The following is a 144179-nucleotide window of genomic DNA, read 5'->3' on the forward strand; positions in this document are numbered from 1 at the left end:
CATACCCCTTGAGAATTTCTCCAGCTCCAATTTCGCACCACTTCTTTTGTCTCTGTTATGATTCAGGGAGTAACTCAGGATCCTGAATGCTGCCCAGGCTGGGCGGAGAGCTATCCCCTATGCTGACTCTATTGGTCCTCTCCGCGTGGTGACCACAGACTGCTGGGTGCTAGGCTTCGCCTGTAGCCGCCACGTTTGAAAGGGCGAGTTAGGCCCGCCCAAGCTCCGGTGCAGCCAGGTGTTAGGTAAGGACAAGCCAGTGGCGACCACCAGAGAGGATCCAAGAGGGAATCTAACTAATATGAGAACCCAAACAGGCTAATGGTATAATGAGAACACTAAAGGTATATATCCCTAATATACACTGGAACAGAATACCATAAAGAAAATATTGCGACTCCGTCGCAACAAATCCATCAACCCTGGTCACAATAATCCTGTGTGACCAACACACAACACAAAGAGGTTGTGAACCTCATACAATAAGTTTTCTTTTATGCCAGGAATAAAAAAAAATGTCAGCAAGATTGCAGTTTTCACTAACAAGTCTCTTTTTCTCCTGCTTTATTTTACATATACCATTTTCTCCCCCACAACACATTGTATATCAGCTCAAGGCCCTGGATCCCATGAAGGCCCTGGATCACATTTTATATCCCCAAAGGCCCTGGATCCCCTGAAGGCCCTGTATGACGTTTTATATCCCCAAAGGCCCTGGATCCCATGAAGGCCCTGGATAACATTGTATATCCCCAAAGGCCCTGGATCCCCTGAAGGCCCTGGATCACATTTTATATCCCCAAAGGCCCTGGATCCCATGAAGGCCCTGGATCACATTGTAGATCCCCAAAGGCCCTGGATCCCCTGAAGGCCCTGGATCCCCTCAATCCCCCATATCCCCTCAAATCCCTTGATCCCCTCATTTCCCCAGATCCCTGCAAACCCGATAAACCCCTCAAGACCCTTGATCCCCTCTAAACCCTTGTTCCCCTCAATGCCCCTGATCCCCTCAAACCCCTTAATCCCCTCAAGCCCCTTGATCCCCTCAAGCCCCATGATCCCCTCAAACCCCATGATCCCCTCAAGCCCCTTGATCCCCTCTAAACCCTTAATCCCCTCAAGCCCCTTGATCCCCTCAAACCCCATGATCCCCTCAAGCCCCATGATCCCCTCAAACCCCTTGATCCCCTCAATCCCCTTGATCCCCCTTAAGCCCAATGATCCCCTCAAGCCCCTTGATCCCCTCAAGCCCTTTGATCCCCTCAAACCCCTTGATCCCCACAAGCTCTATGATCCTCTCAAACCCTTGATCCCCTCATACCCCTTGAGAATTTCTCCAGCTCCAATTTCGCACCACTTCTTTTGTCTCTGTTATGATTCAGGGAGTAACTCAGGATCCTGAATGCTGCCCAGGCTGGGCGGAGAGCTATCCCCTATGCTGACTCTATTGGTCCTCTCCGCGTGGTGACCACAGACTGCTGGGTGCTAGGCTTCGCCTGTAGCCGCCACGTTTGAAAGGGCGAGTTAGGCCCGCCCAAGCTCCGGTGCAGCCAGGTGTTAGGTAAGGACAAGCCAGTGGCGACCACCAGAGAGGATCCAAGAGGGAATCTAACTAATATGAGAACCCAAACAGGCTAATGGTATAATGAGAACACTAAAGGTATATATATATCCCTAATATACACTGGAACAGAATACCATAAAGAAAATATTGCGACTCCGTCGCAACAAATCCATCGACCCTGGTCACAATAATCCTGTGTGACCAACACACAACACAAAGAGGTTGTGAACCTCATAAAATAAGTTTTCTTTTATGCCAGGAATAAAAAAAAATGTCAGCAAGATTGCAGTTTTCACTAACAAGTCTCTTTTTCTCCTGCTTTATTTTACATATACCATTTTCTCCCCCACAACACATTGTATATCAGCTCAAGGCCCTGGATCCCATGAAGGCCCTGGATCACATTTTATATCCCCAAAGGCCCTGGATCCCCTGAAGGCCCTGTATGACATTTTATATCCCCAAAGGCCCTGGATCCCATGAAGGCCCTGGATAACATTGTATATCCCCAAAGGCCCTGGATCCCCTGAAGGCCCTGGATCACATTTTATATACCCAAAGGCCCTGGATCCCATGAAGGCCCTGGATCACATTGTAGATCCCCAAAGGCCCTGGATCCCCTGAAGGCCCTGGATCCCCTCAATCCCCCATATCCCCTCAAAACCCTTGATCCCCTCATTTCCCCAGATCCCCGCAAACCCGATAAACCCCTCAAGACCCTGGATCCCCTCTAAACCCTTGTTCCCCTCAATGCCCCTGATCCCCTCAAACCCCTTAATCCCCTCAAGCCCCTTGATCCCCTCAAGCCCCATGATCCCCTCAAACCCCATGATCCCCTCAAACCCCATGATCCCCTCAAGCCCCTTGATCCCCTCTAAACCCTTAATCCCCTCAAGCCCCTTGATCCCCTCAAACCCCATGATCCCCTCAAGCCCCATGATCCCCTCAAACCCCTTGATCCCCTCAATCCCCTTGATCCCCCTTAAGCCCAATGATCCCCTCAAGCCCCTTGATCCCCTCAAGCCCTTTGATCCCCTCAAACCCCTTGATCCCCTCAAGCCCCTTGATCCCCACAAGCTCTATGATCCTCTCAAACCCTTAATCCCCTCATACCCCTTGAGAATTTCTCCAGCTCCAATTTCGCACCACTTCTTTTGTCTCTGTTATGATTCAGGGAGTAACTCAGGATCCTGAATGCTGCCCAGGCTGGGCGGAGAGCTATCCCCTATGCTGACTCTATTGGTCCTCTCCGCGTGGTGACCACAGACTGCTGGGTGCTAGGCTTCGCCTGTAGCCGCCACGTTTGAAAGGGCGAGTTAGGCCCGCCCAAGCTCCGGTGCAGCCAGGTGTTAGGTAAGGACAAGCCAGTGGCGACCACCAGAGAGGATCCAAGAGAGAATCTAACTAATATGAGAACCCAAACAGGCTAATGGTATAATGAGAACACTAAAGGTATATATCCCTAATATACACTGGAACAGAATACCATAAAGAAAATATTGCGACTCCGTCGCAACAAATCCATCAACCCTGGTCACAATAATCCTGTGTGACCAACACACAACACAAAGAGGTTGTGAACCTCATAAAATAAGTTTTCTTTTATGCCAGGAATAAAAAAAAATGTCAGCAAGATTGCAGTTTTCACTAACAAGTCTCTTTTTCTCCTGCTTTATTTTACATATACCATTTTCTCCCCCACAACACATTGTATATCAGCTCAAGGCCCTGGGTCCCATGAAGGCCCTGGATCACATTTTATATCCCCAAAGGCCCTGGATCCCCTGAAGGCCCTGTATGACATTTTATATCCCCAAAGGCCCTGGATCCCATGAAGGCCCTGGATAACATTGTATATCCCCAAAGGCCCTGGATCCCCTGAAGGCCCTGGATCACATTTTATATCCCCAAAGGCCCTGGATCCCATGAAGGCCCTGGATCACATTGTAGATCCCCAAAGGCCCTGGATCCCCTGAAGGCCCTGGATCCCCTCAATCCCCCATATCCCCTCAAAACCCTTGATCCCCTCATTTCCCCAGATCCCCGCAAACCCGATAAACCCCTCAAGACCCTTGATCCCCTCTAAACCCTTGTTCCCCTCAATGCCCCTGATCCCCTCAAACCCCTTAATCCCCTCAAGCCCCTTGATCCCCTAAAGCCCCATGATCCCCTCAAACCCCATGATCCCCTCAAGCCCCTTGATCCCCTCTAAACCCTTAATCCCCTCAAGCCCCTTGATCCCCTCAAACCCCATGATCCCCTCAAGCCCCATGATCCCCTCAAACCCCTTGATCCCCTCAATCCCCTTGATCCCCCTTAAGCCCAATGATCCCCTCAAGCCCCTTGATCCCCTCAAGCCCTTTGATCCCCTCAAACCCCTTGATCCCCTCAAGCCCCTTGATCCCCACAAGCTCTATGATCCTCTCAAACCCTTGATCCCCTCATACCCCTTGAGAATTTCTCCAGCTCCAATTTCGCACCACTTCTTTTGTCTCTGTTATGATTCAGGGAGTAACTCAGGATCCTGAATGCTGCCCAGGCTGGGCGGAGAGCTATCCCCTATGCTGACTCTATTGGTCCTCTCCGCGTGGTGACCACAGACTGCTGGGTGCTAGGCTTCGCCTGTAGCCGCCACGTTTGAAAGGGCGAGTTAGGCCCGCCCAAGCTCCGGTGCAGCCAGGTGTTAGGTAAGGACAAGCCAGTGGCGACCACCAGAGAGGATCCAAGAGGGAATCTAACTAATATGAGAACCCAAACAGGCTAATGGTATAATGAGAACACTAAAGGTATATATCCCTAATATACACTGGAACAGAATACCATAAAGAAAATATTGCGACTCCGTCGCAACAAATCCATCAACCCTGGTCACAATAATCCTGTGTGACCAACACACAACACAAAGAGGTTGTGAACCTCATAAAATAAGTTTTCTTTTATGCCAGGAATAAAAAAAATGTCAGCAAGATTGCAGTTTTCACTAACAAGTCTCTTTTTCTCCTGCTTTATTTTACATATACCATTTTCTCCCCCACAACACATTGTATATCAGCTCAAGGCCCTGGATCCCATGAAGGCCCTGGATCACATTTTATATCCCCAAAGGCCCTGGATCCCCTGAAGGCCCTGTATGACATTTTATATCCCCAAAGGCCCTGGATCCCATGAAGGCCCTGGATAACATTGTATATCCCCAAAGGCCCTGGATCCCCTGAAGGCCCTGGATCACATTTTATATCCCCAAAGGCCCTGGATCCCATGAAGGCCCTGGATCACATTGTAGATCCCCAAAGGCCCTGGATCCCCTGAAGGCCCTGGATCCCCTCAATCCCCCATATCCCCTCAAAACCCTTGATCCCCTCATTTCCCCAGATCCCCGCAAACCCGATAAACCCCTCAAGACCCTTGATCCCCTCTAAACCCTTGTTCCCCTCAATGCCCCTGATCCCCTCAAACCCCTTAATCCCCTCAAGCCCCTTGATCCCCTCAAGCCCCATGATCCCCTCAAACCCCATGATCCCCTCAAGCCCCTTGATCCCCTCTAAACCCTTAATCCCCTCAAGCCCCTTGATCCCCTCAAACCCCATGATCCCCTCAAGCCCCATGATCCCCTCAAACCCCTTGATCCCCTCAATCCCCTTGATCCCCCTTAAGCCCAATGATCCCCTCAAGCCCCTTGATCCCCTCAAGCCCTTTGATCCCCTCAAACCCCTTGATCCCCTCAAGCCCCTTGATCCCCACAAGCTCTATGATCCTCTCAAACCCTTGATCCCCTTATACCCCTTGAGAATTTCTCCAGCTCCAATTTCGCACCACTTCTTTTGTCTCTGTTATGATTCAGGGAGTAACTCAGGATCCTGAATGCTGCCCAGGCTGGGCGGAGAGCTATCCCCTATGCTGACTCTATTGGTCCTCTCCGCGTGGTGACCACAGACTGCTGGGTGCTAGGCTTCGCCTGTAGCCGCCACGTTTGAAAGGGCGAGTTAGGCCCGCCCAAGCTCCGGTGCAGCCAGGTGTTAGGTAAGGACAAGCCAGTGGCGACCACCAGAGAGGATCCAAGAGGGAATCTAACTAATATGAGAACCCAAACAGGCTAATGGTATAATGAGAACACTAAAGGTATATATCCCTAATATACACTGGAACAGAATACCATAAAGAAAATATTGCGACTCCGTCGCAACAAATCCATCAACCCTGGTCACAATAATCCTGTGTGACCAACACACAACACAAAGAGGTTGTGAACCTCATAAAATAAGTTTTCTTTTATGCCAGGAATAAAAAAAAATGTCAGCAAGATTGCAGTTTTCACTAACAAGTCTCTTTTTCTCCTGCTTTATTTTACATATACCATTTTCTCCCCCACAACACATTGTATATCAGCTCAAGGCCCTGGATCCCATGAAGGCCCTGGATCACATTTTATATCCCCAAAGGCCCTGGATCCCCTGAAGGCCCTGTATGACATTTTATATCCCCAAAGGCCCTGGATCCCATGAAGGCCCTGGATAACATTGTATATCCCCAAAGGCCCTGGATCCCCTGAAGGCCCTGGATCACATTTTATATCCCCAAAGGCCCTGGATCCCATGAAGGCCCTGGATCACATTGTAGATCCCCAAAGGCCCTGGATCCCCTGAAGGCCCTGGATCCCCTCAATCCCCCATATCCCCTCAAAACCCTTGATCCCCTCATTTCCCCAGATCCCCGCAAACCCGATAAACCCCTCAAGACCCTTGATCCCCTCTAAACCCTTGTTCCCCTCAATGCCCCTGATCCCCTCAAACCCCTTAATCCCCTCAAGCCCCTTGATCCCCTCAAGCCCCATGATCCCCTCAAACCCCATGATCCCCTCAAACCCCTTGATCCCCTCTAAACCCTTAATCCCCTCAAGCCCCTTGATCCCCTCAAACCCCATGATCCCCTCAAGCCCCATGATCCCCTCAAACCTCTTGATCCCCTCAATCCCCTTGATCCCCACAAGCTCTATGATCCTCTCAAGCCCTTGATCCCCTCATACCCCTTGAGAATTTCTCCAGCTCCAATTTCGCACCACTTCTTTTGTCTCTGTTATGATTCAGGGAGTAACTCAGGATCCTGAATGCTGCCCAGGCTGGGCGGAGAGCTATCCCCTATGCTGACTCTATTGGTCCTCTCCGCGTGGTGACCACAGACTGCTGGGTGCTAGGCTTCGCCTGTAGCCGCCACGTTTGAAAGGGCGAGTTAGGCCCGCCCAAGCTCCGGTGCAGCCAGGTGTTAGGTAAGGACAAGCCAGTGGCGACCACCAGAGAGGATCCAAGAGGGAATCTAACTAATATGAGAACCCAAACAGGCTAATGGTATAATGAGAACACTAAAGGTATATATCCCTAATATACACTGGAACAGAATACCATAAAGAAAATATTGCGACTCCGTCGCAACAAATCCATCAACCCTGGTCACAATAATCCTGTGTGACCAACACACAACACAAAGAGGTTGTGAACCTCATAAAATAAGTTTTCTTTTATGCCAGGAATAAAAAAAAATGTCAGCAAGATTGCAGTTTTCACTAACAAGTCTCTTTTTCTCCTGCTTTATTTTACATATACCATTTTCTCCCCCACAACACATTGTATATCAGCTCAAGGCCCTGGATCCCATGAAGGCCCTGGATCACATTTTATATCCCCAAAGGCCCTGGATCCCCTGAAGGCCCTGTATGACATTTTATATCCCCAAAGGCCCTGGATCCCATGAAGGCCCTGGATAACATTGTATATCCCCAAAGGCCCTGGATCCCCTGAAGGCCCTGGATCACATTTTATATCCCCAAAGGCCCTTGATCCCATGAAGGCCCTGGATCACATTGTAGATCCCCAAAGGCCCTGGATCCCCTGAAGGCCCTGGATCCCCTCAATCCCCCATATCCCCTCAAAACCCTTGATCCCCTCATTTCCCCAGATCCCCGCAAACCCGATAAACCCCTCAAGACCCTTGATCCCCTCTAAACCCTTGTTCCCCTCAATGCCCCTAATCCCCTCAAACCCCTTAATCCCCTCAAGCCCCTTGATCCCCTCAAGCCCCATGATCCCCTCAAACCCCATGATCCCCTCAAGCCCCTTGATCCCCTCTAAACCCTTAATCCCCTCAAGCCCCTTGATCCCCTCAAACCCCATGATCCCCTCAAGCCCCATGATCCCCTCAAACCCCTTGATCCCCTCAATCCCCTTGATCCCTCTTAAGCCCAATGATCCCCTCAAGCCCCTTGATCCCCTCAAGCCCTTTGATCCCCTCAAACCCCTTGATCCCCTCAAGCCCCTTGATCCCCACAAGCTCTATGATCCTCTCAAACATTTGATCCCCTCATACCCCTTGAGAATTTCTCCAGCTCCAATTTCGCACCACTTCTTTTGTCTCTGTTATGATTCAGGGAGTAACTCAGGATCCTGAATGCTGCCCAGGCTGGGCAGAGAGCTATCCCCTATGCTGACTCTATTGGTCCTCTCCGTGTGGTGACCACAGACTGCTGGGTGCTAGGCTTCGCCTGTAGCCGCCACGTTTGAAAGGGCGAGTTAGGCCCGCCCAAGCTTCGGTGCAGCCAGGTGTTAGGTAAGGACAAGCCAGTGGCGACCACCAGAGAGGATCCAAGAGGGAATCTAACTAATATGAGAACCCAAACAGGCTAATGGTATAATGAGAACACTAAAGGTATATATCCCTAATATACACTGGAACAGAATACCATAACGAAAATACTGCGACTCCGTCGCAACCAATCCATAAACCTGGTCACAATAATCCTGTGTGACCAACACACAACGCAAAGAAGTTGTGAACCTCATAACCTACATGGGGAACACCCCAACCAAAGAAAGGGAGGAACAAGGCCCGCCTCTTCCAGGGCACAAAACCAATAATCCAGCCCGCCTGCTCCTGTCCCCCATCCTGCCCAGCACAAGAGGTACAGGCACCCGGGGAGTCCGTGCGACAGCAGGACTTGTGCCAGTCAGTGTACCCACGGACCCCCGGGTCCTAACAGTCTCCTCAGCTCTCTTCTCTTTATTTTACTATTCACTCAACTGTTTTCTCCTTTGGGAAGTCTTTTTTACTCCCTTGATTTATTTTTTCTTGCAAAGGACTTTTCATTTTTAACTCTATTTTCTCCACCTCGTCACATTTTACTAGTATTGTTTCTCTCCAGCTCCCATTTCTTTTATGTAGATTTCTTGTTTCCCCCATTTTTGTCTTCTACAGTTCTCTTTTTCTTTTTCAGATCTCTTTTCTATGCCCCTTTTCTTTTTTTGTAAGCTCTTTTATGTCTTATCTCTTTTCTTCATCTTTACCACTTTCTGGCCTTTTTCATTGTCTTTTTTTATAATGAGTTTTCTTTTATGCCAGGAATAAAAAAAATTTCAGCAACATTGCAGTTTTCACTAGCAAGTCTCTTTTTCTCCTGCTTGATTTTGCCTATACCATTTTCTCCCCCACAACACATTGTATATCACCTCAAGGCCCTGGATCCCATGAAGGCCCTGGTTCAAATTGTATATCCCCTAAAGGCCCTGGATCCCCTGAAGGCCCTGGATCCCCTCAATCCCCCATATCAGCTAAAAACCCTTGACTCCTTTAATGCCCCTGATCCCCTCAAGCCCGTTCATCCCCTCAGGCCCCTTGATCCCCTCAAAACCCTTAATCCCCTAAAACCCACTTATTCCCCTCAAGCCCCATGATCCCCTCAAGCCTCATGATCCCATCCAGCCCCTTGATCCCCTCAATCCCCTTCTCTTGCCTCCTCAGCTCTCTTCTCTTTATTTTACTATACACTTAGCTGTTTCTCCTCTGGAAAGTCTTTTCTTTCCCCTAATTTATTTTCTCTTACCGTTGACTTTTCACCTTACCTTTGTTTTCTCCTCTGTTTAGTATTATCGTTTCTCTCCAGTGCTCATTTCTCTTATGTGGATTCCTTGATTTTCCCAGTTTTGTCTTCTCCAGTTCTCAATTTTCTTCTTCATATATATTTTTTACTCCCCTGATCTTTTTTGCAAGCTCTTACCTCATATCTGTTTTCTTCACCTTTAGCTCTCTTGTATTTTCCAGTTCTTTTTTTATACCAAGCTTTCTATTATGTCAGAGGAAACCCATGCAAAGACGGGAGGAATGTACAAACCCTGCACCGTTAGGGCCATGGTGGTAATCGAACTCATGACTTCAGCGCTAATGCAAACAATTACACCATCCATACTGTTAACGTTTTCTTTTATATTTTAACCTGTATATTTCAATGCCTTCCTCCTCCTCCTCCTCCTCCCTCTTTTCCAAATAACCAAACAAAAAAAGTTTTTTACAATAAAACTTTAAAAGTGAAGTTTCAAACACAAATTAAATTGTGCACCCACCTAATACAACTGTTAGAATATTGTAATGATCAAAGTTCATTTAAACATGAGCAAATTGTCAACATTGAATTTAATATCAGTATCCTGATAGGCTTATTGTCACTACTTTGTCATTGTTAATGAATAAATAAAATAAATTAATGTTACATTATATTATATAAAAGTATTGATAAAGAAACACTAACATTTTTACACCGAAAATGCTTAAAGGTAGAAATAATCTTACTAAGGATACATACATACACAAAATACACAATAGGAATAACAACAAAACACCAAAACTATACACACCAAAATGATACGTACGTATCGTAGTTAAAAAATACATACATAAAACTAGCCATTACTCATGCGTAAATCACAGGAAAATACACATACAGTACAAACAAAAATATGATTATGTATGACAAATTATGACTCCATACGACACCATATGCCATCGGAAAATAAGAATTTTACGATTTTTTACCTGTTCATAACCCCACTATCCACTACGCATGGAGTCGACCTTATATAGTGTGGCGAGCACAGCGAGCCACCGAGCCCGAAGTGCGGCGAGCGTAGCGAGCCCCGCGAGGTGATGCGGATTACTGCGCTCATTACACTATATAAAATCAACTCCATGTGTAGTGGATAGTGGGGTTATGAACAGGTAAAAAATCGCATCGGATCGCATTAATATATCGGCCAATATCGCATCCAATATATCGGCCAATATCGCATCCGATATATCGGGCGCCGTGAAACTAAACAAGTACCGAATTTTATAAATACAATGGGGAAATGTACTAGGATGTGAATAAGACTTCACATGTGATGTTGCTATGGGCAACCAATCAGATCCTGTCTACTATCTTCTAGAGGGTGCTAAATAAATAAGTAGATTCTGATTGGTTGCCCGTAGCAACATCACATGTGAAGTCTAATTCCCATTTTAGTAAATTTCCCCCGACAGGTTAGTAAAATTTGAAAAAAATACGACTACCAAATCCAAATACACTACCAATGCCAGTCGTATCTAAAATACAGTATGAATACAACTGAGACGTAGTCGTATGCATAGTAAATTTAGCCCATTGTATGTATATCCACACATTACCTGCTTGTTCTTCCCCTCCACAATATCTATTTCTTCCCCCTCCAAAAAAACTTTTTTTCCACCATGTCACCCTATATCACCAAAACATTCTGTTCCCCAAAACACACTTTTTCTTCTCAATTCCTCTGACTAATTTCTAATTTGAAATGCCCATTTTTGTGGGGCCAGAAATGTGTGTCTTTAAAAGTTGATTTCTACGATACCCCACTTTTGCGCGTCGGACCTCGACTTTTTCCACAAATGCAGAAAAAACACAATTTTCAGGAGAAACAAGACATACATCCTCCCTCTCTGCCGCCCACCCAGCCAACTGACAGCAGCAGACAAGCACAGAGAGTTCCGTTGGGCTGTCTGTGATGTCATAAAGGGCCTGATCTATTCACATGCATTCGCTTCATGCTGTAACCACTGTGCATAAAAATTTGGAAACATGGCATACAGTGTGTCATTTGGTGTATAAGTCATGTTTGCAATATTTTCCCTTGCAAGATACAAGCCCCTTTGAGTGTTTGGGGCACTTTTTAGCTAAAATCATCCTACGGGGCCTAACTGCATATGCTAAAGCCTGCCTGTTTTGAATGGCATAGTGGCTCCTGCAACTCCAATGCCAGTCGTATCTAAAATACAGTATGAATACAACTGAGACGTAGTCGTATGCATAGTAAATTTAGCCCATTGTATGTATATCCACACATTACCTGCTTGTTCTTCCCCTCCACAATATCTATTTCTTCCCCCTCCAAAAAAACTTTTTTTCCACCATGTCACCCTATATCACCAAAACATTCTGTTCCCCAAAACACACTTTTTCTTCTCAATTCCTCTACAAGACCACTCCTTTTGTCCCCCAGCACAAGACCAGTCATTTTGCCCCCCTGGCAACAGTTGTACCCACAACACCCTATCTCTAGAGACAACCCTCCTGTTTCCCGTAAAAGCAATTTTCCTCGAACCCTCTATGTCCCAACAACACCCTTTATCCATAAAAAGTCCTTCATTCTACCTCCTGGGTTTTTTTTTTTTTTTCATTTTCTCTCCATCTCTTCCTACCTTTAAGGTCTCTGAAGTCTTGTTTTTTCTCTTTTCACCCCAGATGATTTCTCCCAGATGTCTGTTTTACCCCATTCTCTTCTCAGAAATGATTTACTTTCTCCCGTTGCTTGTGAAGATGTCTCTGATCACCCTCAGATGTCTTTCTCCCCAGATCACGTCTCTCTCCTTCAAATCTACTTTTACTTCAGCTTATTTCTCCACCATCTCTCTTCTCCAGCCCTCTCATTTCTCTGCCACCTGCGTCTGCAACTGCTGGGACTGTTTAGAATGTTCAGGTACTAGACATTCCACTCTGTCTGTGGCCCACTCATTGTCACACAATGATGTCACAATGGGGCATAGCCAGAAGCAACAAGATCTATAGCTGGCTTCGTGTAGCCTGTTTAGATGCAGTCTGTTAATTTTGGCTTGAGTTTTCAGCCAAAAGATTGACAATAATAATTTAGCAAACCAAGTGGACATCTCCGAGCACTATGTGTGTGTAAATTTATTTAGTTTCATATTTGAACATTCACATCAGTCCCTGACCCAGTGGCGCTTACAATCTATATTCCTTACCACATGTGTACACACACACACACACACACACACACACACACACACACATATTCTAAGGTTAATTTGTTGGGAGCCAATTAGCCTACCAGTATATTTTTTGGATTGTGGGAGGAAACCGGAGTACCCGGAGGCAACCCACGCAAGTACGGGGAGAATATACAAACTCCACAGTTAGGGCCATTTTGGGAATCTAACTCATGACCTCAGAGCTGTGAGGCAGTGATGCTAACAATTACACCATTCATACTGTAAATGTTTTCTTTGATATTTTAACCTGTATATTTCAATGCTTTCCTCCTCCTCCTTCTCCTCCTCACCCTCCTCCCTCTTTTCCAATAAAACAAACAAAAAGGTTTTTATATTAAAACTTTAAAAGTAAAATTTCAAACACAAATTAAATTGTGCACCCACCTAATACAACTGTTAGAATATTGTAATGATCAAAGTTCACTTAAACATGAGCAAATTATCAACATCGAATTTAATATCAGTATCCTTTGGATGAATGTTTTTTTTTTCTCCAGGGAAATATAATTCACTTCAACTTTTCCTACAACAGGTAGGGGCAAAAATGAATTAGTGATGGTTCTCTTGCATCTCACCCGTTATTTCATCTCCGGGCACCAAATAGGAAAACCTTGCTTATTTTTGAATGTACAACATAGAGGTGCAAGCAAGAGTGTGTGAGGTTTTCCAATCCCATTACCTGCAAGGTGCGCAGTCACAAGTGCTAAAGATTCCATGAGGTTTGTGTAACACAGGCTGACTATAATGTTGAATGTGTGCTTTTTTAAATAAAAACTATTAAGGGAGATGTTATTTCATTGGCTTACTGTATTAAACATTTATCATCTTGTGCAAACAATAGAATATATTAAAGAAAACTTTATTGTTATTATGATTATTCATTTTGCCTTAAACAATGGTATTGAACCAGCTTTGACCTTTTTTACTGAAAATACTTGTATAGTGCTAGGCATGTTTATTTCAAGTCCAGAAAAAAATGTCTTTAACAACAACAAAAAAATGTGCAATGTAATTGTGGAGTGTGTACGGTCACGACTATTGTACTAAAGAAAATGTTTCATTTGTCACGGCTGGGTGGGGTTTTAACTCAAAGTGAGATCTATATTGCAGTGTAAAAATAAAGCAGCCAGTATTTTCCCTGCACAGAAACAAAATAACTCACCCAAATCTATTTCTCTCTGCACATGTTACATCGGATTCAGTATTGAATCCCGGTGGTAGGGATCCCGGCGTTCAGAATCCCGACGCCGGAATCCCGACAGCCGAAATGCCGACAAGGGGGGGGACGTGGATCGCCCCCCCTTGCGGGCCCGGTGCCTCGCTACGCTCGGCACACTAATTTATTCTCCCTCCAAGGGTGTCGTGGACACCCCAGGAGGGTGAATGTGTCGGCATTTCGGCGGTCGGGATTCTGAACGCCGGGATCCCGACCGCCGGGATTTTAACTGCATCCCGTTACATCTGCCCCCTGCAGTGCACATGGTTTTGTCAATCTAAGAAGGATTTTGTCAGAAAGAGTGAACTAGAATAAGGCCCTAGGTGATTTTCAGTGCAAAATCACTCAAAACAGCCAAAATTAGCTATTTTGAGTTGAAAAACACCTAGTGAGTATGGGCCTTAGCTATGCTAAAAGATAATGACTTAAGCAGGGCCCCGCAGCAACTTGACTGCCTACCCTGTTATTCTGCACATGCGCAGTTATGCGATAGTGGGTACCATCAATGGTAGGTGGTAAAATGGAGTATGGGCTAAAACCGAACACGGATAAGACCCCGGACCGCAGGATCAGATATCAAACTCTGCATTCCAGAGATTGTTGCGTCCTGTTCGGGGGGAGTGGGGGGGTCCTATCCGTGGAAGCTTCACGTGACAGCTGTCACCAGGCAGAGGAGGAGGGGGAGAATAAAGCCTTCCTGTATGGTCCGGGTATGTAGCAAAAACCAGAATGGTCCGGAGCACACGGGGAGGCTGTAATCTCCCCTTCCCCATGTCCCGGTGAAAGCTATCACAGGCATCTCCCCGGAAAAGACACCCCTCGGACCGGACACTACAAGCTCCAGAACGCAGATTTTGATGTCCAGACCGGGGTGGTTTTCCTGGTACAATGTTTTATAGCCATCGATGGTTCCTGCTTTAAAGCCATCGATGGCAACCATAGATTTGGTATGTGTCAATGGCCATCCCTACTGGACACCGCGACCCGCGGGTGGGACAACGGGACAGTATCCAAATAGTTGACTGTCCCGCTTTAAAGGGTATGGGTAAAATCCGGAATCGGATAAGACACCGGAATGCCGGACTGGACATCAAACTCTGCTTTCCGGAGCTTGTAGTATCCGGTCCGGGGGTGTCCTGTCCGGGGGTGCTCCATCTGATGAGGCTGCTCTTGCACTTGTCACCTGGGAGAGGAGAGGGGGGAGAATACAGCCTCACCGCATGGTCTGGGGGTGTAATAAAAACTGGAACGGTCCAGACCACACGGGGAGGCTGTAATCTCCCCTTCCCCATGTCCCTGGTGTGAGCAATCACAGGCATCCCCCCGGACAAGACACCCCCGCATGGGACACCCCTCGGACCAGACACTATAAGCTCCGGAATGCAGAGTTTGATGTCTGGTCCGGCGTTCCGGTGTCTTATCCGGGTCCGGTTTTTACTTAGTCCCCGCTTTAATCATGGCAGTTTAAAGGTATGATCTACTCCTTTATCTCATGCCAAGCTTTGATAAATCTGCTTCAGTGCGAGAACGTTGTTTGCTCCTGTTGTTAATAAAGGCTGTGTGTTGCGGTTGTCGGAGTGTTAGCACCAGACGTTGTCGGGCAATCTCACAAGCCACGCCCTCAGATGGAGCCCCGCTAGGGTGATCATGATATAATACGTACTGTGTGTGACTCGTCGCACGTTTTCCAGCTAAGGAAATGAGTGCGCGTGTGCGGGTAGTCTGCAAGAGAAACCAGGGCCATTACTTTATCAAAAATGTCCTAGTGATGCATTCGTGCTGGCCTCCCTAGCTTAGCACTAACGCCATTTTTCTGAAGACCAAACAGATTACAGAGCAGCGGCGCGGTCTACAGAAAGATGTCCTCTTGCTGGGAGACAGGAACACGTTGATGCTGCGTTTTGGCTCTATCCTGCCGGGCCCGGATCACAGTCAGCTGTATGGGCTCAGTGAGTGTGTCGCTAGCAGGGAGAGGGAGCACTTAGTAGTCCGGGACTATGGCGGGGGTGTCTGCACAGAGCCGGGGCTGGTCCTCACTCTGCGGCCTCTACCTGCGCCTGCACGCGATGCGGCCGGGCGGCGGGCGGGCCTGTCACGGTGAGTTGGTCTGTGTATCATCTATCCTGAGCTTGCCTGTCGGAGCGGCATGTGAGTTTCTGTCTGGTCTGTATAGTACATCAGCTGGTAGATGTCTAATAATTATGTGTTACCACAGGTATATCTCCATCCCCTGTCCCATTGGAGCAGTGTGTACCCAGCTGATATGTCTGGCTGACATATTGAATTCTGTACACACATTGAGCAATGTTAATGGTGGCTGGAATAAACACTGTTCTGCCATTCATTAGCATACATGTTGCTGCTAGCGATATCATCAGGTTTGCAACCAAGGTTGCCCTTTGTTTACAGAAGATAACCTTTTTATTGTATGTGGTGTGGTTATTTCTATGTATGCTGTTGTGGCAGGGAAGGTGCAGCTTTAAAGAAACGAGTAATTGCAAGAAACATTAAGTGTATCCATCATTTATGGCTGACTGCTGTATAAGGTCCATATCCTGCTTGCTGCTGCTTAGAAAAGCTTATGCAGAGCTGAATAACAAACACTATTGTCAGTATATGACGAGAACCATATATCTGGTTGGGGTTTTATGTAAAATCTAAATATGGTATGGATCAGACTGAAGGCAGTCATGGCTTACGTCGACAAATGAAACTGGTTGACACGGTTGGAAGGTTGACACAAGCATAAAATTGACAGTAACAAGGTTGACCTGAGTTTTTCATGGTTTTTGTCCTGAATGTTGACATGGACACAGTCAAAGTGTACAGTGTCCCCTCGCTTGTCTCGCTGCGCTCGCCATGCTTCGGGCACGGTGCCTTGCTGTGCTTGGCACACTTTTATTCTCCCACCATGCGGTAGTGGATGGTAGGGCATGAAATATTTGTCTGTCGGCTCAAAAAATGTGAACACATCATGTCTGTCAACCTAATGCTTGTGCCGACCTTCCAACCCTATTGGCCATCGCGCCATCCTGACCTATTTCATGTGTCTAAGCCGGGCATGTCCAAACTATGGCCCTTCAGCTGTTGTGAAACTACACATCCCAGCATACCTTGCCATGGTTTTAGTATTCCCTGATAGCAAAACTGTGGCCAGGCATGATGGGACTTGTAGTTTCACACACTGTGGTACCCAGGTGGGGACAAATAAGGGTAGACTGCTTCAGGGGGAAACCACCATAAGAGCAGGGGGCATTTTGCATTTTTAAAGAGCCTTGTGGGAACACTACCCCTCAGGTGTAGATTAAAATGGAGAAGTTCTAGGCTGCCAACCAGTAGCCGGGTGGGCTTGGATACAAGCCCACTCATCCAAACAAATCTGAAAGCTGCAGTACCATTTAGCTGACCCATGTCCTTATTTACCAATTTGTCAAATTCTGTTTTATAGAATTTATTTAGTACTTTTTTTAGGTACTTGTGTATTATCAGGGCGCCTGAATTTACTACGTACGCAAACGTCGTTGCATCGCATAACGGCATGCAATGTGATGCGATTTTGATGCTTATAATGGCATTTAATGTACTATAACATTAAATTACATATAATGACATATTAATGCCAACCCCCCCCCCCCAGTATCGACGTGATCCCGAAGCGTGGCTAGCGGCTGCGGTACGCGTCCGACCCTTTCATACCCCCACTATCCACGTCGGCGTGGAGTTGATGTTATATAGTGTGGCGAGCCACCGAGCCCGAAACGTGGCGGGCGGACGCGTATTATGTTATCTATTACGCGTCCCCTCGCGGGGCTCGCTGCACTCGCCACGCTTCGGGCTCGGTGCGCTCGCCGCGCTATATAAAATAAACTACACGCCGACGTGGATAGTGGGGGTATGAAAAGGTCGCTTGGACGCGTACCGCAGCCCCTTGCGGGGCTCGCCACGCTTCGGGATGACGTGGATAGTGGGGGGGTCCAAAATAAATTACATTATGTCATTTTACCATTAAATGGCATTATTCAGAATCAATATCTGATAGCATCGCATGCCATAATGGCATGCGATGCGATTTTTAATCACACACCATCGAATCGTATGGCATACAATAATGGTATGCGATGCGATTTTTTTTTATCGCATCCTATCTTTTTAATGGATTCACTGACACAGAGCAGTGAATACGTTAGATAAGAAAATCGCATCACATCACATGCCATACAATATGGCATGCGATGCAATGCGATTTCACTACCGTGAATAGCCCTCTATGCAAATAGCGTAGTGGGCGCCCTGATAATACACAAGTACCTTTTTTTATTTTATTTTATTTTTTACTTGGAAAAATGGAAGTTGTCTGCTAAGAAGTGATCCCATCTGTGATGGGTTTCAGTATGGTAGGCGTTGGGGTAAGGTCCGGGCCCACATGAATGGGTTGAACTGTGCACGTTGATTTTTCTGGTCACTAATGTTTTGTTCAAGGAAATAGAAGAACGGAAGCTGCATAATATTGTTTAACCCTTTGGGGGGTATTCAATGTTGGGTCTGCTCGTCCGAGATTTTGCACACAGGATTCAATGTCCCGCCTGCAGAGAAGGGGACGTGGCCGGGAATCGGCACTCTGCAGCTGGGAGCTTGTCAATTACCAACTGCTTGTAAAGTCAGGCTCGTTCTGCCGAGATCACCTGTTCAATGCTGTTGGGGAAGTCAGCATTGAATAGAGCCCTGCAGGCTGTGGGAGATTGATTACCCTCCTTTGAGTGCCAATGTTGCTGTGAGAGATTCTCAAAATGTCCGTTAAAAATGAATAGAGCCCTGCAGGCTGTGGGAGATTGATTACCCTCCTTTGAGTGCCAATGTTGCTGTGAGAGATTCTCAAAATGTCCGTTAAAAATGCCAGCATCACTCACATGATGTGCAATATTTAACTTAGCTGCAATAAATTGACTTGGCTAAATTTGTATTTATACTAAAAGAACGGTCGCTGTGAACGACGCTGGCATTTTTTAGCAGATCTTTTGAGGATCGCTCACAGCAATGTTGGCACTCAAAGCATGGACAACTGGGAAAATGGAGAGAAAAAAAATGACATTAGCCGTGGACAAAGTAAAATAAAAAAAAATTAGACAACAGGCTACTGCTGTTAGTGAAGCAGTAGCCTTGGTTATACTGTGAAGCTAATTGTATTGATGCTGGAAATTGTGCCCTGACCAGAGCATTCTAGACCCCTCATGATCTGTATGTAACAAAGCTCAGTCACATGATTGTTGCACTGTGCTAGGCTAACCTTGTTTTGTGTTATTATCGCATTATATTACTTATTCAGTTGAGTGGTTGCAAATTACTTATAGTACCATATCCAATTCTTGTGATCCGCTGCACATGTGATTATCAGAACTTGGGACTGACTGTTCTTGAAAGATGATCAGAATAAATACTGAAACAGGCTTATTTAGCATTCATTTCTATTGTGTTTTTTTTTTTGTGTGTGTAAATTATTGGTCAGATTAAATCAGCTCTTTAGGCAGCGCTTCAAGTATTATTTTGGTGCCCACCATTAGTTAGGGCATGATGAAAAAGTGCCCGGTTTGGGAGCACATAGCTTTGTGGGCACTATTTCTTGGTACTTATGGGCTCTTAAATAAGGATTTGGAGCAACATTATATTGCTCGGGGGGGGGGGGGGGGGGGGGGGGCAGGCGTTAGGTCAGTGCAGCGTTAAGGGGCTCGCTAAGCAGATATACTGAATTAGGCCCTGGTTTAAGCAAATGCCTGTAACCACTATACTCTAAAAACCTTGTTTATCACAATAGGAATTTTACAAGTTGCTAGCCAGCCCAAACCAGCAACCAGAGATGACTGGTTTCATCTTGCAGCTAGTAATTGCGTGTTGAGGCCATTGTGAAATGACTTTTAAAATAATCTATGCTTGTAAATATTACACAGGGTTGCACTATGATCCCTTTATGGCAGACTTCTGACTGACATACAGTATAATAGTTTTTCTACCCACACCAGCAGTCACGCGGGTCCTATATCATTAAGTTTGTCATGCTCTCAAGAATTAATTTTAATTCGGATGTGGCATGGTTATTGGATGCAGCATTATTGACTTCATATGACCATAGGTTTACATTCCACATTCATTTCAAAAAGGCGTATCCAAAAGAAGGCACATCGACTGTGTGCTCACAAGAAAGACAAAGCAGCCAACTGGCTACTGTGCTGACTGAGCAGCCAATCCGGTAAGCTATATGTCAGGCCAGACATCACTAATGGATGCCCAGCTGTGATGTCAGTATTGGCGGTCCCTGCATCCACATATGGAGGATGAGTAGGTCATCTGCACACATAGGCAGCACAGGGTTGATTAGATATGTCTGTGAACTAGTATTCATTCTAGCACCCGCCATCTTTGAAAACCCATGCAGTTCCTCTTCCCTGCCTGGGGTGTCGCTGTCTGGTGTAGTGCTTCTAGCACAGTATGGTCTGTATATCAGCACTGATATGCAAACACCACATCAGACAGCAAGAGCTCAGGCAGGGAAGAGCAACTGCATGGGTTTTCAAAGATGGCAGAATAGATGGGCCAAGTGGTTCTTATCTGCTGTCAAATTCTATGTTTCTATGGCGGGTGCTAGAATGAACACTATGTGAACGATGTTGACATATCTGGTTTACACACCCATCATCGTCTGCTGGTCTAACAAACAATACATCTTTCTAGTGTGTACCCTGCTTTGGGGTTGTTCTAAAGGCCTCATCATTGTGTTTAAGAGCATGATTTCAAGTTTCCAAAGATGTGTGGAAAAAAACCCTCCCAAACTGTTTTTTTTTTTGGGGGGGGGGGGGCGTGGTCTAGCGATACAGGCCATTGCTTATACCAGCGAGGCCATGCCCCATTTTCGCTGCTGTGGGGGCATGTCTAGCGTCTTTCTGAGCTGCTGCCCATGTCCCCAGCCCCTCAGGCTGTAGAATAGACATTGTGCGCATGCGGGACTGGGGAGATTGTGACAGGGGGGTCTCCCAACACTGGCGGCCACGGGAAGGATGCGGCAACATCCCAAAAAAAGGATGTTCCCGTGAAAAGTGGGACAGTTGGGAGGTATGCAGATAAGAGAAAACCACTTCATAAGACTGCGCTGATTCATTTGTAAGCAACTGACTGACTGACTGTGTGTGTGTGTGTGGGGGGGGGGGGGGGGAGGTAGCCAAGACCGCTGCCTTCTGATAGAGATTTAGACCCAGTTCACTTATAGCGGTATACATAAGGGGGTTATTCTGGTTGATTCGCTCGGTTGCGAATTTGAGTCCTTAAGAGTTAACCAGATCCCGCCTTGTGAATGGATGTATACTGGTCCACCATTTGCAAGTCGCGTATGTTCGCACTAACTGCGAATGGATATTGTACATAAACATCCATTCGCAGCCTGCGGGGGAACACCCACATCATTTGATGGTCGCCGACCATCGAATGTAGTCGGACGTGCACGCATATCTAAGGTTGCTCAGAGCATCTGGTGATGTCAGCTGCCTGCCTCCCGCACCCGCGTCATTGGCCCATTAGCCTGGCCATTCCCATATGCTAATGGGCTTTCCCCCCCCTGCTCTTTGCTCACAAGGATGGGTGTGTGCACCCAGTGAACAGTTTGGACGAATGCGCAGGATAGCGCAAAGAGAAAACATCGGCCCCATGCGAATGCACACGGCTGTGCGAACGGACCTGAATAAGGTCCAAGATGAGTGCATTGTGTACAGGTGGCAAGGCCGATTTGCAGGTAGACTATATAGTCAGAATCGCATCGGTATCGCACGGGTTTTAACCCTTGCGATCCCGATGCGCGCTCACGTATCGCACGGCAGAAAGTCTTGGCTGCCTTGACTATATAATGCAGATCTGCACTATATAGTCAAAATTGTATGCCATCGCATGCTTGCCGTGATCGCATCGGGGATCGCATCACACGGCACGTCGCAGGTGTGTACACACCATTAGCTTGTGTGTGTGTGTGTGTGTGTGGGGGGGGGGGGGGGTGTTTGTTTTTGTTAATTGATGATTCATCAAGATTGTTAAAGTAAGAACAAATATTATTAAACGGTAGTTTGTTTCTTTACTCTCTCAAATTGGCACCTTGTATAAATAACCTTTATTTAGAGAAAATATCAATGGGCAAAAAAAGATATATAGGGTATATTTAATAGGATGAGAGATTCAGAAAGTGAGAGATTTGGTAAGAAATCAACAGTTTTTTTAAAGCGGCAATCCTTTACACTTCAAAAGAAAACTGGTTTTGCAGTGTAAATGATTGTCGCTTTAAAAAAACTGGAGATTTCTTAACCAAATCTATCACTTTCTGAATCTCTCCTACTATTAAATTCCCCCCAATATGTTGGTTATGATCTTCATTTAAAACTTAATTATCTCACTTTTTTTTTTTTCTGAGTTTTGACAGACTGAGACTGGGCTGGGATACAAATAGCAATTAATGTTCCATGCATGAAATTGTTGAGACTTGTAAATGTGTATACTTCCATTTTCTGATGTTACATTAGTTCTTAATACTTTTGATTCAAAAGCCTAACCCTACATTCCCTGCAAAATGTTGACATTTCACACATCAACACCACATTTGGGGCGAAATGTAATTGGGTGTGAGAATCCGAAAGTGAGAGATTTGGGGAGAGTTTTGCCATATTTTTTACAAAGCCGCAATCATTTACACTGATAACCAGGTTGATTTTGCCATGTAATTTATTTCCGCTTTTGAAAAAAAAAAATGGGAAATGTCTTCCAAAATTTCTCAATTTCAGATTCTCACACCGTATTACATTTGGCCCTTGGTGTCAAAATGATCATTGTTGACACGTCCCCTTTTTGCTGATCGGCAGGCGGGACATTGTATCCCGCCTGCTGATAAACTGGCGAACGGGCCAGGGTCCTGACTGCCGGGATGTAACGACAGACGGGACCCTGGATTGAATGCCTCCCTCTTATTACAAAAGAACATTTGAACTGCGCTTTGAGGAAGGAGGTACACACAGTAAAATTAAAAACAATTTATTACCTAATACTATGAAATAGACATAATAAAATACACTATGTAAAGCATTTGAAATGGTGCATGCTGTCATTTTTTAGTACTGCTTTCACATTGCCTAAACGTTTAAGACCTGGTATTTTGAAACGGTATTTAAAACTGGTCTGAGGCTGAGCCAGTAAACCCCTTTCACATTGCAGGTGAAAGCCGGTATATTACCATTTTAAATGTGCAGTGTGAAAGGGGTATAAGTGAGAGTTGGTTTGAGTGAAAGCACCCCGCTTAACCTTCTTTGAAATGGATCCTGTTCCTATTGGACTTAGATGAAGAAAGTGGAAACTTTTTGTGTTGGACAGTTTTAACACTCACATATTCGGGATATGTTCCACAATTGCGTGCAGTAGCCAAAGTGGTCCCCTTTGGAGTGAAGATGGCTTGCTGTCCTCAGGTCGGCTTTGATTAGCCCAAGAGTTGGCAATGTCCACTAATAGCCCTGGTTCAGGTATCCGGTGGAAAAGATTTTGTAATCCACAGTCCGCAGTGGGAAGGAAGGAGTGGGGGTGCTGTTTCGCTGATGCGTTTCGATGAGGTGCTCTCAGCTTTTTCAAACTTTCCCTCTCACACTGTGGCATTTAGGCACATGTAAAGTTCCACATTCATGATCTGTTTTATATTGTGGAACAGCAATATGGTCTGTATTAGAAGTCTTCAAGGAGTTATTTTATCATATTAGGACAATTTTCTCATGTCCTATGATGTGCAGACATTTATACATATGCGAAAGCCACTTGTGTTTTTATGTTTAATCGGTATGATTTTAACAGGGCAGTGTTTCCTTTTGCAGGATGGCAAACCTCCATGAAGTGTAGAGGGGTCTTATGTGTAATGCCACCTAGTCGTCTGCCAGTCCAAGCACAAATCAGATTGTTTTCCTCTAATGAGCCGAAAGAAGGAAGTGGGTCCCCTGAGGCTGCCAGCACCCCAGACAAATCCACCGCAGGTAATACTTCTGTCTGGTGCTAAGGTTTACATTACAGACATTATCTTCTGTTTTATCTTTTGTAGTATTTTCCTGTCTGTGTGATGTTATCCCATGGTAAAGCTGTGCTCATAAACATCCATTTCCCATGGTCATTTGCCACAGCAAAAACAATTGTATTGTTTAACATGGATCCTATTTCTTTCTGCTTTGACCACACAGTTAACATGGCAGCATCTCTTTCCCTACAGAGGATGCATGATTTCAGTGCAGAATGCAAATATGTGGATATGTTCTACTAGATTTGTATACATAAAAAAGTAAGAGAAACCTTTTAGATGGCAAATCTATCTGTATATGAGGGGAAGTGCCGCCACTAGAATCCACTTAATGGGCCAAATTACTCCTTTGTGTGCTAAAAGATGTCACACCAGAAAGTGAACCAATTTTTGCAGGACTGATCTGTTTCAAACTTGCTGTATATGCTGAGAGTAAGCTGTGAAGGTAGATTGGAGGTAGGAACCGATAGGGACTGTGGTGGGGTGGAGAGTTTGTGGGCTAAAAACTGTCACATCTCAAAGTGAAAGTACATTGCAGAAGCTGGCATATATAGCTTACTATAAGCTTACTATAAATGTGTATATTAACCCTTTGTGTGGCAAGTGAATTTGACAAAATATGAGTTTGTGCCAAGCAAAGATTTGTATTCATCACAATGACCTGTAATGTTTACCATATATATATATATATATATATATATATATATATATATATATATATATATATATATATATATATATATATATATATATATATATATATATAATTTTTTGCACAACATTTTTAATTTGTATTTTATATAACAAATGTGAGCAATGCTGGCATCTTCAGCGTATATATTGTACATCTCACAGATGTTGGCACTCAAAGGTTTAAGAGCAACTATTAAAATCTATCGGCAAAACATTGTTTTCGTCAGTACTAGAAATGGTACCATAATCACTATGCATAGGATGTGACTCCTCTTCATGTGATTACCTGTCAAGGTCCTGACACAAACATGACCTTACAACACCAAGCTCACCGCTGTCACTTCATGTCAAATGCTCTACGGATACATTTATGTATGTTCAGTGCAATGAGACTACTTCAGGATGCAGCTAAAAACAATTCTTTCTGCTTTTAACATCCATGCGGATAATATCCTTTAGAGGTTTAAGGGCCATATCTGAGAACTACTCGAGAAATCAACCAGTGGCGATTTTTTACCTATGGGCTGCACCCCCCCCCCCCCCCCCCCAAAGCAAAATCCGCCACTATAGTGAAACCAGATGCAGACTGCACTGGCTTCACTCTGACTGGCAGTGGCTTCCTATTGGAAGTCCGACCTGCCAGTCACCCAAGGCAGTCCCATTAGGGTGGCCAATCCCGGGATCGGGATCGGCGGGATCCCGGGATTTGGCCCCAAAATGTCCGGGATTTCAATCCCGGGATTGGAGTATCCAATCCCGGGATTTCGGGATTAGACTGCGCACGCGCAGTCTAATGCCGAGCAGCTTCTGAGCACCCGCTCAGAAGCTGCCCGGCTGTTCCCGACCCCGGCGTGCGGCCTGCGCAGCGTGACCTCTGACTGTCACGCTGCGCAGGCCACAGCAGCCTATCACAGGAGGTGACTGCTTCCGGCCGCACTGACCTCCTCCCCCTCACCGTCCGCAGCGCTATGTTCTCCAGCCCCGCCTATGTAAGGTACTGTAATCTGCGGGGCTGCAGCGCTGCTCTGTCCGCCCGCCCATGTCGATGCCCGCCCATGTCGATGCCCGCCCGTCCGCCCATGTCGATGCCCGCCCATGTCGATGCCCGCCCGCTCGCCCACCCCTTGTCGATGCCCGCCCGCTCGCCCACCCCTTGTCGATGCCCGCCCGCTCGCCCACCCCTTGTCGATGCCCGCCCATGTCCACCCCCCCCCCCCTGCCATGTCGATTAAACGGGTGGACAGGGCATGTTTTTCTTTTAGGGATGCCAATCCCGGGATCCCGAGAATCCCGGGATTGAGCATTTTTCAATCCCGAAATCCGGGATTGAAAAAATGCCCCGGGATTGGCATCCCTAAGTCCCATTGAGGGGTTGTTCCCTTCCTGCCTCATTGTTTTCTATGAGCTGCAGCCGAGGCCGTCACTGCTGCACATGGGCTGGTCCTGGTGCATGTCATCTGTATTGTACAGGCACAGAGACTGTGATTTCACTTCGGCGGCAGCCCATAGAAGCTGGCCGAATGCATAATTAGAGGTCAGAAAATACAAGAAAATGAAAGCCATTGTGGTTTGCGAAAGAAGTAGCACGTATTGTGAAAGCAAAAAAGTTGGCTTTTAAGAAATTTAAGCAGACGCAGAAGAATGAGGACAAAGAGGTGTATCTGGTTAGACAGAAGGAGGCTAAGAAGGTAATCAGATGGTGCAAAAGCACAGGCTGAAGAGAAAATGGCCCAGTCAGAGGGTAAAGGGGGGAAAACTTTTTTTAGGTATATAAGTGAAAGGAGAAAAACAAAAAGTGGAATAATAAGACTAAAGTGAAAGTTTTCTTGAGGGGGACAATGTAATAGCAGATAATATTAATATTTTTCTCTGACATGCAGCAGGGGCCACTGGGATCACATCAGGTATTAGAGCTGGGAATGCTGGGAGCAAGGCACAACTGAATTTAATTAAGGAAGTCTAGCTCCTCCCCTCTAAGACCCATACGCCCCCAGTGAGAAAATTGTGCCGAGGGAGCAGGGTCACAGTTCTCACTGCTCCTGCAGTTTGAGTTATTTAAAAGAAAAAAAAAGAGAGAAAATCCTGCGCCCCTGGTATTCCGGGTTGCCGGTCAGGACCTCCAGAAGGCGCCTGCGCGGTGTGTTCCGTGCTCCTGCTGTCCCTATCTAAGGGTTCGCCAGTCACGACGTGGAATTCTCAGCAGGGTGAGTATGGCATTGCTCAATCCCTTCCCTAGCGTCTCCTGCTCTGCCGGCTCAGTCTCACTATAGCGCGGCGCACCTGCACGCTGCCATTGATAACGCCGGGTGAGATGCTAAGCCAGGCGCTCCGGCAGTGTAATTAGCAGCCAGCTGGGGACGCCGGCTGGGTCACTCACTCTGCTAGAGATAGCGGTGCGGGAGGTCGGCGCCTGCTTACTACCAGTGGCGGCAAGTACTGGGGAGAGGGGGCGTTATATTACTGAGGTGGGTATGGCGCGGCCCTGCACATTACACATCACACACACACTCTGGTGTTAATGGTGCGCTTTCCTTCACAGGTTATTGTGCACAGGTCTCTTGTAAGCCTTGCTGCAGCTGGCACAGAGGCATTCTTTGAACACAGTCAATTCAGAGCTTATTCTCTTCTAGGACTCCCTGCCCCAGAGGTTTGGTCCTGTTGCTCTGGTGTGTGTGTGTGTGTGTGTGTGTGTGTGTGTGTGTGTGGTGTGGTTGTTAACTGTCTGGTGGGGATAGCTGCTGCATTGGACCCATTCAGTTACCATGACGGGCAGGTCCAAGGCTTCCCAGAAAGCCTCTACATCTTGTTCAGTAAAGTTTTCCAAGTATCCAGATGGGAAATCTACGGTTTGCCAGGCTTGCTCTGATTCTATGTCTACTTCCTCCTTAGTAGATGCCCCCACGCCTCAGTGGGCTTCGGTACTTGTTGGTACCATGTCAAAGCTGTCGGCAGAGCTGGCAGAGTCCCGCAGAGCAGAACCCGCTTGGGTCTCGACACTAGCGAAGTCGGTCGACGCTTTGGCTGGGTCTATGAATAGGTCCCAGGGAGCGGCATCTGTAGGTCAGAAGCGTCCTTTTCAGTTGCTTTTGCAGGGGGACGATTCGGAAGAGGAGCCCGTACCATTTGAAGAAATGGAGGAGGGCGAGTGGGAGGAGGTACAGGATGCTCCTCCTGAGGCGGAGCCTACTCCAGGGGGGATTGAAGCCCTTATCCTGGCGGTTAAAGAGGTCCTCCATTTGCCGGAGGATCCCCTTCCTGAGCCACAGGAACTGGACCTTTTGGTGTCTCGCAAAAGGCTTCAGTTGTGTTTCCATTTCCCAACCAGGAACAGCTTTTGGCAGCATGGCAGCATCCGGACAAACGGTTTCAGATACCGTGATGGTTTCCGTCGGTATATCCGTTTGATCCAACGGCTCTTAGCAAATGGGAAACCCCTCCGCCGGTGGACTCTTCTGTGTCTAGATTGTCCAAGAAGACTACATTACCGGTTCCAGGGGCTTAAACGATCCTTCGGATCGGAAGATGGAGGCTATGCTTAAGACCATTTACACGGCAGCAGGAGCCCAACTCAGACCGGCCATAGTGTCGGCATGGGTAAATAAAGCCAACGTCAAGTGGGCTGAAAAGATTATTGAGGGTTTGGACTCAAAGGCGTCATTGGAGGAGTTTCGCCATTTGGCGGAGCACATCAAGCAATCCGCTGCGTTTTTAGGTGATGCTGCCAAGGACATTTCCTTGGTTTCAGCACGCATTTCCACAAATGCCATTTCAGCTAGAAGAGCCTTGTGTCTACATGCATGGCAGGCGGATGCGGAGTCTAAGAGGGCCGTGGAGGGCCTCCCCTTGACTGGTGATATCCTTTTCGGGCCCGAATTGGATAGATGGATTTCTCAGGCCACAGGAGGAAAATCAACGTTTCTCCCTTCATCGGGTCCTCCACCTAGACGTCAATTTACAGGACCAGCGTTTCAGTCCTTTCGGCCGCAACGCTCCTTTCGAGGCAGAGGAAGAGGATTCCAGCCTTCAAGAGGCTCCAGAGCCAAGAGCGTGCCCTCAGTCCGCTCCCAGAGCCCAGGAGCCCAAGCCACCCCAGAAGCCGGTGGCATGACTATTTACCAGCTTCCTTAGGCGACTTCCCAGTGGGAGCTCGTCTTTTGAACTTCAGAACCCAATGGTTCTCCCTTTCGGAGGATCCTTGGGTTCGCAGGCTTGTGTCGGAGGGATATCGAATACAGTTCGACGCACCTCCTCCCAGGCGTTTTTTCACCACTGCACTCCCGGTTTCTGCGGACAAGAGGTCTGGCCTCCTTCTAGCAATTCAGACCTTGCTGGAGTCGCAGGTAATCATTCCGGTCCCGTCCTCGGAAAGGAACACAGGTTTTTACTCCAACCTATTTGTGGTTCCCAAGCCAGATGGGTCAGTGCGGCCCATATTGAACCTCAAGTCCCTCAATCTACTGGTGTCCTACCAACCATTCAAAATGGAATACAATTCACTCGGTAATTGCTTCCCTGAATACAGGGGAATGCATGGTATCTTTGGATATCAAAGATGCTTATTTGCATATCCCCATTTGGAAGTCTCACCAGGCTTTTCTGCGATTCGCCATCGGTCGGGACCATTTTCAATTCAGAGCTCTTCCGTTTGGCCTATCGTCAGCCCCCAGAGTCTTTACCAAGACCCTGTCGGTGGCCATAGCATCTCTCAGGAGCCGTGGAGTGACAATAATTCCATATTTGGACGATCTCCTCATCAAGGCCCCGTCGACAACGTTGCTGGAGTCACACGCCTAGTTGACGATCCAGATGCTCACCAGTCTGGGATGGGTCATGAACTTCAAGAAGTCCTCTCTGGTTCCCACCCAAAGGATTCTATTTTTAGGCCTCTGCCTGGATACAGAAGCTCAGAGGGTTTTCTTACCGGAGTACAAGATCCAGGCGCTGCAGGTCTTAACTCGGAAGGTCCTACTTCCTCACAGGGTCAGCCTTCATCTTTGTGTGCAGCTTTTGGGGAAGATGGTGGCTGCATTTCCGGCCTTGATGTGGGGACGGTTCCATTTGAGGCGGTTTCAACTGGATCTTCTCAGGAAAGGAGCTGGGTCTCATCTTCTGCTACGCAGACTGATTCGGTTGTCGCCCCATGCGCTGATGTCTTTACTCTGGTGGCTTCGGAGGGATCACCTTTGCCAGGGATGTCGGGTTGCGATAGAGAACTGGATCGTATTAACGACAGATGCCAGCCTTCGCGGATGCTTGTCTACAGGGCAGATGGAAGCCTCAGGAGCAACTCTTGCCCATCAACGTGTTAGAACTCAAAACGATTTACAACGCCCTATTCCTGGCTCAGGAGCACCTTCAGGGTCGTCCGGTAAAGATTCGATCAGACAACGCGACTGCGGTCGCCTATGTGAACAGATAGGGCGGCACCCGGAGTCGGATGGCAATGGAGGAGGTTACAAGAATTCTCCAATGGGCAGAACGGATGGAGGTCGTTCTCACAGCCGTGTTCCTTCCAGGAATAGAAAATCTAGAGGCCGACTTCCTCAGCCGGGAGGATCTGCACCCAGGGGAGTGGGCGCTTCACCCCGAGGTGTTCAGGGATCTCACCGTTCGGTGGGGCATTCCCAAGGTAGATCTAATGGCCTCCAGAGGGAATCATCAACTTCAGAGATACGTGGCACGCACAAGGGATCCTGGCGCAATAGCGGTCGATGCCCTGTCAACGGCGTGGGAGTTCAGTTTTGTGTATCTGTTCCCTCCTCTTCCACTCTTCTGTCGGGTTCTCAAGAGACTGAAGAGGGAATCAGTGCAGGCGATCCTCATTGCTCCCTGTTGGCTTCGCAGGACTTGGTTTTCAGACATCCAGTTGATGCTAGCAGACGAGCCGGTCCGTCAGCCACTCAGGCACGACCTTCTACAGCAGGGCCCATTCTTTCATCAGAATCTATCTCAGCTACATTTGACGGCGTTGCTGTTGAGACCTCAGTCCTGCGGGCAAGGGGGGTGCCTCGGGCAGTGATACCTACGATGTTGAGGGCTCGAAAGCCTTCTTCGGCGGCTCATTATCACCGCATTTGGCGCTCCTATGCATCTTGGTGTGAATCAAAGGGTTGGGCCTTTCGGGTTTTCAAGTTATCCCGTCTGTTGTTGTTGTTGTTTCTTGGATGCAGGTGGCTTGGCTGGGTTTCGACTTTGTCAATCCTGTTCCAAAAACGGTTGGCCCTCGTTCCGGAGGTTCAAACTTTTTTTCAGGGTGTTCTTTGGGTCCAGCCGCCCTTTGTTCCGCCAACGCCTACTTGGGATTTGGACCTAGTTTTGTCCTGTATGTTTGTTTTGTATGTTTCTTTATCTAGCATTAATGTCATAAGGCCCCCTTACATTCGAACGATATATCTGATGCTGAAATTGGATGCAATTTCCCTTGAACTCCCCCTGGACCTTCCCGGGAGTAATTCCATCCAATTTGGTACTTTGGTGTCATTTTTTGCATAAGATATATCATATGCGATTGATCAAGCCGAGATAAATCGCATGAGTTTGTACCATACAATATATCTGATGGGCTGGATCAGGGGCTAGAGGCACTGGAAACTGTCAGTCAAACTTTCTGCTATATATTGCATAAGATATATATATCGCATACGCAAAAAGCATTTTCCATCCGATTCCAATATATCACAGGTGCGGTACGACCAACCTAGAGGCTCCTATCTGACTCTCACAGGGCCGTGGATCGGATGGAAAACGCACACGATGTGGCACTTTTCAGACGATATATCGGCCCGAAACATCAATATCGGCCCAAATCGTTCTAATGTAAGGGGACCTTTACACTGTAAAGTGTTGCCTTTGTGATTGTCTGTCTACCCTGTGCTTGCACACAATGCTTATGGTTGCAGAGAGGTTATGTCTAGTCATGAGGCAGCCAGGGAGAGCTGGGAGCAATGGGCCATAATCATTTGAAGACTGTGGGATGGATTAATTTATTATTTATTTACAGTTTCTTATATAGCGCAGCAGATTCCGTTGTGCTTTACAATAGTATACAGTGATAAGACAAACTGGGTAACAACAGACAGACTTGGAGGTAGGAGGGCCCTGCTGCAAACTAGGGATTATTCATTACTGTACTGTGAAAAAGACTCCACAAATTATTACAGAACTAAAATTTTGCAAGAGCCGGACATTGTAGATTTCACACGCATTGCTATGAATGATGCTAGAGTTGTAAGTATTGTAGGTGTATGCTTTTGTAGATTTGAAAGGTGGAAGGGTCACCGGTAACAGGCATTGTTGGCCTTTTTTTTGTTTTGTTTTGTTTTTATATTAAAAAAGAACAGAACTAATCTATCCGCTTCAGAGTTTTTCCTAGATTAGTGCTTATAGGGTAAATGCATTTTCAAAGGAAAATGAGCATCTGTATTACTTTATACTTCACCACAGAATGGTTAATATTATTACATTCCATGCACATTCAAAAGTAGTTTAAGGGAACAAACTAGTCACTTATTACAGATGCAGAATATCTAAGCAGTAATACTTCAAGCTCCATCTCCCCCGCATAAGATTTATAAGACAAAAACATCTGCCATCATTAGCAAAACAAACGGATATTAATTTTCCTAAAATCCATCAGTTTGTTTGCATTTTGTTCTCGTAGTGACGCTTGATGATAAATGGATCTGTTTAGAATTACCTATTGTCTGCTTTCTATCAAAGTCTATTGTACTGAATCCTGAGCAAACCCAAAAGCACATTTTTTTTATACCACACTCAAATTAACATATATTATTATTTCCAACCTGTCATTCTCCCGAATGTTAGCTATTGTACAGGGTTCTCCCTCTCTGCGCCTCTGCATCTCCCTCACTGCGCCTCTGCCTCTCCCTCACTGCGCCTCTGCCTCTCCCTCACTGCGCCTCTGCCTCTCCCTCTCTGCGCCTCTGCCTCTCCCTCTCTGCGCCTCTGCCTCTCTCTCTCTCTGCGCCTCTGCCTCTCCCTCTCTGCGCCTCTGCCTCTCTCTCTCTCTGCGCCTCTGCCTCTCTCTCTCTGCGCCTCTGCCTCTCTCTCTCTGCGCCTCTGCCTCTCTCTCTCTGCGCCTCTGCCTCTCTCTCTCTCTGCGCCTCTGCCTCTCTCTCTCTGCGCCTCTGCCTCTCTCTCTCTGCGCCTCTGCCTCTCTCTCTCTGCGCCTCTGCCTCTCTCTCTCTCTCTCTCTCTCTCTCTCTCTCTCTCTCTGCGCCTCTGCCTCTCTCTCTCTCTCTCTCTCTCTCTCTCTCTCTCTCTGCGCCTCTGCCTCTCTCTCTCTCTCTCTCTCTCTCTCTCTCTCTCTCTCTCTGCGCGCCTCTGCCTCTCTCTCTCTCTCTCTCTCTCTCTCTCTCTCTCTCTGCACCTCTGCCTCTCTCTCTCTCTCTCTCTCTCTCTGCACCTCTGCCTCTCTCTCTCTCTCTCTCTCTCTCTCTCTCTCTCTCTCTCTGCACCTCTGCCTCTCTCTCTCTCTCTCTCTCTCTCTCTCTCTCTCTCTCTCTGCGCCTCTGCCTCTCTCTCTCTCTCTCTCTCTCTCTGCACCTCTGCTCTCTCTCTCTCTCTCTCTCTCTCTCTCTCTCTCTGCACCTCTGCCTCTCTCTCTCTCTCTCTCTCTCTCTCTCTGCACCTCTGCCTCTCTCTCTCTCTCTCTCTCTCTCTCTCTCTGCACCTCTGCCTCTCTCTCTCTCTCTCTCTCTCTCTCTCTCTCTCTCTCTCTGCGCCTCTGCCTCTCTCTCTCTCTCTCTGCACCTCTGCCTCTCTCTCTCTCTCTCTGCACCTCTGCCTCTCTCTCTCTCTCTCTCTGCGCCTCTGCCTCTCTCTCTCTCTCTCTCTCTCTCTCTCTCTGCACCTCTGCCTCTCTCTCTCTCTCTCTCTCTCTCTGCACCTCTGCCTCTCTCTATCTCACAGATTCCCCCCCCGCTCAATCTCCAATTGGTGGATCCTTGGACAGTACTTTCAACCAGTGCATAAAACTTTTTAAACTAATTTTAGCTGCATAAAGCCTAAAATGTTAATTCGAAACTGGAAAGGAGTCTAATTCGCATATGATCATCATACATATGTATTATTGAAAGGTGGCATATTTAAACAGATATTCTATACCGCGGCAGGTACTTCTGATGCTTTCTGTTATATTGGGCCATCTTGAGCCTATCAAAGAATATAAGTGTTCTTGAAGCCTGTCACTCAGTCCCAGACTTTCTCCGCCAATCTAGTCCAGGTTCTAAGCCTATCCATGCCAGATTGTTAAATCAAATTGAGGTACTAGTTAAGCCATGCATGCTCAGCATGAATGGCGTAGTTTTGATAACTTTGCCGTATAAAATTGTTGGTACCTAACACAATCACAGACAAATGCCTGCTCGATGGGAGGCTGTAGCTATTTTTCCATGGGCACTAGACAGAATGAGAAAGTTGAGGGTAGATATTAGGAAGCAGTGAATTCCATGTGACACTTTGTCACGTTGCAGGTATATTATCCCATTAAGGGGTTAGGCCTGCGTTACTGTGTCTATAAATGTTTATGTTCTTCTGTCAGTATTATTGGCCGAACAGTGTGTTTGTTATTCTGCAGATGGTGCTATGATCTTATCAGTCTGCATAAAGCATTGTCAGCACTGAAATCTCTGTACAACACAGATGCTGGAACACTACAACTGAGCACAGCAACGTATCCTCAGGGGATGGGTCAGTGGGTCCACTCAATTTAAGTCAACATGCACAAGCACTATGTCAACAATGGCAAGGTCGACATGAGTTTTTCACGGATTTTGTACCGAATGTCAGCCTAGTTGAAATGGACATTGTCAAAGTGTTCCGCGTCCCCTCACATGGCTCGCTGCCCTCACCATGCTTTGGGCACAGTGCCTCGACGTTGTTCAGAGAGATGGAATTTATAAATGATTGGTGTGTTTGTTAAAAGCTGTGATAATGTATGACGTACAAATGTACACTGGCTTAAAATTAAAATGTTTTGCTTTTAACAGGACTGGATTCCAGCAAATCCGAACAGAAAAGCACTTTAATTCCAGAGTCTATTCAGGTTAAAGGTAGGTGATCATCGTAGGCTTTTTCTCAAAATTACATTGATTAGATCATTGGATACTTTATGGTTTGTTATATAATGTGTACAGATGTGTCCTCCAATACTGTGGGTTCAGTTGCACCAGGTCTCGTATGATTAAGCGGTACAAGTATGTCCTTTCTTTCTTCCCTCCCTTCCTTTTTTCCCTCCCTTCCTTTCTTCCCTCCCTTCCTTTCTTCCTTTCGTCCTTCCTTTGGTCCTTCCTTTCTTCCTTTCGTCCTTCCTTTCTTCCTTTCGTCCTTCCTTTCTTCCTTTCGTCCTTCCTTTCTTCCTTTCGTCCTTCCTTCCCTCAAAACAAGTGGAAGCAACTTGCCTTTCTTCATCAGCGAATTTGAACATGTTTAAGACTGTAGTTATCATTGAAAGATAATTTTATACAGAATATAATGCAGTGTACCATGATTATGTTTATTAATTAAAGTTATAGCTAAATAAAGATGAGCATCTAAAGACAGATAAATTTGGTTGTATGTTTTTAATGCATTTTACTTCAATTTTTTTAAGTAAACTGTATTATGCTATGAAGTAAATTTTACACTACCAGCCATTAACCACTTTGGTGGGCTGTCCCGGAGAAATGTCCGGGCATACCACCAGTAGTTAGGTGTGCGCTAGTGGTGCCTCCAGCTGTGCACCACTGGCGCACCACCTCTAGCGGCACCCTCCCATTGCTCCCCCCGTGAGTTCGGGCACCCGCACCGCCCAGAGCGTGGCCTGCCACCTTGTCACTGCTGCAGTGCGAATGGCGGCAGGGAGCTCCAGCGTAAGATCGCAGGAGGGCTGAGGTCAGGAACATGGGGGGAAAGCGACAGGAGTAGGGGAGTCGTGACTGGCTGCTGCCCTTGAGTGGTGGGTATTGCTGGGTAGGTTTGTTCTGCCCCAGCAAATCCCACCCCTCAAGGGGTTAATTTCATTACACCACCATACAGTATTTGTGAATTCTGTTTTCAATGAGGGATGCCAGTAAAAAGCTATTTTTGTGATAACTCCTATTAACTCCACTTATATACAATATATATGAATTTATCACATTGGAATTCATTGACATGGTATTCAAACATTTTGGTTTTACTTATATTTTGCTTTCATTAAAGTTCCTGCCCTTAGCAGCACACAAAGCAGCGCACACTCTCGGCATTGTGGTTTCCAATTTTTTTTCCGGTTGCCCTCCACTTCTCTTGCAGTACCTCCCACAGATGGGAGGTTTTACTCATAATTCGCTCTTCTCAAATGCATCTGTCAAGGTGATCCCACAAGAGTTCAGTTGGGTTACAATCTGCCAAACCATGTTTTTGATCACATTTTGCCATTCTTTGGACTCTGTATAGTTTTTGCAAAGGCGTGTGAGGTATATTTATGGTCATTATCTTGCGGTAGGGTGAACCCACTGCCAATAGGGTTTGTGCCAGAGGGAATGGTGTGATGCTGTAACATCCATGAGTCCTTCTGTTTTTACCAAATCACCAATGGATCTGTTTCCAAAACGGCCCCAGACCACGATAGAACCTCCTCAATGCTTCAAATGTAGGCTCAATGCATGCTGGGAGCATGCGCTCACCTGATATGCGAAAGATGAACTTGCGCCTCTCCAGTCCTCCTTTTTTGTTTTTGGGCCTCAGCAATGGATTACAGGCTGCTACATACCCTACCCATTTAGCCCTGCGGCTTTGAATCGGCACTTGACAGTTATGACCTCAGGGTTCGCAAAAACGCGCTATAGCGCGTATTTTACCCTAAACTGGTCCCCGGGGTCTCAGTTTTTAAAACTAAAGGGGTCCCCGAGGACGCGCTGTACTAAACCTGTCAGCCGCCGCTGCGAGCCAATCACTGTGACTGCAGAGGCCGCCGGGACCCAATCACTGAACAGTGGCCGCCGGCAGCCAATCACTGTAGGTTTTATACAGTTTGCTGCCGCTGCGCACCTTAAAGCCACGCACCCTGCATGAGAGCAGGTTACCGTTTCAAAGGAACTCTGCGTCCTAAGTCCACTCCGCTGCTGAGAGCGGGGGGGGGGGGGGGGGGGAGACAGGATGGGATGCTGTAACCGCCGCTCTCAGCAGAGTAGATGAGCCCGCTGTCAGGGTGGCGGGGGACTGGATGTGGCTAAAGCAACTCAGAGCAGCGTGTCAGCTATTGTACTGGGCATTACGGGGTGTGCTGTAATGTGTACTACTATGTGACAACACCACTTCCCCCCCCCAAAAAACATGCCATAAATTTTTAACGCGTGCCTCCGACGCGCACTGTCCCTGTTTTCAGGTTTAGTTAGTTTCTAGTATATATGTACCTTTATGTGAGTGGGCCAATTGATACTCTCCCCCCCCCCGACCCACATGTGCCATGCTAGGGAGAAGGGGAGAGGAGGATTTATTCCGTTGGGACCCAGAAAAGGTCCGGTAGGACCCCAATTTTTAGAAGTGAAGGGTCCCCGGGACCCACTTTTTTGGGTGGTTTTCGCGAACACTGGACCTGACACGCTTTTCTCTTTGGGGCTGTTTGGAAACTTTCCCATCTACTACTAACTGTAATCGTTTTTTTTCTCTTGTTTTGTGGTCACACAAGGCTGTCCAGGTCATGGGCGGTCACATACACTGTTGGTTTCGGCATGTCTCATCAAGGTCCACTGCACACCATCAAGGGAATTTGTACTAAACTAAAGCCTGCCTTTCTTAAAGTGATAATGGCAGATCATTTTTAGATCGATAACTCCTGTCTGGTAACCATGATTCATAACACATTGGTCATACTCACAAATATATACTATGACAACAGAAGAGCGGCACCGAAGTTTCTCAGCACTGGTTCCGGATGAGCACCATGCATGCACCTGATGTCAGTGCACGCAACCACGTGACTTTGAGCGTGAGCTTTGAACATTTGTGGGGATCACATACTGTTCTGTTGTAAATCTCGTTATCTAGCAAGTTATGAATATCGAGTATTTTAGAACTATATGCTGATATAACATGAAAATATGAATGAGTGCTTACAATAGTAGTTCGACCCATTTATGTGCGGCAACCATTAATTACGTTAGATTTTCCTTGAAAAAAATATCAGAAATATGGTGGTGTACAGAAATTAATGGCAGGTAGTGTAATAATATTTGTATTAGTGATGATTTAAATGATCATTTATAAAATGTGAAACTGTTGTGCTTTTTTTATTTTATTTTTAGTTTATACTGAATATCCATGTGTTTTTATGTTTATTTCAGTAAAAGCGGTGTTAAAAAAGAGAGAATATGGGACTAAATATATGAAGAATAACTTTATCACCGGGGTACGAGCAATGAATGAATTCTGCCTTAAACCCAGGTATTCTTACCAGCTGTAATAGAAATACTGTCACACACCAAGACATCATTGAAAAAATGTCACCGCTGGCTAATAGGGGTTTGCCACCCTTATCTCTGAGAACGCAACTTGTACTATGATCTTATTGGTCTTAATCAGCGGCGGCTCTTACCTCTGCGGAGGAGGGGGGCTGCCGCGATGCGGGCTCACCCTTCGCTGCTTCTGTGTTCTCTGCCAATCCTGGTCCCTGTCCCAGCCAGGGCCGGTGCATGTGCAGTAGCGTCTTCGGTACTGCGCATGTCCTGGCCCCCAGCCTCTATGGGCGGCTTTTGCAGCAGCCCCCAGAGGCAAATTCAGGGTCACTGGTCTGGTGCATGCGCAGTATCGTCCTCAGCTGCCCATAGAGGCAACTGAGAGGGAGGGTACACCTCCCAACGGGACTGCCAGTCACCGTGAAGCCAGAGCAGTCCCACAGATTGGCTTCACTTAGGCAGAGAACAGTGGTGGATTTTACCTGGGGGGGGGGAGGCTGCAGCCCATAGGTAAAAACCACCACTAGTCTTAATACTAGATACATTTTTTCATGATTATTGAATGCATTTTTCACCATCAACTATTTCTGAAAACTGTTGGTTGTAATGATGAAATGGGTGGTGTTGCTAATCGCAATGATTGATTTGCTTTTATTTTAAACCACATTAGACAAATAACTTGTATAATACGATTGATTTCTATGTGCTACACCATCTTTTCTTCCCCATTACCGTATAATAGGATATGTCCACAGCTTGTTGGGAGGATGCTTTGGGGCTTATTGTGTTTTAAACAAAAATTCATTTAGGTACTTTTTGGAAAGAATGTAGGGGCTAGATAATAAAAATCTGTATGCTCCACACAGTGTCTATTGGTCCTCATTGCTGTGCTACACTGCAATACCAAGTAACTTGTGATGGTCAACTGTCCTTTCTTATACATATATTTTCTCTGCTGCACCAGTGACTTGGATACACTGCGGAAGATTAGACGGAGAAGCCCACATGACGACACTGAATCATTCACTGTGTACCTAAGATCAGATGTAGAATCAAAGTAAGTGCACAGAAAATTTAAGCAGCACATTTTTAGTTTGTCTGTTTTTGAAACCTATTTTAAAATGTGTTTTACAAAGAGCGATGATGATGATGATGAAGCCAATGACCGTTTTTAAAACATAACTGAAAAAATTAGAATACCACCTTGGTTGCATTATTGTTAATATAATCTCTAATTTTTAGTAAGTCTTTAGCTAAAATTCAGGACCCCTACCCTTTTTAATTATTTTTCATAGCCAATATAGAGAATAACTTGAAATCAATATCAATGATGACATGTTACCAGTACAAGTTCCAGCTCTGCGATTGCAATGATTATTTCCTTACACAGAGCTATGGAAGTTTGGGGGAGTCCGGAAGCTGTTTTCAGGGAGCGGAAGTTAAGGAAAGAAGAAGAGATTGCTTATAGAGAGCGTGAGTGGAAATGTATAATCTTTACTATAACTGTAAGATAGAATATAGTGGTATACTTAAATGTTCCAGTAATCTTTCTTTTTATAGCTGGTGATGAGCAATCTACTATCTGGCACATAGAGGAGATTCATAGTACACACTCTTGATGGAAAGACACAAATACATGTTGTGACCTGTAGGGGTCAGTGTGCTGCTGATTTTCAACGGTGCACATATCTGCCAGTGACTAAGTTTTGCTCTGCACCTCATGTGTGTGCAGGAAAAACCTGCAGTGTCTAAAATACAGTGTGCTGCTGCAGACGGACGGGTACATTGTGCACATTACTTGTATTTTAATCACCCTCTTGGTATTAGAAGCTGTAACTCATACCCTCGCTACTTTACAAAATGATTGACTTGTATAGCTTGTGACTGAATACTTGGCCTGGTGCAGAGGTGGCTGGAGTAAACGTAGTGGCTGCTTCCGCTGTAATGCAACAGGAGGCACCTGGCATGAGTAGACACATGCCGCATGCATGTGATATCCAGTGCTGCGGCTGAGGAGGCAGCATTTTCATTACTATCTACATCCTGAGGTCACGCAGACCAGCTGCTGCTGCTGCTCTTCCCCTGTGGCCAGGAAATATCAGTCAGAAGATAGACGCCCTGGCCTTGGCACTCATAGATTAAAACAAAAGTGAAAAACCCCAAGTCGCCCTAGCCCATGCTAACCTAACGCTTGTGTGGACCTAATGACCCTGTCAACCTATCCCCATGTCGACCTTCAGGTATGTCAGCCTTGATACATGTCGACGCAATGCTTGTTGACCCTATGTCCCATACCCTGCCTGACATATGTGGCCCTCGTACATTAAAAAAGGCAACATATTACTTTTTTAATTCTCAAAAAAAATTTTTAAATCTTAACCAAAAACACTGCATAGACTGAAAAGACCCCCTTTTAGAGAGGAATGACTCAGACAGGGATATAATACTGGATTTGTCTCGTTATAGTGTTCTGTTTTAAATATTAAATCCTTTAGTCTGTACTACAAAGATTCTATAGGTGAAACAGAACAAATCTCTCCCTGTGATGACTTCATTGGAGTTTATTATTTTGGAACCAAATAAGCCCCGAGTGTGTTTGTACAGCGAAGTATGTAAGAGGCAGCCAGTGTATGCGGCAGATCAGCGCAGGACCTTATACAGTACACCTGCACTAATAGGGGGTGGGATGCACAGTGAAGATGTGCCGGGGCTCATCTACTGCTAGCTCAGGGTGCAAACGATCCAGCAGAGGGCAGCATTGAGATCAGAAGTGAGACTGAGGAGGAAATAGGCAGTGTGACACAAGAGGTGGTAAGTGGAGAGTCTTTATTTAATAAGGGTAGATGTGTATAAAACACATGTGGGGGCTTTACGGGAACCTGTGCTCGGGTTAATGTGCAGCAAAACTGTTCTGTGACATCCAGTCACTCTGCTAGTACCGTTACATACTGAAGGGAAACCTCTAGTTACTGTAGGTATATCGAACATTTTCTCCACTCGTTTCCATTATCTCTCCTCTGTTCAGCGATATGGGCTTACCCTTCATGCATTGCCAAAGGTTGTCTACTCTTGATCTATTAATCTGCCGTTGCAGTCCTGGTTTTATCGATGTATGTGCTTGAGCACAGGTGACGTAATTAGCACCTCAGTCAATCAGATTTAACCATGTGAACCCAAGCATGGATATCCTGAAAAGCTGGACTCGATGGCAGAGCTTGGGGAAACTTTGATGTGTTCTGGATGAGGTATAGGCAACCTGTGGCACTCCGGAGTGAAAGGTGGGCCCATATTCCTGAATACAATGGCTATAGATCGATAGATCCTCTTTCTTTCTGGATACAGTATATTTCTACCTGTAAAATAAAGTGGTTATTGAATTTATAGTTGTTTTTCCTCTTGATTTTAGATGTATTTAAAAATCAGAAACTCTTAAAAGAATACAAGGACTTTCTAGGACATACCAAGGTATGAATTTTGTTTATTATATCCAGCTCATGCATAATACAATAAAGATTATATCTCTGCTCATAATGCATGGCATTCTTAAAATACATTTGTTTGGCTCCCTGCTTCCAATGTGTTTCACCATCTACTGTGATCTGCGCGTGTCTAGAATCCTTTCCAACAGTGGGCAGTCCTGGTAGAAATCTACTGTATTTCTTTTGGGGTTAAATTGGATTGGCACAGGTATTGGACAGTGTATGAAATTTAGGTAGTGACCAACATGTACGCCGTTGCTCTGTTATATAAAACTTAACGGCAAAGGCTGATGGTTGGTGGTGCTCACAAATAGAGTTCAAATGTTGAACTGTAGAGAAAAAAGTCTGGAGATGGCTTAAAGGGAACCCGACAAGGTTTTTTGGGGCACACTTGTAAATGATATGGTGTCTATGAGTTAAAATATAACTTTTAATTTTTAAACACTTAAAATACATATATCGCATAAGAGGGGGTGTACAGTGTAGATTTTCTTCTGGAAATGTACACCCCCTCTTATGCGATATATGTATTTTAAGTGTTTAAAAATTAAAAGTTATATTTTAACTCATAGACACCATATCATACGCATATCATTTACAAGTGTGCCCCAAAAAACCTTGTCGTGTTCCCTTTAAGTCATCTCCAGACTTTTTTCTCTACAGAAATCTACTGTACCCAGCAAACCTAATAGTGTGATTGCAGCAACAGGTTGGTCTACGAAGTTCTAGTCTGCAGGGGTTGAATACTTACACAGGCACCAACATTTAGTGCAAAGAAAGCTAGAACACGGGGGAACTATGAGTGGAACAATTTAACTGAAGAGGCTAAAAGGTGGGGTTAATATTAGAGATGTGCAGGCTCTGATTTACGCTGATTTCAAAGCAGGATCTTATTGGCTATCAACTGTCAACAATTGTCATGTGATTTGGGATAGCCAATAAGATCCTGCTTTGAAATCAGAGTAAATCAGAGCCTGCACATCTCTAGTTAATTACCTGTGCAAACCACTGTATATTTGTTAGAAAACTCCTGACCTTGGGATAAAACTCAAGGTTAGATGTAAGAAGGGTCATTATGGGCACTGATACCACTTATGCCCCCATGTATGAAGGAGAAGAGTGCTATATAACAGGGGAGCTATGTGCCCACAGGTGCTGCGATCTACAAGATAGCATGACGATATGCATGGGCTGTCCGTAGCACTCCCCGCTCGGACAGATATAGCTGTAGTTGCCCCACGCACAACACAGTCCCTGGCTACCAGGACCATTATTGTTTTTGGATACAAAAACTAATTTTTTTCTCTTCTATGAAGCCGTGGGTGCTGCTGGGTAAATTATAGCTGGCGCATGCGCACTGAGGCACAAACGTCGGTTAGGAGAGCTGATAGTGGGAGAGCTTTTATCACCCGACAGGTAGCTTAATGCTCTACCATAAAGCCAACCGCTGCAATAATGCATGCGGGTGGTATCTGGAACCGTTTCACCACGATCCAGACTTGTACGGGTCCTTGCAAGTAAAAGTAATGCTGTGAAATCCTGATGCCCTTCACCGGATTTTTCTTTACTTTCATGTTTAATTTAAAAGATTCAATTAGTTTTTTCCCAATACTTATTTTTGACCTCCATTTATGAGTTACTGATCAGATTTCTGCCTTTTTAGCACATCTCAGAATATAGCATTGTGGTATTGATTTTCTGTTGCCTTCTAAGCAGCTTCGTTCTCTAGGTACCACTATAGTCTGCTTCACTATATAATAGCAATTGCCATAGACCTGACCTTTTTGTGTGCAACATACAAATGTATATGATTAAGGGCAGCGTATTCATTATCTGGAACACACCATATATCATTGTATAATCTGACCTTAGTACTACCTTCTTTAGTCTTTACTTTTTTAAAGATACATTAGCAGTGTTTAAGTTTAATGATTATTAAAGCTGCCTTATGTAAAAAAACTGGATACTATAATCCTTGTGCATCTTTTAGTTGAAAATAAGTAAAATAAGTGTAAACCCCATACACATTAGCCAACCCGGCTGATAACGATATACACACTGAACTATATTGGACTATACAGCCAAATTAATCAATCATCGTTAACGACGCGCGGGAGCATGCATGGTTACGGATATTGAGTGCACACACTGGATGATATTGTGAAAGATATTGTTCCTCCGAAGCCCCTTTCTGGGTGATATATTTTACAATATCTTTTAGTGTGTATGGGGCTTAATACTTTTCTAATTAATTTGATAATAATTCAATAATTTGATCCTTGTATAAACTGTTACATAATGCATTAATGTAGATGCCGCACTAATGCAAATTCAAGCATTTTATCACTGTCTGCATTAAAGCTTTAAACCTAGTGATTTACCATGATGTTCAGCCTTTTGAGTGCCAACATCTGTGAGAAATGTTCAAAATATCTGCTAAAAATGCCAACATCGCTCATAAATATTATATAATTTAGAAAAATAAAAAAAGATTCTATTTCCTATATGAGGTAAACATTGTAGGTCTTTATGATGAATACAAATGTTTGTTTAGTAATTTTCACACCTATATTGACAAATTCACTTCGAATCGACCCCTTTGAGTGCCATTAGCTTAGAAAGGTGCGAGGTGCTGTTCACGTCCTGTTCCAATGCGTTTAAACCCTGGAAACAGTACCCAAATTAAGCCGATCTTGCACCCTTCGCTGGGCCGAATTAGCTTAAAATTGCACGCAACCCGTGATGATTCGCACTTGCGAATCATCTACACTTAATAAGATCGACCCCCAAAGAGTTAATCATACTTGCCTACTTTTGAAAACTAGTTTCAGGAAGATTATAGTTGGTTGTGGAATTTTGCGCCGCACCCCATTGAGGGGGCATGTCATGTTCCAAGTGTCTAGTTCCATATATGGAAAGATTGTGAAAATAGATAGTGAACATGGCACCTAGAAGCGTGGGTGTGTACTGCTACATCTGAGAGGAATCTTTTAAAATATCCAAATGTAGATGAGCCCCAAAGCAGTTCGTAAGAACTACTATACTTGCTAAAGTGCTGGGAAATGGTGCTGATGATTCAATGTAATGTATCTATCTCTCATTCCTTTTTTCCCCCAAAAAATGTAACAGTATAATGTGGGCTAGGTGAAATGAGGGAGATTGCTAGACTATTGAGGGAGAGAGGGAGATTGCTGCTATTTCAGGGAGTCTCCTGCAGAATGCAGGAGGGTAGGCAACTATGGGGTTAATGCTGTAATGCTGACACTGTCCAAGTTCTTTAAACAGCATTAAGGTGCCCATAGACGGTCCGTTCCCGGACCGTCCGTTCTGTACTATGAGATGCGCGCTCCCGCGCATCTCATCGTACGGTACAAAAAGTATGTGCTGCACATACTTTTTGTACTAGGTACACATCGCATCGGATCACAGTGCATGCACTAGGGATGCGATCCGATGCGATGCGTGCTAATTAAGTGCCGATAAAGCGAAAACGGACCTGTTTTCGCTTTATACAGTCGGGATCGCGCAGCCACATTCTGATGACTGATCCAGCCACTCACCTGAAAACTTATATAATAGTCACTAAAAGAAAATAAACTATAATTAGGCTTGCAGATGTTTCTGTATTTGTGCAGTGATGATAGTGGGCGCTCCCTGGCATTAGCAGCTACTTTTATACAGCAATAACACTGTGCTTTAGCATTGGATTACTTCTGAAGAGCTCCTCGCATCGATACTGTAGACTATTAGAGCCACAAATGAAACATCTAATGTATTGCTATTTCTCCTCTAATGGAAGTTCAGGGTAATGATCTGAGATATTGCTTAATAATGACGCTATAAATCACGCACATTGATTTGTTGGCGTTGCTCGTTTGTAGTTGCAGTTTTGGAAAAGTCTACACCGCACTTACTATGCCCATTGTACTTCCTGTGCAAAGGTATTTAAAAAAAAAAAATTAGATATCGGCATTAAATTCATCATTACATGCACTGTAAACCAAAATCATGCCAGCTGGTTTCTTAAATCATGTTTGTTTGTTTTTGTTTCATCCTCAAAATAGTTGTTTGCGATTTAATTTTATTTTTCAGTAGTCGCTAATATCTAGCTGACAACCACTATAGAAAGCGTTTGACTTAACTCTTGTGTATAAGTAACCCCCCACCCCCTAAATCAGGCATGCACACTACATTATAAATAATTTAGTTATGTGACTTATAAATAGATATAAGCCAGATATGTGCATTTGGCGCATACATAGATCACCAATGTTGTAGTGCTTTGACATTAAAAGCGTTATATTGAAATTAAGGCGGGACTTTACGCATGTTTCGGGGTATCCCCTGTCGTCTGTATCGGCAGTATGCCCGACACTCCTTATTCTCAAAGCAGCTGCTCCTGGTGTTCTAAGCCAGTATAACGGTGTTAGAAGTATAAATGGCTGGCACTAAAGGAAACTTGAATCAGTTAGTCTGTGTTTAATCGATCCCTGGTGAAGTTGTATAGCTTCAACTGAAGCAAACAAGGCGGCACTACACAGACTGGTGTAGACAATTTATAAAATCATGTTAATACTTGCATAGTCGTGACAGCATCTCAAGGCGAAAAAAAAAATATTATGGAATATTGTCGGAGCGCTGTCTGTGTAGATCTTTTTATTTTCTTTTTTCCCTCAAATATTCCATAGTATGATATGGGAAAAAGAGCACGTACAGTATGTGTAGGATTGTAGCGATACTAACAGATGGCATGACATTTTCTAGAGTGGGTGGAACATACTCACATCACTGTGTGCGGATTAACACCAATAAAGGTATCTATTATAACCTTCACTGTGTCCACCCAGTGAAATAGAGCGATGAGACGTACTTCAGCTCACTCAAAAAAGAGGTGGAATTAGAAACCTAGAAGTTTTTTTTTTTTGTGCGCGTTCCCCAACTCACAATTTAGCTGACAGGGTAAAGCTCATCAAGGTTTCTTTTTATCTTCTATTCCAATACACCTCTTAGTAGTTGGTATAAAAAGTGATGGGGAGACGGCAGAGGGGGAGTAATGATCGGCGGTGGAGACTGGCAGTGCCCGAAGGGGCTGGGATGGGACAGGACAGGTGAGGGGGGAGGTGAACAGCATGTAGGTGCACGACAGTTATGGAGGCACCAGTGGCACTCACCTACATACTGTATTGTCGTGTGCCCAGAAATTTTACGGGACAGCCCGCTGTCGCCGCGCAGCTGAGCCCGGAAAACCACCGAAGTGGTTAATATGACTGTTGTCAGCCACCCAGTGTGTGTCCGGCCAACAGTGAGTGCTGATGCATGCTCCCGCATCATCGCTGGCTAGGCTACAAAGTTGTCCACCCCCCCCAGGAAAAATTGCTTGGATGAGCAAAAATCGTTCCGTGTGTATGCACTGACTAAGCGATTTTCAGCCCAGCAATTTTCCCCATCATTGGTCTGCATACATGCCCCCACCCCAGTTATATGTACCGAAAGAGAAGAAAAAGCACATAAGGTATGAGGGCCCTTCTCGTGAGAGCTTACATTGTAAAGTGGAGGGGCAGACAGTTTGTCTGAGACAGTGAGCATGGAACAGGGGGTTAGGCTGAGGTTTGGTTGGGTTTGGTGAAGAAATGGGTCTTGAGAGCCTGTTTGAAGTTTTGTATATATGTGGAGAGTCTGATGCAGAGAAGTAGACCATTCCAAAGAAAGGGAGCAGTGTGAAATTTTTTGGAGGCAGGAATGGGAGGAAGTAAACGGTAGGCAGGAGAGGTGGCGTGCATTTACGGAGCAAACAGGATGGGCAGGAGTGTAAAGGGGGATGAGGTCAGAGATGTAATTGGAGAGGAGTGGGTGAGGGCTTTGTAGGTGAGTGTTAAAAGCTTTAATTGGATTCTGAAAGGGAACGGGAGCAATAGGTTCACATGCGTTACCTTCACATGCAGTGTATCACATGCGTCTCTGTTCCCTGCCACTGGTAGGGGGTCCAAGTTGGAGGTCAGAAGGGCAGCAGGTACAACCTCTCACTACGATCTAATGCACATGGGACCGTGTATCGGACCCAATGGTATGTCATACATGTGTGATTTGGGCCGATTTCCCCCGATTTCTTGTCCCTATCGTTGGAATCGGGTAAAATCAGGCCAAAATCGCATAGTGTATGGGAACTTTTAGTAGCATTTTGATGAGAGTCTAATCTTTGAAAAAAATAAAAAGATATTTAGAAATTTGTGAAAATGTATGAGAGCTGTAGTCTAACTTGTCAGCCTATGTTGCAAACTCAATACACAGCTGCAGATTTTCTATATACTTTTTTTTTTTTAACGGTATGAGACCTTTTTACTGCTTCATAGAATGGTCATATAGGCTATGCTTTATCACAGGTGTTTGTTATAGTTACTTTTGTATTTGTGATTAAACTCTTATTCCATTGCTTGCTGTCTATATCTGTCTTCTCAGTTGATTTTTATTTTCTTTTTTTTTTTTGCTAGATTTTACTTTGTAAAATTTGTAAAAGCATAGAAGTAAAGCCAATTCAAAGTAACAGTAAATTACCTAAATGTATATACTGTATTAATACAGTATGTTAACACAAATATAAACACAGTGGATGCAGCCATTTTGCCTCAGAAATTTTAACAATTCTATAAACAAATTATATTCTATTAGTAACGAATTGATTAACTGAATATTGCTTTTGCTTACAAAATGGCTGTGTACTGTGTGCAGATGGAAGATCTATTTTAAAATGCTAAAGCAGAGAATACTCACAAATAAACATGGGTCTAATTTTCTCTCAATGCCGCTATTGCATTCATTAATTTACTGCACATTTTCATGTTTGCAGCTGTTACATGTGGAATATTTCTGTTTGATTGCAGCCTCGGCTGAGCACAGCGTCCATGTTTACGAAGGGTCCCGGTAAAGTTGTAATGGTTGCGATCTGCATGTGAGTGTTCCACTGGAGAAATAATACAGAATTTATTCTACACTTGCATTACTACTTTTTCAAAAATCTTTTTAATATACTGCCTACAGTTATCATTAAATTATGAGCAGTTTTTTGTGTATGAAATGTGAATAACTGTGGATTTATATAAATTTCTTCTTCCTACTTCATGGCAACCCTTCACAATGGGGTTAAGTTCCTTCCCCCATCCAATAAACAGGCAATTTCTCTTAGGATCTGCCCACCTCTGTATATAAGCCTGCTCCTCCCCACATATCCCAGTCTTTTTTCCTGTCTCCTATCTATCAGTAGCAGGCTAGTAAGTTATAGTGTAGGTTATTTTTCTCTGGGCAGTTGGCCGGTTGTGCTGTAGCCCCTGGGGTAGAGCAGAGGAGGCTGCGCCTTACCTCAATGATGTCCGATGCCAGTGGTGGGACATGTGCACACAGAAATGGACCTTTACACCAGTGAATACAGTGAACGCCGGGTGTATGCTTAAATGGGGCCCTCTGCTTTCAGCTCCCCTAGCATTACGAGGCTCCGTTCCACCTGGCGGAAGTGATGGTAGCGTGGAGGCTTTCCCTGTGATACGCATGATTCGCTCCACTGGGTGGAAGTAGGGCGCTTCCTTTTCCGGTGGCGGCTCAGGCAGCATGGATGTATGTGCGATGTTCGGCCAGGGGCAGCATGGAGGTGAGTTACTTCCCGGTTCTGGCCAGCATTTCTAATATAAGCTGGCACTGGAGGCCTGGACAGTGGGCTGAAGGTTTCTTACTGTGCTGGTTCCTCTGGATATCTGCTGTGCTGGCTGCTGGTAATCATGGAGGAGGAAGCTTTACCCCAGAAACCAGTGCTCTCTGCTCTGAGGTAGGTCCTCACAGAGGACTGAATGCTACTCATTTCAGTTGGGGTCTTTTAGTTAGCGATTATTATATTTTTCTCTAGTAGTGTCTTCTGGTTCTAAGAAAAAGACATGCAAGAAGAAAAATTTCTAAAGTGTGTCCATCTTGTGACAAAGCGTTCTCTGTAACTTTGGAGGAATCTTTGTGTATGGGTTGTGTTTAAGGATTCTGCTCCTGCTGCTAATGCTTTCTCACAGTTAGTACAGATTATGGAGTGGATGAAGAGATCATTTGTTTGAAGATTTTGGTTTCAGACCAGTTTGTACTTTGATTATGAATTTCCTGTTTATATGTCTGAGGATGAAGCCATGGCAGGGTCTAGTACTGAGTCTGGGGAGATGGTTGAAGAAAGCAGGATGTACAACTTCGATCTGGTGGAAGTAGTATTGAAAAATATGTATAAATCTTTGAATTATAAAGATACAGCTAAATTAGAACAGGACGATCTTTTTGAGGATAGATCCAGGAAGGGTAGATAATTTCTGGTTCGCAAAGTAGTGATAGAAATTCTGCAGAAGGAATAGCAGAGTGTGGGTCATTGGTAATATGAGAAAAGTGGAGCGTATGTACCCTACTAGTAATGATGAATTTATTAAATTGTGTGCTATTCCTAGAAATAACCACTAGGTACACTGTTCCCTTAGAGGACGGTGCTACTCTTAGGGATCCTATGGATAAGAAAATGGAGAGTGCATTTAAGAGTTTACATATCTCTAACTCAGTGACTTTAAAGTCTGGAGCAGCAGTCGCCTCAGTAGTTTGGGCTCTCAGGTTGTGGTGTTCATCATTACAGAATGACTTACAAGAGAGAGTACCTAGACAGAATTTATGTATTCTTTCTTCTATTCAAACCACTATTGATGATGTATGTGAGGCATTGCTGGATGTTTTAGACTTCTCAGCTAAATCATTGATTTCCCGCATCTTGGCCAAGAGGGCCTTGTGGCTCAGGTCATGGGAAGTGTATACCAATCCCAAGGGGAGACTTACTATGCTGCCCTATGAAGGATAATTTTTATGTGACAATTAGCTGGATTCATAGATCCATAGGATGTTGGGATGGAAAATCACTGAGGTTGTCACAAGATAAGTGGGGGAGATATGTGAAAAGTTCCTCCAGGCATCAGTTTATGCAGACTAGGTCATATAGACCTGGTAGGCCTTATAAGGATATATTTCTTCCCAATATTTCTAGATCTTCCTTTACTCAGTCTAACCAAAGGGAAGGTCAGAGACCATGACTGTCCGCAGTCTTTGGCGAAGTTGCAGGAAGATTTGCGAGTCCATGGATAAAAAATGTCCAGGACAAGTGGGTCTTAAAGTTAATTACTGAATGATACTAGTTAGATTTTCTCAGCAGCCCAAGGATAGACAAGTTTGTGACGTTGAGTCTACCAAAACTGCATATAGAGGTCTCAACACTACTAAAGAGTCTGAGCGACTTAATCGGCTCTGGAGCAGTAGAACGAGTCCCAAATTTGGAAGAAAAAATGGTGTTTTACTCCATCCTGTTCACTGTGCCAAAAGCTTCAGGAGGTTTCAGAACAATTTTGGACTTGAGAAGCTTAAACAAAAAAATAAACTTCAGATGGAAACTTCAAAGTCTATCCTGATGGGATGGAGGACTGGTGTCTATAGACCTACAGGACGCTTATTTTCATATCACAATAAAAAGATCGTACAGAAAATTTCTAAGATTCTGCATGAAGAAAATTCATGTGCCTGCTGCCCTTACTGACATCCCCAAGGGTTTTCACAAAAGTTTTAGTGACCCTGATGGCTTGTCTCAGGAAAGAGGGCATTGCGATTTGGGCATATTTAGACAACCTCCTCATTAAGGGTCAGTGAAGAGAGGAGGTTCCAAAAGCAACATATGTTGTGCTTCAGTTCCTTCAAAACCATGGGTGGTTAATAAAGCTAAAGAAGAGTCACTTGATCCCATCCCAGAATTTTATCTTTCTAGGTATGGGGATAGATACAATAAATTTCAAAATCACAATGACAGAAGAAATATGTTGCAAGTAGGAGGAGGAGATTGCAGGTGCACACTAAATATGAATGCTAAACCTATTAATAACATTGCTGTATTGCATTTCAGAGGTTTTTAGCATAATGATGGCCAGAAAGATGTTGCAAGATGCAGGAGTTAGTGGACATTGTTCAGAAAAAGGAAAAGTTCAACTACTCCTGCACTGAGGCTTTTCGGCATGATGGCATCAACCATTGGAATTATCCCTTGGGCAAGATGGAGAATGAGGGAGTTCCAGTGGGATCTGCTTAAGCATTACAGACAAGGAACGCCGTTAAACTATTGGATAAGGATGTCTTCCTCGGCAAAACAGTCACTGTCCTGGCGGGGAGACGATCAGCTCTTTGTAAGAAATTCCCCGTTGGTGGAGCCGCAATTCAAAGTTCTTACAACAGAGCATATACAGCTGGGGTGCTCATCTGTTGCAAAGAATTTGTCAGGGGTTTTGGCCCACTCAGGAAAACTTTCCTCAAATATAAAGTAGATGAGAGCTGTCTGGCTAGCGATATTCCATTTTCCCGAAAGATATTGTTGGAAGTCATCTGAAAATCTTCTCGGACAATATGTCAGTATTGGCTAATATCAATCAACAAGGGGGAATCAAAAGTTCAGCCAACGTGAAGGAAGTGAAGAGCATTATCGACTGGGCAGAAAGTCCCCGGAACATGCAATGTGGTTGCGGACTATTTAAGCAGGAACTTGCTGTGTCCAGGAGAGTAGGAATTAGAAGATTCAGCACTACAATTGATAGTAAACAAATTCGGGCTTCCTGAAATAGACTTGATGGCGGCGGTCAGGAATGCAAAGCTGAAGCTCTTCTTCTACCGTTACAACAAAGTAAGCGCCTACAGCACAGACTCTTTTTCCCAGAAGTGGAGTTTCAGCATGGCCTATATTTTACCTCCTTTCTCCCTTATTTCGAAAGTGTTCAAAATGATTCTGGAAGACCAGGCACAAGTAGTCATAGTTCTACCCTTTTGGCCAAGAAGGTCATGGTTCCCTACAATGCTGAGAATGGCAGTTTGGAGCCTCGGAAGCTACTGATAGTTCCTTGCCTGTTGTGTCAAGGACCTCTACAATATTAGCATCCCCAGAATCTGTCTTTAATGGCGTGGATTTGAACGGGGGATCTTGAGAGACCAAGGTCTCTGCTCTCATGTTATTGATCTTCTTATACAAGAGTTTCATCTTTTATATATTACAGGATTCGGAAAGTATTTATTGACTGGTCTAGAGCAAAATATGATATGTTTAAAGCAGATATTACTCAAGTTCAGCCATTTTTGTTGGAAGGCTTTGATTAAAGGTTTAGCAGTATCCACCTTGAAAGTACAGATAGCTGCTTTAAGTGTCCTGTTAGACAGGAAACTGTCAGACAAATTTAATAATCAGGTTTTGTCAAACCATAAGGAGGCTCAGGTCTAGAATTAAACCTTTCTTCCCTCAATGGGACCTAAATTCAGTGCTCAATGCACTTATGCTACCTCCATTTGAGCCACTAAATAGGGTTAAGATTAGGTTTCATACATGGATTAAGTGGTTTTCTTCATGGCAATAACTTCAGCAAGGCGATTTGGAGAGCTGCAAGCACTGTGGTCTGAGGAACCATATTTGAAGATTTTTCCAGACAAGATTGTTTTGGTGATGTCATTCCACATTAATCAATAACTTCTACCTTTTTTTTTCTCTAAGCCAAAGAATAAAAAGGTGGAAGTTTTGCAAGCTATCGCTGTCTATTAGGACATAGTTATCGGATTTGGAAAAGCAAAGAATCTCTTTGTTATTCCAGTAAGGGCCAGGAAAGGTTTTTCTCCTACTAACTAAACAAACCATTTCAAGATGGCTTAAAGAGACAATTACTTTTGCCTACAAGAAGGTTGGATGTGAGGCTGCAAGAGTGATTAAGGCACACTTGGCCAGAGCAATGTCTGTTTCATTGGCTAAAGAGGCTCAAGTGTTGGTGAGAGACCTATGTGCGGCAGCCACCTGGTCATCTGTGCGTACATTCTCCAAACATTACGCACTGGATGTGATGAGTCCTTTGGTAGCCGGGTCCTGAGCCGCGCCATGGCGTGAGGTATTGTATTGTCCTTCCTTTTTTTTAGCTGTGATCTATCCCATTGTGAAGGGCCGACATGAAGTAGGAAGAAGAAAACTGTGGATTATACTTACGATAATTCCATTTCTTCAGAATACTTCATGGCAGCCCATAATTTCCCTCCCTGTTGTTTTTTTTTTTGTGTTTTCTCTTAGGATCCGTCGAGGGGACAGTCAGAAGACTGGGATATGTGGGGAGGAGCAGGCTTATATACAGAGGTGGGTGGATCCTAAGAGAAATTGCCTGTCTATTGGAAGGGGGAAGGGACTTAACCCCATTGTGAAGGGCTGCCATGAAGTATTCCGAAGAAATGGAATTCTCTTAAGTATAATCTGCTGTTTTTATTACTCTTTTTTTTTTTTTTCTATATATATATATATATATATATATATATATATATATATATATATATATATATATATATATAGATAGATAGATAGATAGATAGATAGATAGATAGATAGATAGATAGATATAGCGTGTGGAAAGAAGCGTCACTCCAGGTACTTGTTCAAATAGTAATTTACAGTAAATTACTATTTGAACAAGTACCTGGAGTGACGCTTCTTTCCACACGCTATTTGACAAGCGCTGGTGCAGCCAGCGTACAGCGGGCACCCAGGTCAAGGTACAGAGTGGAGCGTTATTAACAGAATTGCTCCAAGTTGCCTCTAACTCAGGGCTGGGCAACACCGACCCTCCAGATGTTATTGAACTACACATCGCAGGTTGCTTTGCATTAGTTTTGCTATATGGCCATGCTGAAACTGATGCAAGGCATGCTGGGATGTGTAGTTCATCAACATCTGGAGGGCCGGTGTTGCCCAGCCCTGCTCTAACTTAAAGTTCTTAAACTTTTTCCATTTAGTCATCTTGTTTTTTAATGTTTGTGTCTGTTCTGTCCCAGCTAACAACAAGCGGCAGCTTTTGATACTTGTCATATTTACCTGTAAGCTTCTCTGAACAATCAAATCATTTTAACTGACATCCCTGTCTCCCCTGTATGCTACGGTCTTCAATAATGAAATTTGCATACTTTGTACTAACAACATAATGACTGATATTACTTTACAAATGCTTGAAAATGAAAATAAGTCCATTAATATTGACGTGCTTTTTCCCCCTTTTCTCCATGAATCCAGAAATGGCTTAAACTTTTTCTTTAAGCTTTTGGCCTGGGTATACACAGGTTCTGCTAGCATGTTTTCTGAAGCAATTCACTCCTTGGCTGATACTTGTAACCAGGTAAGAAAAAGTGTGTGGCTTTTGTGTCTCAATTTTCCAGTTTGAGATTATTATTTTCTACTTTAGAATTAACAAGGTACTTTTATGTACATACAGCTATGATTCACTTGAGGAATGCGCTGCCCACTCTCCATTGTTCAGATGTGTCCACATATATCTAGGCCCCTTGTGCATTAAACAGCCCTTATAGTGGAGCCATGCTGTGGTGTAACTGCTAGCATCGAGCATCTTTGTATGCGACTCTTTTCTTTACAATGCATCTTACAGTATTTTCCTATAAAACACTAGAACATAGCATTTCCTTTGCAGTTACACCTACCGTCCCACAGCATGTGTCTGATGTCCGATCTGATGTGCGGTCCCGTAAGATCTCCGGGTCGGACCCCTCCTGGCAGCAGGAAATGGGGATCACATGCAGAAGCACTGCATGCAATGTATTGCTTACGATCCCGGGTGACTCAAGGGGAATTGGAAATGACTTCTCCCATGGGAGCAGTTATGCAGTGTATGGGGACATTTACACTTATTGTTTTTTTCTGCCGAATTGATTGGTTGCTATGTGTGACAGGAGAAGGTTTGGGCATCATGGCAATCCTAGGCACAACCGTAATGGCTGTCCCCTCAACTTAAATCCATTGTTTGGTTATAAGCCCTCATTTAATTATTGTAAATGTAATATAATTAAAACAAATACATAGGCTATGACATTTTTAATTAGGTATACATATTTACTAAGTGGGATAATTTATAGAGGCAATCTGTGCATGCCTCACCATTTACACTCTGCTGAAGATGCCATATGGTACAGCAGGTTAGAAACATGTTTGGTAACTTTTTCAGACTGACCAGACTATAAAATAAGCATCCAAGTGGTAACCCTCCCTTTCCCTCCCAAGCATGTGCCTGAGATGGGCAACTTCACTGTATCTTTCTTGAAGGTTTGATGCATGATGCCACTTGTACTTAAGATGTAGATGAACAGTATACAGCTGTATAGATACTGCAGCTATGTAGCCTTGTCTACTCACTCCATATACTAGTTATATAGCCAGACACAACCAGACAAAGTAGTTGCATTTCTTGTCAGTAAGTAGATCAAGCGCTTCAGTTGTAGAACTTGGCGATTTTCTGATACCTTGGTGAGAACATTTTTGCCAGTGTGCAGAACATAATGCACAGTATTGAAATTTACCAGCCCACAGAGACTTGTGGCCCTAGTTTCATCTTTTTACTGAAAGCAAGATTAGGTACTTGTGTATGATCACGGCGCCCAAGTTTTTTACGTACGGCACCGTAGGAAAATCGCATTGCGTGGGCTATTTTAAGGTGCATGCGATGCGATTTTCCTATGCAATTTATTCACTGCTCTCTCATCCCCGGGGGATCGCATTGCATCGCACCTCCCGCAAAATCGCATGCGATTTTATAGGGCGTACGATGCCATTACATTAGCTATTCATATCATTGGATGACATTGTATGACATACAATGAGGTTTTAGGCAACACCCCCCCCCCCCCCCCCCACTATCCACGCCACCCCGAAGCGTGACGAGTGGCGGCGGAACGCGTCCTCCGACCTTTTCATACCCCTACTATCCACATCGGCGTGGAGTTGATTTTACATAGTGTGGTGAGCGCAGCGAGCCACCGAGACCGAAGCGTGGCGAGCGCACACGTAATACATGTAAAGTAATCCGCTCGCCACGCTTCGGGCTAATGTAATGGCATCGTACACCCTATAAAATCGCATAAAACCCCTGGGCTAGGAGTGCAGTGAATACATTACATAGGAAAATCGCATCGCACGCACCTTAAAATGGCCCATGCGATGCGATTTTCCTACGCAGAATAGCCCACTAAGCAAATTGCTTATTGCGTGCCGTAATAATACACAAGTACCCAAGATTATTTCATATTTTTCTAAAAGTAGAGTTCTAATAAGTCAGCTGTACAAGTGGCAGTACAGATGCATCTTGTGGATCTCGGCATACTTCACATGCACTAATTAAAAGTTGATTTGCAAAATGGCAAATCAGACTTAAGCACACAGATGCGGTTCTTACATGCGTATAAATTGATATGTCCTTCGCTGGAACCACACAATGTGCAAGATGTACTAAAGCTTGAAAAGTTATAAAATGGAGAGTGATAAACCACCAGCCATTCAGCTCCTACCTGTTATTTCTCTTTCGTCCAGTCCGGTGACACAGCTAACCTTGGGGATGTAGAGGGGTCCGCCAGGAGCCAGGCACCTATGCTTCAATTCTTTGGAAGCAGGCTCCTCCCTTCTGCATCCCATCATGCTTCAGTTTCGTTTAGGTGCCCACAGGAGTGGGTGCAATGCTGAGTGGCTGCGCAGCAGCCACACTTTTTCTTTGGATTTTTAGTCAGAAAGGCTTTTATTTTTTTATTAACAGTTAGCTTAGATGCAGGTTTTGCCAGCGTGTGACTTCTGCTGAAGTCAGTACACGCTGAGAGTGCAACAGGACGCTGACAGAAGCGCGTCCTGTCAGTGTTCTGTGTGCAGAGAGGGACATTCACTGAGGAATGTGCGCTCTGCACAGCGCTGAGCTCCGATCAAGCGGAGACCTGTCCTGGGCTCCGGGGGACCCCATCCAGCGCCTTGCATAGAAGGGGATCTTGGGGACGGGTCCCCCAGCGATGGCGGCCGCCATCTTTAAGAGTTTAGAAGCTGAAATCCCCCAGGGGAGTTGAAGCTTCTTACAGGACGCCCAGCGTTTCTGGGCAACTCCGAGTGGTCCCTAGAGGGGGAGTTACTGGAGGTAGAGAGACACAGTGGGAGCGCCTGTGTGTGAGTTTGGCGCCAAAAGACGGCGGTTACCCTCACTGATGGGAGACTTTGCTTCTCCCTTTGATCCTGGCGCCATTTCCCGTGCGTGCTGCGGAGCTGAAATGGACAGACCTGCTGAGAAGTCTCTCTGGAAAACGCTTCCCCCGCTGAATACTGGCAACAGATACAGATAAGTACACTGTGTGCATTACTCTGTGATTTGGTCTGTACGTTAAACAGTATTGTTATATTCTGATATTAACATGGCGGACGAGTACAGTTCTGTTGCTGGGGGGGAGCGCTGGAGATATTTTATCATTGCAAAAAATGTAAATTTATCTTGTGAACAGTTGGATCAGGGGGAATTGTGCCCTTCCTGTGAAGCTGTACCCTCTGGGTCACGGACTCATAGCCCAGGTGGAGCTGAGCCTGAGTGGGCTGTAGCTTTGGGACAGTCTGTCAAGGCTTTGACAGAGGCTTTAAATAAGCAGAGGGGATCTTTGGTGGGATCACCAGGTCATATACCTTCATCTCAGGGGTCTTTACCCTTTCACAGGGAGACCCTATATGGCTGCAAGCTATGCAGAACACGGCACAGGGTGTGCATAAAATGTCTTCTCTTTTAGAGAAGTTCACAAAAGATCTGATGATGTCATGTTTAGACAGAGTTCTTCTATGGCACCTCCATTATTTGCATGATGAAGATGATTTATGTTGGTCACAGGGGGAGGATATAGATTCTTCTACCTCTGGTATTGAAGACCTCATTTGGGCTGTTAAACAGACTCTGGATTTGCCTGCAGTGGAAAAGGCTGCTGCACAGTGTGTGTTTAAAAGGAGCCGTAAAGATCCTGTATCTTTTCCCTCTAATAAAGGCATTATTGCCTTATTAGACGAGGCTGGCAAGTCTCCGGAGAAAGCTGGTAATGGCAAAGAGGTATGCTGACATGTATCCTATGCCTGAGGACCATGTTAAGATTTGGGAGAAAATTCCATTAGTGGATTCCTCTGTGGCAAGGTTATCTAAGGCCACGGCTCTGCCAGTGCAGGGTGGGGCGGCCGTTAAAGATCCAGTGGACAAAAAGGTTGAAGGCTGTCTCAAGGCAGTTTGTGAAGGTGTTGGTTTCACCATGCGGCCTATCATTGCTTCGGCTTGGGTGGCGTAGGCCATGATCAAGTGGGCAGAGACTTTGGGGAGTCTTCTCCAACATGATGCAGAGGTTTTTTCTCTGGCAGAAAAGCTACGATGTGCTGCTGAGTACATATGTGAGGCTAGCGAAGAGGGTGCCAAGATGGCGTCCAAAGTTTCGGTCACGTCTGTTACTGCTAGGAGAGCTCTCTGGTTGTAGCCTGGGAGGCTGACAGTGAGTCTAAAAAGTCTCTGGAAATTATTCCTTTGAAAGGAGAGTTTTTTGTTTGGCTCAGAGCTGGATGAGATTATCAAACAGGTTACCGGGGGTAAGAGCACTTTTCTCCCCACTACCTCAAAGGCGACTGGATCAAAGTTTGGAGTGTTTAAGCAGTCCTTTCGTCCCTCCTTTAGAGGGGGAGCTACTGGCAGAGGTCAGTCAGGTCATGGACGTTTCCAAGCCAGCAGGGTAAAGCGTCTAAGTCCAACTTTGGCGCCTTTGCTAAGAAGCATACCGCCAAGGGGGAATATAAGCCCTCTGCATGACGGGGCGGAGACTCCCTGTTCTGGAATCAGAGTAGGGGGTCCCCTCCTACACTTTCAGGACAGTTGGAGGGTGACCACGGAGGATCCGTGGGTACTCTCGATTGTTTCAGAAGGATATCGAATAAAACTCAGGGGTCACTCCCTTCACAGATTCCTTCCCACTCCCTTACCGAAAACCGCGGCTCTCAGAGCTTCACTTCTGGGTGCTGCTTTATCTCTAGAGGAGAAAGGGGTAGTTATACCTGTCCCTCGAGAGGAAAGGAGAAAAGGCTTCTATTCGATACTTTTCTTAGTGCCGAAATCAGACGGGTCTTTCAGGCCATTCTAAGTTTGAAATATTTAAATGCTCATCTGTGGGTGGATCATTTTCGAAGGGAATCTCTAAGGTCAGTGCTCTTGAGCATAGAGTCTGGGGAGTTCCTAGCGTCAGTGGATATTCGAGATGCATATCTCCATGTCCCGATCCACACAGATTTACAATCTTTACTCCACTTGCAATCGGGGGAAGACATTGGACTTGCAAAGGCTCCGAGAGTATTTACCAAGGTGATGTCCATCATGGCTGCAGCTCTCAGGTTAAAGGGGATAATTGTTATTCCTTATCGGAACGATCTACTTATCAAAGCAGAGTCGGCAGAATTGTTACAGGTTCACCTGGAAGTGGCGACACAGTTTTGAAAAGTCAGTGCTGGATTTTAAATCTACCAAAATCCCAGTTGACACCTACACAGAACTTGAGGTTCTTGGTGGTGATCATAGACACACATCTTCACAGGGTGTTTCTCTCAGAGTCCAAAGCGGTAGAGATTTGACTAAGGGTCTTGGAAATTCTACAGGCCCCAACACCATCGGGGTGGCAGGGTGTGAGATTGCTAGGAAAGATGGTGGCAAGTTTCGACACCTTACAGTTTGCCAGGTTCCATTCCAGAATTTTCCAGTGGAACATCCTAGCCTGTTGGTCAGGGAAGGCCAAGAGAATGAAAATGGAAGTTCTAGCCCTGTCACCGGAGTCCAGGGAGTCCATCTTGTGGTGGACGAAAGTGGAGAAATTGCAACTGGGGAGATCTCTCAGGTCCTGGGATTGGCTGGTCATAACGACCGACACCAGTCTAAGGGGCTGGGGAGCAGTAAGTCTTCATCTGAGATTGCAGGGCCTTTGGTTAGTAGAAGATTCGAGACTACCCATAAACAGTTTGGAGCTGAGGGCAGTTCTAAATGCATTGCTCCAAGCGGAATCCTTGCTGAAAGGGTCTCCGCTGAAAATACAATCGGACATTGCGACAACAGTGGCTTATTTGAACCATCCAGGCAGGACTCGCAGTAGGATGGCGATGGCGGAAGTCTCCAAGGTTTTCGGCTGGGCGGAGACAAACGTACCAGCATTGTCGGCGATATTTATTCCAGGAGTCAGGAATGTGGAAGCGGACTTCCTTAGCAGGGAATCCCTTCAGGAGGGAGAATGGTCCCTTTATCAAGAAATCTGTCAGGAGATTGTGAGTCGTTGGGGTCTTCCGGACATAGACCTGATGGCGACAGGATCGAACCGTCAGGTTCAGAGATTCTGTTCCAGAGTGAGGGATCCCACTGCTTGGGCAGTAGATGCCATGACAGTTCAGTGGGACTTCCAGATGGTATACATCTTTCCTCCTTTTTTCCCATGTGGCCAAGAGTGTTGAGGAAAATAAAGAGTCAGAAGGTACGAGCAATTCTGATTGCTCCAGACTAGCCCAGGTGGTCTTGGTACTCCACTGTACTGAGGTTGTCGAAGGATTCCTGGAGGCTTCCTCATCGACAGGATCTGTTGAGCCAAGGACCGTTTCTTCACGAGGACCCAGGTCGTCTCAATTTAACGGCGAGGCTTATGAAACCTCCTTATTGAAAAAGAAGGGGTTTTCTGATGAGGTCATCCAGACCATGCTGAGAGCTCGTAAGCTGGGGTCTGCAGCTAATTACCATCGGGTGTGGAAGATTTACATCAGATGGTGTGAGAGACAGAATCTTCACACGTCAAGATTCAAATTATCAAGATTTTTGAATTTTTTACAGGATAGTTTTTCATCAGGCCTTAGTCTGCAATCCTTAAAGGTGCAGTTATCGGCCTTGCTACCTGAGATTCAAACCTTGTTACAAGGGGTTGCTAGGTTTTTTGGTCTTATCCATGTTACAGAATCCTCCTTATGAACCATTAAGTTCTGTGGAGTTGAAGTATGTGACGTGGAAACTTACTTTTTTGTTGGCCATTGCATCAGCCAGAAGAGTGTCTGAGTTGGGTGTTTTGGCGTGCAAGTCACCGTTTTTGATTTTTCATGATGAAAGGGCTGTGATGCGAACAGTCCCTAAATTTCTACCTAAGGTAGTGTCGTCTTTTCATCTGAATCAAGACATTGTACTTCCGGTGTTTTCTCCCCCAGAGGGGGTTAAAAATAGGGACAAGCTAAAGAGATTGGATGTGGTTCGCGCCTTGCGAATAATACATTGAAAGGGTGAAGGACATTCGGAAATCGGATTTGCTCTTGGTGCTATATGATGTGCATAAGGTTGGGTGGCCTGCTTCGAAGCAGACCATCGCTCGGGGGTTGAGATCTACCATTGCTTTTGCCTACTGTAGAGCAGGTCGACCAGTTCCGTCTTCGGATAAATGCACATACCACCAGGTCGGTTGCTTCCTCCTGGGCGGTGCGCCATGGGGCTATGGCAGAACAGTTGTGTAAGGCTGCCACCTGGTCCTCGGTTCATACCTTTACCAAATTTTACAGGTTTCATGAGTTCGCGTCGGAGGACGCTTCATTTGGACGGGCAGTGATGAGAACTGTTGGTCTGAGCGTACCCTCCCAAAAGACCGGCTCGTGAACGTCCCAAGGTTAGCTGTGTCACCGGACTGGACGAAAGAGAAAAGGGGATTTTTGTAAGAACTTACCGTTCGAACCCCTTTCTCTGAGTCCAGTCCGGTGACACAGCGATCCCTCCCTTACGCTCAGTTAAGTGTACCGTTCATCTGTTGCCATGTTATGGTTAATGTTATGTTGCCTTGAAAGATATATGCATATGTGTATATATATATATATATATATATATTTATAAAAGATGTTCAGGCATTGTTCTGAGTTATGTATCCTAGTGTGCTCTTGAAGTTGAACTGAAGCATGATGGGATGCAGAAGGGAGGAGCCTGCTTCCAAAGAATTGAAGCATAGGTGCCTGGCTCCTGGCGGACCCCTCTACATCCCCAAGGTTAGCTGTGTCACCGGACTGGACTCAGAGAAAGGGGTTCGAACGGTAAGTTCTTACAAAAATCCCCTTTTTTCAAACCCAGCCTGTGACAAAGCAGTTAGGAGCTGGTTGTTATTCACTCTTCATTTTATCACTTTTCAAGCTTCGTACATCTGGCCCAATGTGTGAAATGGGTGTTTCTGGGCAATAGCTGTGCGTTCTATCTAGTAGGAGTTTTATGGGAGTGTAGCCTTCTTATCTTTTACCATAGTGTGTTGGCAGACGTCTGTCCCAGATGGATTTTGCTTCCATTATGGTGTGACTGAAAGTATAGATGCTAATGACAGGTGTGGATCGAAAAACAGTGGGTGCGCAGATTTTCTACATAAATTGGGGGATTCTTGCAAAAGCTAGTAAGCTGGCCGCCATAAATATAGCTGCTACTGACATATTCAGCCCTTTTGTTTTCATGAACAACTTAGGCCCTTATTCAGACCCTGAACGCAGTACAAATTCATTCTCAAAATAGGCAAAACCATTTGCACTGCAGGTGGGTAGATGTAACATGTGCAGAGAGCGTTAGATTTGGGTTGGATGTGTTGAAACTGAAATCCTAAATTGAAGTGTAAAATTAATGCAGGCAGCATTTACCCTGCACAGAAACAAAATAACTCACCCAAATCTCTAACTCTCTCTATACATGTTACATCTGCCCCACCTGCAGTGCACTTGGTTTTGCCCATATTGAGAACAAATTTGTACTGCAATCAGATCTAACTAAGAGCCTTAATGTAGAATATCTGTTCCACTATGTTCATATGCCGTAAATTGTATTTTATGTGAGTGTACGGTAAACAAGTTCTGTACAGGTCTGCGTAGATGACCAATTTTTGTGTTCCCTATTGCAGGCACTGTTGGCATTGGGTATCTCACAGTCTGTACGGACACCTGATCCGGGGCACCCGTAAGTCATCTTTACATTCACACTCTGAAGCGTCTGACGACGTAATGCTTTGTATCCCTCTAGTTCTTGAAGCAGATGTTTGCTGACAAGGAATGTTTTATATAATCTATCGCATACATATCAGCCATTATTTGTCAGACACATCATATGTCTGCCTCATCTGCCTCTACGCTACAGTTTCCCATTATTGCTTCTGTTAGGCTGGGTACATATTAGAATGGCTGTCAATCTTTCCGATCATTGGGCAGATTTCCCAACGCCTTGTACTAGGAGAGATTCCCGGTACATACTGCACAATGTAATGAACGATGAGCGATTCCTCGTCCATCCTCCAATTACACTGCACACGGGTCACACACAATATCTTCTGATTGGCCTTGCAGCTCAGGCAACCACAGGCAACCCACGGTAGCATGCATTTGAAGGGTGTACACTAGACAGTGTAGAATATTCGTCATTTAAATACGAAAAATCATCCCAATATAGTCTAGTGTGTGTACCTGGCCTTAGAATGAGCTTTTTCACACCACTGTGCTCTACCTCCTTCTCTGCCAGTACCTCATGAAAGCATATATATATATATATATATATATATATATATATATATATATATATATATATATATATATATATATATATATATATAATTTTTTTTTTTTTTTTTCTCAAATGGACAAAACCATGTGCACTGCAGGTGGGATAAATGTAACACATGCCGAGAGAGAGTTAGATTTGGGTGAGTTATTGTGTTTCTGCGCGAGGTAAATACACTGCAATTTAGATTTAGACACACCTCACCCAAATCTAACTCTCTCTGCACATGTTACATCTGCCCCTTCTGCAGTGCAACATGGTTTTGTTCATTTGTGCTTTGCAATCAAGTCTGAAATATAGCCTTTTATCTATCTCTTTCAGAATTCAGTTTAAACTCCTTATCCTCACTTACAAAAGTTCTTACCCTCTCCCTTCTATCCTAATCTCCATCTGTACTCCCGCTCACACTCACTTCACCTTTTGCAAAAATATGGGTACTTATGTATTATCTGGACTCCCATGTTAAATGCACCCCATTTTTTCATACCCCTACTATCCAACTACGCATGGAGTTGATTTTATCTAGTGTGGCGAGCGCAGCGAGCCACTGTGCCCGAAGCGTGGCGAGCGTAGCAAGCCCCGCGAGGGGACACGGCCTCATAAGAAAACCGGGAGTCCAGATATTACATAAGTACCAAAATATGTAACCAAGATCTCTGAATTACCTGCTACCCTGTAGTTTTTCAAATCTTACTGCTCATGCCCCTTGAAGTGCTGGGGGAAACATGGTTTGTGTCTTTCTAGTCTGGAACAACCTCCTCCCTTTCAGCACCTGAGGGGCATTACTAATTTGATTGTTTTTATGTCAATCTTTCTACCGTTAGTTTGTGAATGCTGACTCTCCTCCCCATTGATTTACCACCTCACTCCCATCTCAGACGCCTCCTTTAATGGCCCATCTCTATTGGATGTTCTATCTGTCCTTATCACACTCCTCCCCTTCCTACAAAGCTGTATGCTTAAGCCTACTGAACTGTCATGTGATACCTACACGCCCTTTATAATGCCCTACACTCCCTTTATAATGTACTCTCTGTCATTGCTGGTTTCATTTCTCCCCCTTACGTAATAGTTACATGTATTTGGCTAATTATGAGTTTCCCGTAATTATATATACATATATAATATAATATGATATGATGGTTGCCACATGTAATTTGGTTAATCTGTCTCCCCTGTTTGTGTCTGTGTTGTACAGTGCTGTTGACCTGTGTTGAGCCCTATATATAAATTCGGTACTTGTGTACTATCACGGCTCCCATCTCATCCCATCTCATTGCATACCATAAGGCTTAATATGGTATGCAATGAGATGAGATGTGCTGCGATGGGACCCGATCTTATACAATTTAAAATTGTATACCATTGTATATGGCATACGATGAGATGAGATTTTAAATTGTATAAGCACACTAATGGGTGCTTTCAAGGTCAATTGGCCCCCCTATAAGATTTTTAATTGTATAAGCACCCTAATGGGTGCTTACAATGTTAAATGCACCCCCACGCCACCCCCACTATCAACGCCAACCCGAAGCGTGGCGAGCGCAGCGGTACGCGCCCTCCGACCTTTTCATACCCCCACTATCCATGTCGGCGTGGAGTTGATTTTATGTAGTGTGGCGAGCGCACGCGTAATACATGTAAAGTATTACGCGTCCCCTCGTGGGGCTCGCTGCGCTCGCCACACTATATAAAATCAACTCCACGCCGACATGGATAGTGGGGGTATGAAAAGGTCGGAGGACTCGTACCGCCGCCCCTCGCGGGCTCGCTGCGCTCGCCACGCTTCGGGTTGATAGTGGGGTGCATTTAACATTGTAAGCACCCGTTAGGGTGCTTATACAATTAAAAATCTTATTAGGGGGGGGGCAATTGACCTTGAAAGCACCCATTAGTGTGCTTATACAATTTAAAATCTCATCTCATCGTATGCCATTGTATGCCATATACAATGGTATACAATTTTAAATTGTATAAGATCCCATAAGATGGAAATCGTGGGAGCCGTGATAATACACAAGTACCATAAATTCTAATAATAATCATATGGTTACACAATCCACCTAAAAAAAAAAAAAGCTTTTGTGCTAGTCTTATTGATGCACTGCATGTGAGTCACATGTGATAGGTGCAGAGAGAGTTAGATTTTGTGAGAAGTTTGAATTAGATTCCTAAAAGGAATTTGAGCCAGTGAGGGGCTTGTAGGAGAGGGGAGGTAGTGTGTTTGGTGAGGAAGATGAGCTAGGCTGCAGCATTGAGGATAGATAGGAGTGGAGAGAGGCATTTTTCAGGGACGCTACATAGGAGGAGGATACAGGGGTCCATTCTGGAGATGACCAGAGAGTGGATAAGGGTCTTGGTAGCATCCCGGGTGAGAGAGGGTCTGATCCTGGAAATATATTTGAGATGAAAACGGCAGGTTTGTAAGAGGTGCTGCATGCATGGTTTGAAGGACAGGAAGTATTCGAGAATTACTCCAACACAGCACACTTGGGGGCTAGAGGAGATAGTGCCAACAATAGACAGTGAGTTTGAATGAGATTATGTTGCTTGGAAGGGTGGGAAGATGATCAGCTTGGTCTTAGACATGTTAAGTTTTCGAAAGCACCGAGACATCCAAGAAAACATATCAGAGAGACCGTTGGAGACACAAGTGAGGAGAGCAGGGGAGGATTTGAGTATAATCAACCTAGAGATTATATTGGAACTCAATAGAGCTAATGAGTTCACCTAAAGAAGACCATGAACAGAACCTTGGGTTATACCTACTGTTAGTAGACCAAGAAGGAATGGTCAGAGTTAGGAGGACAGCCAGGAGAGGGCAGTATCATGCAGGCAGAGGGAGGGAAGGATTTCCAGTAGTAGAGGGTGGTCAAAAGCAGCAGAGTACAAGAAGAGTCAGCATCTAGAATGTCTTCTGACATGCATGCTCTAGAGTATTATTACTTTATTTATATGATTTCATAGCCTACTCTTCACAATTTAGTCCAACTTTTTATACCTATTTGACTATTGTCACATTGCTACAGATCTGTTACCCCTATAGCCCATTCAGCTGTCCAGTAGGCACAGTCATGCACATCTTTGTACAACCCGCTTTTCCCTAGAGAATAATAACCAGTTCTTTGGACTTCTAATTGCTTACAAGTTACTAATGGGAAAATGTATTTCCTATATCAAAATCAGTCTGAAATTGCACAGAATGACAAGAGGAATTACATTCAGAATGGTATTCAGTGAATATTTAAATACTACCCTGTTCATTAAACATCTGAATGCATTAAAAAAAATAGAGGGGATTAAATCAATTTCATCAGCAGCTGCGGTGCATAGCATTAAAGTAATAAGATTAGATCTAAATAGCCTATGCAGGGAAGGGATTAGAGAAAAAAATATATACAGAATTAAATTACTTTTTTGAAACACTGAAAAGGGCACAACGTAATAATACTCTTAAATTGTTCTGTGCCATGCTTAGTTTGTGTACTTTTTGCAGTACTTAATTTTGCATATTTTTTTTTTTTTTTATGTTGAGCAGTTATGACACACACATTGCTTATGGTGTATACACACGGTACAATTCGGCATACAATTTTGCCTATATAGTCAAAATCGCATCGGGGTCGCATGCAGATCGCACAGCACAAATCAAAGCCAGATAGAGAGGGCTGCATTGCATGCATGTGTCACTTGCCGCGCGATTCGATCCCGATGCGATCCGATCAAATAGCACGGCCATCGACCGTGTGTACACACCATTACAGTAAAATAAAAAACAAATAGATGATATAAAACAAGAGTTGACCAGGAACCTGCTTTATTGTACATGGTTGGCAACCCCACATCAGTGCTGATCCGATATCTGGACTTGATATGCCTGGAAGTCTAGTCCAATTGAACACTTATCCACTTGTAAGCAGTCATCATCCAAACAGACTTGTGAGAACCCTTCTGTGATCCAGTGCTTCAAATGATCCAGTCTGTCTATTCTGGCTTTCCACTACTATAAACAAAAATTGACCAGATCTTGCAACAGTCAACCTTTTGGCTCCAAGGGTTAGATCACGGTTTATGGACAGCTGTAGTGAAATCATGATTGTGAATTTGGTGTGACCTTTAAGTGCGTGCTCTTCATATAGTAAAGAATAAATTGTTGAAACAAATAAAGGGGAAAAATATGCATTTTAAACCCAGTAGTAGTTCATCAGATATCCCGTGATCTTGGACAACACAGCCAATATAGAGCCAGCAGAATATGTGGTTATTAGAATGAGGGCAATCATTTATTTTTGAGTCAAGGTACACATGACCTCCTACAACTAGGGATGGCCATCGTTGCCCTTGCCATCGATGGCAATTATGCACCTGGCCTTGGATAGTGCTAAACTATGCAATGGATGACAATCGATATTTTTACATATCGATGGTCTTCCATTGTTTGATTGATTGACCTGTGGGACAATCAAAACAAGGGGGGCAGGGCTTTGCGGATGTCGCTGGGTGGAGCTATGCTCTGTGTCCCGGCACTTTGGGGAAAAAAAGCAAAACATCGTTTTGTTGTTCCATGGATGGAGGGAAACCATCTGGTTCTCCCCCATGGACTGCAAAAGTATTCGACAATGGCCATGAACCATCGATGATTTCGAATCATCGATGATCGATGGCCATCCCTACCTACAACTAGATTCAGTGCAGTGCAAGATACTTGGCAAGAGTGAGCCACCAGGTTCCATGCAACTCTGTAAGCATTGGCCATCCTTTTTGGCCAGACATCCATCTTGGTCTCAACACCGTGTTAATTGTGCTGATTCATTTAGTCAGCTACACTTGTATATCTGTGTGCGACTTATACCCCTTTTACACCGCCGCAAAACCCCGGGTCTTCGGTGGGTCAGACCTGGGTCAGCGGCAGTGTAAATGGGACACGCCGTGACCCTTTACACTGGAGTTCTACCCAGGTCCTGACCTAGGTAGAACACGGCTAGGACCTGTGTAGAGGGTGGTGTAAATGAGAACACCGGGTCATCCGACTCAGCTCTCATTTACATCAATGGGGGGCGTGCAACCTGCGGACCGCAGCATCTGCAGGTTGGACGGGGGGCATAGACAGCCTGCGCTGCTGTCTGCTATACTCTGCAGACTGCAGCAGCGGAGGAGGTAAATGGATGCCTGTGTGCGGCATCTATTCACCTCCCAGATGACGGCTGGGGGGGTGCACGGGGGCTGGGGGCAGCCCAGCAGCCTACCTTGGTGCTGGGCTGCCCCCAGCAAGGCGATCTGTGTTTCCGGCGGGGATCACCGTGGTCCCGGTGCTTAAAGATGATGTCATCTCCAAGCTCCGCCTCCGTCTACACTGCGGGTGGGCACCACAGTGTAAACTGTGTAAATCCCGGATCCGACCCTGCTTGGATCCTTCTTCCAAATGCTGGGTCGTATCCGGGATTTTTGGTGTAAAAGGGGTATTAGTCTGTATATGAAGCTGTCCCCTCTCCCTAATACTCACCTTGGCCATCCACCTGCATTGTGAGTGATGTCATTTTGACCATCAGAATCCTGACTATAGCCTGGATAAAAGGTCTCACAGTCTCCTCCCCCTAGTGTGCAACTCTAATACTCACCGGGATTCTGACTGCTGCATTCATAGACTCATTCACACACAGATATACAAATTTTGCATATCAAACTTATCGGCCCACTATTGTGACGACGGAAAAAAAAATCCCGTCACTATCAGAAACTCGTGGCACATTGCACACATTTGTAGCAGGTGGTAAAGGGCAATCTATTCAGTGCCATTCCACAGGCTACAATGTGTCTGACACCCAGGTCTACCTGCGGACTCCTTGTACACCTGAGCAGTGAGATTTTATTTTTATTGTATAAAGCAAAAATCATCATAAAAGCCTAAAGTTATTACTGGTTTAATCGATCTCTGAGAACTTATAAATAATAATAATAAAAAAAATTCTCTCTTAAATGTGAGCTAAAATTGATCAATTTTGCTTTTTTATTTACCTTTAATATTTCTATTACATTGTGATCTTAAAAAGTTGTTTGTAGTATTCTATTAAACTGGCATCTCAGTGTGGCTATGTGATGCTCCTAAGGCAGGCATGTCCAAACTGTGGCCCTCCAGCTGTTGTGAAACTACACATCCCAGCATGCCTTGCCATAGTTTTAGCATTCCCTAATAGCAAAACTGTGTCAAGTCCTGATGGGACTTGTGGTTTCACAACAGCTGGAGGGTCATAGTTTGGACATGCCTGTCCTAGGGAATACAATATTTCTTATAACCCCACTTAAATTTGTAAGTGAGCTCGGCACGTGTACGCTGGGCGGGTTACAGGTAAAGCAAAATCACACACAATGAATGATGATCACAATAAGCAAAATGTTTGTCTTGATATTGTTACTTGTCTTATGTAAATATAGGGCAATCCTGTAGATATTTAAGAATAACTAGAAACATGACAATAACTTTAGGGTAGTTCCTTTTTTACCATTTCATCCGTTGTCTGGTGTACGGTATTGCACAATACGATAATCTTTGTTGATTTGTTTTTGCTTTGCATCACTCAGGTATGGCTTTACAAACATGCGCTATATTGCTTCCTTGATCAGCGGTGTTGGCATTTTTATGATGGGCGCTGGCTTGTCATGGTACCATGGCATCATGGGGCTACTTCACCCACAGCAAATGGAATCTCTCCTCTGGGTAGGTCGTCCTTCTATCTTTACAGAATGCCAAAAAAAAACAAAACATTTATTTGTAAAGAAAGTAATATAGATTGTCTCTTTTGCAGGCTTATTTCATTCTAGCCGGATCATTAGTCTCTGAAGGAGGTAGGAAATCCTCTTTGCCTATTCCCTTTGTATTTATTTGGAGAAGTTACTAATATATTGTAACATTAGGCGCTCTGTATTTGCATGTTCTCTCCATTATAGTCAGAAAGCTCATATTGGATGATCTCATCTGAATAGTTGTTCTCATCAGATTAGAATTATTTCTACTTGTTGTTCTAGACGTTTTCTAAATCTGCAGACTGATAGATGTGGTAGAGGATGCTCTATCTGTGACTGGCACTATACTCTACCTGCAGATGTTGTGCATCCATCTAGCATCCTGCTTTACAGCATTGGAAAGTAGAACATTGAATACATGGGAAAAAGTGCTAATGCGGCTGTCTGTGCAATCCATTCTCCACCTAGGCCAACCTGTGATCTAGAATATATATAAGGATGTACCATTGTAATAACTGTCGTTTCCTGTCTGTGATTTAGCTACACTCCTTGTCGCTATTAATGAAATTAGGAAAAGTGCAAGGACAAAGGGGTTAACCTTCTACCAATACGGTAAGTCCTGTGTTCTACAAACTCACCCTTACTATTATTGCGGTAATATGATTAATCTGCCTACACGAATAGCTTGCCCCGGCTCATCTGCAATTGTTCAGTGATTGAATACAGATGTAAAACTTCAAAGGCAAAACCAAACAAAACACCTAAATGCAACAATTAAGGCTTTAAGCCCAAGCACAGTATCCTGGTTGATGCTCCAACCTAAATAGGCTGCAAGCAAATATAAGCTACTGCAACACATCCTGCAAACCATTGGTAGCAGCTTGGGGGGGGGGGGTCATTTGAATCTATCTTTAAGTGTAGATATTGCATATTATTGCAGCTGGGGTTTTGAGAAAGTAAATGATTACCTCCACATTCTGTTACAGATCAGTTAAGCTCCTCTCAAAAAGCTTGGTCGGACCTGGGATTGATATCCTGGCTCCAGCGCTTTCACATTAGACCCGGGTAACCCTAGTCAACCTGGGTCATAAGTGTTGTTGCTTTCACACCACACATCCACCCTGGTCCATACGTCACCAACCCAGCAATAACCCAGGTCCGAGGTGCAGTTTGAAAAGAGTATAATGGGGATCTTAAGTAGTGCACTATGCAGACATGACAGATGCCCCTATGAATCTCATCTTCTGTGCATTGTAAGTTGCTTTCATTATAATGCCCGACAAAAAATGAATGCTTAATATGGTCTGCCTGCTTAAAAGTGAAACGTGCAGTAGTGTAAGATATTGTAGCAGCAACATTAGCTTTTGTTACCCTGTCTTAGAAAGCAAGGTCAAGCTAACAAACCTAGCTTGTATTACAGAGGACACTTTTGTAATGTGTATTTCATTCCAATTGCTTTGACTAAACAGCGCCATTTTTTTAAAACTCTAGCTCGGGATAGTCGGTCAGTCACAGCAAAATAAACTTTTTTTTTTTTTTAGTTATCGAGTCCCGTGACCCAAGTACTAATGTGGTGCTGATGGAGGATGCTGCAGCAGTTTTGGGAGTGATCATGGCTGCCTCTTGTATGGGTCTGACATCACTAACAGGTAACCAGTGGTATCAGGGTTTGTCCTTTTGACAGTGGCCAGCACCATTGTCTGTAACCTTAAATGTGGCGCATACAAGTAGATTGTTAGTAAATTAATTGGCTGGTACTTGTTTCCTAGCGCGGCGCCCAAGATTACCATCTTATGGCATCTTATGCCATCGCATCGCATGCCATATATCCGCATACGATGCAATGTGATACGATTTTTCATTGTATAAGCATCCTAATGGGTGCTTACCATGTTAAATGCACCCCCACTATCAACGCGAACCCGAAGCATGGCGACGCAGCAGTACACGTCCTCCAACCTTTTCATACCCCCACTATCCACGTCGGCATGGAGTTGAATTTAGATAGTGTGGCGAGCGCATCGTATTACTTTACATGTATTCCGTGTCCTGCGGGGCTCGCCACGCTTCAGGCTCGGTGGCTCGCTGCGCTCGCCACACTATATAAAATCAACTCCACACCTACGTGGATAGTGGGGGTATGAAAAGGTCGGAGGACGCGTACCGCCGCCCCTCGCGGGCTCGCTGCGCTCGCCACACTTCGGGTTGGCGTTGATAGTGGGGGGGTAGTTGTAAAATAAAAAATCGTATACCATCGCATTGTATGCCACTGTATGGCATACGATGCGATACGATTTTTTATTGTACAATATCGCATCACATTGTATACCATATTTAGTCTTATGGTATACGATGCGATGGGCGCCGTGCTAGGAAACAAGTACCAATTGGCTACATTCCCATGTGTCCTGCCTATAAATTAACTGCAGCCCTATTTGCATTTACTTTACAAACCTAAAAGTAAAGATTGCAGTTCGTTTAAAGATGTCCGCTCTCGGTAATAAAATGGGCTGTTCAACATTTATTTACTTCCTATAGTAATTATTTGATAAATGCATATGTGTGTTTTTAATTAGAGACATAATACCTATTGCTACGTGAGTATTGGTGAGGTAGGTTACATACCAATATAGCAGTTAGGTCGTTAATTCTGAAGATACCTCATTTTATTTTTATTTTTTTCCTATCATTCCCATGATTGGACACATGCACCCGAGGCAAAGTTACATGAATTACGGTTATATACTGCTGTTGTCTGAACTTTTAATTCTTTCTTTCACCTCATAAATCTCAACAACCACATCTGTTGTATCGGCAAACGGCAGTCACATCTTTTGTTTTATTGTGCGTCACCTGTCACAGAGGCAGTTTAAGGTGTGTAATGTTTCTATCCGCTGTGCTGATCTCTGGTACTGCCTGGAATAACTTCCTGCTGAATAAACTTCTGCATCTTATGTGTTCTCTCCTCACCTGCACACTTAGTATAATAGTGGTGCAGAATATAGGCGTGTTTGGTGCTGGCCTTCTGTTTCGTAGTACTCCATTTGTACATTCAGTCAGTGAATCCTGATAGTGTATCCCTGATTTTCATTAGGTAACCCGTATTATGACAGCCTGGGCTCCTTGGGCGTGGGGACATTGTTAGGAGCAGTATCTGCCTTCCTGATTTACACCAACACGGAGGCTCTTATCGGTCGCTCCATACAGCCGGAACAAGTGCAGCGTCTGACTGAATTCCTGGAAAGTGACCCCGCTGTAAGGTAACAAAACAGGGAATATTCCCTAACTTTACGTTATGTCCAGCAATTTATAATGAAAGTATTGGCTTCTCAAGGACACTAAGGTAAACACTGGTAACTGATGGCTGCAATATTATGGTGTGAGATGTGAAGTTGTGTGAATGCTGCCTTTTCCTGCTGAAATGTTCAGCTCACAAGTAGATCAACCATACCTGCTTATATTTCCAACAGAGGCCAGTGCAAAATGTACAGTATGTCATTTACAAATGTTCTGTTTAGCAAATTAATTTTCTAAACTAGTTTGGAATTCTTTTATATGGAACATTTCAATAATTTGTACTAACTTAGGGGTAGATTCTAAAAAAATATGCTAAAGTATATGTGCCCATAGAAACTGTCCTTCAATATTTATTAAGTTCAGACTGCAAAGTATGGCATCAGATGACATTACTCTGTATCCCATTTATCCAGACATGGTGGTCATTGCTGTGAGAAGCAGTGAATGTACACAAATAGTAATTTCATCTTTCACGTTTTATATTTGTAGTCAGGTTTGTAAATGAATTTGCTGTAGACTTTATTAACAGTTTCTTATATAGCGCACACATATTCCACAGCGCTTTACAGAGAATAGTTGAACATTCACATCAGTCTCTGCCCCAGTGGAGCTTACAATCTATGTTCCCTACCACATGTGCACGCACACGGACATTCTAGGGTTGATTTTTTTGGGAGCCAATTAACCAACCAGTATATATCTTTTTTTGATTGTGGGAGGAAACCGGAGTTCTCAGGGGAAAGCCATGCAAGCACGGGGAATAAATACAAACTCCACACAGTTAGGGCCACGGCGGGAATCAAACCCATGACCTCAGCGCTGTGAGGCAGTAATGCTAACCATTACACCATCCATACTGGTCCTTAAAGCGGTAGTACAGCAGGTTGTGTGTGTGTTTCTCTGCAGTTTCACATGCAATGTATATTATGGATGAGCGCAACTAATCTCCCAAAATATTTCAGGGCCATTCATGACGTCAAAGCTACAGATATGGGTTTGAGCAAAATACGATTTAAAGCAGAAGTGGATTTTGATGGAAGAGTTGTGACCCGATCATACTTGGAAAAGCAAGATATCGACCTGCTTTTGCATGTAAGTTTTTTTTTTTTCAGTTTTGTTTTTCTGACTTTTTCAGTTCCAAAATATAACAAGATGGTCCTGACTCAACGTTTTGATGCTGCCCAGCCAGGGATATGGGCAGCATCATGCCAACGTGTCCCTGTAACAGGGAAGCCGTCCTACTCTCCCCACCACTGGAAATTAAAAAAATAAAACAAAAAAAAATTTTCCCTCCCCCAAAACTGCAGTTCCAGCTAAGAAGCGGTTCAGTCTTTTTTCTCATTTTGCTAATATAGAAAAAAAGGTAAATATTAAAACTATAGTAAATTATCCCATGACTCCTAAATGTAAATCTATTTTTAGAAACATTACATTTGCGGATGGAAACGTCCAGGGTTATTTTTAAACACCATAAGGGAGATTAAGCTATATATGGTTCAGAGATGGGGCCGGAAAGGGTTTCATCTGGTAGCTGGGCCCACGGTCACGTTTGTGTGATTGCTCTGGAATAATTCTGCACTGGACCAGGAAAAACCAGCCAGGACCGTTTCCTCCATGTTGTGACATCTGGGTCCTTGATCGGAGCAGCCAGTACATTACTATTAGATATGTATCCACCTTCCCTCTATGATTTCTTATTTATGTAGGTACTGGCCACATTTTCTGAACAATGGAGATAATGTGATCTGATCGCAGTAAAAATTTGTTCTCAAAATGGGCAAAACCATGTGCACTGCAGGTGGGGCAGATGTAACATGTGCAGAGTCAATTAGGGTGGGGAGGGTTGAAACTGGAATCTAAATTGCAGTGTAAAAATAATGCAGCCAGTATTTACCCGGCACAGAAACAAAGTAACTCACACAAATCTAACTCTCTCTGCACATGTTACATCTGCCCCACCTGCAGTGCACATGGTTTTGCCCATTTCGAGAACAAATTTGTACTGCGATCAGATCTGAATAAGGGCCAATGTCCACTCCTGCATTCTTATGTCTCTAGATGGCTCCTCAAATGAGTAAAGTCAGGTATATGCGGACATCCCAGTCCTGCCCTTTAGAATAAATCATTTAGGAATTCTAACACATGCTCCTAACAGGACCAGCATGATGGCATTGCAGTTTGGTGTATAAGGTATCCATAAGATGCTTACGTGCACGTGACATTGGCTTGAGTTTATTGAGCGTTGTTGGACTCTGTCCTGTAGAAAAGTTTTATTAACCTACTGTATAAAACATAGAGATTTTGTCCCAGACTGAGCCCAGTTTGTAGCACATATTTGGTCTGTTTTGAGTCTCATGATTTGTCTGTGATGCAGGAAATCCGCCAGGTGAAGACTTCAGAGGACTTAGAAACGTTCATGCTGAAACATGGAGAAAACATCATAGACACATTAGGTGCTGAAGTAGACAGACTTGAAAGAGAATTGAAGGTACAGTATATTTCTTTGTGCGGTTTGTATTTGCAGTCTGGTCACATGATAGCGGTGCGCTTACATTTTGTAAAAATATATAATTGTCTTTGCATGAAATAAATGTAATAAACAGGAGCATTCATTTTGCAGAGCTCATATAGAAGTTACAGTTCCCGGAGGGACGAAGTCACCTTCGATCCCCTTTGAACCGCCCGGGAACCTTCAGTGCAGCAGGACTGCATACAATACACTGAATGCAGTCCTTTTGCATATGATGTATCGAATGCAAACCAAGCCAAGCCTGCCGAAAGGCCTGGCGATGCGCTATATCTATAGTGTAGCCCTTGCAATCTTCAGGCTCCGCTGCGATGCTCCTGGGATGGGGCATCACATTGGACCTAATGTCAAAAGCAAGAGATTTTGAAACTTTTCATCCAATTTCTCACCAGAATTGGATAAGAAGTGACCAAATCGCTGTGGAATCAACCTAGTGTATGGACACCTGTAAGTTGTAAGTGTATCTAACCCCATTTGTCATTGGTGATTCTCTACCATATAAAAAAAAATCTCAACGTATATTTCTAGAGCCCAGTTATGTGCATTAGCTACAGGTTACTTGTCATGGACTCCGGGAGACCAAATCGTGATAATTAGAAAGGTCGTTTCATCTGCCTTAGTGTCTATTTCTTAGCTCAGTGTTTCCAATGATGTGGTGGCACAGAGCACTTGCGCGGGTGCCACAGGTTGCTGGTCCAGGTTTAAGACAAATAATTTAGGGGCCATGTAATATCACAGTAGGTGGCCCCCTATCATAAAATGATGTGGTCAAGCATAATCACAGCCCTGTCCACCATAACATAACCAAACCTAGGATTACATATATGTACAATTTGCTACATTTAATCATTTTTGTAGAACATGTCGATATGACATTTTTGGCCTAGAGGTGTAGTGAAAGAATGCTGATACTTTAGGGCAGGCATGTCCAACGTTGGCCCTCCAGATGTTTTGAAACTACACATCCCAGCATGCTTTGCAATAGTTTTAGCATTCTCTAATAGCAAAACTGTGGCAAAGCATGCTGGAATGTGTAGTTTCAAAACATCTGGAGGGCCAACGTTGGACATGACTGCTTTAGGGCATCCTGGTTCTAAAAGCTTTCAGAACCACTCCCTGCATTGGGACTTGCCAAGCACAACTGATTAAATTGAACTTTATATTTTATGAAAACGAGGCCCATCTCCTACCTCAAGGCCTTACAGATCCCAGACTAAATGAACGGCTTTGTTTTACATCCATCTCTGTTTCTGCAACAGCCTTGGCTGCTGCTAATTTATAGTCGCTAATTTCCTCCGTATTCAGTTTGGCAGCTCCCCGGGGAGCCTATTTTTGGATTTGTGTGTATGTGTGTCATGCTGTGCTCACACAGCGCTCTTGAAGAAACCTATGGTGTTTAGGAAGTTCCCCCCTCTGTGTTTCTTAGATCTTCTTTACTAACAACACTAAACAATAGTCTGTCATTTCTTCCAGTTCCATCCAAACTAGAGTGTATTCTTACAATTAAGGCAATGGGGGACTGGTTAAATAACATAAATGATATGACCCAGGGTGCAACCAAATCAGACTGCTAAAAAAAAAATGTGTTCACTAATTATGTTAATAATTTCATGAATCTGTAGACAATGGGTTGAATACAATTAGCTGAAAGTTCCGTAGCGTGAATTCCCACATTACAATGTGGATCTTTTTATGTGCGCCTTTCAGTTATAAACAAGAAGATCCGGGCATTCCAGCAATGTCACATATTAGCTCTCCATTGCACAGTCCTACTTTAAGTGCATGAAAGATTGGGGAATCATCCTGAAATCCCCAAAATTACAAGTAAGACAGGAAAGTGTAAGAAGGCTGGTATTGGCCATAAGCAAAGTGTTGGAGGCTGTTACTTGGCCCAGATTGGTTGATTTTTGCAGCTTAGAAATAAAGGAAAACTAGAATCATCAATTGTATTTCCGCAAGTAAGGGTCTGTAGGATTTAGCGGCACATTCAAATGTTTTCAGTTACACTTTTTTTTTTAATGAGGTATTTTTTATTGAAATTTTTTGACAAGAACTAAACTCCCAAAACATACAAAGGGTGTAGCGGACACAATTGGCAAGTATCGCAGATATTGAGAACAAAAATGGCAAAGTACTTATGCAGTGATAAAGAGACAGCAGATTATTATGAATATCAAAGCTTTATCATGAAGTGGTCATAGATCGATCGATAGAGCATCCGAAGGCGCCATTCGGGATCGCCCAATCCACCACCAATAATAAAAGAATAGCAATATAAATGACAGGAGTATAGACTGTCACTGCAATGCCTAATAAGTATACATTGTCAAATTGGAAAAAAACTAATATTACAAAATCTAGTGTCTGGATAAACGGAAAAGTGAAGAATATGAATAAAAATAAATCAAACTTCTTAACACAAAACTCCCCACCCTTTATAACTTAACCCAACCCTAGGCATACTTGGATCCTATAAAACTATACCCGTCCCCTAACCCTTACTAAACTACACTAACCTAAGTCTCCTTAAAATAGGAGAAGAAAAACATTGTCTGGCTGGGGCGGTAAAGTAACAACAATAGCTAGGACAAACCCGACCTTCCCACCAACATTTTGGATTTTTAAGTCAAGTAGCATCCCAGCTAAATAATAACATCATGGAGTGACAAAGTAACAAATCTATACCTCCCAACAACATCAGGATATCCCGTTATCCCTCCCACCCAAATAAAAGATAACGCAACTAAATGGACTGAATGGGGTGATAAATTAATGGCCAGGCACTTAGACCAAGACAGAATATTCTAATTATTATTAAAGAATAATCGGTACTTGTGTACTAGCACGGCGCCCATCGCATCGCAGACCATATGGCATATGATGGTATGCGATGCGATGTTACGCGATTTTAAATTGTATATCATCGAATTGTATGGCATTGTATGCCATAGTATCACATATACAATGGTATGCGATTTAAAATTGTATAAGCACCCTAATGGGTTTTTCAATGTTAAAAGTGCCCCCTCTAACATAATTAACGGTGTTGGGTGCTTAGTATGTTAAAAGCACCCCAACTGCACCCCCACTATCAACGCCAACCCGAAGCGTGGCAAGCGCAGCGAGCCCGCGAGGGGCGGCGGAACGAGTCCTCCGTCCTCTTCATACCCCCACTATCCACGTCAGCGTGGAGTTGATTTTATATAGTGTGGCGAGCGCAGTGAGCTACCGAGCCCGAAGCGTGGAGAGTGGACGCGGAATACATGTAAAGTAATACGCGTCCCCTCGCGGGGCTCGCTGCGCACGCCACGCTTCGGGCTCGCTGCGCTCGCCACACTATATAAAATCAACTCCGCGTGGCTAGTGGGGGTATGAAAAGATCGGAGGACGCGTACCGCCGCCCCTCATGGGCTCGCTGCGCTCACCGCACTTTGGGTTGGTGTTCATAGTGGGGGTGCATTTAACGTTGTAAGCCCCCATTAGGATGCTTATACAATTTTAAATCATATAGGGGGCTTATACAATTTTAAATCGCATCGGTGTGCATCGGGTGTATGGCATGCGATGCGATTATATGTCGTGCAAATTAATATCGTGGGCGCCGTGATAATACACAAGTACTGAATTATCAAACTGGTCCAACATAATGAAAAACAGACAGTGTACCGTTAAACTAAGCATAGGAGCCCTGAACCTCAGTCAGGCCAATCTTTTTCCCCCTGCGTAAACATAAGAATAGCATTGTTCCCGCGTACCCAAAAACACAAATAAAAGAACTGTAAATAATGAGATGAAAGTCCAGAGGTTGTCCCATTCAGCCAAAACCTTGCATATAAAGGGTAAAAGGAGCAATCAAATGAAAGGTGTCGTAACTTTACATCCACTGGTACAGCTGCATTGCGGATCGTTAGATATTCCTAAATAGCAGGAATCAAAATGCCAGTTACAGTTGTAAGAGACGCCTCATTCTGAACAGATGGATCCAGGAGTGGAGCTGCCGCAGATGAGATGTAGACCACTAGATTAGGGCTCAAAGGCTCAGCCATCATGTCACCAATTTTGTTGATGGCCTGGAGGATACTTTGCAAGGAGCCAGACATCATGAGAAGTGTCAAAATGGTGATAGCTAGCACACCACCGGAGTGCACAAAAGGGTAGTGTCCAGACAACCTCAAGTGTCACAAAGGACTCCAGGCATTAAACAGTGTAGGCCCTGCAATGTATGGCAGAGCTGCGCTGTCTCAGGGTGCCAGGACGCTGCGGATACTGCAGGAAGTCTGTGCGTGCAGGGCAGTAGGTCACCAACGAGGAGAGCTGGGTAAGGCAGATCAGGAGTTTGGCTGCTAAGAGCTCCGGATCTCAGTGTCCCCGATAAGCAGAAGCAGCAGCGTCTTGTGGGTCATGGGCTCTCCATTGTAGCAGCGCACTCTCTGTATGCGAGTGCTCACCACGGCCAGCACAACAGCAGGAGATCTAACGGCGCATCCACATGTGAGGTCCTGCGGCTCCGGCAGGCACGGATCTGCCAACAGTTCAGGGACGGAGAGTCACAGGCTGTCACTCCCGCCCATGACCACCAAGCAGACAGATGCCGGGGGAAGCGGCAGAGCAGGAAGGGAAACCAGCACCTCTGTGGAGTCCCTCCCGCAGTCAAAGCATCGGAACGGAGCCGAGGGAAGGAGGCACCGCAGACTCTCCCAGCGATCCGCCACCAAAGGAGAGGGTAAAGGGCCCTACATACGGAGAGATATGTGCCAGAGATGCATAATGGGAGATTCAGCATGAGAGATTTCAAATCTCTCAATTTAAATAATGGGTTGGAATAAAGCCTGGGGGAGTGTCACATGACACATGTCACAGTGTGACAGATCAACAATAAATAAAATTTGGTGGTATAGTGTGTGTGTGTGTGTGTGTGTGTCCAAACATAAACGTTGGTGATATAATGTACCCCCCAAACATATAAACGTTGGTGGTATAGGGGTCTGCCACCCCCCCAAACACATGTGTATGGCACGGCGATGAATGGTGATGCGCACTCCCGCATCATTGCCGGGAAAGCCGCTTATCTGCTGGTATTACCAGCAGATGAGCGGCTTTGCATAGCGCCACACTATGCAAAGCCGTCTGCACCCCGCTGACAGTGTCGGGCAGGGGGAAAGCCACTCAGTGTTTCCCCCCAGCAATGATTGCTGTCCATACACACAATCGCCCAGTGTGTATGGACCTTAACATACGTATGAAGGGCACTTGTAACAACATGCTGAGATCATTTATTATAGTATAATAATAGAACTACTGAAATGAAAGGATGAAACTAATAAGTACTTTTTAAAGTTTTCACATAAGTTTTTATATCCTGTTTAACAGCGTTTTACACACATGATTATTGTTACATGAGTATATAAATTAAATGTATTCTCGATTTATGTAAATTGACACAATGGGTTTTACATGCCCACACACCGGAAATCATCACCACTAATAAAGAGAGATCACAAATTAATTTCAGTCTTATAACTGAATATTTCACATTCCTAATTGGGATACCAAGTGGTGGCTCTTTACATGTTGGTCCGGGAGGTCTGCATTCTGCAACACTTCTGAATGACAGCTGATGCCCCACAGCAGTGCGTCCTCCTGCCCCATGTCCCGGGACAGCCGTCCACTGCTCAGCCGGAGCCGCTGGGGCGCTAAAGGTGGAGTGCTGTCAGTGCCGGGCTCCATGCGCTCAGACGCTAGTAGGAGCCGGCTCCAGCGTCACGGGAGCTTAGGGCGGCTTATCGCTCAGAAGGCCACTACACACGTCGAGATGTGGGCCTTCTGAGCGACAATTACAAGCAGGTCAGTTATGTATCGTGGTCCCGCGGGGCAGTGCTTCTGAATTGCTGTGTGGGCTACACACACACCGATAGTAAGCCACTTTCTGAGCGATTATATAAAATCACTCAGAAAGTGGCTGAATATCGTTTTGTGTGTGTGGGGCCCTTAAGGCTGCGGGGAGGCACAACAGGATGGGCAATCGGGAGATTTGGCGAGGAGAGCTCAGCACAGTACATGCTACTCCATGCCGGTCTTGGCCGCGCACCCTGTTCTTACAGCATTCAACATAATTTATGAATTTTAAGGAAAATGAATTGAAGTAGTTAAGGTGCCCATACACTGCTGCGATGTCTCGCAGCAGTGTTTGGACATCCGATACCCCTGCAAGCCGCTGGGACCTTCCCGGCGGCAGGGACGCATGCGCTGGATCGCATGCTTCCCACCCGCCTCGCCGCCAGGAGGAACGGGTGGTCGGACAGCTTGCCGGGGACCGCGCATCGGACTCGACAGCATGTCAGGGAGGGGCGATTTGGTCCGATTTAACGAGCCAAAGTCGGACCAAATCGCCTCAGTGTATGGGCACCTTAAGTTTTTATTTTCCTATTTTAGACACTTTAAAAATTTATTGGGATGGATAATCCAAAGGTACCTTTAATCTTTTTTGCATTAAAATAAGTGTGTTCCCTACTTTTTACTTGGTCTGGTGGTGCAAACTAAAATATAAATGGACTGTCCCTGTCATAGAGCATAATCTGGGTACTACCATGTTTCCCTGGCTTACAATTTATTCAAGGAAGCTAATTAGGGCCTCGGAGGTGTCTCTCTAGCTGAAGTGCATCTCCCATCCTACAGAAAGGTTTACTTCTACTCCTGAATGCGACCACTTATTCTAAATAATGCAGTTATTGATATTAAATTGCTTCATTAAAGGACTATTCTATAAAATGTCTTCTATTGAAGAGTCCAGTCACTCCTTACTACAATCCATTTGGTCTTTTCGGTAGTGTATAGGAGCTATTAATGGAGACTCATTTCTGGGCAATTTCCCAATGCCGATTATATTGTCGGACATTGGTGATCAACAATTCGTCTGGACATCTGTAAAATACATCAACCTAAAATCCCTGACTTGCCGGTTATGATTTTTTGGTTAGAATCTGTGAATTAAAGATTTCCAACATGTTTGATTTCCCCAGGAAATGAGGATAACTGGGAATTGGCTATATACTCCACTGATGCATGGGCATTAAATAACCTAATACTTGGGTTGGAACATTAATATAGAACAAGACCCAGACACACATACCGCCACTCCACCCAATAATTTAAAAGCAATATTTCACTACAAACTTACTTGAAATACCGAAAAACACTGTGAGCGAGTTATATTGTTTTAAATTAGAACAATGAAAGGGGAATGGGAGCACCTTATACTGTAAGATCACTGAAAAGTAATCGCTGAAAATTTCCTGACTACAATTCAGTTCCTGCAATTCAGTGTGTTTGGCAAATCTCATTTATTTAAAAATGAGGTAGAACCTGATTTATATAATGGGCCCTGTGTAATAGCTTGCAAGCTGCAGATACACCCTACATTCACGCAAGTCTGCGCATATTTTTAAAGCGAAAGTCCTTTATAATGCAAATAAACACCTAGAACATCACTTGGGTCACTGCAACTGCGAGCATCTTCCCCGCGGGTCAGTGGTCCCAGCACTTCCTAACCTTTTCCCTGTTGCCACTGGTTCTTTAGCACCCCCCACAACTGTCTCATTTTGGGAATGACCATTTAAATTGTATTTCATGTGGATGACCGGTACACCTGGAATACAGTCGCGGAGATGCTGCTCGTCTCGCCCGGCCCTAGACACAGCTGTGGTTCTCCTCACGCACATATATTTCCTGGGAATTTTGGAGGTCACTTAGAGATCTTTTCAGCACATGACTGGACACACTTTGGCCCTTATTCAGATCTGATCGCAGTACAAAATTTGTTCTTAACATGGGCAAAACCATGTGCACTGCAGGTGGGGCAGATGTAACATGTATAGAGAGATTTGTGTGAGTTATTTTGTTTCTATGCAGGATAAATACTGGCTGCATTATTCTTACACTGCAATTTAGATTTCGGTTTCAACACACCCCACCCAAATTTAACTCTCTGCACATGTTACATCTGCCCCACCTGCAGTGCACATGGTTTTGCCCATTTTCCAAACAAATTTGTACTACAAGCAGATCTGAAAAAGGGCCATGGTGTGTGTGGTTTTTGCATGGTGGCCTTCCACATGCCCAAGCATTAATATATCAAAATACAACTACAGCTCTGAGAAAAATAAGCGAGTAGCAGTCAGATTTTGCCTTCCCTATGCAAACAATTGCTAATATACAATTCCTTTGTACTTTAAATATGTAACATACTTTTTATCTGCAATTATAAAAGGTGGTTTTCCAAAAGAAATGCCAGATTATCATATTCACCTCACAATGCTTCAGCATCTTATAAGGCATTCTAGGAGGCTCACATAATTAATTTGCTGGTCTGCCATTTAACAGAATAATAGATCATGTTTTGGCATAACGATAATTAAAGAGTAATTGGGATTATTACTGAAATGCTTTATAATGTTATGAAATATGGATTCTAGTTATAAATGTGTGGTTTTAAGTATTAATGTTGGAAGAAAGTGCCGAGATAGCACCATCATTTATCCTTTAGATTTTTCTTTATTTGTATACAAATAATTTATTGCATGCTTGGAAAGTCTGATTTTTAAGTACATTTTGTTTATTTGTGAATTGTATAAATAATGGGGCCTACACACAGAGCGATGTGTGCCAGCAATCTGAGTAATGTAGATTCCTCAGCACACTGCGCTGCACATTGATGTGCACTGAGCGATCTGTCAGGGCCAGTGTTCTCCGGTGAGAATACATTGCCCAGGGATAGCGACACGCGAGGCCACACTTTGCTATCGCTATGGCCCCTACACATGGAGCAATGTGGGGTCATTTTCTCAGTGATTTAGTCAAATTAAGTCAGATCGCTTAGAAAATGACACACAATCGCTATGTGTGTATGCCCTATAAAGGGGAATTCTGGGGCTGATTTATTAAGCTCGGTGAAGTGATAAACTGTCTCTTTTTTATCACCGGCCAATCAGCTCCTAACTGTGAAGTTACAGGCTTGGTTTGAAAAATGACAGGTAGGAGGTGATTGGCTGGTGATAAAAACCAGACACTTTATCACTTCACCGAGCTTAATAAATCGACCCCTCAGTGAGATAACTGCATGGTAAATTGATCCCCTGGGGCTGTGCAGTTAGCCCCAAAGCTGGCAGTTATTGCATCTACAGTACCAACCTTTTTAACCCACGGTAATTGAATCCCAACCTAAAGGTGCGTGGGCGCTAGACAACATTTTGAACAATTAAACACAATAACAACCAGTCATTTGCAAGGTTTTTGTGTTTATCATCCAGTGTGAGCGCACTATATCATTAAAGATGTTTGCCTCCATGAGTTGCTAGTAACATCCTTTGCCATCTGTACATGCAACTCAATCTGAGGATATTAACAACTACTGCATACTACTGGATGTGGCTACTGACTATATATTTTATAAAATCACCCCATGTGTATGCACTGACTAGATAATTTTTCTCGGAGTGCAAGGCGAATCTTGAGCAACATTGTATCATTTACAGTGCGGTCTAGATTGTGCCCAGCTTAATGGTGTGTACACACTGTGCAATTTGGTTGCTCAGCAATTTTGGCTTAATATCTCTCAGCGATAGATAGCTCAGCGACCATATTGCTGAGAGATATTGTTTTCATCAGAAATCAGTGATTTGGGCTGAAAATTGCACGCAATTCTGTCTTTTTTTTTTTTTATTACCTGTATTCTATTCTGACTAGAAATGGCTGGTTGCTGGTGTACAGTGCATTGTGCACCAGAGATGTTTAGCCATAATAGAAAGTAAATGTTCCTGCGACCAGTGGCCTACGGGAGTGCTGGCTACGGGAGTACCAGTGCTGGCTACGGCAGCATGCTCCTAGCATTTATCGCCCAACACACACAAAAAACACAGGTGAAATGGTCGCTCAGCGACCATTTAGGCAGCAGTACTGGCTAAAATCGCCCCGTGTGTACAGGACTTAAGTCCTTTAGATAAATTGTTCTTTTGTTACTTTACCTATGCCTCCATCCCAACCCCATAAGTAAATTTAGGCCCTTCTGTATAACCTAGGGGTTTATTCTGGTTCACTCTTTCTGGCAAATTCCTTCTCAAATGGACAAAACCATGAGCACTGAAGGTGGGGTAGATTTTATTTGTGCAGAGAGAGTAAAGGCCCATACACACTTGAAGATTTTCATTTTAAAAGCCAAAATCTTTGATAGATATATCTTTCACCAAAGTAATGCGTACACACTGAGCTATTTTCCCCAAAGAGCAAGAGATTTTCAGAAGGCGAAAGACTTTGTTGAAAATCTTTCATTATAAATGGGCTGGGTTTGAATACCAAGGGTTCCGACGCGGCAGCCCTCATCGCATCACCCGCCGGCCTCCCCCCGTGGAGCCATGCAGCGCCGGCCGCATCAACCGCCAGCCCCTTCCCTCCCTCAGAGTGATACCCCGTGGACCACGTGGCACCCGCATCACACCCCCTTCCCCAGTGGAGAAAGTAGTGCCTTTCACATTGCTAAGCTGGGTTTAACCCAGGATCGGCACTTTCACACTGTACCCAGGTCGCCCATTATACAGAGGGTAACACTGGTTTAACCTTTCTTATAACCCGTGTCGAATTGCAAGGGTTGGTCGACCCGGGTTGTAAGCTGTAGTACTTGCACACTGCACCTCGACCATATGTCACCAACCTGGCAACTCCTTATGTGTGCATTCTCATAGCTTTATTTTAGTAATACTTCCAAAACTCCTATTATTCCAACAGTAATTTCTATACATAGAGGTAGATTGAATGATTCAAAGTAAAGCAAAACAAAAAGCAAGTAAAGGTGCCCACTATTTTTTTTAATTAAAAAGTGGTCTACATTGAATGCTGAACGATGTTAATGTTCTTGTTTTAAAATGGCTCACCATTGGATCAGCTATTAGCGCTATGGCTGTTGAGCCTGGCTAAACGTTGGGCCTGAAAGGGTTAAGGTTTCAGAAGAAAAAAAATCCCCTTTGGTGGTACGCAAGGAAATTTTCCATACTGCGCTGACAGCGTGGGCATCCCCAGAAACGTTTGAGCGCAGGAACATGCTTGAATATTATTCAGGGTGGCCACAGATCTTTAGCTGCATCTTATGATCTTCCATGCCGCAGGGAACATCAGAAGATGCAGCAAAAGATCCACAGGAGTGCGCATCGGATCACGATGGTTCGCGATTGCGAATGCTTTGCTGTAAAAATTGGCCGATCATTCAGAAAATCGCTTTATTATGTGGCCACCTTTACTGTGCACCTATGTAAAACCATGCTGCACTGCAGTGGGGCAGATGTAACATGTGCAAAGAGAATTAGATTTGGGGTGAACATGTCCAAAATTCTGTATTGCTCTGTAATAATAAATCTGTGACATCTACATGCGAAAGCAGACTGTATTTACCCTGCTTTCAAATATAAGATTTTCACCCCTTGTATTGAAACACGATTTAAGATACAAAGTTGCTGCTTTTTGCCATGCTCCCACCTCAGAATCCGCCCCATAGGGCATAATCATGGGAGATCTATCTAGCTCGTTTCTTGCACGTACCACTTTCGTATTTATGCTTTTAGTAACTCTTGGCTAGTTAAATTGCCTCTGTGCTATCCACATAATGGAACACTGTTGTTCTTAGGTTTAGCACCATCTCTAGTAATACCTTCTATTTTACTATGGGAGCAAATGCATTTTTAATAATAAGTGATGCTTGGGAATCCGACTGCTCTGGATGTGTGGCTCTTCAGTTACCATTATATTTCAATAGGTTGGCTTCTTTATAAAGAAAAGCTTGGGGCCCCTAATGACGGGTGCACAGACGCTGCATCTGCAAAGTGTGGCCAGGAGAATGGCAGCTGGCAGCAGCTGCTCAGCCCTCTCTCTCTCTCCATAGCCTCAGAGCACAAGCAGCTCAGAGCAGGATAAGAAAGGGCTTCCAGTATTAATTATGACCATTAAACATCACTTATGCTGTAAAACAGATTGAGGCTACAGAGCATATATACAGTCCTGCACGCAGGGGGCTCCCCCATCCTTTTTATAAAATATTAACTCCTCCATAAATGATCATCTATTGTAGAGATGATGTTTTTCTGTTGCTGAAGACAAAGTAATGTGACCAGGATGCAAATGTCTCTTCTTCTGTTATCATTAATTACATCTCCTCTTTGTTTCAGCAATGCAATCCTGAGGTTCGGCATGTTGACTTGGAAATTTTATAGGAGCGGAAAACATTTCTATTCATGCAATTTATTGAGGAAGAGAAACGGAGACTCTACAAGAAGCTTCATTTTATTTTCTCTGTGCATGCTCCATGACTAAATTGTAAATGAGTGCATATTGCACCGCAATGCAAATGCTCTGCATAATAAGTCATGTTTACAAGAGCATCATAGAGTCCATTGTTGTAAAATGATTTGCAATCCCCTTTGGTGCAGGATAAAACAAAGCGAGTGTTATTTATTTGTTGAACTGCCTCACTGAAGTTAGCCAAGTTGTTTTATTTCATTCCATCTTCATGTAGAAAACGTTCTTTTTGTTGTTTTTTGATTTTGTATATTATTATTTTGGTTGAAAGCTTGAGAGAAGATACAGACCTTTTGCACTCCTGCAAATGATGCCATTCCTTGGACTAATATTGTTTGCATTGCATACAGTAATCTTGATCAACTCGTTGCACTGACCGTGTCCTCAAACAGAGTCAGCTGACGTAATTCTATGTCTCCACCAGTAACGTAGCAGTGGCTATTTCTCAGTATGGCAAGCTACAGGCTGCTGTTGCGTGTCGGAACCTGTACATTACACACTACATAATAGAGGACATATCCTATGTTTCCCCAGTCACTGAAGTAGGCATGGCCATTGTTGGCATCAATGGAAAACATGCAACTGGCCAATGACAGTGTAAAACTGCAATGGATGACCATCGATAGTTTTACATATTGATGTTCATCCATTATGTTTGACTAATTGGCTATGCTCCGTGTCCCGACACTTTGAAAAAAAAAAACATAGATTTTGAGGTGTCATTGATGGAGGGAATCTATCTGGTTCTCCCCCATCGATGGCAAAAGTATTCGACATTGGCTATTAACCATCGATTTAGAGTCATCGTTGGCCATCCCTACACTGAAGACCATCGTATAACATGTCTATGCTGCATGCTTGCTGCTATTATTTCTCATTCAGATTTTTCTGTTTGGAAGTGGCGGTAAAAATAGAACTTGGGGGGGGGGGTTGACAATTATCCATTAGAAAATGTGGCTTTATGCACTGGATTTACACACCCCCTTACAGAAATCCACAAGTTCCACAGTAGGAGGGGCTTAGATAGGTGTGAGTTTGGGTGCCTTTGCTGCTGATTACAGGCCGTTGCAATGGCCAACTCGCTGTGCTTGGCTAATAGGATGCCCCCCTTAGAACAGCACAACAAATCTCTTCTGGACCCGGAGATGTCTATAGCTTCTATGAGGACATGTTTCCACAGTGGGTCTATATTTACGATATAGCGGTGGTATCTTAAAGTGGCATTCGCGCACTGTGTAAAGCCAGACGTGCTTTACACTGAATGCAGCTTTTCATTTTCAACTGCAACCTGCCGAAAACACAAAACCCACCACTTGGTAACAAGCAACACTGTTGCCTCGTGTTTGTATACCCAGTACCAGTAGTACCTGTGCGATAGATTGTATTGATAAAAGTGCAGCACTTGGGAAACACGATAAAATATATCACTATAATCCACCTAAATTGCTGCATTATTTTAATGCGTTTTTGCCCATGGTTTGAGTGAACAAGCCCTGATACGCGTGTAACACCAATGTTGCCCAGAAGATTAGGAGCACACCATTGTTTAGGTTAGGCATGGGCAAACTGTGGTCCTCCAGCTGTTGTGAAACTACACATCCCAGCATGCCTTGCCATAGTTTTAGCATTCCCTAATAAAAAAAACTGTGGCAAGGCATGATGGGACTAGAAGTTTCACAACCGCTGGAGGGCCATGGTTTTGCCATGCCTGGTTTAGGTCATCTCTAACCTTATCCTATGTTTCTTAGCGTACAAAATCTGATATCCTATTTCTTCTCCTGCCGTTTTAACATAGAGTAGAATATGCTTTTTCTCTATATTTATAATTATATGTAGGAAATATTTTTTTTTTATTTATTGATAAAAGAACATTTGATGCTCTGATCTCCGAATCCGATTTGTAGAATATGTTCTATTGGGATAGAAAATTGAATTTCATTTTGGTGAACTGCATCGGTAACCTGACTTATTTTTTATTTTTTAAATTGTATATAATAAATTGTATATAGATAGAGAATGGAAGAAACCTATTATTACAGCAGTATGACTGTGACATGACTTGCAAGTGTCCCATACTGTATCTCTGTCTTTCATCTTACATTAAAGAGAGATCTATAATGATCTATATTTCTCCTCCAGTGCTGAAATGACGTGTCTTTCTCTATATACTATATAGAACTTGGGTCTTCAAACTGTGGCCCTCCAGATGTTATGAAACTACACATTCCAGCATGCTTTGCCACAGTTTTGCTATTAGAGAATGCTAAAACTATTGCAACGCATGCTGGGGATGTGTAGTTTCACAACATCTGGAGGGCCATTGTTGGACATGCCTGCTCTAGAATATCTGCTTAACCCAGGCATGTCCTAACTCTGGCCCTCCAGCTGTTGTGGAAACTACACATCCCAGCATGCTTTGCCATAGTTTTAGCACTCCCTAATAGCAAAACTGTGGCAAGGCATGATGGGACTTCTAGTTTCACAACAGCTGGAGAGCCATAGTTTGGACATGCCTGGCTTAACCGGTCTCTTTCTCTTACATAGATGGTCACTGACCTTTCAGGGGAGCTGTACAATGTAGTTTTACGTTTACAGACCCCCCCCCACCCAGTAAAGTGCATTCATAACCGCTATACTTAAGCTACATTGTCTAATTGTACAGTGTGTAGTTGGAAGAGGGCTATGAGGTTGATGTATCCAACTGTGAAAAGAGTAGGGAAGTGGCCCATAGCAACCAAACCGCTTTGATAATAGGTAGAAGCTGGATGGTTGCTATGGATATCTTCTATACTCTTTTCACTGCTTGACCTGACAGATACACTTGGACCAAACTGCTATTAGCCAGGACCTGGCAACAGACAGCTGACTCACAATAACTGATGACTTTAAAACTTATTTATGGGGAAAAAAAACATTTCTAAATGGTGTTCAGTGACATGAGAGCAGGACGTCCGGTCTAATATAATCTGCTGCAGGTACAATTTTTCTTGATTATTGAAATTTCAGTAGCACATTTCAAAGCCACTTCAGATTGTATAGTAAGTATCACATATTACCTCCCCTCGTATCTTGGCAAACGTGGCAATGAAACCACATTTATTCTGATGGCATTGCCTTGTTATAGAGGGGTATTCAATGCGGCTGGCGAGGGGGTTTGTACAGGGAGTATGGTTTTTCCTTGTTGAAAATCTTCACTGTCAAACCCCTCGCCATATTCAATGTTTGGGCAGAATCCTCTGCGTGAGAGGCCGGCGAGGATCCCCTTAAACGGCGAGGTTCACCACAATTGCAGCGAGTCTGTTGCATTTTGTGGCGAGCACCGCCATTTTAATGGCCACACTCGCTGTTTCCACCTCGCCTCAGGGGACCGGAGAGGAGGCAAGTGGCGAGGATGCATAGAATACCCGTGCGGTGAGCTATGGCACTTCTATGTACCGATAGCTCGCCGCCAGGGCATTGAATACCGGTCACAGGGTGGGATAGGTGTATGTTGCAGCTTACGTTATTGCGTAACGTACTGTAGTCCATATGGCATTCTCCTGACTTAGGAGCTGAGGTGTCATTGTGTTACTGTATGTATTTACATGGTCAGTACCAAAGTTAAAGGAAAAAAAAATATTTTAATAAAAATAAAACTATTCAAAATGTCTCTTGGCTTCTTTTCGCCTTCCCAGTTCTCACCATTACTATATGATTAGTTATGTGACCAAATGTAAACTTCACAAGATGGTATGCGGCTAAATGTTCTGCAGTCTGCTACTAGTCTGTGGGGCCAATGCAGATCCCGTGTCCGATAGTTGGGTGGTCTGCGCATGTGTGATTATTACGCAGCGGGGGGGGGGGGGGGGGGGGCAATGCCTGCTCGGAGAGGGCAGCTGACGTCACAGGACGGCCATTGAATGATTTCTCTCCCCTACCGCCGCATGTGAGAGTGTGTGTTCTCGTACACATCCCTTCCCGTGCTAGTGAGGGGATGCGTTTGGCTGGGGCAGCACTGACCTGTTTCAGACCTGTTCTCCAGGCTGTGTATACTCGCAGCCTAGTGCACAGGTTTGAATCAGGCCCTATGTACTATCTATTCCATCCAGCTTTTTTTATGATCCTCATGCAAATCGGTTCTAAGCAGGCAGAACAGAGCAAGCATGATGAAGCCTAGATCTTATGGTTTTTGTGTAAAAAGCGCCACTAATATTATACAGCACTGTAATGCTGGGTACACATTGGGACTCAACTCTCCCAATTTCGATGAGATTCTGATTGATTGTATGTTAAAAAAAAAAAAAAAAAATCGGAATTAGGCATGTTCTCAATGCGATTCTAAACCAATGTGCGTCCCCGCCAGTCTTTTGGTCGCTTTGGAGATTTTACCTGCTGCAGTAAGGATTTGTCAATCTCTCTTCGACTGGGTGCAGATCGGGCGACTACCGTATGATTTCAAGGAAATAGTCGCACGGTCATGGTCATTCTGGTGTGTACCCAGCATTAGTATAAACGTTCTCGGATAATATATTACACCAGTTGGGTTGATAAAACTCTCAATATAATTAGAATTTTGTTACACGGACATCTTCACGATAATGCTCAAAATGTGATTGGTTTTAAGATTCTACTTTATATGTCGGGATAGCAGACCATTTAACGTAAACTAAATTTCCTAGAACTAAGCAAACCGCTTCCTACCACAGGGCCTGATGTACGCTCTTCAGAATTTATCGCACTGCATTAGATCAGACACAAATTATATGGCTGTCCCATCTTTGGCTACTTCCTTACAACATAGCAATGTGGTGACTATCTTGATACTCTTCTATATGTGCAGTGACCGCAGTCTACGATTTGGCACAGGGCTTTATAGAAAGGGCCAGGGAGAACTGCTTTACTAGTTTTTGCGTAAGTAACCTTTTTGTAACACGCACATAAAAGACTTACCAAAGATCTCTTCTCCGTACCAGAACTCTTCCATTTGACTAGGAACATAAAATTGTGCACTATCGCATCAGTGACTGAGAACTCATTAGCAGGTGAAATATCAGTAATACAGTCTTAAGGCGGCCATCCACTAGTGTAAGGTATCACATGCGGTACAGTAGTAGCTTGTATGCGTATGCATCATCTCACCTGACTGCTCTTGGGGGACAGGATTGCATAAGAAATATTGTATGTGGTCCTTTTGCATACAATGTATCTCATGTGATCCTAGCAGGGGCTACCGGTTGAGACAAATATTCATGGCAGCCCATAGGATCTGCGACTGCAAGACGCACAGGAACCTCGTAATTGTAGGTAAAACATGCGATGTGTAACCATTGATGTTATGCAAATTTGACACTTTGCTGTGATGGATTACAAGTGGCCATATCGTACTACAACATACATCAGTTCTAATAAGTGCATTTGCTCCAAATATCAAATGAGCAAAGAGTGTGGTATTTTTGAGTCATGGTTGATAGGTGTGTCTGATGCCTATTGAGCTTGGCAAAGGTGCAGCATCTGTCGCAACTACAGGTGCAGATGGCAATGAGATAGTCCATTCGAAATTCTATTGATGTATTTGCACAAGAGCCTTTGGGGGAAACTGAAAAGCGGATACTGCTCCAGATTAGCCAGCTTTGGGATATTAGTGCAGTGTAGGATTGATGTTGAGACTATGTTTCCAAATACAAGTTGGTAATGGGGCCTACACAAGTAGCGATCCCTGGGCAGAATGCCCCTACGACGCTCCATGTGTAGGAGCATAGCAATGGTGATGCCTGGCCCGGCGAGTCGTTATCGCCTTAGCGATTAATATCTAGCATGCTGGATAAATCAAGTTAACTGCCGGGTTCATGGAGAACACTGGCCCTAACAGATCGCTCAGTGGCACTGTGCATCGCTAGCATCACTCAGAACGCTCATCTCCCCATCTCGCTACGCATGTAGGCCACTTGTTTGTGAGCCCAGAAAGTGCTGTATTCCTTCTTTCACTGATAGTTGAGGTTAATTCCGTACAGATGTCTTTCAGGGTCTGTTTAATGTCTGAAGTCAGACACTGTGTAGCTGGGTTTGATGTGGCTCCTCGAATATTGGAATTTCAAATCTGGCAGTACTAACTTAATGTGATATTGATGTGCAGTGTGGGCAGTGGAATGAATCAGAATGTCATCCAAATGACAACTGGAAGAGATCCTCTCCGTGAAAATGTAATCATCAAAATGCTAAAGGATTGCCGTGGTATTGTATAAGCTGACTGGCATGACAAGATATTCACAGCCACCGTCATAAAAGCTCATTCTTAATACATATTATCCTTGTAAATTGTATTTCTAAAAAGTTGTGGCTTTTCATATGTGAACAAAGAGTACTGAAATCTCAGGTACTGTAGTGTCTGTGTATTTAAAATGGCAAAGGTCATACTGCGATGAATGCATTACAAGGTTATATCCATGAGAATTTCAGCACCCAGGAATTTGTCCACAATTGTTAAACTAGCAAATTCTTTGAGTGGAGTTTACTTCCCAGTGCGACGATGCAGCCCCTGGTTCCAAGCTATTCAATTGTCAGCATTGCATCGGCTACTTAAGTCAGGAGATGCTGTTCAGCGCAACAAATGCCCAGAGCTTAGTTGTGGTGCATGGTATTTCTGGAATGAAGTACTGGCTTTGATGCTGGTACCGCATGTGGTTTCACGACTACTAGTCCCCATGGCACTAGCTGTGTTGGATTTCTAAATTTGCCAATTGTGATATTACTGCACAACCAATTGGATAGCTGTGGGCACCCAGAGACTACATCACCATGTTGGGAATTTAACTTGTAAGTTCTATATCAGGACCTTTAATTTAAATAGGTTGAGAAACCCTTTTTAAGCTGTCCATACAGTACACTGCAGGATAATCATTCAGATCAGCAGATGAAATGATTTTTCTGAACAATAATCGTTCAAAGCCTGAAAAATGTTGAGGCTCATTTGGATTAGTTATTGAACTTGCTCAATTTTCTTGACTATTGTTAAGCCAACTCCAGGTAATGAATGATCTCTATATCCATCTAGGAGTGTTTGGTTAAGTTCCAATTATCGAGCGGTCTCTTCTCCCCTTGTCTGCGCCTTTGGTCTATGGTCCGTTTACACTTCTCCTAAACATCTCTATTTGTATTGAGATATGAAAAAGCAATGATAAAGTGTATGATCCCTAATTTGCAAAGCAGCCATGAGTCAAGAAAACAATTACAATTCATAATGGATTCATCTGGTAGCCTACCTTATATATTGTTAAACATGAATAGATTCCCATACCGCCTGTACTAGGCCAAGTCTCTAGAATTCAACCCCTCTAAATTTCAGGTACCAATGACTCAACATTTACCAGGATCACATGATTGATGGCTAGAAAGTTCATAAAATTGTGTCAAATTGATACATCTGTAGGTGCACATTGGATGGGGGGTGGTGGTGGTGGTGACTCTGTGATGTCCTGATAAATGTTAAGGAATGATCAGACAGCAGATTGCGCAAATATATGCTACTGCTGCTTGGGAATAACATGTTGGAAACAAAACGGCACTAGCATTTGTGGGGAGATTATACTGTGGTTCTGTGAGATACGAATTGGGTGCCAATGCTTAGGTGAGTTACTGTAATATGGTGATATGGGTGAAATTTCCAACAAGATCAAATAACAATGTACAGTAATCAGAAAGTTTTTACCTGGAATTGAAATTGGTTCCACAATGAATATTTCACACCACAGAGCTATAGAATATTTATAAAATATCCTGAATGGACACTCAATACATACACTCAATATAGCTTGCCGTTTAATAACAACGTTGTTCTTCCTTTATCTTCACTCTTGTATTGGCATGTGTTGGGAAACTGGAATTAGTACTCGCATTACCAAATGGTTTGAAATTCTAGTTTTTAAATATTCCATAGAATTTATTTTCAGTGTAAGATCACACGAAGCCCGACTTGTCTGCCAGCCATAAGCCACTCATTCTCAAAATTTTGGGTGAAATCTGGTCTAAATTTGTTAATTTGAATTGATGAATGAAAGATGTTCTCTCCAAAAGGGTAAAATCTCAGAAGCAGTATAAACAATGTACAACTTTATTTAAATACAATTTGCCTTTTAAAATGATGATGTCATGAGAAACTCAAAGGGGCGTCCAGAAGAAAGTTGCAGGGAGGCAATGGCCTCGTCCCCATTGTGCAACAGTGTCATTAATGACAATTAACATCTGGCAGTCTGTCTACTCCATGGGATGTGCACGAAGTACCCAGAATTGGACAAACTCCCCGTCGTTCCAGGGGAGAAAGCATGTATACTTAAGCCTTAGAGTGCCAACATTGCTGTGAGAAATGTGCAAAATAGCCGCTAAAAATGCCACCGCCACTCACAGCGATTGTCCTTTTTTTTTTTTTTTTTTTTTACTAAATATTTAACTAAACTTCAATGAATTAACTTGATATCACTTGACGGCGATAATTAGTGATTCATATTCCTGTACTACGACCCTGAACTTTTTTAGCGGCTATTTGCACATCTCTCACAGCAACTTTGGCACTCAAAGGGTTAATAAACGTACAAGACGTGGATGGTAAGAAGAAATAGTTGGATACACTGCCCCAAGCATTGTAGAAATCCTCCACGTCCAGTCTGTGGGCCTGATCTCCAGATGATTTGTACACAAACGCAATATTTCAGGCTGAACAACGCAAGTGAAGCAGCCATTGCCAACTCTTAGCAACTGTGTAGGCAGCATTGACGTAGATGCAGGGAATATCAACTCCCTGAGCTTTATCGTGATGAAGAATGGCCGCCAGATCTGGAAGCTGTTGTTATGTTCTCTTTGTATGACCGCATTCACAGTTGGCTGAGAACAGCTCAACTGTGTGAATACCAGCATTGCATGCAATGCTCCATCATCATTACGTCATGGTGAACTATGTTTTAATGTTACATTATGGTTTGGAATTGATTTCATGTGTAACAATTTTTTTTAAGTTTCAGCAAAACGGTTTTCTGCTCTCCTCCAATCAGCAAGGTGCTGCAATGGAAGGATAGACTGGAGGGAGAGAGGACTGAGCTCTGTTTCCTAACAAATCACACTGAGGCCACTTGAAAAATCAGAGTATAAATATCTTCTTAATCATTGATCCCATTATTTTGCATGTTATGTGAGACAGTATAACAAAGGACACCGGGGATAACGATCAAGTGATTGCTTTGAAAGAGAATCCAATTTTCTCCAGTTTCTCTATTACTGTCACTAACACAATATAGGGGGGACAAAACAGTTTATAACAGAAACAACCCAAAAGAGAAGGCACAGAAAAATATTCAGTGTCAGGATAGTGGTGACGACGTTTTATGAACACAGGATATAACAAGTGGAAGTTTTGCATAATTTAACTCAAACGTGAAAATGCAAATTCTATTAAAGCTAATTCTACAGAACACACCAACACAGTCTTGTCCAGTGAGATTCAGGTCCAGAATGTTTGAGCCTTGTTGTGTTCTATTTGGAGACAGTGATTAACAGTCACGTAATGCAGTCCACAGGAAGTCCCTGAAGCTTTACCAAATGACAGAATTCTTACACACACACTGCACAGACTTGTATACTTTGGACTGGTTTAGTGGCAGACTCTTACTGCTGGAAGGGCCCTTGAGTGTCCCAAGCCCTTGGCACAGCAACAAAACATTGAAGACACATTAACTGAACTATAACACTAAGGTTTCGTTTTGTGGCTAACTTTTTTCTTTCGTATCTTTTTGTTTCCTCATTTCATATTTCTTTCTTAGTCTTAATTTTTCATCAATCTCCAGACCCATCATGGGAGCCTCTGTTAAAAATCTCCTCTTGACACGCTTGGTGGTCAATGACATCATAATAGGAGTGTCCATTATGGAAGAAGGTTCCAACCGCGCGCCCTTGACGTGCATGTCCTACAGCATCACTGAAGACCTTGTTGATCTGCTCCTCAGATGGCATCCACCAATCAGGGTTGGACGTGCAGTGCATCCTAATAAACTCTGCCCAATAAAAGAACAAAAAAACAGATTTCAGATTAGTAATTAATGATGAAAATCCAGACCTAGTAAATTATGGTAATTTTTTAAATTCTAACTACTATCAGTCATAAGTGAGTATTTATAAAATTAGAAGTGTTGCACTACTGCAGCCAATCAGATTGTAGATATTGTTTATGAAGTATGTAGTATATAAAATAATAAAAACATTTTTACACTACATCCAATGATTCCTTAGAATAGGTTGGGGTAGATTTTCACATATGAACAGAAACATATTAAGGGCCTGGTTTGGAGCTGCTCCCAAAACCAGGAGTTATTTGTAGGCTGATATGCCTGGCACTGTTATTGGTAGGCTAAAATATGCCCAACACTGTTATTGGTAGGCTGAGATATGCCCAACACTGTTATTGGTAGGCTGAGATATGCCCAGCACCGTTATTGGTAGGCTGAGATATGCCCAGCACTGTTATTGGTAGGCTGAGACATGCCCTGCACTGTTATTGGTAGGCTGAGATATGCCCAGCACAGTTATTGGTAGGCTGATACATGCCCAGCACTGTTATTGGTAGGCTGCGATATGCCCAGCACAGTTATTGGTAGGCTGAGACATGCCCAGCACTGTTATTGGTAGGCTGAGACACGCCCTGCATTGTTATTGGTAGGCTGAGACACGCCCTGCATTGTTATTGGTATGCTGAGATATGCTCAGCACTGTTATTGGTAGGCAGAGACATGCCCACACTGTTATTGGTAGGCTGAGATATGCCTAGCACTGTTATTGGTAGGATGAGACATGCCCAGCACTGTTATTGGTAGGCTGAGATATGCCCTGCACTGTTATTGGTAGGCTGATACATGCCCAACACTGTTATTGGTAGGCTGAGATATGCCCAGCACTGTTATTTGTAGGCTGAGACACGCCCTGCACTGTTATTGGTAGGCTGAGATCTGCCCAGCACTGTTATTGGTAGGCTGAGACACGCCCATCACATTTACCACATACAGGTTTGCATTCACGGCTGAGACACACTCTGTGCCACAACACACCTGCACTGTAACCACCAAAAAAGGAGCCGGACAGTAAATTACTTTGCCAATAAATCCTCTCTGTGACCGCCAACATAAGACCATGGCAACACATGCGCAGTGCTACATATTGGATCTGCAGGCATCTCCGAAATAGACCCATTTCTTTTGTTTATCATCACTTTGTGATTTTGATCCTGTAATGTTATAGAATACCTATAACAAGTGCTGAATTGTGTATTTTTTGTTCTTTATGACCCACACAATCTGAAAAGCAAAAGGTTAGAACGTGGAGAGAACCTACCCGCACTATCAGGAAAATTGGGCCACGTTTCGTGCACAGCATCTCTTCAACCAATTAGATTAAACAGGAGATCATACTCTTTATAATACCATTATTCTGCTTTATAGTGAGCTGTGCCTCATGTTTCAGTTTGTTAGTTTATACTTTATAATCTCCATTGGTTTCATTTATGTAGCTGCAACATCTGGCGGGGCTTTAAATAGTGATCACAAATGGGACATCTGTTAATCTGCATTTACGGATTGATATGACTTGTTCAAATGATCATTGACTGAGGTTTGTATACTTTAATTAATGATCTCTTAGCTGCCGCCTCTTTTCTATCAAATGGATATTAAAAAGATTCATTCAGATCACCCAGAGGCTGTAGACAAAAGCTGTCTAATAGTAAATTGAATGCAAACCCTTCATACAGAGGATGCATAACGTTCTACATATTAATAAATAAAATAGGAACCTCACACTTTTGGACAACGGCTCTAACTGCACTCCTTAAATTGTGCCTATATCTGCACATGCTGAGATGTGTGTGTGTAACCTGGCTATCTACTACTGACACCAACTCTCCTGATGCCTATACTACAGGAAACCTCTCCTCCCACAGTCAGTCTGATGGCCACCATGGTGGAGTTGTTGGAGCCCTAATAGGCCGCTACTGCATCCTTCATATAAATCCCTCAAGACCATCTCTCATTCTCCTCTGAAATCCACTCTGGGGTATATTCTATGCCGTCGGCGAGCTGCAGTAAGGGGGGTTTGTATGGCGAGGATGGCTTTTTTTGGCAAGGAAAAGCCATCCTCACCGTATAACCCCCTAGCCGTATTCAATGTTTTGCAAAAATCCTTGCGATTCCCTTAAATGCAGCGAACCCCGCCATTTTGATGGCCGCACTCACAGTTTCGACCTCGCCTCAGGGAACAGGTGAAGTGGAAACAGCGAGTAAAGGGGAGACCGTTCAATACTCTGATGGCAAGCTATAGGCACTGCTCGCCGTATAGCTCATCGCCAGGGGCTCGCCGCCCATATAGAATATACCCCTCTATCTGTCTCTTCCATCCATACACAGGGGTGGTTCTACACTTTGTTTTTGAGGGGCCAGTTTAAAAATAAATCTTGATCCCTCCCCTTTCCAGTATCAACTCCTCCCCTCTCCATTTCCAGCTCCTGTAGAGCCTGCCCACAAGTACATCACAAAAATTAAATTTCATGATACAAGTTCTTTGCTTGCTGTAAATGATCTATTGCTGTCAGACTGTCTCTTTCTGTGATTGATGTGTATGCACAGTCTACCGATAATCACTCAGGTGCGTGAACATCAGCATTGCATACAAATATGATTAAGGGCAATAGTTTAACATTGGCACTGTTTGAAAATAAAGCCAAACAATTGCTAAAATCCCACTGATGGATGGTGGGGTACAACCTAGGGCCAAATTTAATAGGGTGAGAGTTTCAGAAAGTGAGAGATTTTGGGAGAGTTTTCCCATGTTTTTTAAAGCAGCAATCAATTACATAGCAAAATCAACCTGGTACGGGGCCGTAGCTTATGTCATACGACTTCACTTCAAACTCCTGGGTACTCCTGGCGTTATCCTTACACTTCCAGAAAACGGGCTTTTGACTGTCAACCTTTTAATCCTGTTGACCTTTTGACTGTTGACCAATAGTGGTCGCCCTTATGACTGTCAACCTATAGTCAATCTTTCATAAGTCTGGATACTAGTTGAAGTACCCCATTTTGATCAGGTTTAAATCTTCAAGTTATTAAGTTACCAATGACCTGGTTATAATTATCAACATTTTATAAATAAGTAGCAGCACAGCAGCTGTTCCCATACCCCTGTACGGTAACTGCCCGCTGTGTATTTCATGTATGTGTTTGTGTGTATTGAGGGGATGTTCATAATGTATTTTAAAACAGTACGATACACAGCAAAACAAAATTGCATCTAAAGTCTTATATTGTAAGTGGTTGATAAGAGCATAGCGTCCGGCACACTGTTAACATCACATAAAGGGTTTATGTAATAGTTCCTTCTAGACATAGCAAGAATTTCAGGGGCACCAACCCAGGAAAAGGGTTTTCCCTGGGTTATGTGTGGCCATACAAGGCCATCTCTAATTCCACTGCTCCATACATCTCCAACCTCATCTTACTTCATACTACCTCCCGCCCTCTATGGTTGGCCGATGGCCGACGCCTCTCCTTACTGTTTCCCATGCTTGAGTGCAAGAGTTTGCCCATGCTGGACCGCTTCATTAGAATGTGCGGTACTTGTGTAGTTTCACGGCGGCTGTTACGTAGTTAGTGTAGCGTCCCTGTCAGAATCAGCGTAGTGTTCCTGCTGTTAGGTTTTGGGTATACACCCGCAGCCGGGACTGCTGTTCAGGACAGCCACGGCGGAGTCCTACGCTCACTCTGTTGGCCCCCAGAGTTGGGTGACCGGTTCCTGCAGGAGCTAGGCTTCGCCTGTAGCCGCCACGTTTGGGAGGGCGAGTTAAGCCCGCCCTAGCTCCGGTGCAGCCAGGTGTTATGTAAATACAAGGAACCGGAGACCCCCTCAGGGTACGGCCAAAAGGATAATCTAACTAAAAGGACCCTCACTGAAATTAAGGGAAAAAAGGCAACTTGCCGTAACTAGCTAACGCGGCTAAAAGCGCCAGCGACCTAGTCGCCACCCACTGCGACCGCGTCGCATACACAAGAAAAAATACACCACACCAAAAGCACACAACAAGACGTAACGTACAAACACGGAACACTAAAGCAAACCCCTACTGGCAATCCCCAGGTAGGGGAAACTGAAACAAGACCCAGCAATTGCTGGAGAACCCTCTAAAGACCAGAACAGAGGGTAATATAAACCAAATATAAAGAAATGCCCAGGAGGGCAACTTGAAAGAGGTAAGGAACCAGATCCCCTAAAAGGGGAACTTACTGTGGAACAGACTGACAGCCAAGGAGGTATCTGTGCAGCAGCAGAGATGACAGACAGGCAGAACGCTGGAGCCGAAGGGATCAGGCAGATGACAGCATATCAGAAGCTATCACCGGCGGGGGTCTGGCTGGACTGACTCCCTTTAAAAAGGGAGTGTGACCAATAGGCAGATGAACCTAATTACCCCCAGCCGGGATAGCGCGCGCTGGACAGCGTCTTGCACGCTGCCCAGCAACGCCAGAGCGGGGAGAGACACTTCCGCCGCCTGTTGCCGGCGTCCTCCGTTGCCGGGCAACCCCGACGGCTTCCGCCGGAGGTTGCGTCCTGGCTTGAAGACAGCTAGCGTCTCTGGTTGCTGAGCAACCAGGCGCTACGCTGCCGTGCGGCCGGGCGGCTGTGCACCCCTTCCCTGCCAGAGTGCACCTCCGGCGCCTGACAGTACCCCCCCCTCGAGGAGGGGTGCATGACCCCTTACCCCCAGGTTTATCAGGGAAGTTCTGAAAGAATTCCATCTTCAGCCTCGGGGCATGTAAGTTCTTCTCAGAAACCCAGGACCTCTCTTCTGGACCATACCCTTTCCAGTGAACCAGAAACCGAAGAGACCCCCGCATGAATTTGGAATCCAGGATTTTTTCGACCAGATATTCCGGTTGCCCGTGTAACTTTACTGGAGCTTTTCCCTGGGACATCCTCCGTGGGAATTTTTTTGAAATTTTTACAGGTTTTAAAAGAGAGGAGTGGAAGGTATTAGCGATCCTCAGGGATCTGGGAATTTGCAAACGGAAGGCCACAGGATTCACTTTCTTGATGATAAAAAATGGGCCAATGAATTTAGGTCCAAATTTGGCTGAAGTTTGGCGAATCTTAATATTACGGGTTGACAACCAAACCCTGTCCCCCACCTTGAAATTACAAGGTTGTCTAGAACGGTCGGCAAAGACCTTTTCCTTAAACGCGTTTTTTTTTAGAGCCAGATGTACCTCCTTCCAGATTACTCTTAGTCGAGAAGTGGATGAGGATGAGGATACTGGCTCCTCTGGCCCAAGAGCGTTGGCTTTGGGATGGAACCCATAAACTGCAAAGAATGGTGACATTTTGGTTGAAGTATGATGTGCGTTATTATATGCAAACTCAGCAATGGGCAAGAATTCTGACCAATCATCCTGTGTTTTCGAGACGAAACATCGCAGGTACTGCTTTAAGGACTGGTTAAGTCGTTCCGTCTGCCCATTAGATTCGGGATGATACGCAGAGGTCAAACTGCATTTGATTTTAAGGGTCGCACAAAAACTCCTCCAGAAACGTGCCACGAATTGGAGACCCCGGTCTGACACAATGTCCTTAGGCAGGCCATGAAGTCTGAAGATATGGAGAAGGAACAGGCTGGCCAAAGTTTTTGCCGACGGCAGCTGAGGCAAGGGGATGAAGTGAGCCATTTTACTAAAACGGTCAATAATGACCCAGATTATCTGGAGACCCGACGAAACAGGTAAATCGACCACAAAATCCATGGCGATATGTGACCATGGCCTTGCAGGAATGGCCAAAGGAATCAATTGTCCAATCGGCACAGTTCTGGGAGTTTTGTATCTCGCACAGACTGGACATGAAAGAACAAATTCTCTGGTATCAGCAGCAATGTCTGGCCACCAGACACTTCGAGACAGAAGTTTTAAGGGATGTCCTGCAATTTTGCTTTCATGGAATTCTGTTAAAATCTCCCTTCTAAAGGATGGTGGAACAAAAAGGCATCCAGGGGGCTTTTGGCTGGGAGCCTGATCTTGAACCTGGAGAAGCAACTCCTTAAGGGTCTGTGTAAGACCGAAATGAATAATTGATGCTGGCAGAATCGACATGGGGGATTCCTTAACTTCCTGTTTAGGAAGGAAGCTCCGTGAAAGGGCATCTGCTCGAACATTCTTTGAGCCTGGTCTAAAGGAAATAATAAAGTTGAAACGCGTAAAAAATAGCGCCCAACGGGCCTGTCGCGCATTCAGGCGTTTGGCTGATTCGAGGTATTGTAAGTTTTTGTGATCTGTAATCACCAAGATCTGGTGGTTGGCCCCCTCCAACCAGTGCCTCCACTCCTCGAAGGCCCATTTAATGGCGAGCAATTCCCGGTTGCCCACATCATAGTTGGCCTCGGCTGACGAGAATTTTCGGGACATAAAGGCACATGGAAAGAGGAATGAAGTATTAGGATGTTTCTGAGATAACACAGCCCCTGCTCCCACCTCTGAGGCGTCTACCTCTACCACAAAGGGTAACTCCGGATCAGGATGCCTCAAAACAGGAGCTGAGACAAAGGCCCGTTTTAGTGCAACAAATGCCTGCTCTGCCTGAAAAGACCAAACAGAGGGGTCCACACCCTTTTTAGTGAGAGCCACTATGGGGGCAACCAAATCAGAAAAGGAACGGATGAATCGCCTATAATAGTTGGCGAAACCTAAAAACCTTTGGATGGCCTTCAAATTAGTAGGTCGCACCCAATCCAAAACTGCCTGCAATTTTTTTGGTTCCATATGGAATCCATCTGCTGAGATCACATATCCTAAAAAGGATACTTCAGGAACTTCAAACTCACATTTCTCTGGTTTGGCAAAGAGGTGGTTTTCCCTGAGTTTTTGAAGAACCTGACGAACTTGCTTACGATGTTCCCTCAGAGAACTGGAGTAAATTAAGATGTCATCTAAGTAAACAACGGCAAACCTCCCCAAAAAGTCCCTGAGGACATCGTTGATAAAGTCTTGGAAGACTGCAGGCGCATTAGATAACCCGAAGGGCATGACCAAGTATTCATAATGCCCTGTTTGGGTACTAAAGGCCGTCTTCCATTCGTCTCCCGCTTTGATACGGACCAGATTGTATGCTCCACGAAGATCAATTTTCGAAAAGATCTTTGCAGAGCGAAGCTGGTCGAACAGGACTGAAATGAGAGGTAACGGATAAGTGTTTTTAATTGTGATCTTGTTGAGCGCCCTGTAGTCAATGCAGGGTCTCAATGACCCGTCTTTTTTGGCCACAAAAAAAAAACCTGCACTCAATGGGGACTTTGAGGGTCTAATAAAACCTTTGGCCAGATTTTCTTGAATATACTCGTCCATAGACCGGGTCTCAGGCCCTGAGAGGGAATAAAGCCGCGCCTTGGGATACTGCGCATCAGGTATCAAGTCTATAGCGCAGTCATATGGACGGTGAGGTGGAAGTTCATCAGCCTTGCCTTTGGAGAAGACGTCAGTGAAGTCGGAATAGCTGGCAGGAACCCCTTCTAGTGACGTGGCTGCCACTAACATAGGGTGAACCAAACAAGTACCTGAACACTGATTTCCCCAACGGGCGATCTCTCCAGCTGGCCAATCAATTTGAGGGTTGTGATCTTTTAGCCAGGGGTGTCCCAAAACTAACGGTACTGCGGAGCAGGAAGTTAAATAAAAAGAAATGGTTTCCTCATGAAAGATGCCAACACCTAACCGTAATGGAGGTGTCTGGTGAGATATCATCCCATTAGCAAGAGGGCTACCATCCAGACCCCGCATGACAAGGATTTTATCAAGTGTTAATTGGGGAATCCCGATTTTCTTAGCAAACATGAGGTCTAGAAAGTTCCCGGCAGCCCCACTATCGATGAAAGCAGATACTGGAGCATTAATCCCACCAAACCGAATTTCCGCCGGTACTAGTAACGCATTATGAGAGGAGATGAGTTGATGACCAAAGTGAACCCCCTCAATGTTCACTTGGCCCGGGCATTTCCCGACTTATTCGGGCAAGAACGTAAGACATGACCCTTATTGCCGCAATAAAGGCAGAGACCTAAACTCATCCTTCGTGCCCTTTCATCCGAGGATATGCGGAAGGCCCCCATTTGCATGGGTTCTTCCTCATCCTCGGGTGGAATGTAGCTGATTGAGGTCGGCCGGAGTCCAGTACTTCTCTCAGACTTCCGTTCCCTGAGACGTCGATCTATTTTTATGGACAATTCCATAAGTTTGTCGAGGTTCTCAGGGGCGGGATATTAAATTAAGCTATCCTTGATAGCATCTGATAACCCCTGCCGAAACTGGCTCCGAAGAGCTGGGTCATTCCACCCACAGTCGTTGGACCAATGACGGAACTCAGTACAATATGCCTCTGCAGGGTTCCTACCCTGCCTCAAAGCACGTAAATGGCTTTCGGCCGAGGCTTCTCTATCTGGGTCATCATATAATAAACCAAGGGATTTGAAGAAGGCATCAACTGACCGGAGAGCTGGATCTTCAGGTTTGAGCCCAAAGGCCCATGTTTGCGGGTCACCCTGAAGTAATGAAATTATCAGCCCTATTTGTTGTCGCTCCGACCCTGAAGACTGTGGCTTAAGCCGAAAGTAAAGTTTACAACTTTCACGAAAATTAAAAAAATCTTTACGGTTCCCAGAGAACCGGTCAGGAAGGTTCACCTTCGGTTCAGGACCCATTACTGGTGAACCACGAACCGCATCTTCCTGAGATTTTACTCGCAATGATAAGTCCTGGACCATTTGGGTAAGGCCCTGGAGCTGGTTAGCAAACGCCTGAGGCGAGGTTGGGGCAGAAGGATTCATGACTACCAACTAGGGGTCCCTGAAGGGTGACACCCAATTACCTGACTGATCCCTTTTGTTTGTTTAGGGCCGGTGATAATGTTAGGTTTTGGGTATACACCCGCAGCCGGGACTGCTGTTCAGGACAGCCACGGCGGAGTCCTACGCTCACTCTGTTGGCCCCCAGAGTTGGGTGACCGGTTCCTGCAGGAGCTAGGCTTCGCCTGTAGCCGCCACGTTTGGGAGGGCGAGTTAAGCCCGCCCTAGCTCCGGTGCAGCCAGGTGTTATGTAAATACAAGGAACCGGAGACCCCCTCAGGGTACGGCCAAAAGGATAATCTAACTAAAAGGACCCTCACTGAAATTAAGGGAAAAAGGCAACTTGCCGTAACTAGCTAACGCGGCTAAAAGCGCCAGCGACCTAGTCGCCACCCACTGCGACCGCGTCGCATACACAAGAAAAAATACACCACACCAAAAGCACACAACAAGACGTAACGTACAAACACGGAACACTAAAGCAAACCCCTACTGGCAATCCCCAGGTAGGGGGAACTGAAACAAGACCCAGCAATTGCTGGAGAACCCTCTAAAGACCAGAACAGAGGGTAATATAAACCAAATATAAAGAAATGCCCAGGAGGGCAACTTGAAAGAGGTAAGGAACCAGATCCCCTAAAAGGGGAACTTACTGTGGAACAGACTGACAGCCAAGGAGGTATCTGTGCAGCAGCAGAGATGACAGACAGGCAGAACGCTGGAGCCGAAGGGATCAGGCAGATGACAGCATATCAGAAGCTATCACCGGCGGGGGTCTGGCTGGACTGACTCCCTTTAAAAAGGGAGTGTGACCAATAGGCAGATGAACCTAATTACCCCCAGCCGGGATAGCGCGCGCTGGACAGCGTCTTGCACGCTGCCCAGCAACGCCAGAGCGGGGAGAGACACTTCCGCCGCCTGTTGCCGGCGTCCTCCGTTGCCGGGCAACCCCGACGGCTTCCGCCGGAGGTTGCGTCCTGGCTTGAAGACAGCTAGCGTCTCTGGTTGCTGAGCAACCAGGCGCTACGCTGCCGGGCGGCTGTGCACCCCTTCCCTGCCAGAGCGCACCTCCGGCGCCTGACACCTGCAGCCAGCATAGTCAGCGTCCCTCTCAGTATCAGCGTAGTGTTCCCGCCCGTTCACGGCGAGCCAGAACTTACGTAGATAGCGTAGTCAGTCAGGCATCCGTCAGTATTAGCGTCGTATTCCCGTCCGTTCGTGGCCAGCCAGAGCTTACGTAGTTAGCGTAGTCAGTCAGCACTATGCATTTAGCGTAGTCAGTCAGCGCTTAATACATTGTGTGGGAACCACTGACCATTTTAACCTGCCTGACATGACAGGTGTGAATGTGTTCCGGAAACACCCCCACTATCCACGCCAGCCCAAAGCATAGCGAGCCCCGTGAGCGGACGCGGTATGCGTCCTCCCGATCTGGTCATACCCTCACTATCCAAGTCAGTGTGGAGTTGTTTTTATAAAGTGTGGCGAGCGCAGCGAGCCACCGACCCCGAAGCTTGGCGAATGCACGTGGAATACATGTCAAGTAATCCGCGTTCCCTTGCGGGGCTTGCTGCGCACACCACGCTTCGGACTTGGTGGCTCGCTGGGCTCGCCACACTGGGCATGGGTAAGATCTCACTATTATCGCAAGATCTCCTGTGTAGCCCAGAGCCAGCCGCCATCACAGACAGGGACTGCACTGTCTCAACGTGCAAGAGATTATTCATACTGTACATTGCCCCAATTATTGGCACATTATCTTGTAGATAGCAGAACTGATAATGACAGGAGACCATTTCTCCTCTTTCATACATGGAGGAAGACGCGGTATCAGCACACATAATGGCGCTGATACTGCATCTCCCCTTTAAGACCCTTCTTACATCCCCTCAGTTATACACAATATACAAGTGTCATAAATCAAATTAATCAGCTCAGTCTCCCCGTACATCCTAGTCACATTGTGTTCCTATTGAGTAGGGATGTGCACCGGCCACTTTTCGGGTTTTGGGTTCTGATTACCTTGAGGTTTTGGGTTCTAATGGGTTTTGGCAAAACACCTCCTAAGTGTTTTGTGTTTGGATTTCTTGGGTTTTGGGTTCTGATTTTTTTGTTAAAAATGCATAAAAACTGTTAAAATCGCAGAATTTGGAGGGTTTTTTTTGCTCCTACGCTATATTAACCTCAATTACATTCATTTCCACTCATTTCTAGTCTATTCTGAACACCTCACACCTCACAATATTGTTTTTAGGGCAAAAGGTTGCACCGAGGTAGCTGGATAACTATGCTAAGCCACACAAGTGTGCGGCACAAACACGTGGCTCATGTAAGAGTGGCACTGCAGCGGTTGATACAGCAGTACTAGGCACCAGACAGATAGATACGGCAGTATTAGGCAGTGAGCCCCAGACCAGACGGTAGATACGGCAGTATTAGGCAGTGAGCCCCAGACCAGACAGGTAGATACTCCAGTATTAGGCAGTGAGCCCCAGACCAGACGGTAGATATGGCAGTACTAGGCACCAGACAGGTAGATAAGACAGTAATAGGCACAAGACAGGTAGATACGTCAGCAATACTAGTATTGTGCACCAGCAGAATTTATAATAATTAATTTTATTATTAGGTACTGCTTGGCAGTGGCACTCAGTGGCACACGTCAGTGCACAAGCAGCATGGAATTATTTTTTACAGTCCAACACAGCACAAGTATTTTTTTTTTATTGAATTAGATATAGCAACCTAGTATGTACTTGTACTACTAGGTAGGTACACTTAGGCAGTAACACTGCCAGTGGCAACAGTGGACTGAGTAAATAATACTGGCAACCTCTATTCACAGTATTCTGTGCAGGCAGGCAGGCAGCACCAGTGGACTATATATAATTCAATGAATTATTAATAATATAGCAGCCTAGTAGGTAGAGAAAATAAACTACTAGGTAGGTAGGCAGGCAGGCAGTAGCACTGCCAGTGGTCACCACAAAAGGTAGTTATTATATTACACACCACCAGAAGCTTTATGCAGTACACCAGCAGAATTTATATAATAATTAATTTTATATTAGGTACTGCTTGGCAGTGGAACTCAGTGGCACACGTCAGTGCACCAGCAGCATGGAATTATTTTTTACAGTCCCACACAGCACAAGTATTATTTTTTAATTAAATTAGATATAGCAGCCTAGTATGTACTAGGTAGGTACACTAGGTAGGCAGTAGCACTGCCAGTGGCAACAGTGGACTGAGTAACTAAATAATACTGACAGATTCAGTGCAGGCAGCACCAGTGGACTATATATATATATATATATATATATATATATATATATATATATATATAATTAATTAATTATTAATATATAATATAATATTACAGGCACAGCACAGCACCAGAGGTAGGCCCCAGCACAGAGGAGACAGTAGTACTACAGTTACACAGTTAGACTGTTCTCCTAAGCAGAGAGGAGAACAGAGTACACAGCAGCGCTGAGGGAGACAGCCCCAGTGAATAAAATAATTAATTACAGCACAGCACACCAGAGGTAGACCGCACAGAGGAGACAGTAGTACTACAAGTACACAGTTAGACTACACAGCAGCACTGAGAGACAGCACCAGCGATTAAAAAGTATTGCGTTCAAGGTCAAGCTCAAGTTTAAGCCCCAGCAGCACCAACACACCCTCTCCCAACCCACTACTAGACTGGAGTGAAGATGGCGGGCACAGCAGCCGCTTTTAAAGCCTCGCGAAATCCGGCGCCGAGAGATGACGTTCTGACCACGCGGACAGACCCGAGTCAGGCGGGAATCTCCGAGCGCTGCTCGGAACCGGGCTTGGAATGATGACGTCCGTGGGGGCTCGGATCTCCGGAATCCGAGTCTGCACATCTCTACTATTGAGATGCATTTTTTTTTTAAATGCCCAACATTAGCAGAGCTGCACAGGACCTGGTGGCTCACTCGCACCAGGCATGTTGTACTGCATGGCGTATTGAGGTTGGATGTATAAGGACATGTTTGTAAGTAACATAGGCATATTTATAATGGGTCCAGTGGGCACACACTGCACACCATGCACCCAGAGTATACCTACCTTGTAGCTTCAAGTAGTCCCTCCTCCTTTGCTGCGCCATCTTCCCAAAGATCTTCAAAAACAAAATCTTTGGCGATATGGCGCCATCCAGTGACAGCAAACACTGTCACTGAGCCATAGCCATTCTTATATTGTGCACAAGCGCCATGTTCCCGAGAATCTCTGGGAAGAAGGCGGAAGGACTGAGGGGTCTGTTGTATACAGGCACCATCGGGTCCCTGTTATGTAGTCTCACCGCTGCTTGGGGTTACCTGGAAACAGTGCACGAGGGATGTACAATTTACATACTGCACAGTATCCCTCATTTACATGTCTGGCCTGCACAGTGAATATACAGATGGAGCCATCCTCATCTAGTCCTTTAATAGGATTAAGTGAATAATGGGATTACTCTGCTGATCCCCTACTGTATTGTTCTATGTATTGTATTGCAGCTGAGAACAATAGGCCTTGGCTCAGCATGGCTCCCCATGGCTATCCAGAGATGGCTAGATGAGGCTGGCTCCATCTGTAGATCAAATGTCTAAGCATAAATGAGTATTGGTTTTCTAAATCATTATTTAGCATTGAGATATAGAGTATCTGACTGACTATCATTTTCCAGAATGTACTAGATAAATAGCATGAATCTAATTGGTTGCCATGAGCATCCACTTGTTTAGATGGTGTAATAAATCTCCCTGTATACCCTAGTGCACATAGAAGTATCTCCCGCATTTTTCAGGGTACACAGAGCATGTACATGAAGAAATAACACAATGATAAAACCCACAAGGGCCGAGTGTAGCAGGAAGCCTGTAAGAGAAAGCAAGGAGGTGACAGCAGGTAGGGAACAGAAGACGAGTGACACTGAGTGAGAAGGTGCAGTACCTCTGAGACATGTAACTTTAACAGGATCCAGAGGGCGTCTTTCAGGACCCGAGTCTCCTGACTGCACTGACCTTTTCCTTTTCCCAAGGCCACATGAATATTTAAGCTCATCTGTTGTAAAAACAAATCTTATGAGATATCGGAGAAGCCGCCTTCCGTCTTTCTTGGAGGAGTTGACTGCCTCGTCCCATTGTTTACTAGTGATGAACACCGGGTAGTTGTTCAAAAGCTGTTTGCTGCCCTGCAAAGTGAAAAACATATAGGAATTATTGATTGATTGATTGAAAGAGAGAGAGAGAGAGAGAGAGAGAGAGAGAGAGAGGAGTGAGGGGCACAGAGAGCTTGCTTAACAACCTAAACAGCAGTAACCAATGAGCAACTGCAATGCGCTGTGGTGACTGTTAGAACACCAAGACCTCCCAGCCAATGGTGCGCAGGAGATTCGGCAAGGTTGGGGTACCGTATTCTACCCCCGAGTGTTCCCCATAGAACATTAAAAATAGGCCCATTTGGTCACAGTATTTTCATGATGGCCAACTGCTTTTATGCTCCTTAGCTACATCAGCTCTGTTATATCTTTGTCCTCATTCATAATAATGGGTGTCTAGTTTATCAATTGTATATATACTATGCTGTACAGTATGTCTTCAGAAAGACTCTGTTATGCAGGACCACAGCTGAGTACTATATACTGGAATACGTTTATTACTGCTTTTCAGTAACAGCAGGAGAACTATGACATACTGCAGGGGCTGGTTTATTCATTCATTTTATGGTAAAATTCATTGATGAATCAGCCTCGATGTCTTTGATGCCCAGATACATCTCAGATAAAACCCTGCGAGATAAATGTAAAAATGCATGCTCGGAAATTCTAGGTAAAATTAACCAGTATCAGGCTTTCTGATTCCCTTACCTCCTTCAAGCGCTCCCTCAAAACCCACTTCTTCCGAGTAGCCTATCCCTCCTCCTCCTAACCTCTTTCGCCCCTCCTATCCTGCCTACCCTACCCCTCCATCCGTTCCTACTTATCCTATTGTTTTTCATTTGTGCACCCAGCTCCTTTTAGTATGTTAACTCTTATGAGTAGGGCCCTCCTTCCTCATATACTCACCCTACCTCTTTACCTCACCTGTGCCCCTGTCCTGTTCTTCCCTTCCTCTACTTCATCTTCAGTCTCCTCGACAATTTCGATACCTACTTCTGAACTGATGCTGATTTTAGTTCTACCAGCTATACCCCTATTTATGCTGAATTTTATCAACACACCCTGTACGTTACCTTGTAATTTGCTTTTTGTTTGCTATGTACGGCGCTGCGGACACTTTGTGGCGCCTTATAAATAAACATACTACTACTACCAGTATAGCTACTGAATGAGACAACTGTCAAATAAACATAAAATAAAATACACAAACATCAAATACTTATTAAATTAAGTTTTATTGTAAAGAATAGTGACAACACTGCGTAATAAGTGTGCAAACCATCAGGATTACACAAGTCACCATGGGGTCAGTTCGATTCGGCACACAGTAAATAGCACCTGGTGTTAGTCTCAAGAACCAACATTCTTCCACTTATTTGCCTGCCACTATGCTGTTTGCGCCGTGCTAAGGGCCACAAAAAGCACTGCAGCAGTAGATCAGTTTTATCTCTGCTGGAACTCCTGGAAGGGTGCGAGAAGAGATCCTTCTGTCAAGCTTAACAAACAGCAAGCCGAATGGAATAGCACTGGGACCTTCTTCCCATTGCTATTCCCTGCACACTGAATTGAAGGGACTCCTATACAGTCTGATGGATGGAAATGCCCAGTTTGCATGAATACTAGCATAAGTTTTATGCCAGCGATACTTATAGCAATTTCAAACAGGTCTTTCTATGTTAGCCACAGTGAATTTGTGCTACAAATGTGCCTACATACATCTATCCTGCTTGCACGTTAAATAGCCCTTCAGTCGCACCACGTCATGGTGTGACTCAGTAGTGCAGAACATCTTTGCCTTCAACTTTTTCAGTTAAAATGTGCCTTATTACCAAAAAGAGTGCGAATAGGATGCACAAGCAGCATCTGCTGATTAAAATGATATGCAGCATACCTATTTTCTTTGTGCGACCACGTCTTTGTCTGCATACAAAATGCCTGCAGGACTTGTAGGGCAAGGAGGATATGTGTATGCTGACACATCTTTATGCTATTATGCTATAGCAGATTATATTGTACATCCATCACTGTCTGTTCATTTATTAATTGGGAGGCAATATGGGCTTTCCTGACCACATAGACTTCTGGGAAACAATACTGTACACAAGTTCACTGAAGCATGACCACTGGGGCGAATAACAGAAATGTCAGGAGCACATTCTTAAAAGTATCATTAAATACTCTTAGTGCACCATGAAGCGCCCCTTCGTACATTTGTTTCTCTAGATTGCAACCTCTTAGACCCAGGAGGAATTCTTATGCTGAGAAGGGCGTAACAGCCATTGGAAGTGTTTGGACTTTGGTGCAATCATGTAACCCCTTTGTCATGACGAGGTTTATTGCTGGTCTTTGTATGGTATTGTACATTCAGCTCTCATATAACTATCCATTTGTATATATATATATATTTCATAATTTTATGTATGAAACAAAGTTTGTGTACATTGAATTAACAGAATGAAACGGTGTCACTTTCTCAGTCGTGCACAAAATAGAGTTTTGGATATGGGATTTTTGGATATGGGAGACAACCTGTACCCGTTAAAACACAATTTCTACTTTAGATTATAATCTGTAAAGAACAAATTGCAAGTAACATTTCCAGAATACAACCCATAAGAAAAGACTGAGAACCGTTAGGAGGAGTGAGAACACTTTAGAAGAGAAAGCGAAAATGAGAATCAATTAATTAGAGGGCAAGTGGCTGGAAATGTTGCCTACTAACGACATTCTTGTAATGATTTTCCTGTGTGTTTGTGAACAACATGTCACGCTGTGACTAAAATAAATATGGAGCCATTTACATGCTGCATGCAGGGTTCATGGGCAGCGTGACACCATAACCCCAACAATAAAGATAAAAAGTAATTATACAGGATTGAAACATTCCATAAACAGACGAGAAGGAAATGCTCCAAATTAATCTTTTGAAAGACATCAGTTTTCTTTACAACTGAAGTGCATAACAAGAACATAAATAATAATAATAATAATAAAGAGGAAAATTTACTTTTTATTAATCAATCAATTTTTCTAGTAACTTTTGAAGATTTTGTATCATGCTTGCCTACAATCCCAGCATAGCCTGGAGGATCCTGAAAACCTGTTGGCCCTTGCGCCTCTCCAGAAAGGTGGTCAAGTCTCCCGCATTCTTTCGAACCCCCTACACCATACGCAGCCACAACCCTACCCCTAGTTGGATGTCAACTTATGAGCACAAGTGGGAATGCCAAAGGGGACCTGATGGCACTGTGTAGCAGGGGCAGAGCCCCAATGACACACATTTGTAACCACGCCCCCACCAGCACATGTTCCCACTTAGCCACACCCCCATGCACTGACCAGGCTGCCCCACCCCAGAGCGCTCAGAAAGGTCATCACTGTTTTGCATATAGATATTTAATGTTCTACAGCATATACCCATTTAAAATTTTTACCTTTACAGTCATTTTTTTGTGGACATTGCACTTCCCATATTCACCGTGGTCTTAGACCTCTATGGTTTGAACTACTTGATTTGCTGAGTCAATGCCTTTCATTTCCGTGACAACTGGAAACTTTCTCAAGACGGATCGTCTTGAGAAAGTTTCCGGTTGTCACAGAAATGAAGTGCGTTGACGTACCTCTGCTGCACGTTACTACTCCTTGTCTGAAACCTAACAGCTGATTCATCCCTGCACTCCACTCCATGTGCAGACACTCAGCCGCCAAGCCGCTGTGCCTTCCTGCCGGCTATTCACTCCCCAGCTACAGCCGCTAATAGCTCCATCTTGCGGCTTCAAAGCCGCCTCACCACCCTGGGCGCACAAAACAGAGACTCAGCACTACTTATTGGACGGGGTTGAGCACCCATACATCGGGCTCCCTGCAAACCACAACCTCAAAAACAACTAAAAAGGGTGAGATATTTCCAAAGCATTTCTAAATACGCTGTGCTCACTTGCACCGACGGGCCCACGGATCCATCTGCGTGGACTGCATACATGCTAATTTGGGCACTCTTTATCTGAATCAACTGCCTTTTTAGTACCATAAGACTATCTGAGAACTATTGCACATTGGTGCTTTGAATCAGCTTGGCAAAATAATTAACACTCACGTTTAATAGTGAAATTGCACTGGATAAATATATTATAAATTCATGGAGTAGTATATAAACATGCTTAGTTTAATTACTACAGTTCTGCTATAATTGCAATATATGTATTTGTTTTTATATTTTATTAAATTGTATCTTTGCATGTTGCCTTTTATAAATTTATACAGTGTGTCCAGTTTGCATTTTTATTCAGCAAGGCAATCACATATATCCACTTAGCAGCGCATGGTGTCAATTCCCCCTCCATTTGCTCTATAAGTTCATAGACATAAACAAGGATCTTACAGCATACCTGCCTACTTTTTTCGCTCCTCTCCAGGAGAAACCCAGGAGGTTATTCTGGTTGGTGCGGATATGTCCGCATGTGTTCGTTCCGCCGATGTTTTGTGTTTGCGCATGTGCAGAGGCATATCTGCGCATGTGCGAAAGGGACATACGTCCAAATTCCGCATGAATTGTTTACACTACGAACAGGGGGAGGAGAGGGGCGTGAAGGGCTGTTTGGGCTCATTACCATATGTGTTCCCATGAAAACGCTGGGCGTACGTATGGTAATGCGGCCGTGACGCACGTGTAGGGGGGCGGACATATGACATTACCGGATGTCAGCTGCCCGCCCAGATCCCTGCTTTTGCACGGAGAAATGCCTGAGTGGTCTGAGCACGCGGGTGCTGCCTGACCTCTCGGGCCTGCATTCGATGGTCTGCGACCATCGCATGATGGGGGAGGTTCCCAGAGATTGAAGAGGTGTATACCTGAGAAATCCACTCGTGCTCCGTGCGGTCAACGGCTTACCGCATTCGGACGCAGTGAGCGATCCGTACGAAATGCGGGGTTTAGGACGCTCGGTCCTGGCCGCATATTCGGATCCGGCCGCACCAACCAGAATAAGGCCCCCAGAGAGGAGTGAAACTGGGCGGGACAACCCTGTCAATGGGCGGGATAAGGCTGATGTCACCAAGCCCCGACCCATGACAGTCAGCCGTGGCAATTCGCAGGTCTGCAGATTGAGGGATTTGTTCGCCATCGGGAAATACGAATCCCGTAAATAAGGCAGATTAGTAAATTTGCCCTATTTACGAGTTGGATTTTCCCAAAAAATGCGGCTGATGCTGGTCGTATGCAGTCATATCCGGCATCGGCCGTATTCTTCGACCTTAGTATATTTCCCACAAAGTGTAATCAGGGATGTGGTGGAGGACTGATGGGTGTTTTCTGGGCAGCCACTGGGAGGTGCATGAAAAAAAAGGGTTCATTCAGTTGAAGTGTTATGGGAGGAGCATATCAGTGCAAGCAGCTGTGTAACCAGCCTCACACATAAGAGAGTGTGGTCAGGCAGAGAAACTGCACCTGCTATAGGGCTGCTGCAAGTTTTGCTGATGAGACTGATGATGGTGTCTAAGCAGGGGCGGGCTGGGCAGGGTGCCATATGCCCCCCGGGCCGCTTTATAAGTTACTGCTGCGGGGCCGCCTGTGATCCAGCGTATTGTCCAGTTACTGCTGCAGCAACGGCCGTGGCTTTCAGAACATGGCCGCGGCTACAGTAACATGGCTGCCGGTCTCCCTCACTAAGGACATGTCCAGGGCAATAACTAGGGGAGGGCTGCGTGTTATAAATTAAGTTCCGCATCCAGTGACTGTCACTCAGGTGATACCGCCCACCCGTACGTCTGACGTGGAAGGAAGAGCCGGTGGTCGGAGGATGAGGTGGCCAAGGCTCAGGAAAGGGCAGAGAGGCGGGAGCATACTTGCCTACTTTTGAAAACTAGTTTCAGGGAGATTATAGTTGTAAATAGAATTTTGCACAGCGCCCCATTGAGGGGGCGTGTCATGCTCCACCCAAAGGGCGTGTGTAGTTCCATATATGAAGAGATTGTGAAAAGAGATTGTGAACGTGGCACCTAGAAGCGTGGGTGTGTACTGCTACATCTGAGAGGAATCTTGTAAAATTACTCATATCCAAATGTAGATGAGCCTCAAAGCAGTTAGTAAGAGCTACTATACTTGGTAAAGTGCTGGGAAACGGTGCTGATGATTCAATGTAAATGTATCTATCTCTCATTCCTTTTTTTACCCAAAAATGTAACAGTGTAATGTGGGCTAGGTGAAATGAGGGAGATTGCTAGACTAATGAGGGAGAGAGGGAGATTGCTGCTATTTCAGGGAGTCTCCTGCAGAATGCAGGAGGGTAGGCAACTATGGGCGGGAGCCGCAGCACAGACCCAGAGACCGGAGAAAGGCAGCACAGAGAATTGAGAGATACCCCACCAGGCTCAGGTGACTTATGATCTAAATGACAAACACAAATATATAATATTTCTGCCGTTCCCTGCCTATCGTTTCCTCCTGTTATTATGCAGGGGGCGCAGCCTGTGGTGTCCTCCTGTTATTATGCAGGGGGCGCAGCCTGTGGTGTCCTCCTGTTATTATGCAGGGGGAGCAGCCTGTGGTGTCCTCCTGGTATTATGCAGGGGGAGCAGCCTGTGGAGTCCTGGTAATATTATACAGGGGGAGCAGCCTGTGGTGTCCTCCTGGTATTATGCAGGGGGAGCAGCCTGTGGTGTCCTGGTAATATTATACAGGGGAAGCAGCCTGTGGGGTCCTGGTAATATTATACAGGGGGAGCAGCCTGTGTGGTGATGGTATTATTATGCAGGGGGAGCAGCCTGTGGTGTCCTGCCAACATTATACAAGGGGAGCAGCCTGTGGGGTCCTGGTAATATTATACAGCGGGAGCAGCCTGTGGGGTCCTGGTATTATTATACAGGGAGAGCAGCCTGTGGGGTCCTGGTAATATTATACAGGGGGAGCAGACTGTGGGGTCCTGGTATTATTATGCAGGGGGAGCAGCCTGTGGTGTCCTGGTATTATTACACAAGGGGAGCAGCCTGTGGTGTCCTGGTATTATTATACAGGGAGAGCAGCCTGTGGTGTCCTGTTATTATGCAGGGGGACCAGTCTGTGCATTTAACGATGCAATGTTACTTATGGGCCAGTGCTCTGGACTTGCCCCCCAGGCTAAAAGTTGCCAGCCAGCCCTTGTGTCTAAGTATGCACTAATCAGTGTTACAGCACATATGGATGCTAACAGTGGGTGTCTTAGACCTTGCACATTCAGCCACATGGATGTACACAAGGGAATAAGATTGTAGCAGCATTTGCTATAGATGCTGCTGATGGCGAATCAGAATCAGGTCGATCATTTGTTATGTCTACTGCTCAGGTACTCGGAAACAGAAGTGGATCTCCCTCCTGATCCAGTAACCATTTACCTGCAGTAATTTTTTTGCTCAAATAAGATTGGTTCTATTTACTCACTGCAAATGTAGAAGAAATTTTAATCAGCAAGATTTACCTATTAGGCTGAGTAAACACAATGCATTTTTAATGTATACTATAAGGCATAAATTCTTCAGAGGCATGGCGTCCGTACAGCTGCTCTTACTGGAGTACAAATAAAACAGTACAATGACAACTGACTACTTTACCCTATACTTCTAGCCTACCTACCACCATTCCTACACCCCCCCCCCCCCCCCCCCCCAAAAAAATAATCTGGGGTGACATGTAATAGGATTCTATTGTTGGTAAGGTTCCAATGTTTTTCGGGTAGAAATTAAATTTGCATTCGATTTATGGCGATTTTTTTGTCACGGAAATGTGCAATTTCTTTTATACATGTGAGATTTTTTACACATAGTAATGTGTGGTTTTTGGTCATAATTAAAAAAAAAACATTGTGGGGACCCCCTACCTGGGCCAAACCAGCCCCGGACTTATTGAGCCAGTCATGGTTCAAAAAAGTATTTCAGTATTTCTGAAACCAGCCCTGTCAACAGGGTTCTGTCAAAATTGCGGGTCTGAAACTGGTCTATTTTGTATGCAAATTTTGGTATCATTTAGCAAAAATTGCACCCTATAAAATTTGCGAACTCTATACTTTATAAAGGGAGAACATATGGATGCGATTTGAAGTGTGCAAATTTTCCGAGCGGACAAAAAATGCAAATTCACCAGCAAAAAGTGTGAATTATACCGCAATGTGCACCCTATTATATGTGCGAATTACACAAATCAGGCAAATTCGGTCGTTTATTGGCTAAAAGTCAGAAAATCCCATCCTATTACATGTCACCCATTGTCTCTGGGCAATGACTTCATCACTGGTATATATATATATATATATATATATATATATATATATATATATATATATATATATATAGATTATTATATATGTCTAATGTCAGTGTGGCTCCGAAACACTGCCATCTGTTGGCAGCAAGTGAAACTACATCTACTAGCTGTGGAAGCACTTGCTTCGAGCGGGCTTACAAGTATATATATATGACACTCATTTAACCTCTCACCCCTCATGTGTTCTATTGCCTAATTATGGCCCTTATTCTGGTTCGGACGGTACGGCCCGCGTGCGGCCGTACCGCCGATGTTTTTATTCTGCACATGCGCAGAGGTCAATCTGCGCATGTGCAGCCCCCTTCGCCGCAGACGTATTTCGTCCGCCGCAAAGGGGGCGTATAGGGGCGTGAGGGGCTTCATACCCTCATTTCCCTATGTGTACGCCCCGCGTTTCATGGGCGTTCCCATGCAAACGCGGGGCGTATGCATGGTAATGAGGGTATGACGCAACTCATGGGGGCGGAAAGCTGACGTCGCCGGATGTCAGCTCTCAGCCCCCATACAAGCTAGCACACGGACGATTGTCCGTGTGGTCTCAGCTTGCGGGAGCTGCTGGGGCGTGCGGACCTGCCTTCGATGGTCGACGACCATCGAATGCAGGGGGCAGCTCCCACCATGGTGGAGGCGTACGCCTCCACCATTTTTATGCGGATCGCCAGCCGTCCGTGTACGGACGGCCGTGGCGATCCGTCTCGTGGGCGGGGATTGGTTTGTGCGGCCGGAGCCCCGTGTGCGGCTCTGGCCGCACCAACCAGAATAAGGGCCTATGTTAAACATAAGGTCACAACAGAACATTGGCTCTGTGACTGCAATGCATGTACTCAGGACAGTCACAAGCACACTATTACACTGAAATGAACAAGTAATTGCTCATTCTATGGGCTGACACATTTGAATCACATTTGCATTTTCCATAACGAGACCCAATGAGGTATAATGAACACCTTTGAGAAAGCCGTTATTTATAAATTGCACTTTAGCAGGTAGGAGCAAAAGTGTCAATAATCCAGTGACTGAGAACATCATTTAAATATAACCTGTAACCTTTCTGTTCCTTTATTAACATGTCAAGAGCCTGGGATGTGTCTGATGAAAGAGCCGTCTTTATGACGGATGACAGCCACACAATACACAGATGATGTTTTATCAGCAGCATCCTTAATTAGCATTAAGTAGTATAAAATGTGACGTTCACTTACAGTAGGAGTAATTAAAGAGAGGAAAAAAAAGAAATGTTCAAACAAACAGAACCGCGTCGTTGAACCTTCTAAAAAGCTTGATGTAAATGCAAAGTATATTAATTTAAGTTTGCAGCATTAAGCAAATGTCACCGTGTCAAGCTGCAATCTTTCTCACTTCTTCATTTACATGAGCTGGAAAACTCCAGGGCTAACTAACAGCATTGGAACTAATTACTGTACTTGAATTAACGCGACCCGCATACCATTCATAGCGATTATCAGCCAATAGCACGCCCCCGCCGCTACATACATTTCTGCAGGTTTAAACTTATTAATGGTCATTTCATTCATTCACACACACACCACTAATAATCACCACATGGTTATTAAAGAACATAATATAAAATGTTACAAATGCACATAGACGTTCTACACATTTCAATATAAACTGGTTCCCTACGTTCAGTAAAAAAATGTATTTGATAATAATTAACTGAAGTGAGGCTGTGCTTCGTTATGTCTTCGTTAGTGAATCAGACCGTATCATTTCCAGATGAAGCAAGGTGCATATTTCCATTTAGTATATAAAATGAAGAACTTGGTTACCGAGTAATTAAAGAGTTATGGACATGTGGGTACATATATACACCAGGGTGGATCAATAAGTACCTGTGTTTGAAGACAGGTGGCGTTGCTGAGTAAAGTTGGTATTACCATCTTTCAAACAACGGCCAACCAAATTTCAGATTGATTCATAGGTTACTTTATTTTTCCACCACGACAGTGCACCAGTTCCCTTATCTGGAATTGTTGCGGCCAAATTGCATGAATTGCGCTATAAATTGTTGCCGCATCCACTCGCCTGACTTGGCTCCCAGTGACTTCTCTCTGTTCCCTAACCTGAAAGCGTGGCTCGCTGGGAAAAAAAACAACAATTTACAGTATAATTCATGCAATTTGGCCACAACAATTCCGGATGAGAGAGCTGGTGTATTGTTGTGGTGGGAAAAAAAAAAAACTACTGTATGAATCTGAAATTTGGAATGGCGTTGTTTGAAAGATGGTAGTACACAATAGTAATAACAGCGTTCCTCAGTAACGCCATCTGTATTGAAATACAAACGTGTTCACACGTCTTCTTCAGGAGCTGTCCAGCTCTTGAAGAAGACGTGTGAACGCAATGAAACGCGTTGAGCTCCAAAGCCACATTTGCAACCTCATATAGCATTTGATTGTACCCCAACCTGATTGCAGCTTATACCGGACCAGTTTATTCCAACCTCCAGGATCCTACAAGCCTCAGACATACTGCAGCCAAACAATGTATTCACATACCAAACAGACTGCCTCTCTATTCTGCCTCTGAGCAAATCAGGATCCCACTGGACAATTTTCCGGGACAATCCCTATCTATACAGATCTGTAAGGAACTCAAACCCTTTTGCTGCCTCTCACTCGAGTAACTATAAGAAACCACAATGCAATGAACTGTTGCAATTTTTATTTAATGGAGCATTTATTCTATCAATGATTGGTCACCCAATAATAACAGTGATCAGCAATTGCACACCCCCCCCCCTCTTTTTTATTAATGAGAATTCTCTATTAAATTGTTTTTATGATATATGTATTGTATTAATACAATTATGCTATTAATCTTTTCATGTGGTAGTGTGTCTTATTCAGTCAAACCTAGCGCTGTATAACCTTTTTTGCTATCTATATATTCCCTGAGGAGATTTACACACTCCCTATACAGCAGCTATAGCTATACTTGTGGTTCCTACCTTTCCATACCCTCCAACTGTACCTTTTTGGCAGTACTGTTTTTTTATGGCCTGTACCTTTTTTTGGGTCTCCAACTGCCCATTGTAAGTATAGGAAATGGGCAGTTGAAGTGGCCACGCACCCTTCCCGAATTTGTACCGGTTTTCGCCCATCAGATGTTAGAAGGTATGCGTATGCTGAAGCAGAAGCCTATGACCAAATCATAAACGAAACGGCCAGCTTAAGGGTAGATGTAATAAACCTTCCAGTGAGAAAAAGTGAAGGTTCCCATAGCAACCATTCAACTTATATCATTTATCTAGAAAAATCGAAAAATTTATGAAGATGACTGGTTTCTATTGGCAACATCTCCTAAATCTCAGGAAAATTTGCTACATATCCCTTTATGTGACAACAGACTCGGTTCCTGTATGGTCAAAAATACCTTTGTGTGTGTAGCCAGTATTAGGGCCAGATGCACTCAGCTTCAAAAGTGATAAAATGGAGAGTGGTAAACAGCCAGCCAATCAGCTCCTGCCTGACTATTTTCAAACACATTCTGTGACATGGTAGGTAGGAGCTGATTGGCTGGTTGTTTATCACTCTCCATTTTATCACTTTTAAAGCTTAGTACATCACTATTAGATAAATATAAGTTAATATAGAGGAACATATCCTTCAATGGTGTCAGAGATCAAAGCAACAACTTATTTTGGTACTTGTTTCCTAGAACGGCCACAACGATTTAGATCGTTGTGGTCGTAAGATAAAAAATCGGATCGGTCGCATCGCATGCGATTTGGTCGCATACGATGCGACCGATCCGATCTGCCGATTTTTCACCCGATTTTTTTTTTTTTTACACCAGATTTGTTTAAATTGCCCCCCCAAATGTTAATAAGTGTGCTAGACCCCACGATAGACGTGAACCCGAAGCGTGGCGAGCGCAGCGAGCCCGCGAGGGGCGGCGGTGCGCGTCCTCCGACCTTTTCATTCCCCTACTATCCACTAGGGCGTGGAGTGAGAATATAATAGTGTGGCGAGCGCAGCGAGCCACCGAGCCCGAAGCGTGGCGAGCGCAGCGAGCCCCGCGAGGGGACGCGTCTAACTTCACAGGTATACGCGTCCCCTCGCGGGGCTCGCTGCGCTCGCCACGCTTCGGGCTCGGTGGCTCGCTGCGCTCGCCACACTATTATATTCTCACTCCACGCCCTAGTGGATAGTAGGGAAATGAAAAGGTCGGAGGACGCGCACCGCCGCCCCTCGCGGGCTCGCTGCGCTCGCCACGCTTCGGGTTCACGTCTATCGTGGGGTCATGGCGGGCACATAAAAAATGTGAAATGGGTCATATTGGCCCATTTCACCTTTTTTATCATTTTTCCCTATGTGAGATGGACTTAATCAAGTCCATCTCATCTTGTGCCATTATAATGGCACAAGACCGACCGATTTCAATGTTAAAAGATTTTTTAACATTGAAGTCTATGGAAAAATCGGGTCAATCGGTCGGTCGCATCGCGGCCGATTTTAATTGGTCGCGACCGACCGATTGACCCGATTTCTGTCAATCAAATGGAAAAAATTGTAAAAAATCGGCCACATCGTGAGGATCGTGTCCCTTAATTAAGAGCCACGATCACTCACGATTGTGGCCGTTCTAGGAAACAAGTACCCTTATTTTAAATTTGAGCTAAAAAAAAATCTAGGTATATAATATATGCATAAAATATGTAAATAAAGCAATGAAACGTGCTAGAAAAATAAAAAGCATGAAAGCTAATGACTACACCACTGATGCTCTATGCTGATATTTTAAGAACAATCTCTAGATAAACAGGTATCAATCAAAAGTTAATAGCATCACCTGATACACATAATTATAGCTACTTAACATCAATTGTGGGTATAACGTTATACTCATCTTGCATAAATTATTGGAAACTACATTTCTGAAAGATAGCAATACAATGAGCACTACTTATAATACACTGACATAAAACATTCATGGTAGTTATTAAAATTAATTTGCTACAGTATATTGATTTACCAAGATAATTAGTACAAATTTGAAGGAACTCGTTATAATGGGCATACATGTCACAAAACACAGAGCATAGTACAAAATGTAGTAAAGAAAGTGTTATTTGAGTTATGGAAAATGTATTTCGAAAAAATTTAATTTCTCTAAATGGTTTCAGAATCAAAGCGTGTTCAACAGTATTAATAAACTATGATTATTTTGTAACATATTAATGAGAATATAGCAACATTCACACATTTTATGATTTTATAAATGGACTAAACTCAAAAAAATATATATTTGAAAATATCTAAATGGATGAACTTGGAGGAGGCAGCTGGTACCTGGGCCAGGCAGCGAGGATCCGGGCAGCTCTGCAGCGGGGTCCCTGCAGCGGTTGGGAACTAGCAGCGCTACTAGTTCCCATCCACCGCAGGGACTCCGCCGCTGACTGCCCAGCCGCTGTAGGGACCCCCTGCCCGTCCCGCTGCCTGCCACCCACCAGTGGTTAATCTGGCACTGATCACACTACAGTGCTGGGAATTTAGCAGGTCTTAGTCCCAAGGAGCAGGGTCGGGAACTTGGATTTTTGTGCTAGTGTGAACGAATGATAAATGATAAATGTCATTTTTCAAACATAGGGCCTGATTTAATTTTGGAAGTACAGCAAAAAAACAATGCAGCTCATAAGTATCAGAAATTTGGAATGTCTGGTGTCAGTCTCGATATGGCCTCTGTCGGGATGGGGATAGTAGTGTTTTATGATTATGCTGTCTGTTCCTTGCCCACAAGTAGTTTGTCAACAATTTGTCTGTTGACAAAACATATCTCTTCATAACTGACCACCACCTCAGAAATGATGTAAGTCATGTTGACTGCAAATACACAAGGCCTGCCCTCCTAAAGGTGTAGCCTTACACTCTTCACATTTACTAGAATATTTTATACCACAAGATTAACTAAAAGTTGAGCATTTTGGCCCAGAATTCGCTACATGACAGTGGATAGGCCATTCTTCATGTAGGAACACACACAGTATGTCCCAACTGAATGACACATAGGGGGTTATTCTAGTTCATTCTTTCTGACAAAATCCTTCTTAGATGGACAAAACCATGTGCACTGCGGGTGGGGCAGTTGTAACTTGTGCAGAGAGAATTAGATTTGGGTGGGGTTTTACTTCAAAGTGAGATCTATATTGCAGTGTAAAATAAAGCAGTCAGTATTTTCCCTGCACAGAAACAAAATAACTCACCCAAATCTAATTCTATCTGCACATGTTACATCTGCCCCCCTGCAGTGCACATGGTTTTGTCCATCTAAGAAGGATTTTGTCAGAAAGAATGAACTAGAATAAACCCCATTGTGCTTCGTCGTTCTGAACGATTCGAAGTCTTGAACGATGAAACGCATTGGAAATTCCTAGCCTCCTGCCTCATCAAAGATCAGCACTCTTTCCTTTTGTCCTTATTTATTTTATCTTTTGTTTTTAAAGAAAGTTTCACTGAATTAATAAATTAATTTACTTTTTTTATATCTCTTAAACACCAGCATTTATTTTATTTCTCTTAAACCTAGTGCATATGGGCACAATTTATAAATGATTATGAGTGAAGCAATTAGTCGCCGCATCTTCATCCATTGCATGCATTTTTAACCTAAGTAACTTACCATTACTTTTTATTTGAAGATTGGCTGACACCCTCTAAAAAATTAAGGAAATATTGCTTAGTATTATAATTCACCAAAGACACACAAGTGGCGCCGCTCATCTATTCTCTACAGTGATACTGAAGTATTAAAAAAGGGTTGGATACATAATGCGGTCAGTGCTTTCCTTTTCTTATATTGAATTACTCATTTGTCCTGAGGTTAAAATACTTAACAAAGGAGATGTAAGAGGACCCTGATTACGGTACTGTTAGCCAAGGCAACCAAATACTAATTAAGATAAACTATTAAAAGATATACATATTCCAGAGAGACGCAGTTATTCCCTGATGAATTCCACATATAATGAGGATGAAACACACTGAGATTGATTGTAAGGACTGTAATACTTGACCTCTCAATTGCCATTACTATAAGCATCTATTATTAGATTTCAGCATTAGTTGTTGGTCAGAGGACTAAAAAAAAACCCAATGTGGCTGATTCCCTGGAACAGTGATGGCTAACCTTGACACACCAGCTGTTGTTGAACTACACATTCCAGCATGCCCTGCTACAGTTTTGCTGGTACTTGTGTAGTTTCACGGCGCCAGTATCTGAGTCCCCTTGCGGGGCTCGCTTCGCTCGCCCACGCTGCGGGCTCGGTAGCTCGCTACGCTCGCCACGCTATTTAAAATCATCTCCATGCCAACATGGATAGTGGAGGTATGAACTATCCATGTTGGCATGGAGTTAAGTTACTTTTTTTAACATAGTTTGTGGCGAGCGTAGAACCCGGCGCCGTGAAACTACACAATTACCGTTCTGCTATTTGGCCATGACAAAACTGAAGCAGGGCATGCTGGGATGTGTAATTAAAAAACAGCTGGAGTGTCAAGGTTAGCCATCACTGCCCTAGTACGTTAGGAATTCTATTCACATGCATAATTTTGGTGCGCAGGCATTTCAATTCCACTTTAACTGACTGGTCATGTGTTCTGTGATACCCTTCTGCACTATGAGAAATGACACATATTATTGAATTCCATACTCTGAAGCCAAATCTAGAATACAGCTTTTGCAAGATGTCATGCAAGAGATGCCCCAAGTGGTATTTGAGCTTGAATGTGACAGGATTTGCAGAAAGTCGCAGAAGTAATCCCAATTAAAAGATGCACATTTAGACCATGCAATGTGCATCACTGACTCAAGCATTCTCTTAAGGGAATGTCATGGAAGTTCATAATAGATTGTGTAAGGCAGGGGTGACCATACCTGTCCTCAAGATCTACCAACAGTTCATGGTTTCTAGACAGCCTGTGGATCTATAGTAGGAATGAATGCAGCATGTATGACAATGTGACAGTTAGTAATGCCTACAGCTGTGCGCCAGCTAGGTGATCTGGGAAATGTGACAGTTAGTAATGCCTACAGCTGTGCACCAGCTAGGTGATCTGGGAAATGTGACAGTTAGTAACGCCTACAGCTGTGCACCAGCTAGGTGATCTGGGAAATGTGACAGTTAGTAATGTCTACAGCTGTGCACCAGCTAGGAGATCTGGGAAATGTGACAGTTAGTAATGACTACAGTTGTACACCAGCTAGGTAATCTGGGAAATGTGACAGTTAGTAATGCCTACAGCTGTGCACCAGCTAGGTGATCTGGGTAATGTGACAGTTAGTAATGACTACAGCTGTGCACCAGCTAGGTGATCTGGGAAATGTGACAGTTAGTAATGACTACAGCTGTGCACCAGCTAAGTGATCTGGGAAATGTGTATCATTGGTACATCTCAAGGAGCAATTTGGCCACCCCTGGTATAAGGGATTTCCTTGTATCACTTGAGTAGTCGTATCACTATCATCTGCGGTGATTAGAATTGCAGCTCAGCAATTCACTAAAGGACCACTGATGGCTTAGATTTGATAAACCAGCTCAGCAAAAATGGCATTATTCCTATAAACAAGTAACAAGTATATGAGAAATACATCACCGCTTAATTAAAAAATAAAACCAGGGACCTAATTCTCCCACTGATCATTCCTCCTCTGACAGCCTAGCTTATGTGTGCATTGCTGATCGATTATATTCATGTATAAAATATACGTCTGAACTCTACAGCACCATTGATCTGCATAATCTATGCGACAAACTACGAAATGAATGTAGTTGAAATGGATCGCACAATCTATACGTTACCAGTCAGTAAGCACATCTGTAACGTACAGCTGCAACCAAACAGAGCTTGTTTAGCTTGATGTCAGATCACCGCACAGTAGATGCCTGGATTACAGCGGCCACAGAACAATCAATCAAATTTAAGGGGACTTTTTGCATGTCAAATTTTGATCTCATCAATTTATTGAACCATTAGGATAATACTGTGTAAATTACAATCTGTGTTGAGTACAAAATAATAACAGGGTGGGGGGTGATAAGATTTAAGATTGCATTTAATATTACCCAGAATGCTTAGTGTAGACAGGCCTGATTGAATGGAAGCTTAGATTCTAATCTGATTTATTACACAAACCAAATGTAACCATGTGGAAAGGGATGCTACCAAGTCTAAAAATGACAACAAAAACAAGTACATAGAAATATACTCATAACTGCATAATAGTAAAATAAAAAAAAATTGTAGGCTGCATATTAATTTAAAAGAAAAATAAATACAGGGCATAACAGAAGAAGGATGTGGACAGGAGCATGTTCCTGTCAGTGTTCAGAATCAGAATCCGCTTTATTGGCCAGGTATACCTGTGTAAACTAGGAATTAGATTTGAATTGCTGTGCAACAGCCATTTGATTTACAGATACAGTACAGATATACATAACACATACAGGTATACACTAGATGTACCCTGGGGAGGGTGATGGACATGTACAGGGGAGACACAGGGAACATATATTTTCTGAGGCACACAGCACCTAGGCAGCCATCAGCGGCGCCACAAGTAAACAGTACAGATAAGGACACGACAGGGGAGACACCGGGGAACATAAAAGTTGGCTTAGCAACACAGATCCTAGGCAGCCGTCAATGGCGCCATCTTGATCGTTGCTACTCACAGAGCAGCAGTGGAGGGGCTCAAACAGGCCATCTCCACCTTCAGCTCCAGTGTTGTGTATTTCATGCCTGTGTATAGAGGACAGAATGCATGGTGTGACATACTGTAGAAATCAACTGACATCCAGATTCCCAGCAGTAATGTCTGGAATTATCATATTCATTTGAAAATGAAAAACAGACACTGCCTAAAAAAATGAGTTGTAGACGTAAAACTTACAATCGGCTGTCCGCATGGGCATCAGATCAAAACAGCACAAATTCATGAATAAGTTTCCTGCACTGTGGTCTGACCCACCATTTTCTTTGCTACACATTGCTCAGCTTAACCTGTACCCTGCCTGGACAACCACCCACCTATATGGTATTCAGATCATTGTGTTATTTTTTTTAATACAGTACTGTAAAAAAAATGAACTTCTGGAGTGATGACGGTACGCATTCTAAAAATGGGAAAGTATAGTGTTAAACTCGCACTTTTTTAGAACTCGAAAATGAAATAGGCTGCAAGACCATGGAAATTCACATGTAACTTGCATCTCCACTATTCACAGGGGGCAAACTCGCATCCAGATGTTTCCCGATGGAAAACATACAACTTGCACAACGCCATAGGGTACGAGTTGTTAATTCTCACTGAGTTACTGAAAAAAAGTTGCAAAAAAATAGACCAGTTTCATATAGGCGAGTTTGATTGAACCATGCCCAGATCAGCAAGATGAACCCGCATCGAACTTTTGGAACTGGCGCTGATTCTAAAAATCTAAAAATATAGGGAACAGTACATATCACACGTATTTTAGAACCAAATATATGAAGAAAAACCAAAACAACAGTGAACATCGATGTGACTATTATTATCACAAACTTTGTATTTGTAAAGTAAAATACAAATTTTTTAGGCGTATACGTATTTTCAGGATTTACTATCCTGAAAATACGTAAATTCGTATTCGTATTCATGGCACATTCGTATTTGTAAATACAAATACGAATGGATACGCCATCAATAGAATACGAAAAGAATGGTGATTCCTAATTTACTAAGCGGCCGTATTGAAAATATGGCCGCTAATTAGCGGTAAACGGCCGCTAATTGCCGGTCAAATACGCCAGGAAAATATGCTTAATTTTCCTGGCGTATTTGGTATTTCTTCAGGAACGGACCACTGACGGATGGACGAACGGAGGGCTACCTACGGGATCAAGAAAGTTAAGTATCAGTATGAGTGGGCTCTGTGTGAAATAAAGCTTTATTTTTCTGGTGTATCTGTGATTTTATTTAACTATTGGCTTCTAGTCCCAGGAAGCCCATTAATGGGCCGCATGCTGGGACTTGTGGTTCTCCAAGCCCCAGTATGCGTTCCAGGCTTGCTGAGACTCATAATTCCACAGCAAAACCCAATGGTTTTTTTATTTTTCTACACATCACAATCAGCTTGATACCCACAGCCCAGGGTTCAGCATGGGCAGGTAAGTTCTGGAAGGGGGGGGAGTCTCCCCCCGGCTGTGGCATTACCCTGCTGGCTGGTGGGCCTGGTGCTGATTCTTAAAATATGGGGGACCCCTAGTAATTTTTTCCCCCACATTTTGAGAACCAGGACCGGCCCTTGGGCCTGTTGCTGGTTGAAAAAAAAATAAGGGAACCCCTATTAAAATTTTTCCTGGATATTTTACAACCAGGACTGGCTCTGTGAGCCTGGGGCTGGTTACGGCCATGGGGGGGTGGAACCCACTCAGTTTTTTTATTATTATTTATTAATTGTTTTACACACTGAAACCGATACGAATATGTATTTTAAAATACGAATTTGTATTTAAAAATACAAATTTGTGTCGGCTAAAATATGAAACCATATGCCATCGGAAAATACGAATAAGTCAAATATGACTGATTAGTGAATTTCCTCCTGAATACGAATTTGCATACGGCTAAAACAGTCGTATGCATTCGTATTAATTGGTATTAAGAATACGAAAATTGGTATTCGTATTCTTAGTAAATTTCCCCCAATAGATGCATTATACTTAACACGTATCAGTGACTCTTGTTTAGCAAGTATAGTAGCTCTTACTAACTGCTTTGGGGCTCATCTACATTTGGATATAAGTCATTTTAAAAGATTCGGCAGTTGCGGGGGTCCTGTTGGTGCGGGACCGATGGTGGTGTAATGGGGGAGGTATCGGTGCGTGGGTCCTGCGGGTGGGTGCAGTGGTGGTCCGGCTGGGTGCAGGTGTACTGCAGGTTGAGGAGGTCTGGATGCGTTGGTGTCGCAGGTGGTGGAGGGTGTCTGGTGGTGCTATGGGAGGGGTGGGTGAAGGTGTGGTGTGGGTGGTGAAGTTACAGTTGTGGGGGTGCTGTGTCTGGGGGGGCAGGGTATCGTGTGTCTGGGGTAGGTGAGGGCCGGTTGCGGGGGTACTCCGGGTGGGTGAGGGTCTGGTGATCCGCATGTGGGCATACTGCGTGTGCAGTGGGTGCGGGTGGAGGGTGACATGGGTGGGTGCAGTGGTACTGTGGGTTTTGGAGGAGCAGGTGTGTGCAGGAGTGGTGTGGGTGGGGGAGTGGCGGATGCAAGGGTACTGCAATTGTCTTTGGCTCAGGTGCTGGGTGGGCGCAGGTGGGGGAGAGAAATGTGCAAGTGTGCTGCTGGGGGAGGGGTGTGTGCGGTGCTGCTGGGGGTGCGGGAGGCTGCTAATGTCGGCTGCAGCACTGAAGTGACACGGGGCACATGGTGGTGTGGCGGGGGAGGTATGGGTGCGTGGGTACTGCAGGAGAGTGATGGGCGGGTGTGGTGTTGGTCCGGCTGGGTGCAGGAGTCTGCGGGTTGAGGAGGTCTGGGTCTCCGGTGGTGCTATTTGTGTGTGGGAGGGGTGGGTGCGGGTGTGGAGTTGCAGTTGTGGTGGTGCTGTGGCTAGGGGAAGGTGCAGGGGGTCCTGTGGGTGAGGCTGGTGCAGTTGTGTTGCGGGTGCGTGAGGGCTGGTTGCGGGGATAGTGCGGGTGGGTGAGGGTCTCTCCTCCTGAGAATCCATTGGTGAAGGCACCAGGAAGTTGTATAAAGATTGCGAGTGTGCTGCCCGTCTGGACTGTATGTATATATATATAAATGTTCCACCGGCGGCACTCCCAAATAATGGACACACGATCAAAAGCATAGCTTTGCAACGTTTCGATGTCTCTTTATTCACATCGTCATCAGACAGATACACAGTGTATCTGCCTGATGACGATGTGAATAAAGAGACATCGAAACGTTGCAAAGCTATGCTTTTGATCGTGTGTCCATTATTTGGGAGTGCCGCCGGTGGAACATTTGTATGCTGGATGTCCTGATGGGATCTCTAGGTCGGAAGGCACCCTTTTATTGCACTTAACGGAGTGCTGTCCTCAAGATCCACTATAAATATATATATATATATATATAATATATATATATATATTTACAGTTTCTTATATAGCGCATATATAGCGTATATATGGTAGAAAAAAACAATACCCAGCGCAAAAGTCCTTAGATGTAAACAATAAGTCAAATAGATTGTACCATAGATCCGTGAGAATATACTTGCAGAAGAAGACAAGAAAGAAACGCACCAATGAGCAGTAATATTACTGAATAATAATGCTCACATACATTGCAGTTTAAAAATCTATGCTTGCCAGCCTGATGAATAGTAGAATCACAGCAGGAACTCCCGACAGCTGTACCGGGGCAACAGCCGCTCAGCCGCAGACCGTAGGACCTCAGACCGAGACGCCGGAGCCGCACACTGGAGTCAGATGAGAAGCCAGATTTCGTTGAGTGATGAAACGCGTTGGTCCTGGCTTGTTCGGTCCGATGCAGTGACGTCTTCCTTCCACCTGTGAGCCAGCAGGCTTCTCATCTGACTCCAGTGTGCGGCTCTGGCATCTCGGTCTGAGGTCCTGCGGTCTGCGGCTGAGCGGTGGTTGTCCAGGTGCAGCTGTCGGGAGTTCCTGTTGTGATTCTGTTATTCATCAGGCTGGCAAGCATAGATTTTTAAACTGCAATGTATGTATTCAGTGAGGGGTGGCCACCTCCAACGATTAGGCCACACCCCCACAAATGTTTAAGGTGGGTGAAAAAAACCTCTAATTGCCCCCCCCCCCCGGCAGCACACTGTCAGTGAGACGCTCATGCTGAGCCTGCTGTCAGCACAGCACATGCTGTAGGTGTGTGCTGCTGCTGCTGCTGCTGCCCGGGACGGACAGGGGGGAGGGGGGGTGTCAGACCAAGGCCCCTGCCGGGCCCCTCCAGTACCCGCCCCTCCCTCTCTCGGCAGCCCTGGTTGCAGGATCCAGGGTGGCTCATGTCCAGTCATAACCAGACATTTCAGTATTGTTCAGCATATTCTGTTGTTCACAAGATACATAACACAGTGGGTGATCATCAGTTACTTACCTCTGTGGGTTGTTCTATTAACTGTGGAATAACCAGTTGGTTGTGATGATGAAGTACGGTCTTCAGATAATCTAACACTGTCTGGCAGGGCACTGCAAACAAAAAAGTCGTTACATAAACACACGTTACACAGTTAAAAAGGTGAGCAATGACATTGGTTAACAAATAAACCAATCAGATTACATCATTTTTTGCCATGATCACTTTTGAGTCCATTTTTTTCAATCAGACAGAAAAAGTCTAAAAATGTAACATTAGTAAAAGTAAAAACTATTACGGTGTTCATTAAACCAAATGGTGTAAAACAATATTTAATCTACATTATTTTTCTCTTTTTCTAATAAAATGCAAATGAAGAGATTAGAACTTAAATGAGCCCTTTCCAGATGGTTAATGTTTCCAGACTGAGCAGTGTAGTGTACAGTAAGTCAATCATAAATCTGACCTTAGCGACATATTTCTGTGGTTCTCAAGTAATGGAGGTTTCTTGTAAGACCACAAGAGATTCACAAATAATATCAATAATTCGTTATATTTGAACATAGGAAATTCAAAGAAAGTACTAAACTACCACTATGACATTACAGAAATACTCTCAAGCAGGTCATAGCTACCATAAATAATTAAATATGGTACAGACATTACAAATTCCTCTGAATAACAATAAACCATTGGATTCCCAATTAAATATGCATCATACTAAAAGACTGAATATATATATATATATATACTTAAGCAGATCTATGAATTAAATATCCTTGCACAGCTAACCATAAGCATGCAAGGCAAGAGTTCGTTGTAGACAGGACAAGAAGATAGTTGGGATGTGGTAATTTGCTGGAGTACACAAAGTATGGAACACATCTGGCTACAGACAGGGCCTGATGAAGGGCCACGTAGGCTTATGGCTGAAAATGTTTTACGGGCTTATACTGAAAAGGGGAGGAGCTGTGTCATGTGGGTGTGGTCAGTGCTGTGTGAGTGCTGGTGTGTGGGGCTCAAATGCAAGGTGAGCAGCAGACTTGCCTACTTTTCCAGGTAGCTGGGAGTGCCACCCGATGTTTCTGAGCCTCTTTGCCATTCCAGCATAGTAGGCAAGTATGTCTTGTACTGTTTTTGTACAGTCATTGGACATATATTTTTTGACTACTGTATGTTTGTCTAAAACCAATAAACATATAATTCACAAAAAAAAGTGGCACTGGGGCTGAATATCTGCCACTGCGACTGTATGTTGACAGCGTACTGGCCAGTTTTCTGGCATTCAGGTACCCACAAGACCCACTCTGCACCTGAACATCTCTAATGACCTACAGGAGTGTTTCATTCTGATAAAACTGCCCTGAAGATCTACAGTATTGATTTAAAATAAACTCTGCAAGTTTATTGAATACATACATAAGGCCTAAGGTTTCGTCTTTTACTGAATTATGCATAGATCCCATGCAGGGTATGGCAGAAGGGACAATTTGGCTAGTACAATAAAATGGTGTACAATAAAATGGTGTTAAGATTTTAACATTTTTAGTGCAGGTGTATTTTTGCCAAAGTTGAAAATTGTGTAACCTCCATGATTATGGAGTTTATGGCTTACCAAATAGCAATATAAATTCTATGTTGCGCCTCAAAACAAATGATCAAGTTCAAATCCAGACTGACCAAATGTAAAATCCAGAGACAAAAACATTACATCCATATTATGCTAGGTACAGACCTCTTTCAAATGTTCATAGAGGCCCGGGGACACTGAAATTAAGAGTCTCCCCCTCCCCCTCTTTCTTAAAAAAAATTAATGCAGGGTTGCCGACTTTTAAATGCTCCTCTCCGGGAGAAGCCCGGAGAGGAGACTGTCATTACCCGTTCTGTCATTACCCGACTGTGACGTCATTAAGCCCCATCACGGGAAATAGACAAAATCACTGATCTCCATGGAGGGGGCGGGGCTAAAATGACGAGTGTGTCATTTTAGCTCCGCCCCCTCCTCTGAGACCTGCGGATTGCGGCATTTAAATTAGACTTTTCGGGAGACTCCCGGTAATTCCGGGAGGGTCGGCAACCCTGAATTAATGCTTAACTTAAAATTAAAAAATAAAATACTAAACTGGTAAAATAGATTTTTGGAGATGGCAATGCTTTTCTAGCTTAGGCGCTAGTCTTGTACTTTCATTACTTGGAAATCGTTGCTGGCAGTTACAGTTGTTTAGGTACCAAATCCGGGTAGAACTGCCTACTTTCCAGTGGGGAGGGGGGTTGCGCCACCAGAAATCAGGGGCCCCATGGACATTCCGGTAGAGTAGGCAAGCATGCTGGCAGCATTAATGTATTTCAGCAGATCTCTGAGCCAGACAAAGACAGAAATGTAACGCTATATTGCAATCTGTTGAAATGACAACTCCCTTCTAATACTCCCTCCTTCCCTGGTAACATAACTAATGTCTCTGCTTTATGCATCTGATGATCAATAGAGCATTGCAGTGTTATCATCTGCAGTACTATGCTCATCTCCTATCCTTGCTTACAGCTTGCATCTGATTTCAGGAAAACAATGAAATGAGAAAAGGGAACCGTAAAATAACAGCCCTGTAAACATCAGCTCAAGAAAATTATTTGTACAGTCAGTTGACAAAATTCTTTGAGCTAAATGTCAACCCGTAAACACCCATAAGGGTTTAATTATTCAGGCTGACGGCACATGATCACCATAAGTACCATACACAGGCAACTCTTTCAGCTCCCACTAGGGCACTGTTACTAAGTGGCATTTAGGTGCACAATTGGCAGTGAAACACAACAACCAACGTGCGGGTAGAGTAGCAAGTGTCCGGTGTATGTGGCTCACAACCTGTTTTCTCACTTAAATGCCAGTTAGTAAATAAGGCTTTCTGAACATATCTCAGACATCCGAGGCAGAATGCAGCAAGCATCGCTTGCCACCAGTCTCCACAAGCATACCAGTGTCTTGTAATAGAGTATGCATGAAGAAATTGGCAAAGGACTATGCTTGCGTTAAGAGAGGTGCTTTGTGATAATAGGACTTTTGAGTTTAGGACACGGAGTCCTATCTGCGCATGTGTCAGTCCAGTGATGCGCGCCCCGCTGGGGATGCGGGATGCGGTTGTATCCCACACAGCAGGAATCCTTGGTAAAAGCCCATTGGCTTCTATCGACAAGGCCAATGTGAAGACGGGATCCAAACTCCGAAATGTATCACATTCCAGGCTTTGTGCATACTGTATGCTGACTGCAGCCAAACCTCCGGTTTTTCGGAGGTTTGGCTGCATTTTTAACTTTTATGCATCTTATCTCAGGTCACATTCAGACCTCAGAGCAATTGTATAGAGGGCCTGATTTAGAGATGACTTAACGCTAGAGTATTTAAATCTAAAACCTGGGGCCGTATGTAATAAGTTCCCAGTTTGCCGGAGTTGCGGAATGTCGACCGACCTTGGTCATATTTTTAAAGCACCAAACAAGGCCTTTGAAATTATTGCCGTTTTAATAAAAATGTTAGATGGCATCCCGCACCACCGGCAAACTCGGACCCTATTACAAATGCCCCCAGATATTTATTAAGAATTTAAATGAAGCAACCTTATATATGACTGCTAGTGCTAGTCAACAATTGATTTATTGATCTACTCGAGTCATCGATTGAGAGGTGGAACAGAAACACTGTGGTGTGTGATTACATTTTGGGTATGAGGTATTAAGCCTTGACGAGAGATAAAGTGGAACGAGAAAACGTATTAATCAATCTATCATTTTTAAAACACAGCCTATAAAATATAAAAGTTGTAAACTCACCGGTTGATACTTTCTCTTTACCAAATATTGATGCATCTCGCATATTCTACGTAAAGCATTGCATAATATGTAGGCACTATAAAAATAACTGCGATTATATAAATATACAGAAATGTCAGACACTCCTTGAAATCAGGTAACTGGTAAAATCTTCAGTACTTGTGTATTATCACGGCGCCCAAGTTTCTTACGTACGGCATTTCTTACGTGGGCCATTTTAACGGCCGTGCGATGCGATGTGATCCGATCCGATTTTCCTATGTAATTTATTCACTGCTCTCTTAGCCCTTGGGGATCGCATCGCATCGCACCTCCCCCATATATAGGGTGTACGATGCATTTTCATTACCTATACAATTATATCATTGTATGACATACAATGAGGTTTTAAGCACCCCCCACTATCCACGCCACCCCGAAGCATGGTGAGCGGCGGCGGAACGCATCCTCTGACCTTTTCATACCCCTACTATGCACGTTGGCGTGGAGTTGATTTTATACAGTGTGGCAAGCGCAGTGAGCCACCGAGCCCGAAGCGTGGCGAGGGGACGCGTTTTACTTTACATGCATTCCGCGTCTGCTCGCCACGCTTCGGGCTCGGTGGCTCGCTGAGCTCGCCCTCGTCGCAAAAAGTTTGGACACCCCTGCCCTATACAATATAAATAAAAGAGCACTGAATACATTACATAGGAAAATCGGATCGCCTCAGACGGCCCTTACAATGGCCCATGCGATGCGATTTCCCTACGCAGAATAGCCCTCTAAGCAAATAGCTTAGCGGGCGCCGTGATAATACACAAGTACCAAATCTTCCTGCATTTACCTTAACAATGCTCATATTTTCATAAAACAAATGGACAAGAACTTTTATCATGATATAAGAGTAATCAGACACGTTTGGAGTACCTGGTATACTTTCTAACTTTCGCCTGAGCTCCTCGTTCTCCTGTTGTAGGCAGATGACCTCCTGTTCCAGTTCCTGACACCTGGGACAGTAACCCTCTTCATCGTCATCTTCCTCCTCTGGAAGGGTGGAGGAAGACGGGTGTCCGTGTGATTCAGAGGTCGCTGGGGACGCCCACCCACCCATCGTGTGCACTGGAGAAGATGAAAGAACATCCATGTCTGTTAAGTGACCATAGTCACTTGAGGATGAGGTATTCCGAGCAGGAAAGCTTCCGGCCAAAAGGTAGTTTTGAAGCGAGTCTGTGAAGACCCTTAAAAAAGCTGAAGTCTGTTGCTTTTTTTGCATGTACTGCATTTCTACCTCTGACTTGTCCGACGGTGGGTTGTGAAAGGCTTTACTAAGCTGGCATTGCTCTGACCTCTCACTGAAACCGTTATTTTCCTGTTTCACACAAGACAACAGAGACTGGGAATGCTTGGAGTCCAAAAGCTTTCCCCCACAGTTCAATAGGCTGAGTACTCTGCTACACTGCTGGGCAAAAGCATCGAGAATCATTCGGCTTTCTGCAAAAACAGAAGACAAATGGTAAAACAAAGAAGTATAAAAGCATTAGACAAAAAAGACAATAATCGCACCCAGTGCTGTTTTGGTTGACAGAATTGCCCTTTATGTAGTTTGATTAGAAACACATTATTTCTCTGATTATGTTCTTATTGGTTTGCATAATTAACAATGAGTAGTATTACTAGCCAGAACTACTCACTCTTAACCGATACCTTGGAAAAAAGGCTTATTTGTCATGTTTGCGTTTAAGGCCTGTACTCAGATTAGTTTCCTACCTAATGCTAGAATACGTTTACACCGGAAAGACCAAAGTGTAATTCCATCCACGACTAGAAGAAGAAATGCAGCATCCTAAGTAAGATGGGAGTGGGAAATGCTGGCTGCTTGCTTCTGCTGATCAAGTCTTCTGACAAGGTTCTGCCAGGAGATACAGAACTCCTAGCTAAAGAAGTTTGCACCAGGGTATAACCCATCCAAAGCATGATTATACAATTACAAGCTGACACATTTGCTCAAGATCCTACTTTGAATCCTACAGTATTATAATAGTTGTGTGACCTGGGACAAGCTTAAACTTTGAGTGCCAACATCTCTGTGAGAGATGCACAAAATATATGCTAAAAATGTCAAAAGCTCTGCGAGAGATGCTCAAAACTATGAATGCCAACATCTCTGTGAGATGTGCAAAATATCCACTAAAAATGCCAGCGTCGCTCACATTTCATATATAAAGTTCAAATAAAAAATGTTGTGTAAAAAAAGAATATATTTCCTATATACATTACAGGTCATTATCATGAATAAAAATGTTAGCTTGGCAATTTTCACACCAATTTTGACAAATTCATTTGGCACTCCCTCTTTGTGCTCAGTGGGTCGATGACAGGAAGTGTGTCTGGGTTCCTATGAAAGCAATAAGGCAAGATGGTGGCAATTGTGCCAGTTTGCACCAGGCAATAGGGGCAGTTGGGCATAATGAAGGATTTCCTGCAATGTACAGAGGAGCCACAGTGGTTTATAGCAATACTGGATATTTCTGTTTACAGAGCAAATTTTTTTTTTAAATAACATTTTTCGATTTAGTAAACACGTGTTACTTCATCTACTGTCTCATATTGTGATTCATCCATAGTAGGGTCACAATTGACTTTTGTATATACTGAGCACACTCATTGATATCTATATCAAATTTTGAGTCAAAATTCCTCTTTAGTTTGTCCCCCTCTCCACACCAAACTTGGATTATCTCATCTCTATACCAAGCTTAGATGGTGTCATATCTCTGTACACAATCTTAGATTGACTCACCACTCAGGACACCAAGCTTGGATTATCTCATCTCTCTATACACCAATCTTAGATGGTCTCCCCACGCAGGACACCAAGTTTAGATGGTCTCACATCTCTGTGTACCAAGATTAGATTGCCTCACCACACCAAGCTTGGATTATCTCATCTCTCTATACACCAAGATTAGATGGTCTCCCCAATCGGGACACCAAGTTTAGATGGTCTCACATCTCTGTATACCAAGCTTAGATTGCCTGACCACTCAGGATACCAAGCTTGTATTATCTCACCTCTTTATACACCAAGCTTAGATGGTCTCACATCTCTGTACACCAAGCTTATATTGCCTCACCACTCAGGACATCAAGCTTGGATTATCTCAATTCTCTATACACCAAGTTTAGATTGCCTCACCACTCAGGACACAAAACTTAGATGGAATCACCTCCCTGAACACCATGCTTAGATAGAGATGCGGCCATTAGGTCGATAATAAAAAGGTAGACAGGCAAAAGGTCAACCATTATCGGGTGACAGGCCATAGGTCGACACTTTCGACATGAGTTTTTCACAATTTGTTTCCAAGAAAGGTAGTTCTTCATACTTTACTATCCAAGTGGACATAGAAGGATAATTTAATAGTGTGTGTCGAAAGTAGGGAGGCAACGTGCCGAAGCATGGTGAGCGAAGCAAGCCATGTGAGGGGACGCGGTACACTTATACGGTGGCCATGTCAACATATGTTGACACAGACACAAAAAACATAAAAAAACTGATTTTGACCTATTCCATGTCGATCTCTTGCTTGTGCCGACCTTTCAACCATGCTGACCTAAGGCATGTTGACCTTTTTCACGTCGTCCTATGGCCTGTCGACCAATAGTGGTTGAACTGTTGACTGTCGACCTTCTTAATGTCGACCCTATGACCATACCCCTTAGATTGCCCCACCACTCAGCACCCCAAGCTTAGATCATCTCACCTCCCTGCATACCAAATTTAGATGATCTCACCTCTCTACACATCAAGCTTAGATCATCTCACCTCCTTGCACATCAAGCTTAGATCATCTCACCTCTCTGCACACCAAGCTTAGATTGCTCGGCCACTCGGCACACCAAGCTTAGATCATCTCACCTCTCTGCACACCAAGCATAGATTATCTCACCTCCATGCACACCAAGTTTAGATCATCTCACCTCTCTGCACACCAAGCTTAGATTGCTTAGCCACTCGGCACACCAAGCTTTGATGGTCTCTACTCTCTGCACACCATGATTAATCCGTTTACACATGGTGCCATTTGGCGTACAATTCGGACTATATAGTCAAAATTGTCTAGCTAGTTCGCCAACATCGCACCGTGTTTCCCCTGCGGCCGATTGCGATGCGCAGCCCCACGGAGTCGTTATTGCGTGGCGAAATAGACTGTACAGGCAAGGCAATTGTGACTATACAGTGTATTTGGCTTATGGCCAAATCGGCCCTAGTCCAAATTGCCTATGGCCATAGTCAAAATCTGCATAGACAAAATTGAATCTCACCACTATGCACACAAAGCTTTATTATGTGGTGAGCGACAAGATTAATTTCTGTTTGTCCACATATTTTATGATTGGCAGCCACCAGTCCTGTTTTTTCCTTTCTACATTGACCATTATTTGAATTGGTTCAAGACCACCAACCCGCGGGACCACTGCAAGTGTCCCAAGACACAAAGTTTGGGAACTACTGGTCTATAGAAAGCTTAGAATACCAAATACATATACAACTGTTAAATCAGATAATTACTGTTGTGGACAATATTTCCTGCTGGCAATGTGCACGCCTTTGCTATTATCATACTGGTAATTGTTGTATGATTCTATTCAACAGATACCATAGTATACCATACCTCCTAAATTTAAAGCATTAAGCATCAGCACACCTGCGCGACCCTGTTGAAAAGGGGCATTGTCTCGCAAAAGGGGGCATGGCTTCGTGGAAATTACCATGAACGCTGGAGGCGGGGGGGGCATGGCCAGCACTCTGATAGCTCCTGGCAGGCAGCTTCTGGCAGTCTATTCACTGCTGTGACAGGAGGGGACTCCCAACTGCAAATCCTCCAGATGATTACAGACACCAGATACACTAACTTAACAAATATGTTTAACTAAAGAATACTAATATGACAATGTAATCTTGATCAAAGCACACCAGAATCAAGAATCAAA

The 144179-nt window shown here is 44.3% G+C and overlaps 2 protein-coding genes across 4 annotated transcripts in view; one reads left to right on the top strand and one right to left on the bottom strand.

Annotated features, from left to right (window-relative positions):
• The first annotated feature begins 15742 nt into the window (after positions 1-15742).
• Positions 15743-91077, top strand: SLC30A9 (solute carrier family 30 member 9). Of its 2 annotated transcripts, none has more exons than XM_083165797.1 (18): positions 15743-15850; positions 23780-23935; positions 34677-34739; positions 37992-38091; positions 39067-39159; positions 39493-39575; positions 41509-41567; positions 48460-48527; positions 54699-54801; positions 63386-63441; positions 70618-70753; positions 70842-70881; positions 71320-71391; positions 72321-72428; positions 73874-74039; positions 75039-75168; positions 76451-76564; positions 88810-91077. In XM_083165797.1, the coding sequence occupies exons 1-18, from the start codon at positions 15793-15795 to the stop codon at positions 88852-88854; spliced, it is 1650 nt and encodes a 549-aa protein (XP_083021923.1). In that variant the 5' UTR covers positions 15743-15792; the 3' UTR covers positions 88855-91077. The 2 variants fall into 2 exon arrangements, with proteins under 2 accessions (XP_083021923.1, XP_083021907.1); XM_083165781.1 differs by having other exon boundaries at positions 15746-15998.
• Positions 91078-98265: 7188 nt separating this feature from the next.
• BEND4 (BEN domain containing 4) overlaps positions 98266-144179 on the bottom strand; it is a 78310-nt gene continuing 32396 nt past the window's right edge. The window contains exons 2-5 of one of the 2 annotated variants that reach the window (XM_083165916.1): positions 140112-140675; positions 135402-135493; positions 112791-113031; positions 98266-98955 (exon numbers count right to left, since the gene is read on the bottom strand). In XM_083165916.1, the coding sequence (XP_083022042.1) occupies positions 98738-98955; positions 112791-113031; positions 135402-135493; positions 140112-140675 (1115 nt within the window). In that variant the 3' untranslated portion in view covers positions 98266-98737. The remainder of the gene's footprint in view (positions 98956-112790; positions 113032-135401; positions 135494-140111; positions 140676-144179) is intronic. The other variant, XM_083165980.1, reaches the window with a different exon arrangement.

Source organism: Crinia signifera, chromosome 1 (genome assembly GCF_055691185.1).
Source record: "Crinia signifera chromosome 1, ASM5569118v1, whole genome shotgun sequence".
Taxonomy (NCBI): Eukaryota; Metazoa; Chordata; class Amphibia; order Anura; family Myobatrachidae; genus Crinia; species Crinia signifera.

What these genes read in the sequence shown, in the direction of transcription:
- SLC30A9 (XM_083165781.1), top strand. Translation starts at nt 15,899, where the DNA reads ATGGCGGGGGTGTCTGCACAGAGCCGGGGCTGGTCCTCACTCTGCGGC. An exon ending in CCCAGACAAATCCACCGCAG is followed by an intron (nt 23,936 to 34,676) that starts GTAATACTTCTG and finishes TGCTTTTAACAG; the next exon opens with GACTGGATTCCAGCAAATCC. An exon ending in AGAGTCTATTCAGGTTAAAG is followed by an intron (nt 34,740 to 37,991) that starts GTAGGTGATCAT and finishes TGTTTATTTCAG; the next exon opens with TAAAAGCGGTGTTAAAAAAG.